This window comes from Euleptes europaea, chromosome 9 (assembly GCF_029931775.1).
Source record: "Euleptes europaea isolate rEulEur1 chromosome 9, rEulEur1.hap1, whole genome shotgun sequence".
NCBI classification, from domain to species: domain Eukaryota; kingdom Metazoa; phylum Chordata; class Lepidosauria; order Squamata; family Sphaerodactylidae; genus Euleptes; species Euleptes europaea.
This window is the reverse complement of record NC_079320.1, coordinates 70,449,833-70,594,011: the sequence shown is the minus strand read 5'-3', so window position 1 is coordinate 70,594,011 and position 144,179 is coordinate 70,449,833. Positions and strand designations below refer to the sequence as shown.

The window sequence follows — 144,179 nt, the reverse complement described above, 5'->3', positions numbered from 1 at the left end:
GTACAGTTCTGGTCACCACACCTAAAAAAGGATATTACAGAGCTTGAGAAGGTGCAGAAAACAGCAAACAAAATGATGAGGGGACTAGAGCGGTGGTGGCAAACCTATGGCACGCGTGCTAGAGGTGGCACTCAGAGTCCTCTCTGTGGGCACGCGCGCCATCGCCCCAGCACAGAGTTTGCCTGAGTTCGTTCCCCCAGCTGAGGAGGCTAAGGACCAGCAGTGCCTTCCCGGCTCCTCCGGGAAGCACTGGGCTCCTTCCCAGCACCTTCTCCTCAGTCGCCAGCTGCGTGCTCCAGAAGTGAAGACAACGACGAGCCTTTTGCTGAGGACTGAAAGAGGCGGAGCTGGGACGGGGCTGGACCAGGAGTGGAACGCCTGGGCGGCCGTCTGCGGTGGGCTGGTTGGTGACTGCAGCGCGGGGGATTGGCGGTGAGGGCCAAACGGGGGCCCACCTGGCGTTTGTGCTGGAACTGAGCCCTTCACTTAGCTCGGGTTACCACTCTGCTCATTCATGCAACCGAAGGTGCCTCTGAGCGCATGCAGAGGGCTGTCCCCAACATCAGCCCCCCGCATAACAGTCTTTTAAAATTTGTATGAAGATAACAGTTGGAAAAAGAACCAAACTGAAGGGGTGGGGGCTATGCTCCAGCTGCTTTCCTTCCCCCACTCGGCCGCCGATGCAGGGTTGCCAACCTCCAGGTAGTGGAAGGAAAGATAGACACCACTGTACTGATATCAAGAAGATTAGGAACTCAGTACAGGAGCGAACCAAGGAGTAACAAAGTGCAAAATATTTAATAGATGCTAACACACAAAGTCAATCATACTTATAAAGCTAACACACAATAGCAAAAAGTGGAACCACTGACTGTCATGGGCCCTGCCTTCGGAGCTGAGGACCCGGAGGACTCTGAAGCTGAAGTGGAGGAACAGGTTGCCTCTGGGCCTTCAGTACCTCCATTGCAGTCAGTAGTACAGGAGCCTGAAACAACTCAGCAGGAACCACAGCTAGGCAGAGAGATGGAACAAAGGCAGACAGAAGCTACTCGTCCACCAACTCCTGCAGCGGAAGCTGAGAATGGCAGCCCTCCAAGCTCACCTGAACCTGATAGGCATATCAGGACTCGCCAGCGTATAGTTTTGCAGGGTAGGCGAAGGAGTGCTCGCCTGGAAAGCCTAAGCAGACAGAGAACTGGTGCTGAGTCGTTGCAGGATGAAGCCTAGCTTGGAAGTGCACTGACTGATAAAGGCAGTGCAGGCACGCTTTCACTTTGCGGAAGCAACCGTGCAATTTCCCTGCCTTCTTGCTACTGCTATGATTGATCTTTCCGGCCGTTGACTCCTGCCTGTTTTGACGACGCCTCTGAATACTGACCTTGGGAGATAGCAGAATCTTTGTTGCCTGCTCCGAAAGGGGCTAGATACCCCCCCGCACGTCTGAGGACTGCGGGCACCGCCCAGCCCTTGACCTACGTTGGCACACCGACACAATAGGAAAAATCTCATTCGAGAAAGTTCAAGAAAATTATCTTGTAAAATCTCCAGTGGAGTATACAGATGATAGTCACGTTTTGTATGGATATTTTATTGTATAGAAGAAGCAGAGTGTCCAAAATGGTTGCCAACCTCCAGGTAGTAGCAGGAGATCTGCTATTTCAGTTCACCTGGAGCAGGGGTCTGCAAACTGCGGTTCCCGAGCCGCATGTGGCTCTTTGGCCTGTTGAGTGCGGCTCTCCGAACTTGGTTCGGAGCCCCTGCTCTCGCGCCCGCTCGCGCCGGCAGCCGGGCTGCGGAGCCGGCGCGCCTGAGAGAGCGAGCGAGCGAGCACGAGAGAGCAGGAGAGCGGGCGCGCTGTCTCTCCCCCCGCCCCGCCGTGGAGAATGGCCAGGTCCCCCTTTCCCTTGCCCTCAATGGTTGGGAGGCTAAAGCCTCCCCTCCCCTCTAGCCGCGCGATTGCTGGGCGGGCGGCTCGACGGTTCCTGCCCCCCCTGCCTATCAGCTGTTGGGCGGGGCGGGCTTCCTTTGGTAGACTGGCTTTTTGGTGGTAGACCTGGACTCCAAGGAGGGGGGGGAAAGTCCCCCTTCAGAGGCCAGGTGTACCCATTGGCTTCTATGGGCCTCCGGAGGCCAGGTCTACTGCCAAGAAAGCCAATGGGTAGACCTGGCCTCCCAATGGGACTCAGCCGGAGGCCAGGTCTATCAATAGGCTTTTATGGCGGTAGACCAGGCCTCCAGATGAGGACTCCCGATGGGGAGGGAGAAATGGCAGGGACTTACAATTTAATTTTTATCAATAAATAAGATCACTATTAAGTATGATATCAAGTTTTATTCAGTGTACCTATAGTTTAATTAAGACTTAAAACTTTAATTAAAGTTTATTAAGTTCATAAACAGTGTACCTACCTATATAGTTTAAGTTTAAGAAATTTGGCTATCAAAAGAAATCTCAGTCGTTGTACTGTTGATATTTGGCCCTTTTGACTAATGAGTTTGCCGACCCCTGACCTGGAGAAAATGGCCACTTTGGCAATTGGACTCTATGGCATTGAAGTCCCTCCCCAAATCCCACCCTCCTCAGGCTCCGCCCCAAAAACCTCCCGCAGGTGGCAAAGAGGGACCTGGCAACTCCTAGCCCCATGTGGACTTCTAGCTGTGTTGGCACTTTGCGATAAATAAGTGGGTTTTGGGTTGCAGTTTGGGTACTTGGTCTCTAAAAGGTTCGCCATCACTGGACTAGAGCAACTGTCCTATGGGGAGCGGTTAAGACGCTTAGGGCTGTTTAGCTTGGAAAGAAGGCAGCTGAGGGGAGACATGATAGAGGTCTATAAAATTAGGCGTGGTTTGGAGTGGACAGGGAGACGTTTTTCTCCCTCTCCCATAATACTAGAACACAGGGTCATCTGCTAAAGCTGGAGGGTGAGAGATTCAAAACAGATAAAAGGAAGCATTTTTTCACACAACGCATAGTTAAATTGTGGAACTCCCTGCCCCAGGATGTGGTGATGGCTGCCAGCTTGGAGGGCTTTAAGAGGGGAGTGGACATATTCATGGAGGAAAGAGGTATTCATGGCTTTTAGTTAGAATGAATACTAGTCATGCTGCATACCTGTTCTCTGTAGTATCAGAGGAGCATGCCTATTATTTTGGGTGCAGTGGAACACAGGCAGGATGGTGCTGCTGCAGTCGTCTTGCTTGTGGACTTCCTAGAGGCCCCTGGTTGGCCCCCGTGTGAACAGACTGCTGGACTTGATGGGCCTTGGTCTGATCCAGCAGGGCCTTTCTTATGTTCTTATGAAGCCTACTGGGTGACCTTGGGCTAGTCTAGGGTTGCCAGGTCCCTCTTCTTCACTGGTGGGAGGTTTTTGGGGCGGGGCCTGAGGAGGGTGGGGTTTGGGGAGGGAAGGGACTTCAATGCTATAGAGTCCAATGGCCAAAGCGGCCATTTTCTCCAGGTGAATTGATCTCTTACCAGCTGGAAATCAGCAGGAGATCAGCAGGAGACTAGTCACAGCTAACCTTTCTTTCCCTCTTTCCTCTGGCTCTCTTAAAAATCAGTGAAGCAAGCCATTCATGGCCTGGAAGGCTTTCCATACTCTTGCAAGATTTCCTCTTCTTGCGAGAGCTGGTTGCCCTGGCAACCCTGCCAATTATCATGGTTGCTGAGGCTGCCAAGATGATGGCTGGATGGGCCGCATGGAGCTGCTGCTGGTCAGCATCTCCCACAAGAGTGCCCTTGTGAACTCGTGCCCCTGTGTTGGGACTGTTCAGGCGGCTGCCATGGTCTTCCTTGTGTGAGCAGCGACAACCTGTGGCTCCAGGTGGGGGTAAATATGCATAAGCACTTCCCACACGTGGATGAATCTAATGACCCTGCACCCTTCCAGATGCAGTCTTGCGGGGCCCGCAGGGTAAGTGGCACACTAGGCTGCACCACCCAACCAGTATCGACATGTGAATACTTGACGTATTTCAAGGCAAGAGACATTCAGAGGTGGTTTGCCATTGCCTGCCTCCGTGTCACGACCCTGGTATTCCTTGGAGGTCGCCCATCCAAATACTAGCCAGGACCGATCCTGCTTAGCTTCTGAGATCTGATCAGAAAGGAAAGGGGGTTACTGCTTTACCTTAAATAATGGATGCTCCATAGGGTTGCCAACCTCCAGGAAATAGCTGGAGATCTCCTATTACAACTGATCTCCAACCGAGAGAGATCAGTTTACCTGGAGAAAGTGGCCACTTTGCCAATTGGACTTTATGGCATTGAAGACCCTCCCCTCCCCAAACCCTGCCCTCCTCAGGCTCCACCCCAAAAGCCTCCTGCCAGTGGTGAAGAGGGACCTGGCAACCCTAATGCTCCACCCCCACCCCCCAACCTTTTGTTGGCTAGGACATTAATAAAGTAAAACCTCATTTGCAATCTTTCATATTTTGCCTAAAAGTGGCTACGCTTACGAAATGCTGTTTTCTCCTTTTTGTGTATGGGGAAAATTCCTACACAAGAATGTGGACCTGGGAAATATTCACTCCCACTGACAGATTGGAAACTATGCGGTAAGGAGGATGCTAAATAAACCCACAGATAGACCCATAGACCCACAGATTGCTAATTACAGGTTGAGCTTGAAATATTTTGATTATGTACGTGGAAGAAGGTGGATAAGAAGTACTGATCAAACCATCTGTTTGTATTTCAAAATATCGCCCTTTTTAGGTGGATGTCGCTAAGTATGTGTATGTGAAGAGGGAATTAAACCCAAAGCACATACTGATATTGGATGTGCTAGACGAGATATGTACTGATAGGCTGAGCTTCCTTTCCATAACTCTTTGCCTGGTTTAATATGCATGACAGAGAAAATGCGCTTCTGCACAAGGCACTGCAAAGATAACCTTGAAGAGTATAAATGAATGCACGTATTGATGGAGCAATTTGTGTTTTTATTGATTTCTTGCTGTGTCTTGCTGAATTCTTAGTATGGAGGCTGGGCGACGGTGATTTTGCTTTCAGGAATGTGCACAACAATATTTTTCCTTCGCAGACTTTTAACAATCCTACAGGATTTACACATTTAGAAAACCTAGTATAAAATCCAAATGTGGACATCGGAAAGCTTATTTATAGAGAAGGATCCAGAAACATTCAGTGGTAGCATAAGAATCATACTTCATCAGTCAAGTATGGCTTTCTGTAGGAGATTAGAATTAATATAATTATTTTTGGCATGTGATGGCAGGTGTGGCCTACGCTCATCTTGCACTAGGCTGGTGATCGCTCATTTGAATTGTTTTCCATGGTGACTGATGCGCTGATCACCTAAGTGGGTTATAGTTAGGCTTCTCAATTGCTTGGGCTGGGTGGAGAATTCTCCCTCCCTTGAGAAACTGATGAGTGGGAGAGAAAAATGGCCACCATAGTGATGCTTTAGGAATTTCATCTAGTCTTTGTGGTCTTCACCAAGAAGTGACCTCACATCCTCCCCAGACTCTACCTGCCTCAGGCACCATCCACCAAATTGCCAAGCATTTGCCAAGGCAGCATTGGGAATCCTAGTTATAGCCCTTTACGTTCTTCTTCCACTGGACACTTGTATTGGATTTACATTGATTTGATCATCATGGCTCCCCTTCCCCCAAGTATCTTCAGAACTGCAGTGTGATGAGGGGCACTCCAAAGTTTTACCTCCCTCCTCCCAGAAGTGCAGCTACAGGGTTTAAGTATGAAATGCACCTGTGCCCCTAGAGCCCCGGTTATACACTCTCTGGATCAGGGGTGTCAAACTCATTTGTTACGAGGGCTGGATATGACATAAATGTCACTTGGTCAGGCCGGGCCACGCCTCGCCAGCCCAGATCGGGAGTGGGGGTGGGGGGTGGCTGCCTCGGCTGGCTTGCAGGCTGGATAACAGCTTTCAAGGGGCCAGATCTGGCCTGCGGGCCTTATGTTTGACACCCTCACTCCACATGTAACCCCACGCACAAACCGCGAAGGAGCTAATAAATGCCCATGTTTCACTAGTATCAGTATCTTCTGATTTCTCCTAAGACACTCTCAAATTAGAGCGATGCCTGCCCTATGGGAAAGCTCAGACCAAACAGTATGTTTCTTGTACAGTATCTGTTTGAAACAGAGGCTAGATTTAATCAATTCCACTGTAAATAAAACTAATCTGTGCACAGGTTATATTTGTAAGCAATGGGGAATATTTGCTAAAAATTGTTTTCGCGTGAATAAAAGCCGTTCATTCTGACTGCATGGCACGGCTTCACACCTTTCTTATTTGTTCTATTAAAAATAGATTCTATGAAAACTATTCTGTATTTGCTTTAATCAAAACCGGATTTCTGAGAAATGGCCTACACAAATACAGGACAGAAGATCGTCTCGTATTCCCCCCCCCCCCCATCAAGCTACTTATCTGGCTCTGGGTTTTTGACAGGAGACTCTTCAAGCTGCATGAATGCTGGCTAGGAAATATTCTTTCCTTTTAGTCTCACAGATTGATTTTCAAAGAGATTCTATACTCACTCTGCACCCAAGATGCTGAATTCATTAGAAAATCAGGTCTTTGCAGATTTTTTTTCTTATAACCTTCAGACTACCTTGTCACACTCAGGCAAGGAACAGCACATGAATGTGGAGATGGTACTTGGTGTCTTTTTAGAGAGAAAAACCATTAGTTAATAACTGTAAGTTTTTAAAATTGGATTTATCTTTTGGGCATGCTCACAAAGCAGAAACCTGTTAAGTAATAAGTTAAAAACAGCTGATAGTAATTCATAATGGATAGTATACACTTAGAAAGCATTTGAAGGTCAGAAAATTGTAATCATAAAAATGTTATCTGTTGGGATTCATTACTCCATTTGCAAAAGTATCTATGGTTTTACACATTGGTAGGAAGTTTTTTTTTATAAATATGAGTTTCAGTAAAGGATACGATAAAAACACCGGTATGGAGCGGAGCTGAAGCGTGTCAAAGTTTGGTTTTTGAATTCTGACTCTGAATGATGAAAGGCTACAGGTTAAATTTTGCTGCTTCTTTCAGTGCATGTAATCTTCACAAACAAATAAGTCAACCTGAACCCTGAATATCTCTGTTGCTTTGTATTCAAAACAGAAACAACCCCCTCCAGCAAAAATCACTGTAGTTTTTTTAAAAAAATATTTGGGGGTATTTATATATCCCACCCTGCCTTGGATGGCCCCGGCTAGCCTGATATTATTAGATTTTAGAAGCTAAGCACGATCAGCCCAGGTTAGTATTTGGATGGGAGACCACCAAGGAAGTCCAGAGTCGCTATGCAGAGTCAGGCAATGGTAAACCATTTCTGAATGTCTCTTACCTTGAAACCCCCTAGGGGTTGCTGTAAATTGGCTGTGATTTGAAGGTATTTCCCACCACAACCATTTATATATCCCATCTTTTCCCCAACACAGTCAGGATGCAAGGGAGGTAATAACAATTGATATAATACAAAATACCTATTAAAATAATTAAAATGGTCCATTAACCTAGCAGATAGTTCCAAAATAGTGGTTTAGGGTGTTCATTTGGAGTGGAGATCTCTCAAACGTAGAGGAAAAGAGGCACAGAGGAGAGGACTATGTTTCCCAAGACAACACTGAGGATTAGAAGTAGGAAATACTTCTCTGAGACTAAACATCCTGCCTCTTACATTTTGCTTGTTCCTAGGTACTAAATCCTCTCATATGAAAAAAAGAAAGAAAGGTGAAATCCATTTAACTAAAATTTGGGCCAAATAAGAATCCCTAGAGCCTTATGATCCAAATGGTGAATGGTATCTCACTGATTTTCAGTCAAAGATATCTTGATAGACCAAATGGCAGCTCTGATCTCAGATAGGCAACCAAAAGTTTCCCCAAGGTGAGCTCATTCACCCCAACATGGCCATCTGTACCATCCCAAAGAATGGCAATTACTTTATTTTATTTACTAATTAAAATTAAATACTTTTCCTCATGGTACATTCACAGAAGCTACCTGCTCATAACTCTTTGGGCCCATGACAACGGCTGTTTCCACATGGGTTATCTTTCCCAGGTTTGATGCTGCTGGGAAGTGAATTGTTTCCCTGCTTCTTCACAGGAGCATGGTGCATTTGTGCTCCTCCCAGGGTTTCCCTGGCTTTTCTCTGATCTTTCCCAAACTTACTTTGCTATGAGGGTTTCGGAAAGATTACAGAAAAAGCTTAGATGGCTTCCATGTAGGTGGGAAAGTTCAGATTTTCCAGGTCTATGGTTGCCAACCTCCAGGTACTGGGGGAGAAAATAGACACCACTGTACTAGTATCTAGGGATAAGGAAATCAGTACAGGAGCGAAAACAACATATAGGTGCAAAGAAAATTTATATGCTACTGTGTCTAAGATAATACGCACTCATAAATACATGGAAAGAACCAAACACACAATAATATCATGCACAAACATACAATACCATCTCAAGGATGGTGGTAACCAGGAACAGTTCAATTCAAAAGTGCAAATGTCTCTCAAAGTTTGTACATCAATCTTCTGTATTCATCTCATGCAGGTAAGTAGGCAATGGTAATCATAATTAAATATTCAAGAAGGAATGCTTCATGGAGGATACGTCCGTTTCAAATTCTTTACAGTTGAATTCTTCAACAGTCCTTCAAGCATGTTCCTCTTATATTGCACATCTTTAGTAATAAATTTCAAAGTACTGTATACAGGTCAGTTCCCACGAAGGGTAACATTCACAAATGTAACCATCAGTTCAGATTTTCCAGGTCTATGGTTGCCAGCCTCCAGGTACTAGCTGGAGATCTCCTGCTATTACAACAGAGATCAGTTCACCTGGAGAAAATGGCCGCTTTGGCCATTGGACTCTATGGCATTAAAGTCCCTCCCCTCCCCAAATCCTGCCCTCATCAGGCTCTGCCCCAAAATCCTCCCGCCGGTGGTGAAGAGGGGCGTGGCAACCCTATCCAGGTCCCGTCCACATGGCAGTTTTTTTTTTTTTTACACCTGTCCGGGCGGTAGCCATTTTCTCCAGTCTCGATTTAAAAAAAAAAGCAAGTATCTAGCCCCTTTCATTTCAGCAATATAAGAGGGAAGGCATATCTCTGCAATGAAAAGGGCTAGAGTCTCACTTTTTTAATTATGAAAGTTGGGAATTCAGAGAACCTGATACACAGGTTGTTATAACATGATAATGATACACAGGTTGTTATAACGTGATAATGATATTCAATTGCTGATTTTAAAATAAAAATGAAAAGCCTTGGTGTCACAGGGGCATTATGGCTGCTGCCAAGGATTGGGGCAGGAAAACTCTGGGGAAGCCTGCCATGTGGAAGCCCCATTATTGCTATGCCATATTGGCAGCTGCAGCAACAATGGGGAACCAACCTACACAACCCTGTTCCCATGTGGAAAACACCAATTTGTTTTTTAATTTTTTTTCAAAGTTATTGTATGCATTTTAGAACAGTCCCTTATTGTAGGATACAACATCGCTTTCAGTTTCATTCTCGCTATGGATTTAGTTTTGTTTAACCTATCCTGCTACATATTCATAAACCTATTTTTAAATATGCATAAAAGGAAAATAAAAGACACCAAAGGCTGCGAATAAATTGTTGCAATGGACCCACAAGTAAATACAGACAAAAGAAGAAGAATCACACTGTGAATAGTTATTGGGAAAGACAAATCAACACAAATAAGCAAGTGGTAACAAAAGCTCGGTGTAATTTTAAACTAATAGCACTAAATTTGAAAAGCAATGCTTATTATGTTTTGATTCAAAATAGAGGGAGCCATTTTTGATACATTTTCCGAACCAGTTCTTTATTGTTTTGGTGGACCTTTGTGTGTGTGTGTTTGTGTGTGTGTGTAGGAATGATAGAAAAAGCCAGTTATATCTTTGGTCTAATTTTGTAGCATCATTTTTAAAACTGCTTTTGTCCTGCCCCACCTGCCACAATACTAAATTTTTATAAACCGAGATAGGAAATAGCTCCCCGCCCCCAAACACTCATTAGACACTACTTGGAATGACAAACCCTGATGAAATGTACGTAGGCTAACACAACAGAAATGCTTGCAGGACTGAATGCTGGGAGTGGTAGTTCTGGGACTTTTTTGTTATCCAGCGTAGTTTTTGAAATATAATGATATTAAATAGGTAATCAGGGACGAAAGAAAACAATTTTGTAGATGTGGCAGGAAACAAAAAACAGTATCTCTTCTTGATTTCATCAACAGTCTTGCCTTAGTTTGAAATAATTCAACAGTGTACATCTGGACATGTTTAATGTCAACAAACAAAGCCACTGTATCAGTAAAAAAAGAAGAATAAAAAAGGAGGAGTGGGGAGGATAATTCTGACCATTAAAGTATGGTGGGTGTAACCAGCATGTTGCTGAAGACAGAGGCATTGTGTTTCTTTACTAAAGACACGTGTATACATGAAGCTGCCTGACATGGAGTCAGATCACGGATCCATCAAGGTCTGTACTGTCCACTCTGACTGGCAGTGGCTCTCCAGGGTCTGAAGTCATCTCCTCCTACCTGATCCTTTCCAGCTGGAGAATGTACCTGAGGATTGTACCTGAGGGATTGTACCTGAGGCCTTCTGTATGCAAAGCAGGCACTCTGCCACTGATCCACAGCTCCTCCCCAATTTAAAGCCAGCATGGTGTAGTGATTATTTTCCCTATCCTACACATGAAGCCAGCTGGGTGACCTTGGGCTAGTCACACTCTCTCCCACCTACCTCACAGGGTGTCTGTTGTGGGAAGGGGAAGGGAAGGTGATTGTAAGCCGGTTTGAGTCTTCTTTAAGTGGTACAGAAAGTTGGCATATACAAACCAACTCCTCCTCCTCCTCCTCCTCCTCCTCCTCCTCCTCCTCCTCCTCCTCCTCTTCTTCTTCTTCTTCTTCTTCTTCTTCTTCTTCTTCTTCTTCTTCTTCTTCTTCTTGACTAAAGTAGAAGCTGTTTTATCAAATATGGCTTGTCGATTTAGAACTCTTATCATAACTCAGATTGGAAAAGAGAGTAGTTCTTGATCTGGTGGTCAGTAAAAAGTCAATAGGAATTAAAGTCCTCTAGAGGGCACTATTAGATTCTGAAAGAACAGCTTCTCTACTGTCTGAATATGTTTACTCTGACCAACTCAAACCACAAAGTAGGCGGTGAATTTTTGAGAGTCACCGATCTCTAGTTGGGCAAGTTTCATTCTCAGTAAACAGACCTTATGGAATCATGACCCATAAGTCAGATTCCTGGTTGTCCAAATTTCCTATAAGAAGGGCAGAATTTAAAGCACAGCATTTTGGAATCGGGACCTTCTATGGTATCTCTGTATCCAGGCATATACAAATCCTAAAGTACCATAACCTGCCCCACAAGCTTCTAGGCGTGCAACCTTACAGAATCCTATACAGGAACTCCGTGCATGTTTTGGAGACCGTTTCAAGCTCAGCCATAAGCAGTGGCTCAACAACAGCAAACATCCTTACGTTAAATAACATAAACTGTGCATCAAACATGAGATCAATACATTTAACACATGCATCAATAACTTCTTAAATCTGCCAGAGCTGTCTAGTTCCCCCAAAACACAAGTTGGAATTATTTGCATACACTGCCAGTACAGACCGTGTGCTCTAATGAGCTCTAAGAGCAGGTCATTTGAGTAAATTCTAAGGTTTGTGCATGCTGTTACTCCTCAAAATAAGCCCAACTCTCTCCCTGCCTCCACACAATAATTTTTTTCATGCAAATATGGGCTTGTTCATTTCATCACAAGATTCTAATTCATTTCATTTTTTATTCATTTTGCAGTGTATGCGAACTTGCATGTGTAATTCATCAAGCGTGGAAGCAATCTTTTACATTCTCATCACTGGTGACATTTTTAATCAATAAGTCCCTGCCTCGCAGTGATTAAACTTCTCTTTGAATGGAAAGCCCTATAAGGCTCTCAGATGCCAGGAGGATTGAAGCAATATTAAAAAACACACAAAAAACACCTAATGGGCTATAAGGCATCTTCGGCACACAGGTATTCTATGCACAGTGAAAGCTCTTTGAGAAATCCTCTGTGTAATTAAAGCTCAGGAGGTGCGTGGGAGCAGGGGGTCAACTTTGAACCTGATGCAGAGGTGACCACGGATATCTACACAATGATTTCTTCACAGCATTTATTCCACAGTGGCTCCACCTACACCAGTCCACAGTTAACATGAAAACTTGCTCGATAACACATATCAAGCAAATACTGACTGAAGTCCTTTTGTGTGAGCGTGCCGTCAAGTCGCAGCTGACTTATGGCAAGAGACGTTCAGAGGTGGTTTGCCCATTGCCTGCTTCTGTGTGGGCTGAGAGAGTTCTGAGAGAACTGTGACTGGCCCAAGGTCACCCAGCAGGCTTCATGTGGAGGAGGGGGGAATCAAACCTGGTTCTCCACATTAGAGCTTGCTGCTCTTAACCACTGCACCACGCTTGCTCTTTTACCCTTAGATATAGTATTTAACAAATGCAGCATCTATGCACCTGGACTAGGAACAAGAACTTCCTTCCAAGTAAACATGCATAGGATTGAGCAATGTTACCCCATCCTGCAATGAGCCATTTTAAAGCCCCCCCCCCAAATCCCCTGGCCTTGCGAAGACAGAGGTGAAAAGAGACTTCATCTTTGATATCAAACCAGAGAATCATGACGAGGCTACATGCAAGAAGCAGCAGCAGCAGCAGCATGATTCCCTTGAGGACTCTGTTTAACCCTAATAGGGACTTCTTTCTGTGACTCTCCTCGCACTCTGGCGATGATGAGCAACTGATGTTTGCGTGACAATAAACACTCCCGTCAAGCATCTCCCGTGTACTGCAGACATCTCCTGGAAAATTAATCACTTAAATCAGGCAGGGTGGCTCCTCTCCACTCTTCTCTCAGGCGAGATATTGGTAGTCTCCTCCCCCCAGGAAGTATGAGCCAATAGGATCAGTTTGCAGGTGCTCCACAAGGGACCTGAGACTTCCTCAAAACGCCCATCTAGAAGACAGGTAAAAGGAATATAGAAAGGACTCCCTGAGACCTGCTAATTTGTAGTTGATTCTGCTGCCGAACCTTCTTCCACTGAGAACTTGTTTTCAAGACAGGCAGTGTATGATCTAATTTCGTATGATCTACCTTCCTTCTTTGAAACTTACTGCCATGTCTTTCAGCATGGTGTAGAGAGCCAGCATGGTGTAGTAGTTAAGAGTGGTGGTTTGGAGAGATGGACTCTGATCTGGAGAACCGGGTTTGATTTCCCACTCCTCCACATGAGTGTCGGAGGCTAATTTGGGGAACTGGATTTGCTTCCCCACTCCTACACATGAAGCCAGCTAGGTGACCTTGGGCTATATTGTCTTGTTTGGGAGCTTCCTAGAGGCACCTGGTTGGCCACTGTGTGAACAGACTGCTGGACTTGATGGGCCTTGGTCTGATCCAGCAGGGCCTTTCTTATGTTCTTAAATATTTGCAATATCTGTGTGTCTTCAATAGGTAGTAGCTGGAGATCTCCCACTATTACAACTGATCTCCAGCCGATAGTTCACCTGGAGAAAATGGCCGCTTTGGCAATCGGACTCTATGGCATAGAAGTCCCTTTCTTCCCCAAACCCCACCCTTCTCAGGCTCCACCCCAAAAATCTCCAAGTATTCCCCAACCCAGAGCTGGCAACCCTACCCTCCATCCAGATTTTTGGCATGGCCAGTGCATGTTCAAAGCCATAATTACTTCTAGGATCTTCAGTATCAGTGAAAAAACAAAAGTTTTTTAAAAATAAGTTAATAATGACATTCCCTACCTAATTCTGTAAACAAAGCTTTGGATTTGGGAAAGAACGTGCAGGGTCCCAAATCACATGTTTTTTAGTACAAGCTTCAGATCAGTACAGAAGAAAACTTTGTGTGAGGAAAGCCCTTCAGTCCAAAAAAGGTTTGGTATTAAATTGAAACCAAATTGTTTTTGACAAGAAAATAATAGATAAATGCTCCCTTGTTAGTTGATAATTGGCTTTTGGAGACAGTACAACTCAAGCGTTGATTGCAAGCTAAAACAAAACATATCAGTGAAAATGAAGGATTACTGTTTGTGCGGCTTAAATACTGATTAGCGGTGATTGAAGTGCCTTGCAGAAAGCTGAAGAGAACTGCATTCTGTCACCTCTGATGAATCAGTAACTTGAAGTTAAGAATACAGGTTATTCTCATTATGAATCAACACATCGCATGAAAGCAGGTACTCATTTGTGAACAATGTGTGAAAAGATACCGAAGTGAGCACTCCATGTTGTGGCCTGCAAAGGTGAGTAACCAGAGAGGAAGGTTTTTCAGTGCTGATACCTTGCCTCTGGAACGCCTTCCCCCTTGAGGATCACCTGATGCATATTCATTCTTATTTCAGGTGCCAGACAAAGGCCTTTTATGCAGGGACGTTTCCCCGCAGTCACCCCTTCCGACTGCTTCGGGGCTTCCTTTTGATTATACGGGCTTTCCCCGCTCGTCAGAGGTCGCCTCGCTCTCCCCGCGCATTTTGTCTGCACTTTCCAGATTTGGGCTAAAACAGCATCTGGAAAACAGGGGCAAAATACGCGGGGAGACCGAGGTGACCTCTGACAGGTGGGAAAGGCATGCATAATCAAAAGGAAGCCCCAAAGCAGTTGGAGGGGGTGACTGGGGGGAAACGACCCTGCATAAAGGCCTTTGATGCTTCTTTTTACCAAGGCTTTTATCTAAGGGGTTCCATTTTCAAAAGCTGTTTTTATGGTCTGCTTCTAGCCTGAGGACTGATATCATCATCATTCTTTTATTGGCATTAAAACGTAATACACAAAGGGTACAAAAGAAATGGAGAGACTGATATCATTTAGACGGCTGAATGTTGTTTTATGCCGTATTCGTGCTCCGGGCTTGATCACACAGATTAGTTATAAGAGATCCTGTGTGTATACTGTTGCTTTGCAAACTCAAGGCACAGTTGTAAATATGGACATTCCAATCCCAACAAGTACCTCACACTAAGCTGAAATCAGCTAAACTCTGGCTTACTTGCAGTGCCGCAATGGTGGATATGGAAATTCTGTGGTGGGAGATATGGAAATTGAAATGGGAAATAGGTATGGGGGAAAATATGAAAATTCCAATCCAGACAAGTAGTTCACACTAAACTGAAGTTAGTGCCATGGTGGTGGATATGGAACTTCTATGGTAGTAGACAGAGAAATGGAAACAGATATGGAAATTTATGTTGAGACAGGTAGCTCATGCAAAACTGAAGTTGGCTTAACTGGCTTACTTGCAGTGCTGTTCAGAGCAGGTTTACTAAGAGGGGCGGGGCTGTTACTCAGTGGTAGAGCATCTGCTTGGCATGCAGAAGGTCCCAGGTTCAATCCCCGGCATCTCCAGTTAAAGGGACTAGGCAAGTAGGTGATGTTAAAGACCCCTGCCTGAGACCCTGGAGAGCCACTGCTGGTCTGAGTAGACAGTACTGACTTTGATGGACCAATAGTCTGATTCAGTATAAGGCAGGTTCATGTGTTCAATCCTACTCAAGTCCATTCAATAGGAAATCGTTCTTTCAGGAAATTGTTCTTAGGATTGCACTGTCGTTATGCATTAAATCAGTCTAACCTTTCACCATGTCAAATCTTTTACAACTTAATTTGTATTTTCAATTATTTTCCTTAATGAAAAACACTGGAAATGTGCCAAAATTAGCTCCCTAATCCTTTAATCCTTTAACCCACTAGTAAAAACAAAAAAAGACTACACTTTATTTGCTATTTTAAATATGAAATAACTTACAAGAATTTTACAAGATAAAATTTTCAGCAATTTTCAGCAATATACAGTACTATATGCATGTATACTCAGAACTAAGTCCTGCTGAAGTCAGTGGGACTTACTCCCTTGTAAGTGTGTTTCGGATTGCAGCTAGTGTTGTAAATTAACAGTGAACCATTAATCTATTTTTAAATCATGCAATAGTTACAATTCCACATACTAAACACTAGAGGGAACTATTCTGCTACTTTTGTTTGTTGAATCTACAGATGGAATTTAAATGACTTTTGGGTGGGGTCAGTAAGAGAAGAAAAACAACAAAGTTTGAGATTATATGTAAACACAGGTTTTTATAGGAGTGTTTAACCCTGACCTGGAGAGTCTATGCTAGTCTGATCTTGTCAGATCTAGGCTGCTAAGCAGGGTTGGCCCTGGTCAGTATTTGGATTGGAAACCACCAAAGAATACCAGGGTCCCGATGAGGAGGCAGGTGTTGGCAAATCACCTCTGAATGTCTCTTGCCTTGAAGACCCCACCAGGGGTCGTCATTAGGGTTGCCAGGTCCCTCTTTGCCACTGGCAGGAGGTTTTTGGGGCGGAGTCTAAGAAGGGCAGGGTTTGGGGAGGGGAGGGACTTCAATGCTATAGAAGCCACCTTCCAAAGCAGCCATTTTCTCCAGGTGAACTGATCTCTATTGGCTGGCGATCAATTGTAATAGCAGGAGATCTCCAGCTAGTAGCTGGAGGTTGGCAACCCTAGTCGTCATATGTGACTTGAAGGCAAAAAAAGAAAGAAAAAGAAAGAAAGAAAAGGAATGTTTGAATAAGTGCTATTTTGATTTGTGTTTAAGTATCTCTTCCCTAAGTAGAGGAGATTGAATTGTAGTTAAATAAAATCCCTAAGCTATGATATAATAAATTGTTAAAGCAACAACTGGAAGGTGAATGGTAACTGTAAATGCCAAAAGAGAGGTAAAATGTGGGGTCTGAGTATGACACACTCTGAATATTATAAGTTCGTACTGATGCTGTCCAGAGCCAGTGTGGTGCAGTGGTTCGAGTGTCATACTAGGAACTGGGAGACCCAGGTTCAAATCCCCATTCTGCCACGGAAGCTTGCTGAGTGATCCTTGGTCAGTCACAAACTCTCAGCCTAACCTACCTCACATGGTTGTTGTGAGGATGCAATGAGAAAGGGGAGAATGTTGTAAGCCTCTTTATATCCCCACCAGGGGAGAAAAGTGGGGTATAAATCAAGTAAGTAAATAAATAAACAGTATGAAGCTCATCTTGTTTCTTTCTCATCGCCAACTTTGAAAGATCATTCTCTAGCTATTTTCTGGTCACAATTCAAGGTGCTGCTTTTAACCTTTAAACCCTAGAGGCTTTAAAAGTGGTCTGATTTAAACTGTTGAACGGGGCTAGGATGCTGAGCCTGTCTTGGCAGGTTCCATTCTTTTCGTGTTCTAGGAGCCCAACATGACACGCACCTACTCATTAGCTGTGGTTGCTTCTGCCCAGGGATTCGTTCCGACGCTGAACCATCAACTGTTTTTAATCTTAGGCGTTGCTTTCAATACCTTTGCTGGCAGATCTCATCTAAAGGCAAATTGCAAGGCCAATGTGGGAGTTCCTCCACGAGCAAAACATCTGAGGAACGATAAGGAAAGCAGAAAGATTAAGTAAGATGCCTCGCGCCACCTGAGCTAATGCTAAAAGGGTCAGCAATAAATCAGGCTACAATTGTCATAAGATTGATTCCCTTGTAGCTGAGCTATTGGTGAGTGAGAAATCTACTGCGTGCTACTCTTTGCAGAGAAAAACAGTGGTGGTAAGACTTACAACAGCTCTTTCAAGCTGCAAAGAAATTTGAAGGGAAAAGCACACAGATCCCTATTTTTCTGAGGGGGAGGGAGAAGCCTTCCACGGTCTGGGGGTCCAGGCTTGGGAAAGAGGCCTCAGGTTTTTTGACAAACGCGCCCGATAGTCTAGAGAGTTTTATTGCTGGTACACAGCACACTTTGTTCTTTTGTTTCCCTCAACCTGACAGCGGCTCAAATTAGTGACACAGGCTCTGAAATGTTTGACAAGTGGTCAGACTGAGGTATCCATATTCATACCCCCAATGATGGCAGGAAATTTCAGAGGCAGTCAAAATAAACTCTCTCCCCCCCCCTCCAGGAATTGCTTTTTAAACAGGATTCTCGGTTTTGCGCTTTCAGTACCAAGGCCAAACATCCAGACCAGAACTCTTACGGCCTTGCGTTTCAGTTTTGTCCCTTGCTGTCCCAGGATCGACCCTTTGTAAATTTCCCCCCACACAGACATACTCCCTCCTCTTGGCATTGCAGATTCACAATCCTCCCTCCCTTCAATGCTGAATTTATAGCATTCCAATGATGCGCACTAACACCCCCCCCCCCAAAATAAATTTAATGAAGTTCTTAAAGACAAAGGGGTGGTGCCTTGAGCTGGGTCACCGTTTCAGGATTCAGTGGCTGAGAAGAAGGGGGAGGAGAAGAGTTTTCAGGATGGTGAGGGGAAACTCAAAGGCCATTTATTCATGGAAGGTTTTGCATTGGATTGGCCACTCTATAGATGCACTTTCCCCCTATCCATATTCTCAAAACTCAACAATAAGCCGCCATGCAGAGTTTTGAGAATTCAGATGGGTGAAATGTGCATCTAGAGAGTGGCCAATCCAATGCAAAACCTTCCATGAATAAATGGCCAAAGTGAGGTTCGGCAAAGGCTCACTCTTGGATACCTTTAATGTGGCGAAGAACATTTCAGAACGTTGGTTGTGGTTTCATGTTTATACTTCAGAAAAAGGTGCTTCTGAGGGACTGTCAGACCCGAACATCTAATGGTAACCTGACCGACCACATCCTCTTTTTTGTCGGCTGAAAGAAGTCGTTTTGGTTTGGGAATGGAGAAATGGACACAGGAAAGCGCTGGAGTCCTTCTCCCCTACTCATTCAGCTCCACTGCCAATCACACCCTCCCTATATGACTTTTCCGGCAAAAACAAAACAACAAAAATCCTGTTTGGATATAGCTATTGAATACTGTCCTTCACTGAGGAATGGGTCAAACCCTTCTATTTCAGTGTCAGCAGATAATAAAAAATCAGGGAGAGGGGGGCTAACTGAGAAGCCCCCTGTGCCTGAGCTCAAATGGAAGATAATTTTCATCCCCCCCAGGAATGACTTGTAGATAATTTTTGAGACTGTAACAAAACCTGTTGAGTTTAAGATGAAAAGGGCAACCCCTGGTACGCACTTTCCACACTGTGAGGTGTAGGTGAGCAATGTTGTGATGGAGTACAGGACCTATCCCCAATAGATCGGGAACCTCCAGCAAACAAACGTAGTTCCAACTGGTCAGAGTGGCAAGTGTGCAAAACCACATCTGCAGAGACCAGAAGGGGGCTATAAGAATACAATCCTCTGGGTCCATGGATTGCCAAGCGCATGGATGACTCCAGAATTTTTAGTGCTCTTCTTTTCAAACTCAGTAGACAGCTGTAAGTAACTTTATCAATGTTGTTTAGAGAGATTTCATTTCCGAGCTTGCAAGAAACAATGATTTTTATGGAGCAAGAAAACAGGAAGGGTGGAAGAACGCATCTTATTGGGAGGTTAAGTCCCTCATTAAAGAGAAACTGACTTCCAAGTCTCTCTAGGAATATTTTCTACTGCAAGCGTAGTGCTTGAATTAAAGGCTGGGGCGCTTACTAGAAACTAAGAGCTACTCACAAGTCAGTACCTCATCCTATTGTTTCAAGCAGCAAGCTGAATGGAGCCCTCCCTGTTGTTATACGCATTTTGTACTTTCTTACCCCAGCTGTCATTATACGCTTATCTTTACGTGAGGAAAGATTGTTAATGAACTTACCTCTTCGTTACTGCAACAGTATATATTATTCAGGCTGATGAAGTGATTCTATACTGTATATATCTAGACACTTAATGTATGTTTATTTTTGATAGATTTATTCTAGCAAGCTTTCACTATTATTAAGCATTCCAATTTTAATAATATACAGCATTCATTCTACTTGATATTAATTAACTATATACCTCTGAATCTTTCCTCATTTTTAAGCATTTAAATTTTAACTGTATTTTGTACTTGTTTTACCCTATATTATTCAGTTATGTAAATTCGCTTTGTTTGATGGCCTATGACTGCAAATAAAATGATGACGATGAGATGAGAAGTGATTCTATATGAAACAGCAGAAGAATCCGGACTACCGTAAGTAACCACCATCGTTCTCACTCCTCTGTAGCTGTCTGTTTTTACTTGAGTGACAGTTGTAAAAACAGGCAGCATCCCCATCTGTGGGAGAGATAATGGAAGGCCTGGTTCAGCATGTGCCATCCCTTCCTAGGATATGAGAGAGAGAGAGTTGTGCTGCAACACTGTGGAATGGTGCTGTGGCATTAGACCAGCCCTGCTTGCAAGAGGAAGCAACTTGCAAGACTTTACTCCTTTTTAAAATTATGCACGCAGTGTGAGAGTTCTGGGTTGCATACCATCGCCACAGCTGCATGCGGCGCAGAGCGGAGAGGTGATCTGAGCGCACTACAGCATGGTGTAGTGGTTAACAGTGGTGGTTTGGAGCGGTGGAGTCTGATCGGGAGAACTGGGTTTGATTCCCCACTCCTCCACATGAGTGGCGGAGGCTAATCTGGTGAACTAGATTTGTTTCCCCACTCCTACACACGAAGCCAGCTGGGTAACCTTGGGCAAGTCATTCTCTCTCAGCCTCACCTACCTCACAGGGTGTCTGTTGTGGGGAAGGGAAGGCGATTGTAAGCTGGTTTGATTCTGCCTTAAGTGGTAGAGAAAGTCGGCATATAAAAACCAACTCTTCTTCTTCTTCTAAAATGTCCACAGGAAAAACAAGTACCTCTCTTTGGATGTGTTCTCCTATATGGTTTTGCCTACCTGTTGTGAAGCAGCGTGTTCTTGTTATATTAGCTTGCAATAAGTAAGAGCCAGTTTTGCATAGTAGTTAGAGTGTTGGGCTAGGACATGGGAGACCCAGGTTCAAATCCCCACTCTGCCATGGAAGTTCACTGGATGACTTTGGGACAATCGTACGCACTCATCCTAACCTAGCTCGCAGGGTTGCTGTGAGGACAAAATGGAGGAGAGGAGAATGATACTTTGGGTCCTCACTGGGGAGAAAGATGTAGTACAAATTGAAGTAAGTAAATAAATCAAAGTTTTCCAATTCAGAAAATTTTGCATCTACAACCATCCAGTTCGAACAGTGAAAGTAAAGAGAGAACCACTCTTGGAGTCTGTACTCCAGTTTTGCAACTCCCTTCCACCACTCACTCACTACTTCTTAGCGCTGGCCTTTGGCACTCGAGGGGAGGTGGACTTTAGTTAATTTGATACTATTTCATTCTACTTTAGTGGGTGGGCTTTGTTACCTGCCGGAGCCTTTAGGATGAGCTCAGCAATACATTTATTGACAAAGAGGTAACAAATAGTTCACAGCTGATTAGATGCATCTTCCAATGAACTGCTAGCAATACAAGGGAAGATTCTAGATGGATGGAAAGGGGGTAGAGAACTGGCTGATCCAAATTTTCCATAGTTTGTTTTGTTCGTATCGCAATGCCCTTCTCAATGCTTTAACAGGATCACCAGCGCTGAGCCTTGGAAAGAGACAAATAGCCCTTAAGTCATTATTACAGAAGACTTATCCACAGAGACACTAGGACAGAAGAAATACCGGGACAACAGCAGACAGCAATGTAAGCATCAGAGCATTGCAAATAAGAAGTGACTGGGAGCCTGCCCAGTTAACAACGCTGCTTTCTGTATGAGAGTTGTATGTGACAATGACTTCAGACAGACAAAAAAGGGAGAGAGGGGAGGGAGGTGGAGAGAGAGACAACATTTGGAAACGTAGAATGGCTCTAATTTTTGGTTTCTATCTTGCAGACTGGACCAGACTATACACATCTCATAACATTAAAAGGGAGCATTCCTGCTATTGCATGGTTTTAGGGGGAAACGTCTCCTGAAAAGCATGTAGGTCCTGGAAAATATAACACCCTTCTCTCTCAAGGAGGGGTTTGGCTCACTGGACTTTCATTCCTAACACTGCTGCTGTTATATTTGGTTAATCATCGGCATCAACATATGTGATAATTACAGTTCAAACAATGGTGTAATCTGATCCAAAAAAAATTTAACAGTTAGAAATATTCATCCAGAAGCAACAGCCTTGATATGATCTTAGTTAAGTTGTAGTAACTGAGATGAATATTGCTTGTTGGAACACTAGAAATCAGCCTCAATATCTTTGGAAGGATATTGTGTTAGGTAACTGTCAAGTAAAGATTTATTGGCAAAAAATTAATGCTGCTTTGGTATCTTGCTGTGTGATCAGTGTTCCACTTCATATCCCAAGTACTGTCACATTTCCGCCTCTTCCTTTTCCCACACCACCTCTTTGCAGGTGTACATAGTAGTGCCAAGGTTCAAAGTACTTCTTCTTTGATCAGAAGAAGAAGAGTTGGTTTTTATATACCAACTTTCTCTACCACTTAAGGCAGAATCAAGCCTGCTTACAATCACCTTCCCTTCCCTGCCCCTCCCCACAACAACACCCTGTGAGGTAGGCGGGGCTGAGAGAACTGTGACTAGCCCAAGGTCACCCAGCTGGCTTCATGTGTAGGAGCGGGAAAACAAATCCAGTTCACCAGATTAGTGTCCTCCGCTCATGTGGAGGAGAGGGGAATCAAACCCTCTTATGTGGAGGAGTGGGGAGTCAAACCCAGTTCTCCAGATCCAGTCTGGTATACTTTCACCGAATAGCCCTTACTTTCCTGTGTCAACTGATTAAAACAAAATATGTACACTGAACATATTCCTTCCTAGTTACAACACAATTTGTCATACATTCTGTGAAAAGTACAGACAGTAAAAAGCACAAAAGGAGGCACAGGAAACGCCATCTTTAGCAGATCATTTTTTACTTCATAAACAATCACGTTTCTAGTTCTCAGGGCTGTAGCAGACTAGGTTACCCGGGTTCAGATCCCCTCTCTGCCATGGAAATACACTGGGTGGCCATGGGCCAATCACATGCTCTGAGCCTGACCTTCCTCACAAAGTTGTTGTGAGGATAAAATGGAGGAGAACAATGTAAGCTGCTTTGGGTCTCCACTGGGGAGAAAGGTGGGGTATAAATGAAGTAAATAAATACATATTTTGGAAAAAGCAGAGGCTAGGTTTCAGAAACCGAAACAAGGCCTTAGATAGGACTCTGTCTGATTCACTCCATATGGGTGAATCACAGTGGGGTGTTAGAACGCTCTCTTGGGAGTAAGTCTCATTGAAAAGATCTGAGTAGGATTGTGAATAGACCACTTTGGGATTGATTTGTCAACCTTTAGTCACTGGTACACAATGAGAAAATAAGGTAGTAAGATGCATTACAGAACAGATACCTTTGTATCAAGTCACACTTGGTTTCCACATTTTTTTTTGTAAGGAAGTTTTTTCTAGCTGACACGTTCACTTCTTCACACGTTGTGTGTGTAAAATGCCATCAAACAAGAGAGCCAGTGTGGTGTAGTGGTTAAGAGCGGTAGTTTGGAGTGGTGGACTCTGATCCTGAGAACCGGGTTTGATTCCCCACTCCTCCACATGAGCAGCTGAGGCTAATCTGGTGAACTGGATTTATTTCACCACTCCTACACATGAAGCCAACTGGGTGACCTTGTGCTAGTCACAGCTCTCTCAACCTCACCTACCTCACAGGGTGTCTTTTGTGGGGAAGGGAAGGTGATTGTAAGCCGATTTGAGCCTCCCTTAAGTGGTAGAGAAAGTCGGCATATAAAAACCAACTCTTCTTCTTCTTCAAGTCACAGCCAACTTATGGCGACCTCAGTGAGGGGATTTCAAGGCAAGTGAGAAGCAGAGGTGGTTTGCCATTGCCTTCCTCTGCAGTGTCTTCCTTGGTGGTCTCCCATCCAAGTACTGACCCTGATTAACTTCCAAGATCTGAAGAGATCGGGCTATACCATGCCTGCCACCATTTCACACATTACAGAGAAGGAAATGCTTGTTTGCTACTGCAGGTACACATGGAAGGCGAGTGGAGTAATTTCCTGGGCTCGGCTTGTGTTCATGCAGCAAACATCTAGGTGTAAGTTAGAAGCACACTTTCAAAGTTATATTTATGGCTCCTTTAACCTTGCCCACTAACAAGTTGGGCAGCCCATTCCTGAGGGGAGGTTACGCAGTGTTTCACTCGCCGTCACCCCTCCAACGCTTTACCTGCGTTGACCTGTTATATCTCGAATTGGAAAATGTGAACAAAACGCAGGGAAAGGCAGGGGGAGAGCGAGGTGACCTCTGACGGTCGGAAACGGCATGCATACTCAACACAAAGACCCGAAGTCGTTGGAGGGGTGATGGTGAGTGAAACAACCATAAGAACATAAGAAAGGCCATGCTGGATCAGTCCATCAAGTCCGGCAGTCTGTTCACACAGTGGCCAATCAGGGGCCTCTAGGAAGCCCACAAACAAGGCAACTGCAGCAGCATTGTCCTGCCTGTGTTCCACGGCACTTCATATAACAGGCATGCTTTTCTGATCCTGGAGAGAATAGGTATCCATCATGACTAGTATCCATTTTTACTAGTAGCCATGGATAGCCCTCTCCTCCATGAACATGTCCACTTCTCTCATGAAGCCTTCCAATTTGGCAGCCATCACCACATCCTGGGGCAGGGAGTTCCACAATTTAACTTGCTTTTATGTGTTTTGAATATCTCACCCTCCAGCTTCAGCAGATGACTCCATGTTCCAATATTATGAGAGAGGGAGAAAAGCTTCTCCCTGTCCACTCTCTCCACACCATGCATAATTTTTATAGTCTTCCCTTTTAACAGCCTTCTTTCCAAGCTAAGCAGCCCTAAGCGTTTGAACCACTCCTCACAGGGCAGCTGCTCTAGCCCCCTGATCATTTTGGTTGCTCTTTTCTGCACCTTCTCAAGCTCTGCAAGACCCCTTTTTAGGTGTGGTGACCAGAACTGCACACAGGTGGTCTCACCATAGATTCGTACAAGGGCAGTATGATAGCAGCAGTTTTATTTTCTGTTCCTCGACTAATTATGGTCAGCATGGAATCAGTTTTATAATGAGCCTTTGTGAGCAAGGTGGACTACTCTATGTGTCTATGTGTCTATGTGTCTATGTGTCTATCTATCTATCTATCTATCTATCTATCTATCTATCTATCTATCTATCTATCTATCCATCTATCTAAAAACATTTTTCTGACCAGATAAAAGGAAGCCAACCCACCCGAACTGTCGAAGAACCCGGTGCAGGCAAAGCCAAAAGGAAGGCCCACTCTTCTCTCTAGCTCCGAGGCGCCTTTCTGGATGGGTTTTGCCTTGGATTGGCTGCTTTCTAGATGCACATTTCCCCCATCGAAATTCTCGAAACTCAACAATAAGCCCCCATGTAGAGTTTTGAGAATTCAGTTGGGGAAAATGTGCATCCATAGAGTGGCAAATTGAAGGCTAAACCTTCCATGCATAAATGGGTTTCAGCAAACGACGGGTGAAAACGCAGGGGAGGTTTCGCGTGGGATTCGCCGCTCTCTAGATGCACATTTTCCCCATCTGAATTCTCTCTCTTTTTTTAATAATTTTTTTTTATTTTCTTCATTGAACACGTCAACAAAAACAATATCTAATACTAAAAACAATAGTAATAATAAAAAGAAAAGACAGATAGTATCCCTAATTTGACAATAAAATGACTTCCCCCTCTCCCTCTTCCATCTAAAAATGAATTGTATACAAATATTGTCGAAGGCTTTCATGGTCAGAGTTGATTGGTTCTTGTAGGTTATCCGGGCTGTGTGACCGTGGTCTTGGTCTTTTCTTTACTGACGCTTCGCCAGCAGCTGTGGCAGGCATCTTCAGAGGAGTAACGCGGAAACAGTGTCTCTCGGTGTCAAGTGTGTGGGAAGAGTAATATATAGTCAGAAAGGGGTTGGGTTTGAGCTGACTATATATTACCCCTTTCTGACTATATATTACTCTTCCCACACACTTGACACCGAGAGACACTGTTTCCGCGTTACTCCTCTGAAGATGCCTGCCACAGCTGCGGGCGAAACGTCAGGAAAGAAAAGACCAAGACCACGGCCACCCAGCCCGGATAACCTACAAGAACCGACGAATCGTATAAACTTTTGCTAACGGAGCTAATCTCACTATTAGCCCCGTCTGAATTCTCACAACGCTGCAGGGGTGGGGTGGGGGGGGGTCTTTTTGCGGAGGGTGGAGAATTCGGCTGGGGGAAACGTGCCTCTAGGGAGGGGCGAGCCCAAGGCCGGCCCTCCCCTGCGTTCTCGCCCGAACAAAACCCCAAGGGCGGCGGCCCCGGGGTGGGGAGGGGGACGAGGCCGGGCCGGCTGCCCTGGGCTGGCGTCACGGGGGGGGGGGGGAGAGGGAGAGGGAGAGGGAGGGAGTCCGGCTGCCGCCCGGCCGGGGAGGGAGAGCGCGGCTCGCCTGCGGCCGGAGCGGGGGTCTGCGGGGCGGGGGTCCGGCTGGGCCATGGGGGCGTCGTGGCTGCGCGGCGTGCTGCTGGGCTGCTGCTGCCTGGCGGGGGCGGGGGCGGCGGGGGGCGGCGGCGGGGGCGAGTACTGCCACGGCTGGCTGGACGCGCGCGGCCGGCGCCACGAGGGCTTCCCGTGCCCGGAGCGCTTCGACGCCCCCGACGCCACCATCTGCTGCGGCTCGTGCGCCCTGCGCTACTGCTGCGCCGCCGCCCGGGCGCGCCTCCAGCAAGGCGCCTGCCCCGACGGGACCGAGCCCCCGCCGCCGCCGGCCAGCGCCCGTGAGTGGACCCCGCAGGGGCGGGCGGGCGGGCGGGCGGGGGTGCGCGAGGCCAGGCCGTCCCGGGCGCGGTGGGTCCCGTCGGAACGGCCCCGCCGGGGCCATCCCTGCAGGGGAGGTTTGGCCTGGCGCTGGCCGCTCTCCAGATGCCCGCTTCCCCCGCCCGGAGACTCGCAGCGCAAGAAGCCCCCCATGCAGAGTTTGGAGCATTCCGGGGGGGGGGGGGGAAGGTGCGTCTAGAGAGGGGCGAGCCCGAGGCCAAACCTCCCCTGCAGAAATGGCATCGGGCGGAAACGCGCGGTCGCTTGAGCCTCCTTTCTTCCCTGTTCCAGCCAGGATCCAGCCAGAATCCAGGATCCTGGCTGGAACAGGGAAGAACGTTCGTGCGTTCGATCCAAGAACGTTCCTGCATTCGATCCTGGCTGAAACAGGGAAGAACGTCCGTGCGTTCGATCCTGGCTGGATCCGGGAAGAAAGGAGGCTCAAGCGACCGTGCGTTTCCGCCCATTGGTTTCAGGGGGGCTTCGGGCGAAAACGCACGGTCGCTTGAGCCTCCTTTCTTCCCGGATCCAGCCAGGATCGAACGCAGTTCGGGGAAAACGCCTGCGTCCGATCCTGGCCGAGACGGAAGAAAGGAGGCTCAAGCGACCGTGCGTTTTCGCCTTGGAGGGGTGCATCTCGACACGGGATTGAGCGAGAAGAAAGAGGGGGGGGGGCAAGCCAGAGGCCATTTATGCAGGGGAGGCTCTGCCTTGGATTTGCCACTCTTCGGATGCGCGTTTCCCCCCTCCAAAGTCTCCAGACCCCACAATAAGCCGCCCGTGCAGAGTTTTGAGCATCCGGATGGGGAGAACGTGCATCTAGAGAGGGGCAAATCCAAAGCAAAACCTCCCCTGCATAAATGGCCAGGCCTGGGGTGTGTGTGTGTGTGTGTGTTTCGTCTATGGGGCCAGGGAGTCGGGGGCCCTTTTGCAACCAGATGCTCTTCTGCTCCTTTCCCCGGCGCCTGGTCCCGTTTGCAAAACACCTGAGTTTCAGGGGGATGGACTTCCGAGTCAGGATTGCAAACTCTGGGCACCGCATCTCCCGGGCCACGCGACACGTACGGCCGGATCGTGGGCCTGTTTAGTCCCGGCGAGGCTTTTGGGATTTGCGGAGAATCGCAGCCGGCCATTTCCCGGCTCATTTGCTGGTGGGGGGTAGAAAGTGCTGGGCATTTCCACGCTGTGAAATTCTCCGCGTGGTTAATTCTAAAGGAAGTGCTCCGATCTGGAACGGGACCCGTATTCCCAAGAACGCGGGTTAGGATGGCATTCTCACGTGCAAGCGAACTCCTCAACACGCAGCGCGGTTCCTTCTGCTAACCAGCTCCCTTCGAAATGTTTTGCTCCTTTCCAGAAAACGGGAGGGGTGGAGTTGGCCGATCTAGAGTTTCAGCAGTAAGAGCCACCAGGAGCCGGGTGGTCTTCATCAAAAAAGGATGTAACAATTTATTTAATGGTGGCTAGCCTGGGACCATTTAAGGATGGGAACCCCCCAAAAAAAACGTTCAAGCAAAAATGATTCCGACCCACCCGAAGACCTTGGGACCACGCCAGACCCGGCTGTCACTATATCGAGTTATTAAAACAACACTTTCTTCACTAGCCAAGCAGGAGACTCAGCAGGTCTGCAAAAATGGGCCGTCGTTTGGTCCCGTCACCCCTTTGCATGCTTTCAATCAACTGATGGTGTAAATCCTAAACACACTTTCTCTGCAGAAAGTGCCATTAAATGCAAAGGGAGTTTATTTCTGAGCGCTCTTGTTTTCACACTGTGTAAAAGGGGGTCATAAGGCTGCAGAGGAACATCACAGCTCTTGGGGATGTGTTTGGGAGGGCCTTGCGACCTCCCAAAGTGGGCTAGGTCTTGCTGATAAATGATTGGCCTTAGTCTAGAGCAGTGGTTCCCAAACTGTGCTCCAAGGAGCGCTTGGTGCTCCGCGAAACACCTCCTGGTGCTCCATGAAGACACTGGAAAGAAAAATACTACTTGATACATAAGACAGGTCATTTGTTCAGTTTAGGAGAATTCAGGTGATATCATCAACCTGTTGCATTCTAGTATTTTACATGTTATCTTTTTTTCAGACTTGATTTTTTGATAAATATTTAAACTTAGAACGCAATTGCTAGGTTGTTTCATGGGGACTGTCAAAATACTAGTGATGTTTCCCAGGGATACTGACCCTTTAAAATTTCACCCCTTCACCATTCCACTGAGTTGATTGCTACCTGCTCTTTCCTGTAGTTTGCAGGTTCTCTGTGGTGCTCAAGTGCTGTTTTGCTTTCTAAAGTCTCCACAGTAATGGTTTTAATTTGTTTTTTAAATGGTTATTTTGTTTAATCCTACTATTACAGTCTTAAACAATAAAATATGAGCAGTGACTGGTCTACTGTAAAGTAAAAGGAAAAGCCCTACTTAAACTCCTCTGAAAGGAACAAAAGATGATTGTTATTAATGGAGAGAATAGGAAGCAATCAATTAGACTGGAAGCAAAGGAACAAAGGGGAAATGCAGGAACATTTGTTGATGGGAAGTTACTTCTGAAAAAACATATAGTAGGATTGTGCCTGAGGAATTTTTTTTAATGTAGAATGTAGCACATTATTAATTTTTTTTTAGGGGGGAGCTGCAGTTTTAGTTCTATTTGCAGCTGGATGTAAAAAAGGGATCCTTTAGGCAGAGCAAAAGGGCAATTGTGTGGAACAACTTCATAATGGTGCATAAGGGAAGAAAAAAAAAACTGGAATAGTAATGTGTTACATTTTCTTGGGTCCAACGACAATCCCAAAACAGTGAGGTAAACTTTTGAGTTCCACAGAAATATTCCTCAGGTTCATTATAACCCCCTGCCCAACAAAAACAGAGTGAGGAAACTAGGGGAAAGAAGAAACAAGAAAAAAATCCTTTGCTGGTAAATGGCATGATAGAGGCCCAATCTGTGATATAATAGTCTTAAAATGGTAATTTAGGAAATTCCGTGTAGGCTAATTAGGTTGCATCGGGCCCCCTGTAAAACACTGATGGAAGTGTACAAACATATGGTAAAAATGAAAAGAAGTATGATAATAAATTTAACCAACAGGGAATTTTGTTCTATACCTAGGACATAAAGCTCTTAACCAGGCACAGCTAAGCCTCAGCGATTGCAGAAGAATTTGTGCTTGTAATGAGCCAAAGTATCTTCTTCCTAAATTAGCAGAGGATCTTATCTAAACTGTGTAAATGAGTTATGTGAATTGGTGTTAATGCATTTTAATGACATAATAATCTTTGTCAAATTCATCCTTGTATTCTGAAGGGAATATACATAATAATTTGTTTCCTCCCCCATAATTTTATGACTTTTTGCCATTCCCCCCCCCCTTTTCTCAGAACCAGTCTACGTACCATTTCTTATCGTTGGATCGATATTCGTTGCCTTCATTTTTGTGGGCTCCCTGGTCGCAGTTTATTGCTGTACGTGCCTCAGGCCTAAGCAAACTTCACAGCAGCCCATCCGATTCTCTCTCCAGAGCTACCAGATGGAGACTTTGCCAATGATCCTGAACTCCACAAACTTAAGGACTCCTTCGCGACAATCCAGTACGGCAACTAGCACAAGTTCTACCGGGGGCTCCGTCCGCAGGTTTTCCTTCGCTAGACCAGAATCGGGGTGCATCCTGGCCTCTTCGCCTCCCCCTTATTCAACTGGCTGTTTACAAATGGGCCACTCGGTCCACCTCTCTCAGCCTTCTGGATTTTTGGTATCAGCCCCGTATTTTTCCTACCCTCTCCACACTGAACAGTCTATAACTGGAAAGAGCGTTCCGGATTTTAGTCCGAGCTGAAAGGAGTTTTAAAGAACAGAACACCGGATAGAGAAGCACGATTAACTCCTGCTTTGTGTGGTTTCCAGAGATGTGTTTTGTGGTCATGGGATTCAAAACTATGTGAATGGGTGAGTTGCCCTTTTAAAAGTTCATACGGTTGTAAAATTAATGTTTTGAATCACAACATATGGGTCCTAGCTGAAAATATGTTGCAAACAAAAGTATTCTCTTGGGTGTTCATAAAGCTATACTTCTAACCTGAGCAGAAGTTCTGTAGATACAAGTAGAATAAGGCACTGGGAGGAGAATTGTAGAGGACAACTAATTACTGGTCATGGCATAGTCTAACCAAAGCACTTTTAAAGCTTCCATTCCTTTGGCACTTACTTCTGAGTAAACATGCTGAAGTTTGAACTGTGTGTGTTCCATCACGTCACAGCTGAGTTATGGCAACCCTGTAGGGATTTCAAGGCAAGAGATGTTACAGACGTGGTTTGCCATTGCCTGCCTCCGCGTGGGCTGAAAGGGTTCTGAGAGACATGTGACTGGCCCAAGGTCATCCAGCATGTCTTACTGATTTTAATATTTATCTTTCTCCAGTTTAATTCACTGTGCTGAACTCTGGCTGGATTGTGTCCTAAGTTTTATTCCTCATTGACTCAGTTAAAAAAAAAAGGGGGGGGCTTTTACTATCCACAAGTAACTGAAATGAAAATTAGTATCATTAATCATAAAGAGAATTATTTTATAAATTAGTATTAAAATACTGGAGCATTAAAATGGCAAACTATAATATGAGATTAATCAGTATTTCCCAGAAACTTTAAAAAGGTATATAAGGAAAGAAGCAGTCCACTCGCAGAACTTCTTGTGCCAGCAAGTAAGGATTGAAAAGGACCAAAAATATAACCAGACTGATTTTACAGGCAGATTCAATAGAAAAGATTTGTAGAACTAAAAGCTCAGTAATAGTGTAAGAATGCACAGCAGAATTTTAATACTGAGTTTCACCTGTTGTCTGGGGTCTCACAGGCCAGAGATCAGATGTGATTTAGGTAGTGCACAAACATTTCACAGATTGCCAGTGTAAAATATTAAAATGTTAAAAATAGAATTTCTTATAAGTATTTTCTCAAGGATGTATTTATTGTGAATGTCTTGGAAAACACAAGCTGGACAATGTGGTATTAAAAGTTTTATTTGTAAAATTAGCACTATATAAATGCTTTAAAAAAAACACCTGTAATTTAAAATGTATTGACAAGATTAACACTATTTAGTAGTCACAGGTTCATTACCCAATAAAATCTGTGGATGAAATACTTTGGTTATCAAATATGTTTGTTTTGAATGGATAAAAATGTAATTTACTTCACTGTAACTGGTAAAGTTAGAGAGTTGTCATCTGTAAAGAATGCCGACCTTACTCCAACTAGTGTGGTATGGTCATTAGACTGGGATCTGGGAATACCCAGGTTCAATTCTGCTTAGCCATGCCACTCTAAACTTAACCTACCTCGCATGGTTGTTGTGAGGATAAAATGAGGCAATGGAGAATGGTGTGTATTGCCTTTATCTCTTTGGAGGAAGGGCGTGGTAAAAGTGTAATGGAAAGAACTTGTTAAAATAAACATGACCTTCTGACACACAAGGCAGCACTGCTATGCCTGTTTACTTGGGAGTAAGCCCTAGTGAGCTCAGTGGTATTTCCAATACAGATGTATAGTGTTGGCCTGCATAATCTATATACAGGTTCCATAAAAACATCCATTTCTCATTTTTAATCCCACAATGTTAGCAAGAGAAAGATGAATGCATGTTTTTGAACAGGCAACTTATTCTCTGTGGATTCTTGCTTTTGAAATGCAAAACCGAATCCTATTATTCTATAAAGATATGTCCAAGACAATCCTGAAATGGTTTGGTACTTCCATGGTCCTGGATGACGACACAGTCTCCAGGAAAAGTGTTTTATTTTGACCCAGAGAACTGTGAGCACAATTTTGCTAGCGTAAGAGAACTTTTCCTACCACCTCTCTCCTGTTGCACTCTCAGGAAAGCTTCCTGGGACTTTCCAGAATGGCCTGGTTGCCACTGGAAGAGCAGCAGCGATAAATGGAAATGTGAGCAGAAGTACCTCTGGACCCAAGTCTATGTTGATGGATTATTTTAGCTCATAAAGTGCTAATACTCACTGAGGTTTTGTGTTGTGGCTAACCTTTTATGCAATCTTAACCAGGCTTTAATATGGTCCAAGGTCCTTTTCTGCCCTGACCTGGATGGCCCAGGCTAGCCTGATCTTGTCAGATCTCAGAAGCTAAGCAGGGTCAGCTCTGGTTAGTATTTGGATGGGCAACCACCAAGGAATACCAGGGTTGCTGTGCAGAGGAAGGCACTGGCAAACCACCTCTGTTAGTCTTTTGCCATGAAAACCCCAAAAGGGGTCGCCATAAGTTGGCTGCGACTTGACGGCACTTTACACACACACACAAAGTCCTTTTCCGGTGCCTGTTTTGGAACTTGAACATTTTCTCCAAGCAAAGGAAAAAGTACATTATCACTGAGCAAGGCCTTCTGGTCTTGCATACATAGAACCAGGCAGAGAGCTTCAGAGCGTGTGACTTATATGCAGGCCTGTGCTTTTGCTCCTCTCCTAGAAATGTACAGGTGGTTTAAACTGCTTAATGCTAATTACACCAAGGAACCATTTTTAGAGTAGAGCGGGCCGAAGGCTACACTACCATGCCATTACTATTGGCCTTTTAACTTTGCATTGCAAGACTGTCTTCCCGGCTTTCCAATTGCATTAATTTCAGGATGGATGGTTTGCCAGACTGCAATCATGAAACCCTCACCTGAGGCACTTGCTGAGTTATCCTGGGAACAGGCCAAGAGGTCGAGCTTGTAGACTGTAATTAATACCACGATCTTAAATCTTTGGGTGCTGATGGATCTTCCACCATTGCCCACATAAGTCTTTAGAAGTGTTGGTGTAACATTTTTTATAAGAAAAATAAAATGTAACTGGAAAAAAACACACATATCAGATCTTACATTATTATATTGGATATTCCACTACAGCCAGTGTAGTGAAGTAGTTAAGAGAGGTGGTTTGGAGTCTCCTCCACATGAGTTGCGGATGTTAATCTGGTGAACTGGGTTGGTTTCCTCACTCCTACACATGAAGACAGATGGGTGTCCTTGAGCTAGTCACAGCTGTCTTAGAGCTCTCTCAGCCCCACCTACCTCACAGGGTGTCTGTTGTGGGGAGGGGAAGGGAAGATGATGGTAAGCCGGTTTGATTCTTCCTTAAGTGATAAAGTCGGCATATAAAAACCAACTCTTCTTCTACCTTTTAAATATTGAAGAGGAGAAGGAGAAATGTCAGAGCCTAAGATTGTTGCTGCACATTACAAAATCTAGCAGGCCTAAGAAAGTTAAAGAATCTGTTCTAAAGATCTTGTTTAACAAGTTGGAAATGTCATGCTGATTCAAATGTATGATGGAATTGTTCAGGTTTACTGGACACAAGCTTTAAAGGTTATTTCTTAACTAGTGTTAAGACTAAAATGTGGTATGTTACTTTTATTTATACAAAAATTTTATGGGGTATTGGGCGATTGCTGCAATATTTTTAGGTACAACAATCCAAGAGAAGTTTTTGAATGTCTCAAGTATCACAGAAATAGCTTGAATGTTTCTATGCAACTAGCTGAAAAGGCCTGTTTATTCTTTTCATCCATGCCTCTAGGATGCTCCTCTTGATCAGGATGACTATTGGGCCTAACTGTTGGGATTCAGTTATCTGAATTAACTAATGGTGATGGACAACCATAATAGGATTATATTTTCTGATACAAAAATACATGTGTTTGCTGTTTGAGATAGCCAGTCTGTTGTTTTGGTAGCAATATAAACATTTTAACTAATTAAACACATAAAGCTATATGGAATCCAAGATCAGGATATCTTGCTGATTTAGGCCTTTTCCGCATGCATCACGTACCCCAGATTTTCCACATGGTCAATCTGTGAGGCTTGGAATCGCATTCCATGATTTTCGTCTGCATGCCTCCTTTTGCAACGTAGTTTTTAAACTCCTATATCAGTTTTATCCTGTCCGCACTGGTTTTCCCACAAAACAATGTTTTCTGGAGGGGGGCGTCACGTGATTTGTGACGTCGTGGATGATCACACAGGATGCTCCCCCACTTTCCCCTGATTCTTTTGTTGTGCACGAGTTCTAACGCTGATGTGCACTACCATTAGATGGGAAAAGACATGTCTTATTCACCTTTATATACATTTGGAAAAGTTTGCACTCAAAATGGATGCCCCAAACTGAGCCACAGCGCAGAGCTCTTTGGAGAGGTGAAATTGATCAGTGCTCCCCTGGCATACCTGCAAATCTAAGAATTTCTTTGTCAATTTCACCTGAAATCGATTCGTGGTTCTCCCTCTGTCTAGGAATTTGCAAAACTCCACTTAAATCAACAAGCCCAGCAACAGTGCTTTGCCTGGCGCTTCTTCCTGAAATGCACTAACTAAGTTGCCTCAAACTGTATCCAAAATCAACTTGTGGCTTTCCCTCTACCTGGGAATTTGCAAAACTCTCCACTTAACAATGCAGTCCAGAAAGGGGGAATGCAGAAGCAGGGGAATTATTCTCACATTTATGTGTACATTCGATCCAGCATTAGATCGCCAGTCTTCTCGTAAATAAATTAGAGGGGAAATTCATTTTTTGTTTTGCTCAGAGGGTTTTACCAAGCAACTTTCTGAACTTTCTGGCTTTCCCAGCATGTAACAAGAAGTTCAGATTAGCAGACTTATAGCCCAGGGGAATGCAAAAAGGGGGTTATTCTTGCTTCATGCGTCCATTTGATCCAGCGTTAGATCGCTAAGCTTGTCAAACAACTTTTTAAAAATTTAGGGAGAGAAATGGGTGGTGGGAGGGGAGACGAGCAAATCAGTGGGTGTGAATAAAGGAAGGGTGTTTGGTGGGGCGGAGAAATAAAAACAGTTTCAAGAAGTCTGTACACTGGAGGACAGCTGGCTCAGAAATGGAGAAAAAAATCATGGTAAAAGTGCTCGGGAAAGCAACTGAGGAAAAATGATGGAAAACGTTTCCAACACCAAACAGAGGGGAAAATGTGTGGAAATAAAAAACAAAAACATAGCTTTTGACAGCAGTAAATATTGTAAACCATTTGTGTGGAAAGGCCTTAGACTTGAATCGAATGAAAAGATCTCACATACAGGGGGGAAAAGGTGCTGTCAGAACTTTACTTGCTAAGTGTGCTGCAGCTGTTTTGTCTGACAGATATGATGCAATTGGAGAAGTATACGTGTCCATTCTTTGGAATCTGGCTTTACACAGTAGTTGTTTAATGGCAGCTGAATAAAAGAATCTCAAGAACAAAAATTTAACACTTCTAAGAAATAATTACGATTTAACCAACCAATAATTTCTTGTAAGTGCTAACTCTGAGGCAGGATCATAATTAGCAGCCAACTGTATACGTGTTGTTGATTATCTCATTCAAATGAGCTGTAATTCTAGAAGATAATAGTTCTGAATGCAAGTAAAACAATTTCTAAATACAAGTTTCTGATCACTTTTTACTTTGACTTCATGTTACACCATTACATACAGATCTGCTGCATACTTTTACAGGTCTTGGTATTTAGGCAAATAGTTGCTCGTCAATGGGATATTATTGTTGGCTTTCAAATGGCTTTTAATACTGCTTTCATTACACTTATACAAAGTATTTGTCCTGTCAGTCTCTCCTCGATGGCTACCTTTATTAAGTAGTGTTATTTGTTGTTAGGCAGAATACTATTCCTTCCCCTTCCATCTTCTCTCATGGGGACCAATGATCCTTTTAGGTTTTCACTGAAGGACTGGTGTCTGAACTTGCTTTCCTGTTCCTTCCCAGTCCCTTTTTTGAATTATGTCTTAGCTTGCAAGCCATTATTCTAAATTTTACTTTGTAAACTGCCTCAAATGTATTGACAGATAATATTTAAATGTAGTTAGTAAGCACGTGCAATTTTTCATGCTGAAAATCCATTTGAAACCAATTTAAAAACTTACTTCCCCCATTAGAGTTTTGATCATTTAATAAAAACTCTGGAATGCTATTAAATTAGCAAAGTGACATCAGCTTATGAAAGGTTTAAACACAGAATTTTAATACAACTCAGAACTAGAACAATGGGGTATATGTTTGAGAAATTGCAAGATTTATTTTTTTAAACGAGACAAAACAGTTAAAATCTGCAGTTTAAAACATGCACATTCACAAAATGCCAATGACATGTAACACTGCATAGAACTGAATATATTACGAAAATTTAATAACTTGTTATAAAACAGTGCATTTAACATCAAGTTAAAACTAAACCTGAGGAAAACTACCATAAACACTGAGTCAAAACCTCTCCATGCAGCTTCACAATTTCCACAGTAGTTTCAGCAGTAATGGTTCAGTGGAGCTGGAAAGTCCTACCTTACTTTGAATGCAGTCTTTACTTCATATAGTGCCTGCCTTCCATGGCAGCATTCAGTGATTAAGCATTGAAATACATAATGAAAATCAAGTTGCAGCAGAAAAATCAACATTAATGCATTATGGCTTCAATTGTGGAACAAGGGAAAAACAAACAAACAAACAAACATGATTTTACCTTTACACATTTGGGTCACAGTTTTGTAATTACAAAATATTGAATGAATGCAAAAGTCTGTGTTGAAACCATCCATAAAACGTTAGGATGCTCTGCCAATTTTCATGATCCCTCCACTGATTGGGTAATCCAAGTAGTCTGGTTCTTTCTCAAATTCTGGAATTCTATTCACATTAATCAATATGTATATGAGTTTGAGTTTACATTCAATTCTAATAGAATGAAGCGGTTTACCCAACACTTACTTTTGCTTATCAAATACATATGGCATGATGCATGTTTCTAGCTGAAGGGAAAGCAACAATGAGCATTACAGCAGAAGCATACATTGGGCCAAATTCACATTGTGACTTATTAACTCATGCAGACAGACTGATAAAAACTTACAGCTGTTTTAGCACACTACCCACAATTAAGCAGAGAAAGAGGGATATGGGCTGACTATATTGTCCATTTCTCTAGTAAGTAAGTTAAAATTAATTAAATGTCGACAAAAGATGGCTTCCCATGCAAGACTGTGCAATAGGAACATTTCACTGTTTTGTTTTAAACATTTCTTCTATTTATACAACTAGAAAGTTGCTTAATTATAAATCTGTCAAAATTGGTTTGCAAAAATAAATCTAGCACTAAGAAAAAACAAGTCCACTTATGGCTTCTCAAAAGGGTTAGGTACTCCATTCTCACAAGCAATTAAAAACAACACGGGTATGTATAAGTTCATTGATTTCTGAATGGCACTATTTTCAATCAACTGAAGACTGCTGAAGCTATTTAATAATAGCTTAAAATGGTTACACAGTGCACATAAAAATACATAGCACTTCCCTTCTAGATTTAAGTAAGAGAAATTTAAGATTTCAAAATTGGTACATTGTAGTTATTAGAACTGTAAAATCTTGTTATTAAAATATATGCCTACTGGTCAATGGGAGACATTGGTCAATGGGAGACAATGGTCAATGGAAATATATATATATATTTCAATATTATAATATATCATTTATATAGCTTTTAAATATTAAATTTATCTGCCTGGAAATATGTATTTTATTGTATGTCTATCCTAACTTTTGTTGAAATAAATCTTGTTTGCTTGGGCATCTTTTATTTCTGAACTTAAAACATTTACACAGATTTTAATAGAAAAAATTTCAAGTGTTAAAGGCTGTACATATACACAATGATCACATTGTTTTAATCAAGTGCATGTAGCCTGCTATTGGCTGTTACTACATAAAACTCCATCCAGTGTGTAAGAAAGAACATTAAAATCAAATGGATAAGAATTAAAGTTAAGATAGATGGGTGATGATGAAACTCTCAGATTTGTAACGAAGCCGTGATGCACTGAATGTGCTGTAATGAAGTTACCCTTCTTTTACAAAGATATTACAGCATCCAAAATCCAATGATCAATGAAATGTGTTAATAACTATTGATTTCAAGTAGCAAAGAGAGTGCAAGAATGAATATATATTTGCGTGCCATCTTGTCACTAAAGGTGGACAGTCACAGAACTTTGATTTCCTGAAATCTATTTAATGCAATATCTATGTTTTTTTACCCTAATCCAGCAAGGGTGAGGAAATATGCTTGTTTGTGGGTAAAAACAGGTTTTCTGCGTCATTTGAATGCAAACTCTTTCATGTTGCTGGGAAAGAAAGGAGGAGGGGTACACACCTGCACCCACACTGTGTGTGGTGCCTGTGGTGCTTCTGCACCATTGTTGAACCAGACCATTTGTCTGAGGTGTGGGAACTGAATCAAGGATACCCCCTTCCCCCCGCCCTTCCAGAAGATCAATTCTGTCAGGGGCCACAAGAGGCTGCATCAGGGCCAGGAAGAAAGAGCGGGATATGTGAAAGAACCCGGAGTTTTGGGCTGAATTACAATGTCTCTCTTAACTGACTTTCTTTATTCGTTTATTCAAAAGAAAAATATGCATGGCGTGGGAGTGTATTATAAGTATGGTAAAGGATAATCATTTTTAATTGTTCACCAGGGAAATCTTTTAATGTCGATGTGTCCCATAGAGGACATAAAGCGAAGAGCCCAAGTTTCAGGAAGGGCATGCCCTGATTTTGGTTTTTTTCCTCGCTTTAGGTCAAGTGATTTGGCCCTCCTTGTTGGTTCATTCTTTATCAGTGCCCGAAGCTTCCTAGATGACAATTTTAAGCAGCAAAACAGCCAAACAAGGCTGTTTTTAGTGAGATTTTTTCTTTCTTTCTTCATAATCACATGAAGAATCACATGAAATGTTCTATTGACATTTCAGTTACAAATTTTCTGCAACACATGACTACAAATTTGGACCTCATATGGGAACCATCACACTGGAAATATTGTGTTTACCATTTTTACAGGTAAATGTACAGTGTATGTAGCTAACAGCTCATTTCTGAGCCTTGCGGCAGCTGGGGACAGCAGGGCTAAGGTGCTGATGTGGCACTTCCAAAGAGGTTTCCTGGCTGCTGCAAGGCTTAAAAAAGCCTTTTTAAAAGATAAAAAAAGAAAATGGGGCTTTTTTCCTCATTGAAAACAGTGATGATGTGCCAGGTTTTTCAAGGGGGCGTTCAAGGGGGCGTTCCCGGGCTGGAGGGGCTTTGGAAGCTGACTACCATCAGCTCCACCCCGGGATTGCCCCCCACACTGGCGCCACATTTCTCTTCTGGGATTTAGGACCCGGAGAGACTGCGGCTTCGAAGGAGCCCTGTGCAGCTCCACAGCACCAACAGAACTGCCCTGCCGCCAGCGTAAGTGCCTTTTATTACGTGATAATAAGCCACTTAAGCTGGCGGTAGGGTTGTGCCGCCTCCAGACCACTTTCAGCCCCCCATCTCAGGAATGGCCTGAGATATATGGAATATATTTTAAAGAGGGACTTGTTGATAATGACTTAAAACTAATAGCAGAGTTCAAATTATTTCTGCCTCTCTCAACCAACTTTTACACACCAACATATCTAAAAATATTTTAACTTAAAAAGAATTCTAGTTGTAAGGAGGGAAGACCTATACTATCTGATTAGGGCATGAAGAGTTCGTTGGTTTATTTTCCTTGTTTTATTAGCAGCATATACCAGAAGATTGACATAAAAAGAAAACACAGAAGAGCTCTCCAGTAGCTTCATTTTTCAAACTTCAGCATAGTCTAATTCAAAACTTATGGTGGGCTGTACACAATATATTTGATAGAAGCAATAAATAATTGTTTTATAAAGCAAAGAGAACATACAGGCATGGTACTGAACTAATGACATCTATTTCTGGATTTTTCAGACAGAAAGACACAGATCATTACTGTGTTCTAAGCAAGTTGTGCATACAGTGTTCTGACAATTTAAAATAAAAACAAGCATTTAAAAAAAACAGGCTCTGATCCCTTCTGTACAGGGAAACAGGATTTTATGCATGGTACTGCATTCTGGTTTCGGTCCTATAAACACAAAAAGGGTGCTGTGTATGGGATGCATGCACATTTGGTCATTTCTGACAGAGCTGATAACCTGTTGGTGCAAAGGGGAACTGAATCTAAACCACCACCACCTATCCCCTGCCCTGGTAACCTCCAGCAGGCAAGCAGTACCAGCGGAAATGAAAGTGCTGATCACATACTTAGATTACAGGGATATCTTTGTTCACAGCCCTCTCCTCTGCACAAGGAATGCTTCTTTATACATAAAGAAGGGCTATAATACTGAGCAGTATTTGTACATAATTCAAACACATCTCAAAGACACATGCCTCTTACAGAGAGAATGGCGGATGTATTAAATGTACACATTTCTGTTAAACAAATGGGAGAGGGGGGATAAAAGAAAGGCTTATGTAAGGCCAAAGGTGCAAGTGATCACAGATCTGAACACAAATGCAATTAAAAGCAACCTGTATCAGGTTCAGGTTATTGTAAAACTTTTCAAGTACAGAGCATCAAGCATGCAATTCCAACAACACACTTGACATTGCCATCCTTTAAATTTTCTCTGTAAATGATTATTAAGGTGAGAAACACATTTTATGGAAATTCTTTGGCAAACTTTTTTAGGCTAGTTTGACACAATTCCTTATAACGACCTTGCTTTTATATCATACTTCCATCACATGAGTGAATGTCATTTAAAAATGGTTATTTTAGCACTTGTTGAAATCAAAGGCTCATTAAATGGTATTTTAAATACCTCATCGTTTATAAACCTTTGCAAAGGCTATACTTGTCAATATGTATCTTGGGTAATTTGTTATCTTGAGTTCATATATGAACAATACTTATTCAGCTTCACTGTAAATAAGCAGTCTGGAAAGAGAGGGTAATTTTAAATTTTTGCTTACAAAATCGAAGAAATATTTGTTGCAGAATTCAGATGGTGTATTACAGTATAATTGCACAGTGCTGACGTTTACTCAATATGTGAATCCAAACTTCAGGGAATAAGACCAACAACAGCCATCTTCTTTTAATCTCTATTACTGGACCTTGTTACCAAGCCCAGTAAAGATGCTTCTTTGCCTCATTGTGGCAAATATTAGCGCTCTGTGACATTGTTCTCTTTCACCACTCATCAGGTCTTTGCTTTGTAGTATCGTAGGCTCTTATTACCTCAGACTGTGATACAATCCCATTTTCGTCTTGAGAGAAAGCATAGCCATCTGCAAATGTGAAGCAACAAAACATTCCAGTTTTACTGCAGTATTTTAAAGGTATCAGTCTACCAAAATACTGGGAAACATTGTACCTGTAGGGGCATTAGCATTTTACAGAGAAGTAACCAATTTTACCGAGAGAAGCAGGAATGAAAATGGAAAACAAATCTATTAAACTACTCAAGTAATACATTCTAAAGACATAACAGTTAACACATTCTGCGGTGATGCTTGTTATCTATCCATCTATCCATCCATCCATCCATCCATCCATCCATCCATCCATCCATCCATCCATCCGATTGAATAATGCTGTTAAAAACCGAATAAAATGTATTAAAAACATGTTTTTCCTTTTAAAAATGAAGTTTAAGCAACAAATTAACACTCTATTTTCAGTTTGGCCATTTCAGACCATGGTGTTAGGCGCAGGCCTATCAATGAATTTGTTTTTTCATTTCTCATTCTCATCCTAGAAACAAAAATGGGTCCTTGCAAATCCAGCTATGCTTCTGTTATTTCTATGCGTTCATTTTGTGAGTTTTTCTCATGCAAGTCCACAAATACTTACGAAGCAAGTTTTGTTGCAGAGACTCAGAGCGGTATAGGTTGACATGGTTTTTCTTAAAGACATTTTTTAGCAACTGGGCTGTTTCAGTTAAGCTAGAAAGAAAAAAATTTAAAAAGTGAAATACATCGATATTTGACACAACATTCACATCTGCTGTAAAGACTATGAAGCTAACAAGCTATGAACTTGGCAAGCTAACTAAAAGACAATTTTGTAACTACTTCAAGGTAGGCTCTGTAATTTCCAATTTACGTGAGACATTTGAACCATTGGTTTTTGGAACTGGCTTGCTACACAACTGGGAATGAATGAAGTAACTTACAAGAAAAAAATTATAACTAGAAACATGTAATGGTCATATTTCATTTTTAGGCAAGAATGGGGGGCATGGGGAAAAATCCAGAATTGATGCTGCACCTCTCTAGGAATCACCAGGAACCTCTCTTTGGAAGTGACAACACACCATCACCCCCACAACAATTTTATGGCAACCCTCTTTTAAAGCTGTGACTTAAAATAATGATTTCACTTGGAAACTGAGGTACAAAACTACATTTTCATACATACTTTAAATGAGGTGGGATACACAAATTTCTGGCTGAAACCACAGAAGTCCTACTTAAGGCTATATTTAAAAGACTTAATTTGTCATCCTTTAATTACTACACATGCAAGGATGTGAAAAGAAAGCAGAAGGAAGCTTTTATAAATTTTGATATTAGGATACTGCTTTGTCCTCTCCAATTCAAAAAGAGAATGAGATCAAGCAACCCTGTGTTAGCAGAGCCATGTCTATATCCCCATAGGCTCTGTGAAACCCTATCAAGTAAAATGTGACCACATGTAATGCAACTACAAGGAGCTGTGGCGTATAGTAAGAGGTTTTTTTGACCAGATTTTTGTTCCACTTGCCTGTGCAGAAGAATCAAACCCGTGCTGGTCCTGAGCTGGTAAATATCTCAATATATACAATATAAATATCAAGTAGCTCCTAACTTGTATATTGTCATATTTTGAGATATTCATACATAGTGAGACAAGCATGTGAGGGTTTTTTGTTCTGTTGCTATGCTTAAATGGAAATCGGTATTCAGTCATATAATAAGCATAGTCTTTCGCAAGCGTGTTGCCATCTTTAATTACATTTTAAAAGAAAAACTGCCTCCTTAAGTGAGATCAACAAAGGAAGTTAAAAAGGAGGCTGATAACAAGATATATTTCTCAAGTGATATTTTGCTTAATTTAATTCCTTATCCCTTGCTTACCTCTGGATCTGGAGAAAAAACATTTTGCAAGAAATGTGGCAAAGGAAGTCTGTACACTACTATGATTCCTTTCAGAGCCATATTTTAAAAATAGTAGAGAGGAGCTGACACAGTTAGAGATGCTACTTTTGTAGGTAATTCTGACCTGCAATTCCAACACTAAAACACTGAGGTTGAGTCAGAGACAGTGGGGTGCTTTCATACTTCTTAACTTTACACGTAAAAACTTTCCTTAGTAAATGACTGTATGACAGGGCAAAAATAATTCAACAGTGAGAGATGAAGAAACATTAAAAATAATTACACATACAGGTATTTTACAGTACCTTTTCCCTTGAACAACAGCTCCTGGATCTTGAGATTTTGCTTCTAGCTCCTGAACTTCATCAACCAGTGTCTTAAATGCTGTTCTCTTGACTCTACAATTTAAAAACAACATCATTTGTCTTTGAACACCAAATGTCTGAATCTGAGAGACAATAAAACAGAAACTTGAGTATGGAAATCCATGGTGTCCACTGATTTTAAATTAAGCTGAATTAAAATTTCATAAGAATATCCAGAAATGTTATATTTCAGCAATTTACCGACAGTATAGCTTATAGAAAAATTCTACAATAAAAAAACCCTTTGGTTTAAGAGAAAAATGAAGGCATTTACAATTGCCTATAAATGATTTTGCAAGTTCAGGTTGCCATCTTAACCTTTTCACTGTGTATGCAGCAAGAACATTGTACAATTTGACATTTCATGCTCACCTGCAGCTAAGGCCGCTGGTTCAAACACACAGGAGAATGAGGTGTGATAATGAGGTGGCAGAGCCCTGAGATGGTAGAATAAACAGTACCATTTCAGACTGCAGGTGGTGGCTTTGAACGTTCTTTCACATGAGAAACTCCATGCAAATACAAAAGTAGCACAGCAGAGAGATAAGGTCTACCCCCTCCTTTTGCTACATGTGTGGGTTTTCGACTTGCAGTGTGAAGTGGTGTGGTAAATTCTACCAACTCATTCAACGTGTATTGACTAGGTCTTATACTCCAGCCAAGTACACTTTCTCATACTCTTAAATCCCCCACCGCGAATTAGCGTTGCTTTTACATGCCTTACAATATCCCATTTTTAAAGACTGAATTACATAAGGCCTTCAGGGGGGCTATTTATTTTTTCCTTGCTACTGCACATCTTGAAATAGCAAAACAGAACTCCTACAGAAGGCTAAAAAAAATTCGATACACACAACCCTTCAAAACTAATCCTTTGTGTGGCAAAACATATTTTGGTACACGGTGGGTTAATATGGAAGGGTTTTGTTACATCGTTGGTTACCACTATCTTATCTATTTATTTACTTATTTCATATATACCCTTCTTTTGTCCCCAAAGGGGACCCAAAGTGGCTAATTACATTGTGGCCCACAAGAGAGGAAATTCTGTGGATTGTAGGCAACGTTGAAGTCTTACAGGATCAGGTTCGCAGTTTGAAGTCTTGATCCGTTTACCCCCACAAAATGATGGAACCCTCTCCCCACAGCTTCAAAACTTCTAGAAATTTCACATCTTTACTTAAATGCCTTGACAGAAAGTACATGAAGGACATCACTAGCCATAGAAACCTGGCAGCATTTTGAGATCAAACAGTGGGTACCTTGAGGCAGAAGCCCACATTGTCCAAGGTAAGGCTAGCAGTAACCCATAGAAGAGTCTTTTCAGCTACCACTCCAAAGTTATGGTACGGGAAGCCCATTCCTGAAGGGGGGCAGTTAGGGAGCAGCCAGGAGCGGTGCAGCCATGCTGCCTCCACAGAGGCTTCCTGGCCGCCAAAAATAAAATAAAATGATTTAAAAATAAAAAACAAGGAACATACCCCATTGGGAACAGCAAGGCTATGCCACCCAAAAAGGGGGCGTTCCTGGGTCCAAAGGTGTTAGGAAGCTGTCTAAAGGCAGCTCCGCCCCAGGAACGCCCCCCGCCCCCACCGGTGTGGGCTCCCACTTATGGGATTTTGCTGCCAGCATAGGAGTGTCAGTGGAGGAGCTGTGTGCAGCGGCATGGCTTCCTGGCAGCGTCATGTTTGCCCCCTCGCCAGCACAGGTGCCATTTTATTCCATGATAAGGTGGTACCTACGCCAGCTCAGGGTCACACTGGTACCTACGCCGGCTTGGGCTTCACTTCCCCCTTCAGGATTGCAGCTTTACTCTTCCCAGAGGTGTGACTTGACACCATTTTTTCAGGCCTTATGATATAATTTGAAAATGGAGCTTGAAGGCCTGTAAAACTAACTGTCTAGTTGCACATCACCTTGAGGTCTATAGCACTAAAAATATTGATGTTGTTTTATTGATATTGATGGTTTTGATAGATGTTTATTATAGATTATTATTATTAGCTTCCTTAATATAAAAAGAATATAATTCTTTAATATAAAGAATAAATCTCTTAAATAAATAAAAAAAGATATTTAACCCCCCCCCCCAGTTTTGGGACCTCTCTCCCCTGAGAAGGTTTTGAGACAGTACTTTGGTTACCTCCATTTTCACCTGGGCAAGCACTCACTAGTTTTAGTTGGAGAAGACATTCTGTAGTGAATGCTTACTTTACTGAATGCACATGTGCTCATAATTTGCTTTTGCATCAACTGGATAATTTAAAAGGGAACTTTGAACACTTATGATTATGCAGTGGATTTTCACCTAAACACTGAGGCCATTTGAGATATTTTGGAATTTGACAGAATATAAACACGCTAAAGAAGATATAGAAAGTATTTGATGGGTGCACAAAAACACCAGAAAGTTTCAAGATGGAGGGAACCTTTTGGTAACATCTATTTTATATTTGATTTTTCTGAAATTTGGCCAAATTACACTCCTCAAGGTAGATTTTCACAGCCAAATTTCAGGCTAATGGCACAAATCATTTTGATTTCATGATGACCTGAATATTCAGTTATTTTAATGGTAGAACGTTGAAAATGCAACATGTGATAATGCAGTGGTACTCGCTCCATGGCTTGTAGAGAGCCGCGTTTGCAATTATCATCAGCCAAACAGCCACATTTACTTCTGTCCCTGGCATGAGACCTGCACCTTGGGGAGGTTTTCAGCTTACTCATTTCTCTGGCGGCAGCTGTTTCAAGGTACGAACCCTCCGGTCACATGCAAGCCCCACCAGGCAAGCGCCTTATCAACTTTCCTGAAAAGTGAGATGGGTGCCACATTGGGGAGCAGTGTTCAAGTAAGCCACAGGTGGCATCTCAAAGAGCAACGTGTGGCTCCTGAGCCACTGAGTATCATTGCTTTAACTATGCAGCTATTCCTGCAGCTATGGAATTTTTCAGGATTAGCCAGTGGCAAACATTCTGCAAATAAGCATTCAGCTCACAGATGTATAAACAGTTCAGAAACCACAAAATGTGTCATGTCTTTTGTTTTTTTTAAATCTATACAATGATGTTAAAGTAGTTTAAAAGATATTCAAGTAGTTTATTATGTTAAAGTAGTTTGTTTTCAAATGAGTTAACATCTTCATGAATTTTATATTTTATTATCAACACACATCGTAATTTTACAGACGAAACAAATCACTCATTTCCAATAACAACAACAACAACAACAACAACAATACAGGAACATAAAAATTCTTTAGAGCCCATAAATAAGCAGTATTTTACTTACACTTTATATACAACATCAAAGATCAAAGCTGTCGTTGGAATACTTAGTAAGCCCATCCAAAAGACACCAGAGCTGAATAGCATTGCTGCCTGTATGGATTTAAATAAAAGGTATAATTTAAAGATGAGAAATACGAAACATTTAGGATGATGCTGGTTAGTAGGACTGAAAAACAGTACTGTGCAAACATTAGCCAACTGGGAAAGGATTAGGGAAACTGTCTCCCTTAGGGATTTGGGAGGCCGTCTGGCAATAGTTTTTCTTGGAAACTTCCTAGGCCGAAGCACAGTCTGCCCACTGCCCTCCTAGCTCCCAGAAAAGATGAACACGCTGTCGATTGATGGTTGGTTTATATCTGCCCTTTTAATATTTTATGATGCCCTCTTCATCTTCCACAGGAGAAGGTGGTGGCAGCAGTACCGTTATGGTAGTCTCAAGTAATCAAAGCATTGATGGTATTCCAACAATTTAAAAAATGAAATTAGTTTCAGCCAATTATATGGTACTGGTTAATCTCAAATACTAAACATGTGGCTCATAATCTCTAGAGGCATAAGTAAGAGATGCACGTGTAGAAGAGTGATGTTTAATATTTTGCTGAACGGCAACATCAAATCTGGCATCAAAAGATATTGGGCTTGGATCCAAAAAATCCCTTGTATGAATGGAAGGCACATCTGCTCATGCAGGTTGTACTTCACCTGCTGTGCTGTTCTAGAGGAATATGGGACTTTACAGAACAGTATGTGATGTCGTGTAGGGGGGAAAGGGCTGAAGCCGGGGGACACTGGCATACTCCCTCCCTGCGGTTCATGAGCAGCAGTGTCATGTAAACTCAACCAAACATAAAGAGCAGCTTGTGATTTGTTGGGGAGCTGATTCATTTAAAAACTGTTAAATACTTCATTACAATTTTAGATTTAAATAAAATAGTGTATAGTTTCAGAAGAAGAAAGAACCTACACGGAAGACCAGAAAACACTTTGAAGTTATAAATCAGGGATGCAAAAGCGAAAGTAGGACAAATATTGAAGTGAACATTTAACCAATTCATTTAAAAACTGTTAAATACTACAGTACAGTACGTAGTATATTTTCAGAAGAAGTAAGAATCTACACGGAAGACAAGAAAACACTTTGAAGTTATAAATGTAATAATACAAAATAGGACCTTGGACATGTTTGATGATGCAGCCAATTCTTAAAGCCACTCCTTCTGGAAAAACATGCTATGATAAACGTTTTGCACAAAGTAACAAAGAATTTCGTGGAGCTTTAGAGACTTGCCATTTTAGTGAGGCATAACCTTTCATGAACTACAGCCCTTATGCCATAATAAATGTATTAGCCTTTAAGATGACACAAGACTCTGTTCTTTTGGTTGAAGCAGATGAGTATCTCTTTGGATTTTGTATTAACCAGCTGATAAGCAGGTTGATTCCCGAATAATAAAAAATGCACAACTGAACTAGATGTGATTTCAACAGCACTCTCTCCTTTTAAAATTATTCTTAATGGCTTTTTAAGGTTAGAGTAACAGAGCAAAGAGCTATCTTGCATTAGCCACCCTGAATTAAGTGTTCCTTATTGAAACAGCAGAAGCGATAATGTAGGTCTTAGGATGTTAATTCTGACCATTGTAATGCTAACTATAAATGAAGGAACAACTGGCGCCTACCATTCAGTCAATCCAGCCTTTGGCTTTACAAATGAGCAACATGAATTGAAGGGGAAAAAAGTTTTTCTATGTCATATTTGAAAGCCTGACAGATTTTTTCTCTCTCGCAGAGTTAATCCAAAACTAAAAGATTTAAAGCCGACATTCGCATTAAAGACAGAAGGCTTCTTTGTATGTTTGGATGAAGAGGGGAAAAAATAAAATCCCACCGAGGTATTTCCTTCCTTTCTGTATAAGAAAGCTCCCTCCCTTACTCTGTAGAAACCATTTTTGTCTCTAACTTTTCACATCTCTCTGCACATAGCCAGGTCAGCTGGGAAATGGCAAACTGATCCGTTTTAGACAATAGTGCTAACAGGGGCAGCCTGTTCTGGGGAGGGACTCTGTCTGCCTCTGTTTGTGGTTTAGAAATTTTTCCTAATGTATGAGATCTTTGGTCTATGCCAAGTCCTCTTTGCCCTACCCCCTTTTATGGCCTTGTGAAACCAAATGGAATATGTTGCAGAAGTGGTGGTGGTGGGATACAGAACCAGAAACAAAGTATACATGTTCCAGATAACTTGGTGATAATTTTAGCAGAAAGAAACACAAATTACTTTCTGTATTTTCTTTTGGGACTTGTGAAATTTTGAAAGCTTTCCACTCAACAGTTTCCCCCTTCATAGCATCATTTTAAGACAAAGTTAGACATGACTTTTACTACATAACACCATAACACTATTCCACACAAGAAACTAGAAAAAATGCTGAGAGGCATCATTAATCATTACATCAAATTGACCTGCACAAGAATATTTTTATGATAATTTTCCTTTAAACGTCTGTATATTAAAACATTTTAAAAGTGAAGTGCACCATTTAAAGTATGTGGAAGGATAACAATGGAAAACATTCTAAACTGAGTTGCAAAAGCTCTTTTAGCTTAAGCAATTATTTGATATATGTACTGGGTATGAATGGTTCCCTTTTAATAAATGTGTGTGTATGTTAAGCGCCATCGAGTTGCTTCCGACTCATAGCGACTTATATCGACGTTTTTTCCTTTTCTGTCCAAAGTAGAACATTAATTTTGTTTATGAATATTGCACTTACAATATATGTGTGCATATTAAAATGTAGCTTGTGATTAAACTACGGCTATGGCTGGGGAGGGCGGGATAGAAATGGAAAATAATAAATAAATATCTGTATTTACATTAAAACTGTAATATCAGATGGGAACCACCTGCTACAATGAAATAAAATTGTAGGCAGGCAGAAACAAAGGAATTGGTGATGGGGCCATTATTACTATTATTTTTTTTCAACCCTCCTTTCTGAAAATTAGAAATATTTCTGGATTGTGAATATTTGTTCTTGGTTCTGTTCCTCTTTGATTGAGCCAATCTCTCTTAGTGTTGCTGATCCTTCCGATACCAAGTGCTCTGACAGAGATTTAGCACTTTCTACCCAAGTGAGAACACAGAGAACTTACACACCAGCTGTGTGCCTTGTAGCAATTCCATATATAAATAGATTTCTACACACCACAAGATTCAGCCAGGATTTCTGCATCCTATTCAATTAACTCTACGAGTTTAGAAATTCCTGTGCTTCTGTAGTAAAGGAGACTACTACATCATGTTTCTGACAAGCTTGCGTCATGGGCTGAGCCTTACTTTGTATGGTCCTTACCAAGTAAGTTCATACAAGTTGCTGCAGATTCCATCAGCAGTCAATGTGTCTAATTCTCAGCACGGCCCCATTTGCAGATACTTAAATCTGCGGATCGGGGCCATGTAGAAAGAAAGGATATTTTTCTGCAAACTCCTCCCCCAGGTTTGTAGAAAATTGTAAAAGTTCAAGTAATGGGGGCGGGTAACCCAATCCCATCAGAGAAATATTGTCTGTGCAAGTGCAGACACTTACCATGAGCTGGGAGGGAAAGAAGAGCCACCCACGCCCAAGCTGAGGTGTTCAGGCACCATCACCTCTCTGCTTCAGTCTTGTGGGTGGGAGAGGAGGATCAGGCGCCACCTCAACTCCCTCCAGGATAGCTGCACTGTTGGTGGGCGTGGAAGGAACAGGGGCCGCTCCCCCCCCCCCCCGAGCTGGGCAGGAGAGAGGAAGCCACCCTTTCTCCCCCTCCACTACTGAGGTGGTAGTGCTGCAAGTGGGTGAGGGAGGAGGACCAAGAGCTCCCACTGCATTCCTGCCACTTGAGCTACATTGGCTGGTGGGTGAGAGGGAGATGTGACATCCCCCCCCCCGCCATTGCAGAAGATGTGACATCCCCCCTGCCATCGCCTCATGCAGGAATACTGTAGCTGGGCAGGCCAGTAGAGAGTAGCGGGCCTGCCAAGTGAGTGGAGGGGGGCAAGGATGGGAATAACCTCACCCACAAGTCTCACAGGTCTCCAGCTTGTCTTTAAAGGGATGGGAGAAGTGAAAAGAGAGAGTGAAACAGAGAATGACTGTGAGAGAAGGGGTGGAGAAGTAGGAAGAGAGACATAAAAACTGACTGTGACAGAAAAGGTAGGGGGAGAATACAAAGGTGAGGAAATGGAATGCCCCCTTGCCTGAGAGTTCTTGAGGGTCCCATGCTTGTATTATACTGAAATGGCATAAGGAATGCACTTATAAGATACTTCTCATTTCTTTTCAAGAAGTAACATAATTTCCTTCACTACATCCAAGAGTATCCTAGGTGACAGATCCTTTGTTAATGTTCAGGATTCTGGTTGAGGTTGATTATAAAGACATACTGTTTAGAACTCACACACACACACAAGATGAACTGCAACTTCTTTCCTGGACTGTGAATGAATTGCTACACTGGCCAGCAACATATTGATAAAGACAGACACAGACCCAAGAGTAGGGTGCTGTATGTTAATGATTGTTTTTGTAATGGATAATCTGGAGGGTTACTATCTCAAGCTTCTGATGTGTTAAAAAAGCCAGAACATCTGTTAAAGGAAAAAGTTTAATGCACACACAATTGGGGATTAATGTGCCTTCTTTTAAAACAGTGTATGGAAGAAGCTGCATCTGCACAAAAAAAGGCATTAAACAGTATTACATATGCTATGCTACAAATATTCAGGTCTCATAATAGACAGAAATTTAACAGACAGGCTATATAGTACAATCAGTCAAGTCTCAAACAAAAGTGAAATACATTTTTGTGCACAGATTTGGAAATTATTTGAAAGACATACATTACCTCCCCAGACATATCAGGAGCGATAGGAATAAGAGGCCATAAAGAAGAGTAGATTCCAAAAAATACTATCCACAGTGCAATGCTTCCCCATATAGCTACATGGCTAAACTGAAAAATAAATACAAAATAACCATAAATTCAGTTACTGTAGTGAATGCTCACAAACTAGCTATCTTTAGGACAAAATATTCGCTCCAAGAAGTTTTACGTTTATTATTGTCAGTACATTTATCCCATATAAATGGCTATTTTAAGAAATGCTGGTGATGCACCTGCACTGAAGCAAAGGTTAATCCAAGTTTTGCTGAGTTAGACAGAACACTAAAAAAAACATCATGCTATAACACTGTAATGAAATATAATAATAGAATATGATTATTCCTGAAACTCAGGCTTTTTTAAAGAGATAATTCAGAATTTGGTTTACTTTGAGACTCATATGCTTCCTCCTTCCTTCCTGTTGCCATGGGGAGTAATTGAAGACTTTCTGATTTAGACATTATTTAATCTAACTCCAATATGGTATCTGAATATGGGGTTTGATTTTTCCTCCATAACTGGGATTTTTAACCACCATTTAATCCTGGCTAAGAATTCTTGTTAATAAGAAATATTATCATCAGGGCTGCAGTGTCACCAATATGCAGACGATACAACTCCACCTTTCTTTTCCACCTAATTCTGAGGATGCTGTTGATATTCTGAACTGGTGCTTGGAGTCAGTAATGGGCTGGATGAGGATGAGCAAATTGAAATTTAATCCTGACAAGACAGAGGTTCTCTGGGCTAGTAGAAAGGCAAACTGGGGACTTGAGATCTCTCCTGTCTTGGATGGGGTTATACCCCTCTTGAAAAGCCAGGTTTTCAGCTTGGGAGTGCTGCTTGACACAACAGTCACCTTAGAAAACCAGGTGACTGGGGTGGCTCAAAGTGCTTTTGCCCAGCTTCAGCTGGTGCATCAGCTACGGCTGTTCTGGTTCAGTCAGATCTAGCCACATTGTCTGTGCCTTAGTTACATCTAGACTGGACTATTGCAATGCACTATACTTAAGGCTACCTTTGAAGAATGTTCAGAAGCTGCAGCTACCGCAGAACGCTGTGGCTAGAATGATGGTTGGGGCCAGCTATTGGGAGCATGTGACCCCTATGCCAGTGTCTGTGCCACTTGAGTCGTTCAAACTGGCATGGACGCTAGCGTGGGGCCACTTACGCTTGCCCCCTGTTCCGGGGGAGGGGGGAAACTGCCTTTTGGCAGCTTCCAAACCCCTTTCGCCCTGGGAACACTGGAAGTCCTGCACCACCTTTTTTGGTGGTGCAGGCCCGCTTTCCCCTATGGGGGGAAAAAGCATTTTTTCCAATTTTTATATTGGAAAAAAGGCTTTTTCCTCCTCCTCAGCAGCCAGGAAGCCACTGAGAAGGCTTCTCAGCTGCACCGTCCCAGCTGCCGCAGTTCACCCCCATCCCCCAGGAATGGGCTGTAAGTGGTTGAAGTTTGACACTTGCTCAATCCTATGCCTATCCAGAAACCAGTGATTTACTTTCTGTCATAATGGGTATTTCTGAAAACACATGATTTTCGATTTAGCATAATTAATAGTAAGTAGATTGTCATGACAGTACAATGTCAAAAGCTTGGACAAGATGTTTTAATCCCACCCTCGAGCAGGAAAGAAGGGCTGCGTCATCTGTAGAAAGTAAAACTGGTATTGAATGAGCAGCCAAACTGGGAGCGTGGAAATAATTGGCTTGCAATTTATTAGGTAAATCATGTAGATGGAGATTGAATAGATCTGGGGCCAGGATACATCCCTGTCTAACTCCTTTTGTAACCGGGACCAGATTTGGAAATGACCAGTTTGGGGGCATCTTACTCTCATGGAGGTTCAGGTATGTAAAGAAACAATCAGATACAATAATTGGGAATTCCCAAATGGTTCAGTTTATTCCAAAGCCTGGTCTGGGAGATGTTATCAAAAGCTGCTTTAAGATCCATAAAAGCAGTAAACAATTTCCCCTTAGGATACGATGTATATTTGTCAGCAAGAAAGGAGAGCAACGTATGCGTGATGTAGTGTAGATAAACCGTTTTTAAAGCCAATTTGTTCTGGACCTGGTATTGACAGGTTGTAGCTCCAACTACGAAGATTCACCCTAATAGGAGATTTTAAATTGTGGCCTTTTATGTGTATTTTATAATTACTGTTTTACTTGTATTGTAAGCCACCTTGAGTTCCTCAACATAAAAAGGCAGCTAATAAAACAAAACAAAGACTGTAAAATAGAATTGTTCAGCAGGGACTTTTAATATAATGAATAGGATCATTGCTAATGTCTGAAATTTTAGGTAGTTTGCGTTGCTTTGTTTGTTGTATATACTATACTGCTGTGCTGATTCTCTAATTTTGTTATCGTTTTCAGAGTTTGTTGTATGGACACGGTTTTATTTATGCAACATTGTGTTCTTAAAGGTAAAGGTCCCCTGTGCAAGCACCGGGTCATTCCTGACCCATGGGGTGACGTCACATCCCGACGTTTCCTAGGCAGACTTTGTTTATGGGGTGGTTTGCCAGTGCCTTCCCCAGTCATCTTCCCTTTACCCCCAGCAAGCATGGGTACTCATTTGACCGACCTCAGAAGGATGGAAGGCTGAGTCAACCTTGAGCCGGCTACCTGAAACCAACTTCAGTTGGTATCGAACTCAGGTCGTGAGCAGAAGCTTGGACTGCAGTACTGCAGCTTACCACTCTGCACCACGGGGCTCCTGTGTTCTTAGTGTACTGCTAATTTTGTAATTCCCTTCATCATACTGATTGTACATATGATACTGCTCTGATTGCATTGTTTTTAATTGTGTAATCCACCTCGAGTTACAATGAGAAAGGCAGACTACAAATGGAAAATACAACATTCAGTCTTTAAACCATATGCAGAGTGAGGAAGGGGTAAGTGCACGGACTTGAAAGGAAGCCTAGTTTTAGAGCATCACAAATAAACTGGGTTTGTTTGTGATGTCTGAACATAGACTAGTGAATATAATTCCTGTACTTGTATACCATGTTGTTGTAAAAGAAAAGGGTGGCCTTGCGTTTTTCCCACTTGAATAAATCTATATTGCTTATGCTGAAGAAAACATAGAAACCTAAAAAATAATAATGAAATGGTACAGGCATGGTAGGGGGAGGCATTCTGTCATTATTGATGACACAGGCATTATCTAAAAAGGCACTTGCTCAGCCTTGTTCCACATAAAAGTGAATGGATTTACTTCTCTGGTTTACCACAGTTTTCTACCATGTTGCTTATATGTGTTACTAAAAGCACGGTGTCTTTTTCTATGGTACATGCTGAAGTGTTTACAGAGTGGTAAGGCTCCCCCCTTCTCATAGATCCTCTGTATGAATAGTCTGTAACTGTATGAATAGTCCATAACTGGTAAAATTGTCTGGGGAATTCATTCCCCTGAGATGAGTTTCTGGAACCTTCTTTGACTTCCCTATGGTTTTCAGATTTCAAAATACCAAGCACTGCTTACATAGTTTGAAATAGTTACTGAACAGTTATCATGAGGTATTTTAATGTAATTTTCATATTTCTTTACCAAGATATTATTGTATGTGATGAGGGTATTTACTTAATTTTTACTTTTATATGTAAAGTGACCTGCTAGTTGTCCCCCCACCCATTTACATTGTTGACATACCAAAAGGTGGCACTATACAATGCACACTCTACTTGAAAAAGGAACCCCCTCAGATAATGTACATGGATATTTTGAATTATTCACAATATATAGGTGGGCCACAGCCCCAGATACTGGTGCATCACTGATATTGTAGTAGCATAGCTACTCGGCATCTTATGATGTCTCAGCAGAAAAAATAAATTCCCCTGGAGACCCAACCTCAAGTGCTAAAATCACTGCTAATGCACTGGAGTCCACAGGCATACCTTTGAAACACTCCAACTTTGGAGCACCATGCCTATGACACCCTGCGTGCCAGCTATACACAGTAGCCAACCAATGCACACTAATGCCTCTATGTCTCCCTGATGGCACTTTGCCTTCAACCCCAAAAGAAGAAATTACCAGAACAAAGCACTCTCCACTATATGAAAGGCTGTAATAAGCCGGCTCAAGGTTGACTCAGCCTTCCATCCTTCCGAGGTGGGTGAAATGAGTACCCAGCTTGCTGGGGGTAAAGGGAAGATGACTGGGGAAGGCACTGGCAAACCACCCCGTAAACAAAGCCTGCCTAGGAAACGTCGGGATGTGACGTCACCCCATGGGTCAGGAATGACCTGGTGCTTGCACAGGGGACCTTTACCTTTTTAATATGCCTAGCAGAATCCCCTCCTACAAACAGAAAGCCTTTTGAAAGGCTGATACACAGGGAAGGAGGCATGGCCACTGCAACCACATCACCCAGACACTTCCACAGCTCACTTGGCAGAGGGAACCCCTCCTTTCTCTGCTCCACAGAAAGCCTAAGGCCTCTTCCGTGCAAGGATTTATGCTCTGCATTGGGGGAGAATGCCCCGAGGAGCAGCTTTTTTGCAAGACAATGGAGACACAGCAGCTAGGATACTAAAAGTGAACACACAAATGCACATTTACAGAAGGCATTCTTATCATCTCCCCAGTCATTTACTGGGAGAAAGCAGTTATGTAGGAAACAGGACTGAGAGGTTCAAACACCACCAAGAGTGAAGCTGAGAATAAGGCAAAACCCACCTTTTGGCCAGCAACAAGCCAACCAGCAGCAAAACAGAGGAACTGGCCTGGACAGGAACCTACAACTCAGTCCTTTTATCCCTTGCATCCAAAAAATGAAAAACACGAAATTTTCCTGCTGCTCAAGATCTGTAAATCAATGAGTTTCTAAGGGAATAAAAGGAACCTACAACTGAGACACAGCAGAGCATTTCTCTAACTCATCACTGGGCATTTGAAATCCTCTGTTCAAGGTGCTGAACCCAACTATGTATATCAGGACCGGAAAAACTGCAGAGAAAAACAGCATTATACAACAGCAGCAGCTTAACTTTGGCCTTTTATGCACGGCTGTTTCCCTCGCGGTCACGCCTCCGAAGACTTTGAGTCTGTTTTGATTATGTGTGCTGTTTCCAGCTGTCAGGGGTCGCCTTGCTCTCCTCCTGCGTTTCCATGCATTTTGCCCGCATTTTCAGGGACCTGTTATATCCCAAATTTGAAAACACTGGCAAAATACAGGGAAACGCAGGGGGAGAGCGAGGTGACCTCTGATGTTCGGAAACGGCATGCATAATCAAAACAAAGACCCGAAGTCGTCAGAGAGGTGACCACAAGGGAAGCAGCCCTGCATAAAAGGCCATTCACTAAGCACCCAGTTCAAGTCTGCACAGGGCTAACCACCAGATAGCCCTGGAATGGGTCTTAGAAACAGCTGAGATTTTGCAGAATGAGATCTCATCATTAGGAATGGGCACTCTTACTGACTGGCAGCCCCAGATTCTAATTCTGCTTGGTACTTTCCCACATAGACTCCCCTCTGTTGTGTTCTAAAGGTTTATTAAAGCCATCTACTGCTATTCACTGGAGCTACTCTTGTTCTTTATCTTCATCACCATCATGCAACCTGCATCATGTTTTACACCAGCAGAAATTGGTGTAATGTGAACCTGGAGGTGTCTGCCCCTCAGTCTTGCTAAAGAAGAACCATGTAGATACACTGTAGAACCCTCTCACATCCCTCCCAATGTGATCATCAAAAGAACAGAAAGGAGCAGTTTGAAGGGTAACTCTGCCTGGTAGCGTTGCACAGTGGTTTAGCTCTACCCCTAGGAGAGGACAAAACATCTGGTTATAAGGCCTGTCTCTGGTGATGAGCAGACCTTGTACCATTTAGTCTGACTCTTGAGAAAGGGCAGGCTGGTGTGGGTGGAATCGTGTGTGTGTGAGAACAGATCCAACCTAGCAACTAGTCTGAAAGCTTATTTCTACCCGAACAAATTAAAGAGAATTCAAACCACTCTGAAGCCATAACTACCTTAAATTTATATACCTCAACCAGGTTTCTCCTTTGACTAACTAGAGACTGTGCTGCTGATCTGTTCTTTAAAAATAACCCGTAAGTAAATAAATCTTCTTTGTGATTTATGTGCAACTCCTGCCTCAGTGATCTCCATGTACTTCTCACTACAAAAATTACCTAGTGGCAGCGAACCCAAAGCCTTTACACTCACTACTCTAAGAACAACTTGTAACTGAAGGGAAGGTTTACAGTTTAAATCAAACCCAGTTCCCCAAAATCATAAGAGGCTGTGTGGGTTTCCTCGGTTGAAAGAAAAGGCCAGTCACCCAAGCTGCATCAAAGACAGACAAACAGCTGTGAAACAGTCCAAAGGTTTATTGAACAGCATTGGAATCCAAGTTGGAAGAAATGGTTTCTCCGTTGGAGTAGCAAGGCTCCAGTACCTTTGAAAACTGCACTGAGAGTTCATTTCAAAGTGCTGGTGTTTAGCCTTTCAAAGCTCTTCCTGACCTGCGTGCCTAACATCATGGGACCACCTCCCATGGGAGGAAGGCCCCCCTGCACCTTGCACAGCAGAGGCTCTGTATAGCTCAGTAGGGCTGTCAATTCGGTTCGGCCCGAACTGAAAATCAGCCGAATTTCCCTTGATTCGGCGGTTTTTAGTTCGGGAGGAACCGAACTCAAAACTGGCGGGCAACCGGGGGGGCCGAATTCAGCGAGTTCGGGAGTTCGCGAATAAATTCGGCCAATTCGGGGCCGTCAGTAAGCAGCATAACCTTCAGTAAGCAGCATTCTCCTCCCCCGGCCAATCGGTGGCCAAGCTGGGTCTTCTTCTGGCCAATCAGTCAGGATTGAGTACTGGAGGAATCAGCTGATGTGCGGCCGGCCGGGGAAAGAGAGAGAGGGAGGGAAATCCTCATGTGTGTGTGAGGTAGGGCTGTCAAAAAAAAATAATTCGGTACAGTTCGGATTCGGCCGAATTTGACCCTTGTGGGGTCGGTACGGTCCGAAGTCCGAACTCCCCCGCTTCGGATCCCCGGTAATTCGGGGGGATCCGGAGTTCGGGGGAAAATTCGGCCGAAGCGCGCCTTCAGGGATTCCCTGAAGGGGCGCGGGGGCCCTTTAAACTGATCTGAGCCTCCCAGCTGAGAGGCGCAGATCAGTTTAAAGGGCAGCCCGCCCCCCTTCAGCGGGCTCCGCTGGAGAGGCGCGGGCTGTCATTTAAACTCATCTGAGCCTCCCAGCTGGGAGGCTCAGATGACTTTAAATGACAGCCGCGCCTCTCCAGCGGAGCCCGCTGGAGAGGCGCGGCTGCCCTTTAAACTCATCTGAGCCTCCCGCCCGGGAGGCACAGATGAGTTTAAAGGACAGCCCGCCTCCCTTCAGCGGGCTCCCGTGAAGGGGGGCGGGCTGTCATTTAAAGTCATCTGTGCCTCCCGCCCGGGAGGCTCAGATGAGTTTAAAGGGCAGCCCCCCCCCTTCACGGGAGCCCGCTGAAGGGAGGCGGGCTGTCCTTTAAACTCATCTGTGCCTCCCGGCCGGGAGGCGCAGATGAGTTTAAAGGGCAGCCGCGCCTCTCCAGCGGGCTCCGCTGGAGAGGCGCGGCTGTCATTTAAAGTCATCTGAGCCTCCCGCCCGGGAGGCTCAGATGAGTTTAAAGGGCAGCCCCCCCCCTTCACGGCAGCCCGCTGAAGGGAGGCGGGCTGTCATTTAAACTCATCTGTGCCGCACAGATGAGTTTAAATGACAGCCCGCCTCCCTTCAGCGGGCTGCCGTGAAGGGGGGGGGGCTGCCCTTTAAACTCATCTGAGCCTCCCGGGCGGGAGGCACAGATGAGTTTAAAGGACAGCCCGCCTCCCTTCAGCGGGCTCCCGTGAAGGGGGGCGGGCTGTCATTTAAACTCATCTGTGCCTCCCGGCCGGGAGGCACAGATGAGTTTAAATGACAGCCCGCCTCCCTTCAGCGGGCTGCCGTGAAGGGGGGGGGCTGCCCTTTAAACTCATCTGAGCCTCCCGGGCGGGAGGCTCAGATGACTTTAAATGACAGCCGCGCCTCTGCAGCGGAGCCCGCTGGAGAGGCGCGGCTGCCCTTTAAACTCATCTGCGCCTCCCGGCCGGGAGGCACAGATGAGTTTAAAGGACAGCCCGCCTCCCTTCAGGGGAGCCCGCTGAAGGGAGGCGGGCTGCCCTTTAAACTGATCTGAGCCTCCCAGCTGGGAGGCGCAGATCAGTTTAAAGGGCAGCCCGCGCCTTATTCGCGAACTCCCGAACTCGCTGAATTCGGCCCCCCCGGTTGCCCGCCAGATTTGAGTTCGGATCAGTCCGAACTGAAAATCACCGAATCAGGGGAAATTCGGTTGATTTTCAGTTCGGACCGAACCGAATTGACAGCCCTAGTGTGAGGGGGTGCTTGTGCACATTCGCTCCTTTCCGTGGCTGCAGGGGCGCATTTTTTGGGGTACTGACCCCAAACTTTCAGGGGATATTCAGACAGGTTTTCTTAAGAGACCACCCAAGTTTTGTAAACATTGGGTCAGGGGGTCCCGAGATATGGGCTCCCCCCCTTTTCTTTCCATGGCTGCAGAGGGCGCATTTTTGGGTGTGCCGACCCCAAACTTTCAGCGGAGCATCAGACAAGGCTTCTTAAGATACCCCCCAAGTTTTGTAAACATTGGGTCAGGGCCCCCCGAGATATGGGCTCCACCCCTTTTTCCTCTCCCCCCTTTTCCATTTTTGTGGCTGCAGGGGGCGCTTTTTTGGGGATGCAGCCCCCAAACTTTTATCATAGCTTCAGACAATCCCTCTTAAGAGACCACCCAAGTTTTGTAAAGATGGGTTCAGTGGGGGCTGAAATATCGGCTCCCCCCTTTTCTCTTTCCGTGGCTGCAGGGGGCGCATTTTTGGGTGTGCCGACCCCAGACTTTCAGCGGAGCTTCAGTCAAGGCTTTTTAAGAGACCACCCAAGTTTTGTAAACATTGGGTCAGGGCCCCCCGAGATATGGGCTTTCCCCTTTTCCCTATTGGGATGAATGGATCACCCTCGAGAGATGCATACATATGGATCTTATATTGGATACAAATGGAATCATATTGGATTACCCAGCCTCCCAGCCCCTCCTGCTGGAACAGAAGACAGCCACAGTAAGACCCCTTTGGGGGCTTTAATCTATATTTTTTCTTTTCTGTGTGTGTGTGTGGGGGAAAGCAGAGTCTGTGTGTGTGTGTGGGGAGGGAGCAGTTTCTGTGGGTGGGGGGGGAAGCCAAAGGGGGCTTTTGCCGGTTCTGCCTGGGGTGTGTGTTCCCCCTCCAGTCTCTCTCTCCCTGGTTTGAGGGGGGGCTTCATTTTTATTCTTCAGGTTTTTCCTCATTCATAAGATCAGTTAGGTTATTTTGATGCTTGCTCAAAACTGGTTTTCAAATGGTGACTTAAAGAATGCATCTGCCTGGTCCCAAGTCCAATGCAAAAGGAGAAATTCCACCCCCTCCTGCTCATTGTGCATAGCTAGCTGCCTCTGTCCCTTTCCATGGTATGCAAACTCCCAGGTGTCAGGTGTTGCTTTGCACTGTTGCAAAGGTGTTGCATTGCGTGCTTGTGTTGCTTTGCAGTTGTATTGTTTTGCAAAATTCTTCACACCTGCCCCGCCCTTTGCATGTTTGCAAAGGTGTTGCTTTGCAGTTGTGTTGCTTTGCAAAGTTCTTAGCACCTGCCCCGCCCTTGCTCTCATCAGCTGTTTGTTGGCCGGGAGCTTTGTGCGTGGGCGGCAAGCTCTGCTGAGAGATACACATTAAGGGTGGGGGGGACCCCTTTCAGGGCCCATATCTCAGCCCCCCCTGACCCAATCTTTACAAAACTTGGGGAGTCTTTCAATATACGTCCTTTGAAGCTCTGCTGAAAGTTTGGGACCTCTAAGCCCAAAAATACCCCCCCCCAGAGCCGCGGAAAGGCGCGGTTGTGTTTTTAATGGCTTTATTCGGCCGAATTTTTTTTCCGAACTTTGAATTCCCGCCGAATTGAACGGATCCGAAGTGGGGGAGTTCGGACTTCGGCACGTACCGAACCCACAAGGGCCAAATTCGGCCGAATCCGAACTGTACCGAAATTTTTTTTTTTTGACAGCCCTATAGCTCAGCAATTCCAATCTGCATTTGTGGCTTGTAGGTGGAAGGTCAATTAGCGTGGTGGGTAATGGCTTGCTCTTTTATTTTTAATTGTTCTGTATTTTTTGCAGACTGGGATTTTAGCTGGTTGTAATGTAAGCACATTGAGTCCTGTTGAGTGGGAGAAAAATGGGATATAAATATTTTAAATAAATAATTTTTTAAAGAATGTCTTACCACAGTCCAATATGAAGTCTCCAATCCAGCTTTTAAACACACAGTTATTACCACAAACTAAACAAAAAGAAAAGAAGGAAAGTAAGTTATGGTACTTCTCTTTAAAAGATATAACAATTAAAATGAAGGAAATATTAAGTTTCAAAATAAAGGAGCATGCCAACATTCAACTCAATTCCAAATAACAATTTAATATTAAAACACATGTTACATGTGTACAGTTTCAAAAGTCATAAAACCAAGACCAAATACTTAAGAAACCAGTTCAGTGAGCCTGTGGGCCCTTAAGAGTTGTCCATAGCAGTCCTTCATACTATGTTAAGGGTGCCAATCAGAATTTTAAAGCTAATAAGGTATTTAAATTGTTCAGTATGCATTTTAAATTGACTGTCTATTCTGGTTGTTAGCTGCCCGGAGCCTAATTGTAGTCAGGAAAGGGTGGGATATAAATCTAATAAAATAAACAAACAAATATGTAATGGGGCAAACTATTTTTGAAATGGAGGGAATTTTCACATTTTGTTACATGAAATGGAAATCCAGCTGTTTGGAGAAATTAAGCAAAAACATCAATTGTTATGGCAGAGTACTACCTCTAATGCTATCTAATTTTGTGGGAGAAAATGAAAGGAACAAACAAAAATCTATGAAAATATCAGACACTCAAATGACTTTTGCTAACCAATAGCCCAAGTTCCATTAGAACAAAGATTCAGACAGTGATTTAGCCAAGATGAGATTCTAGAATCAAGTGAACAAGCAGGAGGTCAAAGCTAAGTAAGGAGTGTAACAGCAGCGTACAACACGTGCTCTTGCCCAGTCATCTCTGGTTCTGTTTTTACTGGGAGAAACCATCTGCTGAGATCTGAGGGAGAAGCATGCTTTTTTCACCCTGCCTCCTACCAGCCTGCCAAGGTGCAGCCTGGGGGGCATGATTGTGGTACACTGAGCACCAAGGCAAAGAAAAGGAGGCGCACTGGCTTCTTATGAGAGGTAGCTCTGCAATCTGCTCTGCTTGTATGTTGCTTTAATGTCAGCATTACTTACTGTATATACTATGTTTCCCAAAAGCAAGTAGTCTGAAGTTTTGCCATTTGCAAATATTGTATCTGTAAGAAAACATAATGGGAAATAATCAATAAATTTGAATTATCTGAATGGAAATGCACAGGACATTTACAGCGTTTACCTGACAGAATAAAATGATTTTCTTTCAACTACTAGCTTGAGGCTTGCCTCTCCTTTTTATTTTTAACAGACTTGTAATTTTACAAGTTGAAAGGATGCACAATCTTCATTTGGAAGAACACTTTCAAATGCCACTCATATCGACTGCCACTGTCTTTCAATAACACACACCGCAAAAGGGTTTATGTACCCCCTTGTATTGCATGAAAGGATTCTGATGCAAAACAAACCACTATTCAGATATCTTATATTGCTAACTGTAACATAAATAGCAACATTATATTAATGCTGGATTCCCAGTTCACACCACATTTAAAACTTGAGCTTTAGCTCCAACTAAAAAAAGGGAAATAAAATGTAGTTATCGAGAAGACTATTTTTCAACATAAAGTTCTTTAGACTACAGACTTGGCTTTAAGATTAATCCTTGAAATTGCCATTTTAAAGTAATACAGTGAATTCAAATTCTGTATTTCATTCTTTTACTTACCAGACTGGACAGCTTTTAGTGGAAACCAAAACAGAATTACTGAGTGGAAAAGGCCATTTAAACAATGAACCCAGAAAACCTAAGGGAAAACAAACATTCATGAGAACCATTTGTGATAAAACTAACTCTGTGAACTCTGACCCTTCTTTTTCACTTTTGGTTAGAATCAGAAAATGTGTTTTTCAAAAGGCCACCTCTAAGAACTAATATAACTGAGATGCATTTTCTGCCTCAGAGCTCTTCATGGGTCATTTATTTATTTCTGTTTCTCAAAATGTGTTCACTATCTTTCCCTTTTAATTTCTTTAACAGAAAATGTAAACATATCTATTTTTATTTTGGCAAAACTCCAATGGAAATGTTCAAAATAAAATTACGCAACTGGGGCTTTATTCTATTTTTTCCTGATTAAAAGCAAATGAGGATACATTATAACACTACTATAAAAACAAGCAAACAAAAATAAAACCCTGGTTGCTGATATATTTGCTGCACTTGTTTCCCTTACCATACAAATCTTTCTACAGCTGTTTATGTATTTATAAAACAGTGCTACTAACTCCTACTGAAAGAACAATATGTGGGAAGTATATTCAAACACTCAAAGCCAGTCCTCTGAATAGTAAATTATACAGTTTTCATATCTAAGTAAGAAAACGGAATAGCTTTGGGCATTTCTATGGTATACTATTCACAGTGGGTAGCCGTGTTAGTCTGTCTGCAGTAGTAGAAAAGAGTAAGAGTCCAGTAGCACCTTAAAGACCAACAAAAAATAAAATAAAAATACTATACTATGTTTTGTAATTAGACATTTTTATAAAATTAGACATTTTTATAAAACATGACCTGTGGAGGCCAGTCCTATGCATATTTACTCAGAAATAAGCCCACCGTGTTCAAACAGGCATACTCCCAAGTAACTGTGCATAAAATTGCAGCCTTACTGTGTTAAGCTGATGCGCATTGATAGTTTTAGGTTGTTCATACAGCAGAAATTAAGTTGCCTGCCTCAAAAAAATGTTCCACCGTGTCCTGAAATGCTTTGTTATTTTATCCAGTTACGTAAGGCTGTATGATCCAATTTATGCCACAATACTTTGCACATCTGAACTTGTGTTGCTCATTAACCTTTGTCTCGCCTCCTTGCTGTGCCATTACCTCAAGTTTTATTTTGACAGAAAGCACAGGTGGGTGCAATAAAATTAAACCTACTTTTCCATTCTCCTGACCAATACTTATTGTCACATGCTAATCCTTTAACCTCTGTCATGGCCCCATGACCTCTGACCCCTTTTTAGCATAACAAATCTACACATCATCACTCAATACAACAATGATTCAAAATCCTCACACACCAGACCTGTATCAACAATTCTGTCTTCCCAGGTAGTTAGAAGACTTTTATTCACATCATTTACTTATAACAAATCCAATGCAATATACTGACGCGTTTTAGTCACAGCTGCTCTTCTAAAATTAATAGTTTAAATATTTGCAACTGAAAAGGTCATGTAACTTAAAAGAAACTTCAAACAGTCTGTAAAATAGAGCACACCATGCAAATATAAAGTCCACTGGGGGTGCAAATATCATTTAATTTGAATTCACAGAAACATTTAAATCTTTAATGGTCACATTAATGTAAAACATCTGATTAATTTAGGACAAGTTTGGTCTATTTGATCGCCTGTAGCAATACGATCTGTTGGCAACTGACATATTACATAAATTTTGTATATATTTTCCAGGCAATAAATTTTGTGTTGGCTTCAAAAACCATGTCAACTTTTTAAAGTTTTTTTTAATGTGTGTAAAATTTGATGAAGCCAAGAACAATTTTCAGTTTTAGTTCTGCCTTTTTACAAGAACTATAAATGGAAGTACAAATTTAACTGTTTGCAATTAGAGTATTATTTATATAGAGCAATCAGTGTACGTGGAATTTTGCAGAATTTCATTAATACTTTCTAGATTCTTATCAGGTACTGCAGTTTAACTCAAAAGCATTATGCAAACCATTCACATTTAAAAACAAAATGTATTTGGGCAGCCCATTCCTGGGGGGGGGGGTAGATCTGTGGGGGCCAGGAGCAGTGCGGCCATGCTGCCTCCTTAGAGGCTTTCCAGCCGCTGCAGAGAAAAAAAGAGCTTAAAAAGAAAGAAAGAAAAAAAGAGGAACATGGCCCATGGCACACAGTGAGGCTGCGCCACCAAAAAAGGGTGCACAGCAACACTGCAGCTTAAAGGGGCAAAAGGGGTTAGGAAGCTATTGTCAGCTCCACCCCTTGGAATGCCCCCCTGATGCCAGTGCGGCCTGTCGCTTCTGGGATTTAGGTCTCAGTATGGCGGCTGCGGTGGACCACACTGCTCCAGTGCGCCCAGACACCAGCATGTGTGCCATCCGGGATGGCGTCAGTGTCCGTTATCCCGGGTTAAATGGACACTTATGCCAGAACGGTGTCACGCCGGCTCCTATGGAGTTTCAGCTTCCCCCCTCAGGAATGCACTCTTAAGATATCAGGATTAATAATAAATGGAAGTTTTACTTATTCATACAGTGCATTATCTTCAAATGTGCCACAGTGGGGAGTGGCCATGGCTCAGTAATCAAGCATCTGCTTGACATGCAGAATGTCCCAAGTTCAATTCTTGGCATCTCCAATTAAAAAGGATCAGTTAGCAGCAGGTGACGTAAAAGACCTCTGCCTGAGACCCTGAAGAGCCGCTGCCTGCCTGAGTAGACAATACCTTGATGGACCAATGGTCTCATTCACTATAAGGCAGCTTCATGTGTAGGGCTAGCATCACGGTGTTCTGTATGTGGCCAGCTGGACCCAGCAAATATCAATAACTATCTTCAGTTACTGAACCTGACAGGGATGCAGAACAGTTACATTGTTTTTTTATCTGGTTTAACTGCAAATAACTAAAATAGGACCCAAATAAATATTAATATAATAATACATTTGTTACCTTTGAATTGAAATCCAGGGCATTCTGAGAAGTCTTGTATAATTCAGGATATTTCAGCATATTTTCTTTTTGGCAGGATCTTTCAAATATCCCAAGTGTCAGTGGGGGCATAGCTGTAAACATCTAATGTGTAAACCAATTATCAACTTGATAAAGAAAAGATTCAGTATATTTTAGGAATAATTGTTAAAACAAATTAAAAGCAATACATTCAAAGCTTACCACATTGTAAAGTCCTATGCACCACCTTTCGAACAGTATTTGTCCAGAAAATCCATTAACAAAGGCAAACCATATCTGAAAGAAATTATTTTTTTTTAAATCACTTTAATTTTATTCGAATGTTTCCAGCATAAATCTTAAGGAATTTTTCTGAATACATTTTCTGTTCCAACTAGAAAAATAATCTGGAAGTTATGATATATCTAGATCTTACAAATAAAATACACAGCTGTGGTGTCATATTTATAGAGAATATTGTTCTCTTTCTAGAGCCAAAGCACGAGCGCAGTATTTAGGGACTCATTAAAATATATCATGGTTCAAATTTATTAAAACATTTAGAACATGAACCTTAATTTAATTTGCATATATTTTGCAAATAATTTGCATAACTTGCATAATTACGGAACCTCTAAATGAAAAAGCTTCTTAGCTCTTCAGCTCTTCATCCATTGAAAACATTACAAGAGCAACAGGTTTCCTGAAGACTGTTCCTGCCCAGAACCCTATTGTCCGAACATGAATGTTTCTGCTGAATAATAAATATTATATGACATTCAATTTACAATCTCTTGAAGGCAATTCAAAATACAAATGACCAAAAATATTAAAGCAAAAGAGAGCATGTCTGATCTGCTAGTCAAATGATATTGACCATCAATGTGACACAGATCTGGCCACAGTTCACGTTTCATTTAACCTCATTATAGGAGCATGAATTGTTACAAATTCTCCATTTATAGGGCCTGTCTCCAGTTGACTGGTTCTGTGAACAATCTGGTCTTTTAACATACCAGAAAATGTTTGACCACAAGTGAAAACAAATGTCTGCTTAATTTTCTTTTCTGCCTTGTAAAGCAGAAAATACTAAGACACAAAAGTAAACTGCAAAGAAGCTGTTCAATACTAAATTTTTATTTACTTTCAAATTTATATACAGCCATTCATTCAATAAAAGCTCACATTGCAGTTCATAAAAAATAAAGACAACCACAGTAAATCATTTAGTTATGAAATTGATCCCCAGAAAATAAACTAAGCTTTTCCTAAACAAGACTGTTTGAAATGAAGAACAGAGTTGCGTGAGAAATGTGACAAACTCCAATTTTGTCATACTTGACTGTTGGGGGGGAAATTAAAGCATAAAAATCCTCACAATAAGTAAATAATAAAACTGTTTGTTGCCTCCATACTGGTCAACCTTGCATTTCTTAACACAGCTGAAATCTTAAATTTAGCATTCTCAACAATGCAGCACAAATGTACACATTTATAATTGCTGTGCTTCAAGTAGCAGTGAAAATACCCTTCAAAAGCATATAATACACCTATTTTCTTTAGCACTACCAAGTGGAATTTTGAAGGAGTTCTTTCAGATGCACTGTGAAATATATGTTCTCTGTATATTTTAAGATCACTCAAATGGCAGTTTCTTCCAGATCCCCTCGTGATCAATCTAACACAACACAATAGCAGAGTTAACTGTGCCTAAGGAGTTCATCTCTGTGCTGGGTGGTAGGTAAAGTATATCGGTAACAGATGGAATTACCCATGAATTAACTACACTACTGTTTCAGCAAGCTCAAGGTTGGTTTTTATCCATGACTGTTCAACATTAGCTCCACATGCTGCCTGACAACCAACATTTAACTGAAAGCAAGTTTCTAAGCAGTTTGTAGTACGTATATGGTTTTCTATTCACAGAAAAAAGTAAAAAGTCTTACTGAGTGAGAGGACAAACTTCTGGTCTCATTTAATGTAGGTTTGTTTTTTTAAAGCCCTAGTCCATAATCCTATTCCCTCACCAACAACTCCATTTTAAAAAATTTACAATTGTAAAAAGGATGCATCCTGAAAATGTTTCCAGGAACATAAATACTGCACATTTCCTCCCCAATCCAAACTATGAAGATGGATTATTGAATATCTGGTAACCAAGCAGACCTTGTGGTTAATTTTTACTAGTTACATATCCTTGACATAGCAGAATGTTTGTGCCCTTACGGTGTTACTCAATATTGTTAAAGGATCAAAATGTACAGGCAGATTGAATGGAGGTTACATTATTTGTTTTAAAATCTCATGTATTTCTAAACAACGTGAAAGGTTTTTCATATCTTAGTATACAACTGAAGTTTTGCATTTGCTTATTAATTAAAATCACATCCAAATTAAATTAAGCTTCATGTTCTAAATGTTTAATAAACCATGATATATTTTAATGAGACCCTAAATACTACACTAGTATTCTATCCCTGGAATAAGTGTTTTCCAAGCAAGGGTTTCAGGAAATTTTTCCTAAGTAGTACAGCAGAATAAAACTTCCTTGTGCCAATTCACTGAATTAAAAATGTAAAAACATAGGACTGGATCACACTAGTTTTTCCACTAGTGAAAAAGGGCCTCTTTAGACCACCAAGAAGATTATGCCAGGAACTGTGGAACCCATGTGAACAAAAGCCATATGAGACGGGGACTGCAGTGAAGAAGGGAAGTGCTATGTGACTGAAGGGGAAAGCAGGCAGGATAGTGTCTTCTTTCAACTACTGCATTCTAATCACTGCATTGTACAAGCCCATTGTATGACAAATATCATGTATTTATGTAATCAAGAAGCTGATAGACAATGAGAACCAGATGACAAAATTTAAACAGCTCATTTTAATTTGACATTTCCTTCTATTAAATTATTTGGGCTGTGTTTGCTTTACTTTTGCTTTGCCTGATCTGCTGGTATTCTGAATCCATATAGATGGTGGGAGGAGGGAGGCTTAACTAAAGAGATCTCTTACAAGGTGGGAAAGTATTAGGGTGCACTCACACTCTTTCAGCTAACAGGCCTATATAAAAGCTCCAGGATCTAAGACGTATATCCTGGAACACAGACTGAAATCAATTGGAATCAACCAAGCATGTTGAAAGAGTACTTGACAGGGAATGGCAAATACCTCCCAAGATAATTTCTCTCAGGGTTAAATGAGTGAGAGATTAGGTATTTCCACAGTTTTTAAGTAATTAGCAGCCTCACAGCTGCTTTGAAAGTCAGGGAATAGGGTTGCTAGGCTCCTGGTTGCAAAACACCTGGATATTTGGGGGGTGGAGCCTGAGGAGGGCAGGGTTTGGGGAAGGGACTTCAATGGGGTATAATGCCATAAAGTCCACCTTCCAAAGTGGCCATTTTCTCCAGGGCAACTGATCACTGTTGCCTAGAGATCAGCTGTTAATAGCGCGAGATCTCCAACCAACACCTGGAGGTTGGCAAACTTATCAGGGAAGGACAATTGGGAGATGAGGTATTTAGCCCTTTCCTCCTATGCCTCCCCACATTTAAACTCCTAAAGCTGCAACTACCTTCACAGGCAGGAAAAAGACAAGTATATGCCTCATCTGGTTGGATGCTCATGGTCCAAGGGCCTTGAGATTAGAATTGGTTCTGTGCTTTGTATTTTCTGCTTAATGAAGTTGTAGCCTTGTAAACATTTTATAGAAGACCTCCCCTGCTGTATTTCTATTGGTAAGTCTGTGGTAATTCTTGATTTGGGTTCTAACTTGCTCCATTGGTCACTGCCAGTACAAGAATATTAAATATACATATATGGCTCTCTATGTAGTCAGTGGCCCCAACGTAGGGCTCCTCATGCACAGCAGCAGACTGTAGGGATCTCCTCCCTTAAACAAATAACTGGACACAAAAGCTGCCTGGAGTCAGTTCCCCCCACTGCTCAAAAACAGGTGACTGACACGGTTAACAGCGGTAGCAGTGACTACCTATTTAGAAGCACTGGGAACCCACACATTTAGAAGGCACAGACCTAACAGAGTGATGATCTGTATCAATCTTGATAAATTCTTGAGTTAGTATTCTGCGCAAGCGGGCCAACTACAAATGTCATTGTGAAATAAAGAGCAAGGACAACTAAAATATATGGCTAAATACTGCCACTAATGGGACTCTTTACAACAGTTTAAGATAGCCACATATGGCCACTTACAGACCTATAGTGAAGCACACCATTCACATACTATAAGAGGTTATAGTATTAATTTATTAATGGATGAGGTATAAAGCAAAATGTAAGCTAGGTACGTACATGAACCACCTTATTCAGCACACAATCAAAACCTTAATATCCAACATTAGTTAATTTATATCTTATTCCCATAAAATGTAATTCTAATATAACATCTTATTAAATGTTTATCAGATTTGGATTAGATATATTTTGGTATTACTTTCTAAATTCCAAGGCGAGAGAGAGAGAAGGCAGAAAAGAAGCTTGACACAGATTTGCCTTAATGTAGGATTTCTGCATTTTAAATAGCAGCTTACAAATAGGCAATGAGTTCCCTTCACCCATGCCTGTTCACTACAAAAACTGAAAAGCGATTCAGGACAGGCAGTTGTCCTTGCTAGAGACATTCTGTGATGTATATTCTGTCCATTGATTCATATACTGACAAGAGCCATTAACAGCTGCGTAAGATGTAGAAGTGGAAAGTATGTTAATTGGTCTGCAGGTCTTATTTTCTATAAACATTTTAGGAACCCTCAACATCCTATAAACTCCAAAATTAGCATTTTAATAGGAACCTATAAAAACACCATTGAAACCGAGTTCTTTTATAGCATTATCAAGCTTCCATATGTTTCAGCCCACAATTTAGTCTACATTTGGAAGCAGAATACAAGGTCAACAAATACTAGTAGCATTTTTAGTAACAGTAAATTCACCAGACTTTAAAACCCCAGAAGACTAATCTAATGCTAATAGAACAATTTAATTCTAGTAGAAAAGTATAACTCTAAGACCTGTTTCTAAGGTGGCTCATGCATGGAAGCAAAAGTTATGATGCACAAGAGTGTTTGTGCATGCTTGGCTTCCAAAGGCTTCTTGATTCGCTGCATGTGTGGGTGTGAAGGGGGCTGCTACCTGAAGGGAAGAACTCAAAAGCCCCTCTGTCCATGTACCATTTTGAATCCTGATTAGACAAGATGCTGAGAATTCTGTATTTAGAGCTTCCAGGCATTTCCCCTTTTAAATGTGCTTGTATGTTTGCCCCAGCTGAGCAAACAGCAGCCATTTCAGGTTTCAGGTTCGGGGGAAATAATTTATTTTCATTCTACCAGTTGCCCCAATACTAGCAGTATTGTCTTTTCCAGTGAGTCTTATCTTCTCATAATGTGACCAAAGCACGATAGCCTCAGTTTAGTCATTTTAGGGAGAGTTCAGGTTTATTTTGATCTATAACCCACTTATTTGTCTTTTCTGTGGTCCATAGTATCCATCTCCTCCAACACCGCATTTCAAATGAATCAACTTTCTTCCTGTCAGCTTCCTTCACTGTCCCACCTTTCACACCCATACATAGTAATGGGTAATACTATGGCCTGAATTATCCTGATTTTGGTTGCCAGGGACACATCCTTACAATTAAGAATCTTTTTTAGCTTCTTCATGGCTGCCCTTCCCAGTCTTAATCTCCTTCTGATTTCTTGGTTGCAGTCTCCCTTTTGGTTGATGTTGGAGCCAAGGAAAAGAAACTCTTGAATAATTTAAATTTATTCACTGACAACCTTAAAGTTGGTAATTCCTCCTAATTTATTATTTTTGTCTTCTTGATATTCAGCTGTAAGCACATTTGGGCACTTTCTGCTTTAACCGTCATCAGTAGTCATTTCAGATCTTCACTATTTTCTGCCACTAAAGTGGTGTCATCTTCGTATTTCAAACTGTTAATGTTCCTTTCAAAAACTTTCACTCCACCTTCATCTAACAGTTAGGGATATAAAATACATCCTTGTCTGATACCTTTGCCAACTGGAAGCCATTATGTTTCTCTGTATTATTCTGTCTTAACAGTAGCCTCTTGTCCAGAGTATAAGCTGTGCATCAGAACAATCAGATGTTGTGGCACGCTCGTTTGTTTTAAAACCATCCATATCTTTTCATGATCCACACAGTCAAAAGCTTTACTGCAACCTATGAAACACAAGCTGATTTTCTTCTTAAATTCTCTCAATATGCAATATGATCTCTAGTGCCTTTTTCTTTTCTAAATCCATCTCAAACATCTGGCATTTCTCTTTCCGTATATGGTAACATTGTTGTAAAATTTTGAGCATCACTAGTTGCTGAAGTCTTTGACATCTCTTTTTTGGAATTGGAATCTAGATCAAGTGTTTCTAGTCTGTAGGCCATTGTTTTGTTTTTCATATTTGTTGGCATATTCTTGTTAAGATTTTGATGGACTCCATTTCTGTGGCTTGAAATACCTCTGTTCCCATCCTGGTGATTTGTTTCTCCCAACTGCTTTCACTTCACTTTCTAAAATTGCAGGTTTTTCTCCAAAAGATTATTCTTTGGAGGAATCGGTCATCCATTAATCTCTTTTGTATAGTTCTTCAGTGTATTGTGCCAATCTTTTTTTTGTTCTGTTCAGTTAATATATGTCCATGTTGATCTTTCAGCATCCCTAACCATGGTTAAAATTTCCCTTTTTCTTGAATCTTGTGGAACAGAGGTCTTGTTCTTCCTTCTTGTTATTCTTTTCTATTTCTTTATACTGTTTATCAATATAGTTTTCTTTGTCTCTACATGCAAGTCACTGAAATGCTGCATTTATATTTACGGTATATTTCTGCCAGCTTTTATTTTGCCTTTTCATCTACCTTTAGCAACATTAAGAGTTTCATCAGACATCCATCAAGGCTTTGCAATTCTTTTGGCTACAGAATAATCTTTGCACATTCTTCCTTGATAATATCTCTGGTTTCAACCCATCGTTCTTCCAGTTCCTGTTCACTTTAACTTAGTAATGCAAATCTGTTCTTTACATGGTCTTTAAACCCTTCAGGAATGTTTATATGCCTATTGCAAGTTATTGACCCTTACTAAGCTATTTATTTAAAAATTGTAAGGAAACACAGTGAAATATTATATCCAAATTTTTAGGAAACAGAAAGTTAAGCCAGTGCAAGAAACATGACTGGGAAGAGAACTGCATCCCTTATTTTGTTCATGTAGGGAATGATTACTTGTTATTGCAGGTGGGTAGGGAAATTAAACCCAGGGAAGCTCATACCCTACCAGAAATTTTGTTAGCCTTTAAGGTGCTACGGGACTCTTGCTCTTTTATACTGCTGCAGACAGACTAACACGGTTGCCCATCGTGATCTACGATGAGACAAGGAAAGTAGGCTGAAGCCCAGACTGAGGACAATGCACTCCTTGCTTCCTAGGCTAAGCCATGACCACAGCATCTGGTAGAGCTGTCCCCACTGGTGAGGGAGGATGGCCTGCAGTCCAGATTATTAATGCTCAAGGTAAGGGCACCTAAATGTTCAGTTACCTTCAACTACTGGAGAAGCTAGTAGTTCACCTTAGTGGTAGTTCACCTTATTGATGCTCTATGCACGTAGTATAAAATCTGAAACAGTTGCATGCGCTTCCTAACCCTGAGTTCAATTCAAGGAGTCTTGTTCTTCTTTTTAAAGCCCTTTATGACTAGGGGTCTCCATATGCTAACTACGCTCCTAGCAGTTGTTTCTCCTCTCGTTCTCCCCTCCTTCTGTAGCCTTCACTCGCTGTACTATGGAAAGGATTACCTGAGGCAGTTTAGACAGAGCCAGTACTGATGGTCTTTCATAAGGCTTGTAAGAATATTCTTTTTCAGAAAGCTCTCTCCTAAGGGACAGGTTTTTAACTGAAAGTATATTTACCTTTTCTGCCAGGTAATCAATCTGATGTTACCTTCTTTGCAAACTTTGTGATTTTACAGTATGGTATATATTTTTTTGAACTTTGGTTTTGGCCTATGGTCATGTTTATGCGCTGCCTTTGGCTAAATAGGAAAGGTGATCATATATATATTTCATTTATATATTCATAATAATAGCCAGTAAAAAACAAGTGGGGGACCCACAAGGGAAGCATTTTCATCTATACCCCATCTTTCTCCCCAATGGGGACCCAAAGCAGCCTATATCCTTCCTTTCTATTTCATTTTATCATCAAAACAACCCTGAGAGGTAGGTTAGATTATGTAACTGGTCTAAAGTCATCCAGCAAGTTTCCATGGCAGACTGGAGATTCAAACCTGGGTTTCCTAGTCTGAAACTCTAACCACTACAGTACACTAACTTTTGTGCAGCAGCTGCTATTGATTAGTAGGGAGCAGCCAGGCCTAACCCCCAATAAGTCCTTGCTCAAAGGTCCAAAGAGCCCTGCCTCCTCCCCTGCCTTTTACTCGAAAAAAGGTTTGAAGGCTGGCCCTCTGTTATGGTTGCCAGCAAACCCCACAACAGCCATCATAGAGGAAATTGTTTCCTAAAGATACAGGTGCTGCTTCTATTATTTTGGGGGGACAGAAGGCTTATCACCCCAATGTATGTGTATGCGTGTGTGTTTCAGATTTTTCTGCAAACCTGGGTTTTTGTTCTGGTTTGTAGGAAGATCAGTTTTGTCTGCTCATGGTTCCAATCTCTGGATTTAAGTATCCACAGATTTGGTTACATTGAGAATTAGATATATTGATGATGATGGTATTTACTTAGAACTTGGTTTTACATATTATGCCTAAATGCATAAAAATCAGAATTATAAACAGAAGAAATTCTCATTCAAATTACAATTTTCAAGAAGGCTTACATACTGCTCTGGTTTGGAAGAATTTGAAAGACATATTGTGCCATACTGTGCTATCATTACCTCAATGATATAAAGGACGATATTCTTGTAGAAGCAGTATAAGATGCATTTAGCAATTCTGCTATAATTCCAGGCACCGTGGACCAAGAGTAAGTTCTTCAAGTACTTGAACTACAAATGATAATGGAAAAAAGTTTAAATATGTACCCACTGTCCAACATTTATCACTTGAAAAAATCCATCTTTTTCTATTCTTTATCAGGGGCAAGATTTACCTGTGCTATTGAGTAGTCTGAAGAGTTAGCTGCTTGTAGCCCTTCATTTCCACTAATACCGATACCAACATGTGCAGTTTGTATCATACTAACATCATTTGCTCCATCGCCAATTGCCAGTGTTACTACTTTTACCTGTTTTTTAACCATTTCTACAACTTCAGATTTCTGAAGAGGTGAAACCCTTAAAAGAAAACACACAGATATTTTTAGAATTACATTATTTTAAGATTTATTTTTATAAAGGTATGTTCCACACAGGGGTGGGAAAAATTGCCCCCATCCTGAAAGCAGCAGTGACTGTGACAGAGGCATTCAGGATGGTAACCACATGCCCTGCTCCCATGCTGCTCACTGCTGGCGCCACCTCTCCCCACCCCCTTCTCCCGCCTGCACTGATGGGAATCTTGCTGCCCTCCCCCACAGCCTGACAACCCCCTCCCCCAACAGCTGAGCCATGGTTCACAGCTGAGCCGCAGCTAAGTTTTTTTAAAAAACCCTGTCAGAGGTCTAAAGGGGTTGGGGTATTTAGATATAAAATATAATGGATAATGGAAGATAAGATCAGTAAGTCTAGAACACTTGGAAGAAATTGTCAGATCCAGTGATGGAGCTTTTCTGGATTTTAACATACACACCCCTCACATGCACCATTATATCATCGTGCTTACTGGGTTTGTACAACTTAATTTCAGATGATAGTCTGGTCCCAAGGGCGTCTCATGACCTTCTTCAAATCTGCTGGAAGGCTTTAGGAAGCCATATTTCTATGCACTCAGTTGTGTACATTTTGGTGCAGTCTCTCAATCCCACGCAATTGAAAAGAATGCATGTTTCATCCAAATGAATTTAGAGATGAAACACTTAAAACTTTACTCTTTTTAAATAATCTTTACTAGTTTTCATAGTATGGATGAAAGTAATGCAACTTTTGAACTCTTACTCAGAAAACTAGTAAAGATAATAAATTCAGCTTGAATTAAAACGAAAATGTCTTTCTGGGTAGAAATACTTCAGCAATTTAGGAAGAAAAAGGCTTACCTGCAACAAATAACAGCTTTACAAGACAGAGCCAAATCCAGAAAGTATTGCCTTACACCAAATGTCAAGGCATACTTCAATGTTTTACCATCAATAATAAGGGCAAAATCATTTTCCTTCCTCAAGGCATCACCAAGAGTACTGCAATGATGGCTTAATGTCTCCCTTGTTGCCTGTTAAATACCAAGAAAAGACACAAATTACTTCACTTCTGTTAAATCAATTTATACTGTTTAGATTTCCAATAAGCATCATATTAGAAGGTGATTCAATTACCGCTCTCAAGGAGACACATCTATTGTGCTTAATGTAAATACATCAATGTATCTTCTATTTTAGTTTTATTATTTAGAAATGTTTCGATTACCAAAAAGCTTGAGAATGGCTGGTAAAAATACACTTTGGAGGCCGCAGATTATAAAACAGCTACTTTTATGTTCACGAGTAAAGTGCCTTAAGAATGAACTAGTCCTCATTAGCTAATAATTAGCTTGTGCCTGTAAATTCTTGAACAGATTTACTTTTTGAAGATACACCCAGTGATCTTTCTCTGTGTTTCTTTTAGATGTCCAGACTGACATACTCTTCCTTCATGATTAAAATGATATATGTTACATGTAATTCCATGCCTTTTTTCCAGTTTTTTCTGAAAGCCAAGATTTGCCTTCTTGTCCAATTATGGCATTTCACTTTAATGGGAGCAAGAGCCAGACATTCATTTATAAAGAAAATCCTTACTTCTAAGGGAGACTTGATACTTGTTGCATACTTCTATTGAAGGACACAAATGTTACACTACATCTGTCCTTCTCTCTTGCTTTACATTTTTATCTTACTGCACAATACTCAGCATTTATATAAGGCATTCCAAGTGTTCAAAATGCTTCACATACATCATCTCAGTAACCCTTTTTCATATTGCAGAGAAGCTGAGGCTAAGAAAATAATGGTTTGCCTAAGGCCACAGAAAGTTCATAAGATGATAACTGAACTAGATTACAGCTCAGTCACTATACTACACTGGCTCTTACATCTATTATTCTTGCTGGAAGGTTTTAAAAAATTCTGTTGCTTATGTCAGTGAAGTTTCACTCAATGTTTCTATTTCATAGTGCCCTCTGGTGGAACATATTACGCTAGTGCTAAAAGATCTTCACTGGTTTCCACCTCATTTCTAAGCACAATGTGTATGTGTCAAGTGCAGTCAAGTCGCTTCTGACTTATGGAGACTCTATGAATTAATGTCCTCTAAAACATCCTATCGTTAACAGCTGTGCTCAGGTCTTGCAAACTGAGGGCCGGGACTTCCTTGATTGAGTCAATCCATCTCATGTTGGGCCTTCCTCTTTTCCTGCTACCTTCAACTTTTTTTTTAGCACAATACAAAATACTAAACTGAAATGGCCTCAGACTAGCATATCTGATAAGCCTTTTCCATTATGAAACATTGAGGTTTACACTGGAGGCCCTCCTCTGATTACCCACGGCATTGGAGAGTAAGTAGGTGGAAACTGGCCCCGGGACCTTTATTATGGTAGCAGAATTAATACATTTTTCCCTGTAGAAGCAGATGACTTACAATTTCGAGTGACTGCAATAACTCATCCATTTCAAATCACTGCTAAAGTTAAAAAAACTGCAATGAGTTGGAGACTGCAGCTTCTATTTTGTTATCTAGTGTTCTAGTCTGCATTGCATCTCAGGGAAATAATTTCTATTGAATTTTGTAAAGTTCAGCCTTACTTTTCCTATACTGTTTTTTGATCATCTGGATACAAATAGTTAATCCATGTGAATTCACTCAAATGTTTTCCAAAGATCGATGCACGGTAAGAAACAAATACATTAAAATTTGTGTATTATACTTACATCAAGAGAGCCCTCATTTATGACAATTAGTCCCATGTTTTTTCTCAAGAGTTTACAAGAATGCCCTGTTAAAAAAATATTTTTCAGTATCATAACTACAATCGGCTATGAGATAAACTGAGACATCAGACTACTGACGCGAAGTCATTTGCAGGAATATTGTGAAGCTAAAATGGATTTGTTGCATGCTTCCAATTATCACCTAAGGATTGCTTATAAGTGTGAGAGCAATACCAGATACCAATAAGAAAAAACACAATTTGCATAAATTCAGAGTAAAGCTGACATGAAAAGGGATTTTTTCCTATCTGAAAATTCATGCTTTTGGAGGTGGTGGGGTAGACCGTTAATATATCTTAGGAGTAATTGTCTAAAAAAAAAAGGTCATTTCCAAGATACCAAGAGGCTATGCACCAGTCAGAGACTAATAAACTAGACAGTCACTCATTATATGTACCCAACATAATAGGCTCCTGGAATAATTGTCTCCCAAAACTATAGCAGCAACTGTAATTGGGTCGGGATTGCAAGGAGCCAGATACTCTAATGATTGATATTATGAGCCCATGTATACATTATATATACATTATGTATCTGGAAAAGGGAGAAGAATTCAGTAACATTCGTCATTTTGGAATAAATACAGGGTGCTCGCTGCTTGACTTACAGGACAAAGCATACTTCTTTCCCCTTCAAACACCTTTCTTATTTTGTCATTATTTAGAAACTGAATATTGCATTCATAGCTGAGTGCATTACCAATGTTAATAGCAGTCTCTTGCTTATCTCCAGTAAGGATCCAAATTTTGATATCAGCTTTCATTAAGGTTTCTATTGTTTCAGGCACTTGGTCTTGTAACTTATCTTCTATGGCTGTAGCTCCAAGTAACAGCAGATTCTATGAAAAGAGCACATCAGAGGAATATCAGAATATTTTTAAAAAACCCAAATAGGGTACTGAATGTTGCAAATGAGAAATTATATTTAGGATCATGGTCATTGAATTGGTGTCAGACTAAATTTTCCAATGGCAAAATGGAAACTTTCCTGCCTTTCCCCTCTCACTGCACCCCACTGATCTCCATGATGACAAAGACTTACCTGGGGCTCCGTTTGTGGGCCCACAGAAGGTGGGAAGGACAGGGATGCATGGCTGAAAGCTGCTGCAGCTGATAGTGCAGCTGGGAGCCTTCTTGAAGGCCTCTGCTGTGGCGCAAGAGGCCTCTGTTCCTCACTTCCCTAGCCAGCCTGGGGTGATGGCTGGCGGACCTGGGGGAAGGAGACTTCCCTCTGGTCCAGCTAGCTGGGATAAAATAGGCACACACACCCCGCCCCGGTCTATGGCATTGATTAGGTGACGGGTTGTTATTCATGGTATGATGTCACGTTAATTTTCTTGGCTTGAATTGTCACAACTATGTTCTGGCAGTATCAACATTGGGCCAGATCCATTTTCGGGGGAAACATGGCCTATGTGCCTGTTTTCCCCACCTTTGGGGATTCCCCTTAAAGGATTGGGTGAGGAGGGCTGGCAGGGGACATGCCCAGCTCTGGGGCTGTCAGGGCACCCTCTCTCTCAAGCAGCAGGGGAAACTACTCGGGCTTGTGGCCATGTGGAATCCTGCACCTTGCCACCCTATGGTATCCCCCAGTGGGCAGGCTGGGGATGTGGTATGTACATCAGCCAGCAGGTGGGTTGGTTGATGCCTTGATTTCCCTGCCCTATGATATGCCCAGGCTATGATAGCGGTAGCCAATAAAACTGTGGCCATTTCAACTCCATCAATGGGTCTGTTCACCTCTCCCCTTCCCCTCCCCATTGGTGCTGGATCTGCAGAGCTGCTTCTGGTGGACAGGGGACCTCGAGGAACGACATGAGGTTGGTCTGCAGCAGGAAGGTGGGGATTGGCTAATATTGCCAACTGAGTTTGGATCCAACCCAATGTCTGTGGAAAAGAAAACTTAAATGAAACATGCATTTATTTAGAAGCATGTTCCATATATTTTATGTAGTTGGGGAATGTAATGTCCTGACCTCAAATAAAGGCCTTGAAGGTATTCACAAAATAATCAGGTGTCCCACAAAGAAAATAACTTACTTTATTGGCATTTCTGAAAGCCTCACACAGAAGGCTGCCAAACAGAATCAGCCAGCAACCAACAAGTCTATGGCATTGTACCCCTCTGAACCCCTCCTCAAATCCCACCTTCCCCAGGTTCCATCTCCCATATCTCTAGGAATTTCCTAACCTGGAGTTCGTAACCCTATCTCCTTCCCACCCAACAGCCAACCTACCTTTATCTGCCCCTCTGTCTCAAGCGTTCCCTCTCCCTCTTAAAACTGTGGCCCAGTTTTGTGGTGCCAGCCACCATGCCAGGCCCACTTGCATGGCAGGGAACCCTCAAGGACATTCCCCTGTATCCCCTTCCCCACACTATTTTCTCTTTCCCTCCCACTGGCAACACCCCATATCCTCGCCCCTTTCCTTGTCTCATTCTCTCCTTCTAGTTCTCAGCCATTCACCAACCTACAATTTATCTGCCTCCCATCTTCAGCTGTATTGATTATTTATTTACTTCATTTATACCCCACCTTTTTCCACAGTGGGGACCAAAGCAGTTTACATTATTCTCCTCTCCTTTTTTATCTCCACAACAACTCTGTGAGATAGGTTAGGTCGAAAGTATGTGAATGGTCCATAATCACCCAGTGAGCTTCCACAACAAGTGGGGATTTGAGCCTGGGTCTCCCAGATCGTACTCTGAAATGGCTACACCAGGCTTTCATAGGGAGGCTGCTGTTGAACAGTAGTGAGCAGCCAAGCCTAGTTGAGTCATGCAAGTTGGGTGGTATTAAGTCACTCAGAGGTTGCTTCCAGGCCTAGGGTTGCCAACCTCCAGATGGGACCTGGAGGTCTCCCAGAATTACAACTGACCTCCAACAACACAGATTTGTCCCCTGGAGAAAATGGCTGCTTTGATGGACTTTTCAGCGTTATATCTGGTTGAGGCCTCTCCCCTCCCCTCCCCAAACCCTGCTCAGCCTGCACTACAATATCTCCCGGAATCCCCCAACCTGGAATTGGCAACCTTAGCCTTGGGCTCGCCCCAATGGGTCTTCCCTCAAAGGCCAAAATAGGCCTGAAAAGGGCCTTGCACCTCCCCCTGACTTTTATTGACAGAACCAAGCCTGGAATACTGTGGTTGCTTAGCAATGGCCACTGAGGGAATCTGTTGCTTAAAGCTACAGGTTCTCCTTTTATCATTGTGGTTATTTTTAAACTCCCCCAATGTATTTTTTTTTTTTAGATTTCACATTTTCTGCAAACCCGGGGACCTTTTCAGGTTTGTAGAAAGATCTGTCTTTCCTGTTCACAGCTCTAGTCAGCAGGTTTAAGTATCCTCAGATTTAGTCAACTTGGTTATCAGCATATAGATGAGGCTGACCTCTTTTTAAAACTGATAAATTCCAATATCATAGTAAATGTAATAAACTATTTCTATTTTATCAACATAAGCTTAGAATATTTTTAACTTCATGATTTACCATATAAAAAGAACAAGTTATATATAACATTACCTTTTCAATTAGTTCATAACTTTCTTCAAGTTTTAGTGCTCTGTTTTGAACAGATGCTGCAGCTCTTTGATAGACTTGTAGCCATTCTTGGTAGTCACTTTCTGAAATCTCAGCAACAGCAAAACAAAGTGTTCTCAAGCCTAAAGAAATAAATGGGGGAAAATGCTCAACTAAAATATTGTATGGAAATTGTTAACAGCATTTAGTATAAATTCTGGTATAAACCTCCAAATTTAAAATACTGGCTTATTTGGTAGCACTGCCAATCTGAACCTCTTAGATAGAGCTGACTACATCAAGCAGCAGAAAAACAACAGAACTGGTTCTTGTAGGTTATCCGGGCTGTGTAACCGTGGTCTTGGAATTTTCTTTCCTGACGTTTCGCCAGCAACTGTGGCAGGCATCTTCAGAGTAGTAACACTGAAGGACAGTGTCTCTCAGTGTCAAGGGTGTAGGAAGAGTAATATATAGTCAGAAAGGGGTTGGGTTTGAGCTGAGTATTGTCCTGCAAAAGTAATGTGCTAATCATTGTCCTGTAAGTATCAAGATAATGTGCTAATGAGAGACTGAAAGACTGGACAATTCTACCAACTATTTTGTCAGATTGCACAGAGAAGCCATTGAAATTCATAAACATCAGCACAACTTTAACAGAAAAGAGGAGAGTTTAAGAATGAATAAGGCTTGGCTTCCTGTTCTGAAAACCTCCAGACTAACAAAGACAACATTCAACAATAGCCATGCAGATTAGCTTTGGATTACACACATTAACAGATCACTTCAGGATACAATGGTTCCATATTAACATACCAAACCCTCATTAGCACATTATCTTGATACTTACAGGACAATGATTAGCAAATTACTTTTGCAGGACAATACTCAGCTCAAACCCAACCCCTTTCTGACTATATATTACTCTTCCTACACCCTTGACACTGAGAGACACTGTCCTTCAGTGTTACTACTCTGAAGATGCCTGCCACAGTTGCTGGCGAAACGTCAGGAAAGAAAATTCCAAGACCACGGTTACACAGCCCGGATAACCTACAAGAACCAATGAACTCTGACCGTGAAAGCCTTCGACAATATTAACAACAGCAGCTGTTCCAGCAGCCTTTGGCTGTTGACCGTGCTTTCTCAGGACAATCCATGCATGATTCAAGGTTTATTGTGATGTCTGAATGTAACCAATGCTTTTTCAGTGGGGTCGCTTCACACATTCAACTGACAAGTCATCGTGTACAACAAACAAGAATAGATACATTAGGTAAAGGATGTGTGAAGCAGCCCTTAAATTCACCTCAAAGGACTGCACCATACTGCAGTAACCGTAATGAAGAAACTAGTTTTTCTAGTAATTGGCAACTGGTACAAAGTCATAGTATTGTCATTTTAGTAATTTTATCTATAATCTACTTTTATGCTCAGTAATCATGCTCACCTTCAGTAGCAAATAATTCTAAATGTTTCAAAGTAATTTCCTTGTATCTTGAATTTTCAGCCAGACGATCATATATTACAGTGTCCTATAATAACATATGACATATTGAAGCAAGATAAGAAAAAGAAATTCAGTACTGACCTCTTCAAATTAAGAGAGTGGCCATAAGACTATGTATTCTACAGTACACTCATTTCAGTTGTGATTTTTTTTTTAGTTTTGTCTGAACTATGCAGATACATTGGTTGACAGAACACTGAATATACAATCCACTGATCCATACTATGGATCTTCACAATAATTTGTGTTATGGTATAGGTATTTGACTGCAGCTGCATTTGGATCTCACAAACAGACTTTGGTTTTGTCTTGATAAGAATGAGCCTGGTTTATCCTTGGGTTTGTACATTTCCTCTCTCATCCTCTTGTGTGAAGAGCTGAGACTGAAGATCTTTTCTTGGTTTAGGAAATCTTCAGTCCAACCTCAATTTATTGTGCTTTAACAACAGTTTGGGTGTTTTAACAAACAGGTTTTTTTCCCCTTGCCCACTAAACAAATTCTAAACAAGGATAAAAACCATGCTTCAGAGCCCCAGGAGATGGGAGTGCATAAGTACAAGAATAAATCAGGTTTTTTCTCACTATAAACAAATAGAAGTTTGTTTGTGACATCTGAATATAGCATGTCTCTGCCACAGTATCAGTGCTAGATCATCCCACACCACATAGTTGAGGACAGGCACATCCAACATACTATGAGACTGTTCAACATACAATAGTGCCTACAATGCTTCCAGTGCAGACAGTCTAAATCTGACATATAGTTGTTATGTGTGTGTGTGTGTGTTTTCTCTTGGTGACCCATTGTCTCATAACTCTGGTGCTTTATCAGACTGGTCTAACATAAAAAAAATCCACTGCCATGAAAGCAGATAGCTTGGAGCATGTGTGTGTGATCAACTGAAGAGCCTCTTTCTGGGTGGCAGACAGATGCGTATCTTTGATGTCCCCTCTCTTCCTTATGCTCACATTAACCCTCAAAGCAGATCACGTATGGTAAATCCACTGCACTACTCTGGTTATTGGCAGTTCTCAACTTGGGGAAGCCTAGTATACCCCCATACCTCTGGCAATGCTTCCTTTTGGGTAATCTTTAGCTATCATTAATAGAAACCACGTAAAGCGCTGTCAAGTCGCAGTTGACTTATGGCAACCCTTCATGGGGTTTTCAAGGCAAGAGACTAATAGAGGTGGTTTGCCATTGCTTTCCTCTGCATAGCAATCCTGGGATTCCTCAGTGGTCTCGCATTCAAATACTAACCAGGGCTGACCCTGCTTAGCTTCCAAGATCTGATGTGACTGGGCTAGCCTGGGCCAGATACCTCTCTAAATAAGACATTTAATTGCTTTAAATGTATTTTCTTTAAAATGGCATTATGTTGAATACAAACATGGGAGTCTAAATTTTATTAATTTATTCAGAATATTTTTCTTCTGCCTCTTCAGAATCCTGTTTGAGGCAGCCTGCAATTAACAACACATCTGAATACATATAAAGATGGGCTTTGGAAGCAAGTTCAATTCTATTTAAATTAAACTGGTTCAAATAGATTTTGCTTTGTTTACCTGCAATTAGTCTATGTCTAGCATATTGCTTCACAATTTATCACAGATGGTGCACAAAAATATAACTTAAAAACAAACAAACAAATAGCAACTTACAGCCCCTTTGCAGTAAAGCCTTAATTTTCCAGTAGGTGTTCGAACAATCACAGACATTCTTTTCCTAGCACTAAAAGACAGATAAATTGGGAACCCCTTTATCATAAATGTATATAACATGGGATATAAAGTATTAATTAATGAGACTTAACAGTTTAGAAAACAGGAAAGTACTCTAGACATGCCACCTTTAAAAAACATTAACAGCAATGTAATGTCCACGAAAGATGCAATGTGCTCTCTAAAGAGAAAGCATATTTTCCAAAATCTTTTTGTTACTATTCGTTTTTGACATCTTTGGAATCAGCACGATTCGAGTCTAGAATCATCTTAAAGACCAACAAGATTTCCCAGGGCATAAGGTTTTGAGAGTCAAAGCTCCCTTAATCATCTTTGACTATCGAAAACGTATATCCTGAAAAATCTTGCTGGACTTGAATTTTGCTCTTTTACTGCAGACCAACACAACTACCAACCTGAAACTGACTTTGGAATTAGCACACCTAGAAAGCTTCCTGGAGACAATTATCAAATGCACAGTGTCCAGTTTGTAACACAGATTTTGCTTAGTTAAATTGTGCTTAGAAATTCCTGCTTAGATTAAACATATTAATCGTGGATGGGTAAAAATGCAGTAAGATGAACATACTGCCAAAATTGTTGTGTTTATTCATAAACGTACTGTGGGGAGCTAGTAAAATAAGGTTGAATTACTGCCAAAAAATGATAACATTTATTTGGAGGAATAAACCATATAGAACTGCTTAGGTGCCATACAGACAGGAAGAGAAAGGAGACAAGGAAATGAATATTACCCAGGCAACCAGGTTAGCAGCTATAGAAGGTAACACAGAAAAATAAACAATTAAAGATGAACAGTATGGTCATCTTTCTCCAGCAGGCATAAATTAAAGACACTTCTTTCCCTATACCTTTCTCCCTTAACACTTCTTTAAAAAATAACGAGTTAACATCAGTAATCAGGAAATTTGGGAGAGGTATGTGAAATAGAATACAAGCAATTTCTTAATTGGAGTTATCTCAGTTTTTCAGACTTCAACATCCATAAGGAAGGAACTGTCTTTTAACAGAGAAATAAGAGTATTACAAAACCCAGATTAATATAAGATAAAAACTGTTTGTTTTTAATTACCTTGTAAATTCTAGTACATTTAGCAATTCATATTTTTCTTCCTGTCCAAGCTGGGGGGAAAGTGAGATTTTTGTTAATTTCTTCTTTTAAAACACTTTTCACAATTGTTTATCATTAATATAAAACTATTAAAAGCTCACTCATGTTTTACTACTTTAAATATACTTACAGATTTTATAATTACAGAGTCTGGCGTCCTTCCAGTGAAAACAAAATTAAGATGCTTTGCTGCTCTAACCAATGCTCCTTCATCTGAAACAAACCATCTTGTTATTTCACTGGAAAACTGTAAAAGTGAAATTTCATGACCAAACCCTTTCATTTTAACTATATACTTATGAAGTCATAGGAAAAAGATAATCTGCCATTACATGTCACCTAATGTGTATATGTATATGTAGTTAAGACTCATTGTCTCAAAATCTTGGATCGTTCTATTTCTGTTTTGAAGTCACTCAATGGCTTTCAGATCAGTGGTTCTTTTCTGGGGAAACAGGATGAACTGCTGCACTGTTCCCTGCTTACGAAATGACCAGTGCTATCAGCATCTGCCATTAGCTGGAGGGTATGGAGAAAAAGCATATGAACTGAGTCTGGTGCCTGCTTCCACATCCCCAGGAACACTGGGAACACACAAAGCAAGATGCATCTATGGAAGAGAGGCAGGACAAACCTCCATTTAAAGATCTTTTATACTGAACTAGACCTGTGGTCCATCTAGCTCAGTATTTCCTACCCTGTGTAATATGAATACAGATTAATAGAATGCCTATGCATATAGAACATGAGACAAGGGCTGAAGGCGTTTCAGGGCTAGGAACCTCTATAATAACCCTGGAGGGGTCCAGCAACTACAAATCCATAACCAACATCAATAAGTAATTCAGCAGGGTAGGTCAACAGGTAAGCTTCACCCAAGAAATGGTGGCAGATTATAACTGGGTTCAAAGAGAAATTGGTTCTTGTAGGTTATCCGGGCTGTGTAACCGTGGTGTAACTCCTCTGAAGATGCCTGCCACAGCTGCTGGCGAAACGTCAGGAAAGAAAATACCAAGACCACGGTTACACAGCCCGGATAACCTACAAGAACCAATGAACTCTGACCGTGAAAGCCTTCGACAATATTTCAAAGATAAATATTTGAACATGCTTTCTGGATGATTCTGGTTAGACATAGGATTGCATGGGTTCCAGGCCTTTCTTCCTAGGGCTCACCAAGCACAGTCAGTTTTAATCAACATTGGCTTTAGTCTTATAGTAGAACTTCCATGCTCCAATTTACACAATCTCCACTGATGCCCTCCTACTATCTTACAGGCCTGCTCTTGGACCGATTTCTATCAGGCCTCCTCTCTCTGTTTTAATCCATCTTTTTAGCCTCCCTTCCACCTCAAATGAAAATGCATGTTTCTTAGGTTAGTTTCAGAGGCTTTTGTGAAATGCTGCCACTAATCTCAGAATTTCCACTATACCTGACTCACAGTAGCTCCATGGGGTCTCTGGCATGGGAAGATTTCCCCCCATACCTGCTACCCAAGATGGCTTAATTACAGATGGGGCCTGGGGAATTCTGCATGCAAAGCAACTTTAATTCTTCTGAGCTGATAGGCAGATATGCATGCATGCATGCATGTTTCAGTCAAGAAGATTCCTAAACTTACTATGCAGGATAACACTTTTTGTACAGGAGTTTTGTCAGTGAAAAATTTAGACCATTTTCTTTTTCCTCCCCCTTATATTGCATTACTTATTAAATGTACTGTACAGTCTATTGGGTATATTATGCTGTTTTTCATTTCATTTCTCTCCCATAATATAGTTCACTTTTATAACATTATTTATATTGCACTGGTCATTATTGCAGTTTATAATTCTTTGTTGCATTAGTGCATTATTTATAATAACTGTTGAGTCTTGACCAGAAAGGAGGACAATAAATGAAGCCAACATGCAAGCAAGTATTTTGCTGACTTTAAGCTGTGCCCATTCATTCTGTTCGAAGTATACGATCAATAATATACCTTATTATAGATTTGGTTGCCCAGCATATTAAAAATCACCTCTAGGTGACCAAGTGAACCCACTGCTGTAGTGTGAATCATGTCCTATATGCAGCTGATGTAATGCTTTCCTGTATTTCTCTTGTTGTGTAGATCCCAAATTACATAGAACTTAAAAATAACTTTGTTTTTGTACAAAACAACGATTTGAGAAACATACCATGTCCTAGTTAGTTGGTTGACCACAAATATATTATTTTTAGAGATTTCAATGTAATTCCATAACCGTTACCTGGAGATGCTGCTTGATAAATTATCTTATCGCCTTCTCTTTCTGGAACAGCTGTATGACATACTGCCATCATTGTTAGGAACTCACAAATTATAGGTGCAGTGGGCTGTTAAATAAAGTAGGAGAGAAGTTTTAAGAACAGATATTTATTTACATTCTGATTTACAGTACCTCAGTTACTAGAAGCAAATACAATACACTTATTATGCCAATAAAGGTTATCTGATTCTGATTCTACAATACACTTGCTTTCCCAGAAGAGCTACCTTAGTGAGTATGCATCTGGTAGTCCAAGACAACAAAAGTATGATGGCAGAAAGGGAGGAGGAAGACCTGTTTACAGACATATGTAGATGCTCAAGGAGCCGACTGCTTTTACTTAAAGGTCTAAGGCACATGTGAGTGTCCAGAATCATCCCATCAGGGCTTACAGAAAAGATGAGAGTAACAAGAGTGAGATGAGGAGGCTGCTCACTCACTCTCATGGCTGATAACACCTGGGGTGTGCAGAAGGAAGAAAGAGAAACCCATCAGGAGTTTGGTAGATTCAGGACCTCAGACCCAGCATTTGGGTGGTGCCCGTTTCAATAAGCTCCATTTTAACATTCCATTCAGGGAGCAAAACTGCCTAAGGCTGACCCTGAGAGATTCCCCCTAATCTGGTGCAAGTGCTAATTGAATAGGAATTTTTTTCCTTGAGTAAAATAAATCATAATAAGCTTCCACACATCATTTATGCTAGAGCAGCGGTTCCCAAATGTTTTGAGTCATGGAGCACTAGAGAAATTTGTCACTGAGCACTAATTTTCACCTAGCACCTATATACTAAACCAAATTACAGTAGTAATTTTCTTTCCAATCTCTTTACAGAGCACTAGGAGATGTTTCACAGAGCACCAAGTGCTCTGTGGAGCACAGTTTGGGAACTGCTGCGCTGGAGTAATTTTCAAAAATAAAATAAACCCTGCCAGGTTGGATGGGCATATTCTCAATATCCTGAGATTTTTTAAAGTGACATATTCAATGGGACAGGCTCAGATCAATGAAAGAGTAAGATAAACAAGATAAATGCATTGTTTTCATGGCATTTCCTTGGCCAATAGTGCTCAAAGTGTGAGATGGTCTTCCAAAGGCACACCCTGCCCTCTCTCTGTGAGAACTGTAATGAACAATGTTCTAGGGTTCATGTGTACCTACACCTCACACTTGGCTTTAGAGACTGATTATTTTCTGGGCTCCCAACAAACCACACTTGTTGTGACATTCAAACTGGATGAAACGACAAATTTTGGTCTGTCCTGTTGCCTTGTTTGGGATCCTGGTTTGTAGATTTTAAAAAAATCTATTGTTTGTCTTTTTGTCTGATAACAACATCTGGCTTGTTGGGAATCAGAAAGTCTTCTGTCAACAAGCCACATGTGAGGAATGAAGAGAGGGGAAGTGTGCAAGCCCCAAAACCTTTAACAACAAAGCACAGTTTGTCATTATGTCTCCAAAGACCCAGTTTTTTACAAGCATTAATACATTTATACACGTCCTTACAATTTTACAAGTGGGGGCTGCAAAACCTTTTTTCTGTATTCAGTAATACATGCTTTACAAGATGGATACTCTGATCTGAAACACTGTATGGCATATGAAAGAGCAGATTGTGGCCCCAGCAGTGAAAGGGTGGCATGGGTGCCAGGCCTAAACAATGGAGACAACACATTTTTGTGGAGTATAACAGGCCACAACTTTACTGATTACAACTGCAGAGGTTTGGCTTGGCATGGGGAAGTGGATCCAGGCACTGAGTGACCCACCTACTGCCAAATGGAAAACCCTGTCCCTCAGCTAAGGAGAAAACCCTGGTACGACAGACAAATGTGTGTTCCCACTGCTACCTCGGGGCGAGGAGAGGCCAGCAGCACCCAAGCTTGGCATGCCTCCCGAAGCCTCCACCCCTGAAGTCCCTTAAGGGACCCCACCTGGGATGATAGGCACACAGACCCAGTCTTCCCTCAAATGGATCCAGCCTAATGCCAGAACCTCCACTAGAAACAGGCCCGGTGACATGCCTGCCCCCTGCCAAACCTGGAGAACTGGCCCTCTGAGGTCTGCCTGCCCTGACCCATGCATGACCAGCCTTGTGACATGCCGGCCAGTGAACAGGGCCAAAGGGACCAGTGCAAACTGCCTGGGTCTCTGGGAACATGCTGGCCCACCCAAGGAGGATGGCACCCAGCCCAGCCTGCTGTGGCCAAAGCTCTATGTTAATGGCTTGTTTTTTTCTCTATAAAACAGAAGAACATGCAAGTACACACTCCTGAATTTCTATGTGACTGCAGAGTAATTTCCCTTTGCAGAATAAAATGAGAGGTCACAACAAACAGTTGAAAAATACTAAGCATGTTCAGGGTATAGGTCTCAGGACCTGCTAAGAATTGCACTTTAAATATTTCATGCATGTTGCAAAACTTTTTGTCACAGATGACTTGCTTTGGGGGTAGTTTAGAGCAAAGGTGGCCATGAGCACGTGGGCTCAATTCAATCCAGCTGTTTCCTCTGGAAAGTTCCAAATGAATTTTCAAGAGAAAACACATTTGGAACCCTGAAGGAGTAACTTTTCCCCCCTCAAACAAAAACTGGCAAATCCCCCCTTCCTGGTACTTCTTCGATCCAAAGTGCACTCTCCTGTAATCTAAGTGGCTATTTGAATTTTGTTACATTTGTTGCCATTAATGTGTATTTAGGATTTTGTTTGAAAGTAAGTTTTATTTAAATAAAGCAGGACTTTTATTCCCAATCAAGCATAATTTGGACTGAAACACAATTTCCTATAAGTGTATGTTACTTCTGTTTTATCAAGATCCTTCTTCCTCTTTTGTATAACCTATATTTATTTCTGTATCTTACATGTTTATTTTGGAGGTTTTCCAGTAATGATGAATCGCTAAATGGCTTTTCATCTTTGGTTTGTGAGCTCTGCCTAAAAAAAATAAAAATAAATGAGAAAAAATAGCAAAAACAATAGCAAACATTTAATGCATCATATATCACCACACACGAATTAACATCATTTTACTATTAGCTAACATACAAAAATGTAGCCCATCCCAGTATTTTATTAAGGTATCCTGAAATGTTAATTATTCTTGATTTGAGTATTGATTTATTGTCTGGCTGATTTCCGCAAAATAATATGCATTCAGGAACAGGATCTTGATATACAACCTTGTACACACAATGAAACCAAAGAAAAAGTTGACACTAATGGTCACACATACAAACACATGATGATTTTAATACTGATTACTTGAATATGTGAACGAACCATGCCAAAACTATTAATCAAAACATTTATATCCCGCTTTTCCCCATGGTGCAAGGCAGCTTACAATACATAATTAAAACATCAAACAACAGTAAAAACCCCAATTCCCCTCACCTAATAAAATGCAGTAAAATAACCTACACGTCATTAAAAGCACTCCATTAAAATTTTGAATTGCCCATGAGGTTTTCCACATACAGCTTTATTAAACTGAGATCTGAATATTTTTGCTGACCAGGCCAGGGGTCGGCAAACTCATTAGTCAAAAGAGCCAAATATCAACAGTACAACGATTGAGATTTCTTTTGAGAGCCAAATTTCTTAAACTTAAACTATATAGGTAGGTACGCTGTTTATTAACTTAATAAACTTTAATTAAAGTTTTAAGTCTTAATTAAACTATAGGTACACTGAATAAAACTTGATATCATACTTAATAGTGATCTTATTTATTGATAAAAATTAAATTGTAAGTCCCTGCCATTTCCCCCTCCCCGTCCAAAGTCCTCGTCTGGAGGCCTGGTCTACCGCCATAAAAGCCTATTGGTAGACCTGGCCTCCGGCTGAGTCCCATTGGGAGGCCAGGTCTACCCATTGGCTTTCTTGGCAGTAGACCTGGCCTCCGGAGGCCCATAGAAGCCAAAGGGTAGACCTGGTTTTTGAAGGGGGACTTTTCCCCCTCCTTGAAGTCCAGGTCTACCGCCAAGAAAGCCAGTGGGTACACATGGCCTCCCAATGGAAGGCCGCCCCGCCCAACAGCTGATAGGCGGGCGGGGCGGGCCAGGAACCACCAAGCCGCCCGCCCAGCAATCACGCGGCTAGAGGGGAGGGGAGGCTTTAGCCTCCCAACCATTGAGGGGCAAGGGCAAGGGGGACCCAGCCATTCTCCATGGCGGGGGGGGGGGACAGACAGCGCGCCCGCTTGCCTGCTCTCTTGCGCTCTCTCTCTCTCTCTCTCAGGCGCGCCGGCTCCGCAGCCCAGCTGCCAGCGCGAGAGCAGGGGCTCCGAACCAAGTTCGGAGAGCTGCACTCAATGGGCCAAAGAGCCGCATGCGGCTCAGGAGCCGTGGTTTGCCGACCCCTGGACCAGACAATTCTACCTCCAGCCTAGTTTTAAACATGCGAATACCAAATACTGGCAGAACACCATTGCATTCATAAACGTCAACAAATCTGATAAAAATTTTAAGCAGGGTTCTAAACAACCATGTGCTCAGTAAAGCTTGCACTTCCTGGCAAGCTGTCCCTGAGATCTTGGTAGTGACACAATCCATGTTTACAACGTGTTAAAGCTGGTTTCCTAACTCCCAAGTGGGAGTTACTATTTTTTGCATATGCCCAAAGAGACTCTTTCTTGGCATATGTTGTATTATGCAATTTTAAAAATCATTCACAATTAACAAAAATGTAAATGTTAGTAGTTAATAATAATCATGAGTTTTACATAAATATAATGAATATTAAATGAAGGTTAGTGCTTACCAATCATCTGAAGAATAGCCATAATCCTCAGATTCAGGAGAATGGCTGTACAAAGGAGGTAAAGAAATATAGGAAAGTATCTCAAGAAAGCCTACAAAGTTTAGACTGTACATACAAGGAATTTAAGTGTTAGGAGAATTTAGATGGCAATCCTTGTCAAATGAACATAGAATGCAAAACGAAGATTGCAATATGAAACACAATGTGAGCAAGTCTGGTTTAATGGAAAGAGTGTGTGAACAACTTGGGCGAATATCTTAGATTACCTATAGTGCCCCTATATGAGCATATTTATATAGTAACACTAACTGCCACAGAATAATATGCACTGGGATTGGTTAAAGATATATCACTGTCTCACTGTCAGTGCCTAATCTGCAACAATGGATAATGACTCTCTTATGAGGTGAAATATAAACAGCCCTGATCAGACCAAAGATTCATCTAGTCCAATATTCAGTTTCCAAAAGCTAGCCAGATTCTCTCCTCACCATTTATGGTTTTGAAAAGATCAATTATGTTATTTTCCCCTTTTTTGAAGTGCTGGGCTAGCCTGATCTTGTCAGATCTCAGAAACTAAGCAGAGTCAGCCCTGGTTAGTACTTGGATGGGAGACCTCCAAGGAATTCCAAGGTCGTTATGCAGAGGCAGGCAATGGCAAACCACCTCTGTTAGTCTCTTCCCTTGAAAACCCTTCTTGGCTGCGACTTGACAACCCTTCACACACACACACAGACTGTAATTGTAACAATTTATCTTGAAATACTTACATATATATTTGCCTTACAGTTCAAAAACAAAAGAGCATTATTTGCTTAATCAGTCCTAGAGTAGGACCATGCTACTTGTGCAGGATAATTATCTACAGATAATGATTACTTCAAAATAATAAAAAACCAAAGCTTTAAAATATTTTGTCTGAATCAGCTGCCCTTGTGATGGACTCACTTATAAGGTATGCTAAAAAGAAAAGTTCACTTGGAAAGGCTAAAGCATATTATCACTTAGCATTATTGTGATTATTTGGGAACAAATGTGTACTTGTTACCATTGCAGAGACTAAAACTAGAGCAGAAATGCTACCTCTACAGGGAAGTAGAGAGATTATATTTTTCCAGGGCTCAAAGAAAAATACATCTAATATTCTGTACAGTAAAATTAAATTTAAAAACTCCCTAAAACCTATCAGCGTACATAGTGGATTATTAGATCTGGAAAAGTCCTGTTTGCTTTTAATCCTGTAATTTATCACTGAATTTATGAATATTGTGAATATGTTGTATAATCCAAAAGTGATTCTGATTATTATTTTGATTTATAGCCTGCTTTTCTCACTGGGACCCAACGCAGATTACAGATATGATAAAACCTTTCAGTCACTTGATTACAAAATATGATAACATTTGAACTTAACAGCAAAGATCTCGAGTAAAACCAAGTTAGGCAGTCAGGCTGGGACTGTGCAATGGGGGTGGGGAACCAGAACAACACATGCAAACCTATCTGTTTAAAGCAACAAGACAATCAGTATAGGAAAGATTTTATCCCTAATAAAAGTCACCTCCTGAGCTGAACCATTACACTGTAGCTTTGCTCTTAAGTATAGTCCTTAGTTACATGTCCATTTAGTCCAAATCAGGAAGATGCATGTGTTCCTCTAATAGTTTTGAACATGCACGCCTCTTGTTGCTGATTCCAAAAGGCATAGTGTTCACGATCTCTCCCTGGGAATGTGTTGTCTTCCACATTTGAAAATTATAGACATGGCATTAAAAGACTAATGAATTTGCATAACAAGAGTCCATGGAAGATCATCAGGGAGAAAAAGAAACTGAAAACACAACTCAAGCCTGTCATGACAACTGCTAGTTTTTCCTGGCCCAGAAGCAGAGAGTTGCGTATGTGCATAAACTCCTTTGCACATAGGGTGTTGGCTACTGATACTTCCTGGACCTCAAAGGGTGCTATTCTGGAGGCCCCCTGATTTCCGCCAGGGGCTGTGTGTGTTCTGTAGTGTGTGGGGCTGCTACTGAAAAAAAGAGCTGAAAAGCCTTCATGCATACACAGAACACTGCACATAGTATATTGGATCCCAGACCCTGTAATTAATGCATAAATATATAATCTATGACAGATAAATGTAGCAAGCATCGCAATCTTTTTTCCTCATTGTAAAATGGTACCAGGAAAACCCCCAAAGCAAAACAACCCCCCTCCCGTGTTTTACACAATATGTTATATTGTCTTTAATCCCTGCCCCCAGGACTAAATCAAACATTATGAGGAGAACACTGGACTCATTTTCCTCCTAATGCTAGTGGAAAGAGTAGTGGGAGGCACTAACTGGAGAAACAGCATGCTTAACTTACCCACCTGCTGACTCTCCTCTGAAACCTACTCTCTAGCTATTTTAATTATTTTTTTCAATAGCATGGATCTGAATACAAAAAGAAGCCCAGATGAGGAAAAAGTTGCCCTGGGAAACAAGATATTTGCATGGGAAAAATAAGTGGGCTTCAGAGAAGTTCATTAATTGTTTCCTGCCTGTGTTATTCCCAGCCTGCTGTGGAGTTAAACACAAGTTTGGGAATATGTATTTGCTGAAACAATATACACCGTGCAATCCGGGGGGGAGGTGGGGGGGGGAAGCTTCTCAGGAGCCGGTGTCACCTCCATGCCAACGTACTCTGGACCATCCAGAGTGGCATGGAGGCCAGCGCAGGATGATTTATGCCAGTGGTAGGGCACCGCATGGCAGCGCAAGCCTCATGCGCCAGCACTGCATCTCCAACAGCGTTTTTCCAGCACAAGTTCTCGTGCCAGCATCCGGGGGGGTGGGTTCCTGGGGCAGTCCTGGGGGCAGAGCTGCCTTTAGGAAGCTTCCACAGCCCTTTCGCCCCAGGAACCCGCCATTTTGCAGGCATCCAGTTACTCCTGTAAAATAGATGGCGCAGCCCCATGAAACTCAATGGGAAAGTTTCAGGGTTTTTTTCTGTAAAAATCCACTTTTAATTATCCTACCCCCCCTCCCCCCCCCGGTTGGGAAGCCTCTCAGGAGGTGGCGCAGCTGCGCTGTCCCCCACCAAAGATTATCTACCCCCCTTAGGGTTGGGCTGACAATTTCACCCACAATGTTACTCTTTTTCCTCCATCACACAGTATGATCTTTACTAGACAGATGCCTACAAGCTAACGAATCTATTACACTGAAGTATTCACATGAAGCTAGAAAACATTTCTATCGTATGTTTCCATTCATTGATTGTGAAGAACTGATATTCAAAGATCAAAAGAAATGAAATGGCTGCATTTAGCTTACAGAAATGCTTGAAAAAGATAATTTCATTTCCTTTGAAACAAACGCAAATTATCAGGGACAGGCAGACGGTAAATACTTATGACATTTGTCCAACCTCTGGAGAACGGACACTACTGACACTAGCTTGTCAAGAAATGCCTAAAAATTACAAAGTGAGTATAACTGTGGCTCCCAGCACCTTTAATCTTTATTATTGTTTTCAATGATGTGTGTGTGTAAAGTGCCTTCAAGTAGCAGCCGACTTATGGCGACCCCTTATGGGGTTTTCAAGGCAAGAGACTAGCAGAGGTGGTTTGCCAGTGCCTTCCTCTGCACAGCAACCCTGGTATTCCTTGGTGATCTCCCATCCAAATACTAACCAGGGCTGACCCTGCTTAGCTTCTGAGATCTGACGAGATCAGGCTAGCCTGGGCTATCCAGGTCAGGGCTTTCAATGATAGGTGGACCTATAAAATGTTCCAACAGCAGTTCATTTCAACAATCCTAGTATAATGGCTTTTCATTAAACTGACTCTGTTCATATTAAGGGATTATCCCTAACATTAAAAATGCTCATTCATAATATTAATTTTCTGAACTAGGACATTTGGAGATACTTATTAATTTTACATTACAATGAGATATCTCAACCTATTGCCCAATCAAGAGTCAATTTAATTTCTACAATACGTGTAATGTTAAATCTGTCCAAACAAAACCATTAGAAAAGGATAGAGAGTTATTAACTGGGTTAAGAGGCATTAAAATAGTAGATGCTGAAACAGTCATATGCCAAGTGCTTTTGGCTCTTTTTAATAATATTTTTATTTTAATTGCTCAAGGGATACTCACAAGTGGAAATATAAAGATAAGGTGCAACCATATCTATTATTTTATTATATCTGATGTAAATGTTAGAAACAATTATGAAGAAGAAATGATTTTAAAAAAAGGTACTCCTGAATGAATTAATGGTAAAAATTTTGATTTTACTGAAGTCCCAAAACATGATCATATGCAAAAAAATTCACCAGATGAAATACCCACCCACCCCCAAAACAAACCAATAACAAAAAACACACCAACAAGTATTTAAGGAATACTTACCCATAAGCTATTCCTGCAATTGTACACTTCTTAAACTGCATTACATTGCATGTCAGGGTTCCAGTCTTGTCTGAAAATATGTATTTCACCTAAGCACATTAACATTTTTCATTAGATGTACATTTACATTATTTCTATTTGCACTTGTAAAAGCACTTTTAACAAGTGGTACAAATTTAGCATTTTCAATAACATGTACTGAGCAATCCTGAACGGGGGGAGGGGGCGGAGCTGCTCAGGAACTGGTGTAACCCCTATCCTGGCGTGAGTTCCACTTGCGCTGGCTATGTGGGCACAGATGCCGGCACAGGGGCACTTAAGCCGGTGTAGGGGAGCCATGGCAGTGTGAGGCTCGGGTGTTACCACTGCCTCGTCAGCAGCTTTTTTCCAGCGCAAGACCTTGCACTGGTGCCAATGGGGGCATTCCTGGGGGGCGGAGCTACCCTTAGTCAGCTCCCTAAATCCTTTCGGCCTAGGAACACCCCTTTTTGCAGGCGCTGAGATATGCCTGCAAAATGGTAGGCGTAGCCCTGTTAGTGAGAGGGTGACAACAACAACAAAAACGGTTTCACCTGCTGGCAGAAGACAACAATAGAAGGAGATGGCAAAATCTCCCTGGAGAGAGTTCCAAAGTTTTGGCACTATGACCACGGTTTCTATCAGTCTAACTTCAGATGGCGGGGGCTCCTGAAGCAGGGGCTCTGAAGATGATTGGAGTTGTTGGATAGGTTCACATGGGAGTAGGCAATCACTGTGCTTATAAAACTGCCATTGATTTTAAAAACCCTAAACTGATGTACAAGTGTGCAGTTTTAAGCAGCAAATAGGGAACACTTCTACAAATGTGCTACTAAGCCAGGAGAAAGAATCAAGCTCTTTGCCATTTAACTGGAGAGTATTTTCAAGAAATTAATATTTTCAGGGGGGGAAATTACAGTAACTACAGAAAAGTCCTATGAATTTAAAACAGTTAATGCCACGGAATTATGGAACCCATCCTACCTGGCCAAGTTCTTCATTGAGATTGGATGTACGAGCCATGGCTGATGTGTCCGTAGGTTCATAAAGCATGTCGATATCCTATTGAAAGAAAAGGCAGCATAAAAAAAAAAAGCTATGGTCCAGAAAAAAATTAAAACTTTCATTCTACCCCGTGTACATTATATTAATTTCCACAGTTGTCTGTGGAACTTACTTCCACATGAATCCTCCAGTGCAGAAATCCGAATGTATATTGATATCAGTTGCTAAATAATTCCACTGGACATGCCCAAGTACGTGGGCTCCTCTAAGGTAACTCTCTGGATCTCCGTCTAAATCTTTAAATTTTTCCCCTCTGAACAACACACTGTCCATGCCACATTGGAAACTACTTCTGAACGTTCCTTCAACTTCAAAAGAATTTTGCAATGTGGTCTGGGGAGGGGGCTGTTGCTCAAGAAACAAAGGAACAATATTATCAGGTATACTCAAAAGTAAGTCCTATGTTATTCAATAGGGCTTACTCCCAGGAAAGTGTACTTGGGAATGCAAATCTCTCTTGAAACCAAGTTGTATGCTGTGCACGACACAGAGCTGTACTACTTCAAGTAAACCCCTACTCCTCTTCCTTACTACCAGTTGTGCCTGACACATTGTTGTATGGGTGTCTGTAGTCTCTATAGGCCATAAACCCCCCTATGCAACCACATAAGAGACTTGTCAAGGCCATGTTCTTTTGCACAGCATGCATAAATTGGTAAGAGATTGCAACATTGGTACAAGAAAACATAATGTCCTTTGAGCAGGCATTAAGAATGTTAAACCCGGTCCTGTGAGTTGCTGCCTCTGGACAGGGCCTCTTGGGACCGGCTTGTAAAAGATTTGACCAAAATCTTTACAATTATATGAGAAAAACGTTTGATGCCTGATTTCACAAAACAATTTCCTTTATTACAAAATGCTGCATTTTTACAGTAATGCAGATTTAATTATAAAGGAAAGGCATATACCAGCTTTATTCTAGAATTCATTAGTCTACATATTGCACAATATTCATATTTACCCAATTTATGAAATACGCTTGGATAAATTTTACCACTTCCAGTGTAACTAGCAAGCTGATAGGAATGAGATTATTGAAAAGAATGATAAAGGTCAGGAAATTCAGTCCAAAGTTAGTAGCGCCTCCATCTGTTAAAAAAAGAAAAGAAAAGGTAAGTATGCTTTACCTGTTTAGGAAATTAATAATGATCTTTAGAAAGCAGAGCTGATATTGTGAAAAAGTCTACTTTTAAATTTCTTCAAAAACAAAACTTTCTAACCAAGTATTTTCAATTCCTATACTATTGTTTTTATGCTGTTTTAGCAATCTATTCAGGATTTAACTAATAATAACATAATAGAATAATAATGTTATGCTGAACAGCATGACATTGAGTAAGATAATGGTGGCAACTTCCTCCATCAAAAGGCATGGAAGGAAAAGCACAACCACTCGTGAAATGGATCCTCCGAACTGAAGTGGAGTGTAAGAGACCAACACCAAAGAACACTTACTGTACATAGTAGCAGTTTCAAGATTTCCTGCCCCAACTGATTTATATTGTGTATTGGACAGTATGAACTAGGGGTGTGCACTTGGATACATCTGATCCGAAAATATACCTGAACCTTATTGGTATTTTTCAGGTATCTCTGTGATAGATATAGGCTGGCTTGCCCTCAAAAAGATTTCTAGATGGAACTTTGATAGATTTGTTAGGCTTGCTGGTTCTGTTTGCATAGGGAGCCATTTGACCAGTGGCTGCAGCATGCTCAAGTGCTATTGGCTACAGTTTCTTTTGCCCTGGGGAAAGCCTGGATTTCCCCCCCCCCCCACTGGAAATAATAGAGGATGTATGGGAGCACCTTTTTCCAGGGGCTCACAGAACTGGACTCCTTCATCCAATCTACTTGAAACTTGGGTGGTCTCGAGGGGTCAGGCAGGCCTCACTCCCCTGCAATTTTGGTGCCATTAGCTTAAAAAACAGCTCCCCCAGGCTCTCAGAATGATTCCCCATAGGAAATAATGGAGCCAAATAATATCAAAATCCCCCCCCCAAATCCGAATACCAAACCGGTATTTGGAACCTGAATAACAGGGAATACTTTTTTTTTTTTTACTCCCTGCTATCCGGATCCAAGAAATACCTATTTTTTTGTGGTGCACATCCCTAGTATGAACTAACCTGTTCTCTACTCAACATCTCCGTATTATTGCAACTATATTTGCCTAGTATTTTAACTTGCCAGTGACAATCATTTTGATGTTAGTACAAACAATGAAAATACCGTACTTTAAAGAATATTATGAATTGCATTTTGCAAGTTCAAATAATATCACTGCAACAATAAAATGTTATTTTGAGTGCTTACAAGTTAAACTGATGTACCAGTCTCCCTTCTCATGTTTGAGATTCCACACAGCTGAACCAACTGAACAAACCAAAGATATAGCAATAAGAATGCAGAACAAAAATAGAATTTGGATATTTGTAATTCTTTCCACATTGGACAGTTTCAGTGGTGGGCTTGTTGAATTCTGTGGATGAAATACATAAAGATTAGAAGAAATACATGGATTTCCGACCACATTTTAATGTTTTTTCATAGATGCATAGTGTACTACCAAACAGAAAGTGAAGGTGGGTATATATTATTATGAAGAGACTCACAGCATGGAAGTGCAATGATCTGTCTTTTATAAGGTCAAACTTGAATTACAGCAAACACACATGTACCTGAAATAATATTCACAGCTAAAAGACAAACCTGCATGAGTTTCGTATCATGTCCTGTATAGACAACTATTCCATGAACCCACTGGGTATTCCTTAGCTGAGCTCCTCGCAGAAGAATCTGATCAGGTCCCAGTGGAGCAGTGCTACAAAGAATAAATCAACAGCAAGTTAGATGGTGTTTCAGGCAAAATATTAAATTTCAGGAAATATTAACCCACATTTATTATGTTTCGGCTTCTGACCTCTTTTTCACCTTGAAGTATTAAGAAGAATGAAAAAAATGACATATAAATTCACTTCCAGACATAGGGCTGTATCCCTATCACACTATTCCACCAGCAAAAGAGGCAGGGAGACCCTTCTGACCACTGAAAAGGCTATGCTGGGAATCATGAGACTTGTGTGGACAAAAACCACATCAGAATGGTGGCTAGAGTAAAGAGGGGAATCAGATCAAGCAGACAAGCTGGTAGCAACCAACTCAGTTAATTTATGCATTTCAAGAAGTTACCTATTTTGGAACATTCCTGTACACCGTTACACTAAATACAGTCTTCTTATGGTGTTAGATAAGAGGTTTTATGTTACAGTATTGCTTAAGACTATTTTGGTCTGTACAGTTCTGTGCTTCTATCACTCCTCCAAACAACATAGATCTATAAGGAGAGTGCAGGTACATTGCCAAATGGTACACTAAAATAAATAAGCAGCAACTATAGAGCAGAGGAAAAAGCTCTTTCTCTACCTATACCCCAGCTGTACCCCCCACCAAAACCAAAGTTAATTAAAGCACAGCGTCTTATCAAAGTAGATGCTGAGAACATGAAGAAAAACATCTTCACCAATAAAGCACAAGCTGTCAAGGCAGTTACCTTGAGTCAGGCCAAAAAAGACCCAAATCAGCTATCCTATATCGGGTAAGTTCTCTTCAGTACTCTGTTTCTAACCCTATCATAGCAAACATTCACAATTGAGCTGAAGGGGGGGGGGAAGTATCTGCTCCCCGATAGCCCTTTGCTAAGTACTAAAAAAGATATCCTTGATCGATGATACTTATAGATCTACAAGTTGTTTCATTTAAGAACTGAATATTTACAAGCCTTCTGATTTAAATTTACATGTTTATTTGACAGTTTGTAGCCTTTAGTTCTTGTACTCTTGGCTGTCTAAACCTGAACAACTCTCTCCCCTTTACTGAGGTACCTTTACTGTGTTGACGGGCAGCCCACTCCTGAGGGGAAGGGCTCGGCAGGTGGCTGGAGGCAGCGCCATTGTGCTGCCTCCAAAGAAGGATTCAGTCCCCCTCCCACCGAAGCCAAAATGCTGCCCTCACCCTTGAGCCATGTGGAACTGCTTCATAGGGTTCCATGGGGATACATCGAGATGAGGGCAAAGGGGGCATTCCCGGCCTGAAAGGGTTTAGGAGGCCACCTGAAGGTGGCTCCTCCCCAGGACCGCCCTGGGACCGCCCCCTGGGAAAATGGCGCACAGAAGTGCACTGGCAGGATGCCGGCAGGAGGCTGAGCCGGCATCCCAGGGCTGCACTGCCATGGCAGTGCAGGGAAGCCGGTATGTGAGGCCCAACACCGGCGCGCGTGCCAGTCTTGCTGGCGCAAGGGGCACGGGCGCTGGAACAAGGGGCACGAACACCGGTGTGGGCCCCTGCATTCCTCCTAAGGATGTTCAGCCGTGAAGATCAGGAATGGGCTGTCAATGTATTTGTGGAGTGTTATAATCTTCCTTGTGAGCATTCTTTTAAAATGAACTCTTTTAATTTCTATTTTTAATAGTTCATTCTGTAAGAATTATGATTATTCTTTACACCTTATTACTTTTCGACATATAGTGCTTCTTGTATTATAAGGACTCAACATCATGTCCAAACTCTCCATTTTGTTATATTTGTTGTGCTTTATTTGAATTTATGTCATTTTTACTTCTATAAAATAAATAGAAAAAGAAAACCCAAACACCATCATGTAGTATTGACAGCAAAGCCTAGAAAAAGAAAGATACAGGTCACTAAGCATGCAATCCTAAAGGGGGGGCGGAGCCGCAGAGGAACCGGCATGACCCTTCTGCTGGCGACTGTGCCACTTGTGCCATGCAAACTGGCACGGATGCTGGCGTAGGCCAACTTATGCTGGTCCCCCTGGATGCCAGCAGAGATGTGGCGCTTGGGCACTGGCATTGCCTCCCACTGCTGTTGTTCCAGCGTATCTCCCCACGCCGGTGTCCTGGGAGGTATTCCTGGGGCGTTCCTAGGAGTGAAGCTACCTTTAGGCAGCTTCCTAACCCCTTTTGACCCAGGAATGCCCCTTCAGGCTGCAGCGGAGCAACACCAGCAAAATAGCTGGCGTAGCCTTGCTGAAACCAATGGGTGACTTTCCTGATTTTCGTATTTCACCTAGTTTGTTTATTCTATTTTCCAGCAGGGAAGCCTCACAGCAGGTGGCGCGGTTGCATTGTTCCAGACTGCTGCATTTCTACACGCCCCCCTTAGGAATGGGCTGTGATTGTTGATGTTATTTTGCCATGTATGTAGGTTCAGAAAACTTCATTCAGTAAATTTCAGCATTTTAATGAATGTTCTAGGCATCCTACTTTGGAATACGGCAAAAAGAAAATAAATCCAGTCCTAGTAATAAGAGCTGTCTCTTTTATTATTACTTGTTCATTGTAGCCAAGGAAGTGTCAAAGGAGAAATGAAAAAGCAGCAATGACCTCCAACATCAGAACAGCCAAAGTTGGAAAAGCAGGCTCAGTCTTATGGGATATGGTAAAAGAAATCAGTCAGATAAGGACTGAACAATAAGAAATTTCTTTGACTGAATACAGAATTTCTATTTAGACTTTTTAAAAAAAATTCTTGAGTTTCATCCAGTTAATGGTTATGCATGCTATGCAGAAAACTTTAATCTCATTATTTACAGCCAGAAAACCAAACTGCAAAATATTTCCCCCTAGTCTTTACAACTATAACCCTCCAGCACTACTCAGAACAAAACTGGATGATTTCTCAACAAAGTCCATGCAGCAGGTTAATTTTTGTGAATTCTTATGGAAACTGAAGAGCAAAGACTCCCCAAGAATAGTATGGCTGTACAACTAATTAAATCTGATTATCCATAAAATGTTTGGTTAAGACATTTTTGTGCAGCCTTTTACATTCTAGATTTGTTTTTATTTAATAAATAACCCCTTCCTAAAACAATATATTCAATAAAAAACACTCAGGAAGACTTAGGAGCATTTTCTGCATAAAAGTATCCCCTTATGTAGCTGTTGTTAAGGCTTCACTCCTATGCAAAGTTACCTGGGGTAAGCACCATTGTATACCTGTGCATATGCATACTGTTAGCTGCATGATGGTTAATGAATAGGTATCCTAACAAAGTGATTCCAAAGATCCAAACAGAAAACATCTGTTGAAGAGCATATACAAACACTACAACATCTTGCCCCAACCTAGTCTCTTTTTCAAATATATTATCCATCAAAAATGATCTATTTCTTCTTTACAACTCTAATTCTACGTAATTCAGGGAAACCATTTGCCCCAAGGCCTCTGGAAATCCAGCAAGTGATTTAGAATATTGAAGATATTTGTGCTCTCACAGGTAAGCAACAACTTGTGTTCAAGTAAATTACTATGTACCTTAATAGAAAATTACTCTCAGTGGTATGTTATAGTTTGGAATAATGGTATCAGAGAACCATCTCCCCTGAAGAGAGATCCTTAAGTATTGAGAGATCTGGACATAAGGAGTACTATACTAGTACTATAATATTAAAGCAGATCGTATTATCTTAAACTCTCTCTTAAGATTCATTCAGAAGCATTAGCAAATACTTATGAAGATCAGAACAGCGTCCTCCGAGGACATTTCTAGAACCGAATTTGTATTTGTGTGTGTGTGCATTAGGTCTGCTTCAGAATCATAAAACTGGCATTTGAGTCAGGATATCCTGAATGCTGCTTTCTAGGAGTGCATTTACCTTTTGTATCTATATTCAGAATTAGCTGAAGAGCCCAAAGGAACCAGAATAACTCAATTACTGGAATGATCTGAATCAGGAATCTGGTTGCATATGGTATCTAGGCTCCTCTGTATGAAAATTCACTATCATTGCAAAGACAAACACCTTTTTCTGTGTAAAAGTATAGATGACCTATTAAAGCATACTATTTTCTTACTATGTTAACTGAGAGTCCACTATCAAAACTTACTTCCCTAGTGATTCTAAAAGCACAATGATGTGAAATACAGAGTTCTTATTCAGATGTTTACATACCTATGACCATCCAGCCTGATATTTCCAACAAAATCATAGAGATGTCTGTTAGGGCCTTCACATTCAATTCTGCCTGAAAGTTTTGCCAAGCTGTCAGTGTCCTTTATATCCGAGGTTAATGGCAAACCCTGCAAACAAAATTGTATGTAATATCATAACTATGACTAACACAGTGAACACCATGAACACTGACAAAGTTGCCTGTATATCATTTTCTACACTCATTTCTTGGATCAGCGTCTCTTTCCATGTTTCATCTTTTTAATGTGATAGCAAAGCTATACCATCCACAAATGTTATCAATGTATCATCCAAATTAATTGTGGTTTGGATACATTGATAAATTTTGTGGATAGTATAGCTTACAGTAAAAAGCTTGTTAAATTGGCAAGTAATTAACCTACATGTGCTTCTTTATTACACAGTGATGGTGTTTTCCTATCACGTATGGTTCCTCCCCACCGTGCCACTCCCTTTGTATATTAGCATCATCTTTTAATGGTCAAGTCACAAATGACATTATTGATCCATGATCCTGGCTTCTTTTTGAACATTGAAACAGCTACAAGGATCCCTGGAAAATACTGTATTTTTCCTGCCACAGGGCTAACAGCAGCTTCAATGCATGTTAGAATGAGGGAGCAGTGTGTGGAAGGGTTAAATATGCCCTTTTAAAAAGTTGTCACATCTGTTTCTGGATCTATTGTGTCATATGAGGTTTCACCCTTTCAGATGACTTCCTAGCTTAACAGAAAACAATTGTACTGGAAAATTCTTGGGTTCTACTTCTTTTGTTCTTGCTTTATTATTTGAGAACACAGGCATGGATCTTGCTCCAACTGTGATCTGTTATCTTTCTATATTCTCTACAGCCACATTGAACTCAACTTTGCAGAGCAACCCTGAGGGCTGCCTGCACTGCAGTGGCCGGGCCACCTGTGTAACTGTGGCGCCGCGAGTCCACTCCCTAAAGGGGTTGGTTAGGCTGCGGCCAGCAGGAAAAAGAGGCCGTAGCTGAGTTTCAGTGGTGGCAACTGTGTCAGCGTCCCCAGCAACCATGCCACAGCATCTCATGCAGGGGCTGTGATGAGGTGGTGGGGCAGCGACAGACAGAGCAGGCAGAACCAATCAGGGGCCAACAGGCATGGGGGCCAAGCCTAGCACTCGTCCCAGCCCAGGGGTGGGAAGGGGCATGGGCAGGGATGCCACTTCCATGTCTGCAGCTTTGTTTTTTGAAGGTACAACTTTGTGCCTCTGTAAGGGGGTGTTCCCAGGCTGAAAGGGCTTAGGGAGCCAACTAACTCCAGCCACGTTCCGCCCACAGTCACACCGGCGCCTCGCTTGTGCCGACAGGCAGCTACTGAGGAGCTGTGCCAGCACCCGAGAGCAGAGAAGCGGCACTCGATCCTGCACCGGCATAACTGGTCCTTACGCTGATGTACCTCAGAGATATGCCGGCATAAGGGTCAGGGCACTCCCTGAGCACCTTCGCCCCTCCCCTCCTTAGCACTGTGCTGTTAGTCACTTTCAGTTACCAATATATACCATCTCTTCCTTCACTCTATCTCAAACTTCTTCCAGTGCTATGACTTTTACTAATGAAGTGCTTTCACAGATTAACTCTCATGACCGAATCTGCAGTGGTCAGTAGTATTCCTGTTTTAGTTCTGCACCGCAATCTATAATTCCTATGCTGTTTTTGAGATAGCATGGGTTAAATTAAGATGCGTGAGGTTGAATACAGAATAGAAGGCAATATATAATGGACATGCATTATGTAGGACATACATCGGAAACAGAAACTGCACACAGAATGCGGCAAGATCAATATAGAGACAACAAAACCTATTAATCGGAGAATTTTATTGAACTATTTGCCTTTAAACCACGGTCAAATATTCTGAAGAGAGAGAGAGAGAGAGAGAGAGAGAGAGAGAGCGAGAGAGAGCGAGAGATAAAATTTGGACTTGATCCCAGTTACCGAAACAATCCTTCTGTAAACAGGCAAGTCCCTGTAGCTCAAAGTATCCTAGAGTGGGCAGGGGGGGTTAGTGTTTAAATTGCATGCTACCAGGCACACATCTCCCCAACCCAAACTATAATTTCCACTTAAGTCCCAGGCAGAAGGGAAGCAAGCACTGATCACTTTCTTCCCTTCTTCCTAATAGTCACCATATTGAGGGCTTGCACCTGTGCTCTGCCCTCATGACTTCAGGTTTCCACGCTAGGGTTGCCAGGTCCCTCTACTCAACCGGCAGGAGATTTTGGGGGCAAAGCCTGAAGAGGGCGGGGTTTGGGGAGGGGAGGGACTTCAATGCCATAGAGTTCAATTGCCAAAGCGGCCATTTTTCTCCGGGTGATCTGATCTCTATCGGCTGGAGATCAGTTGAATTAGCAGGAGATCTCCTGCTATGACCTGGCAGTTGGCAACCCTATTCCATGCAGGGCTCTTGATGTTCCTATTTTTGGAATCTCCCCCACTAAAATCACATCAATGTGTGTGTGTAGGAGGTTTAACCCCTTTCCTCCAAGGTCCTAATCCAAATCAGGAAGTGGGGAGCTCACATCTACTTTTTTGTCGAAGAAGAATTGGTTTTTATATGCCAACTTTCTCTACCACTTAAGGAAGAATCAAACTGGCTTACAATTACTTTCCCTTCCCCTCCCCACAACAGACACCCTGTGAAGTAGGTGAGGCTGAGAGAGTGTGACTAGCCCAAGATCACCCAGCTTGGCTTCATGTGTAGGAGTGGCGAAACCAAACCGGTTCACCAGATTACCCTCCGCCCCTCATGTGTAGGAGTGGACAATCAAACCCGGTTCTCCAGATCAGAACCCACCACTCCAAACCACCGCTCTTAACCACTACACCACACTGGCTCCCTGCACTTGTTCTCTTTAAAAAAACTCATGGGTTTAAGGGTTCTTCCATTATTAGCTTCTCAACAGTAGCAGCCATAAGCCTGGAGGCCAAACAAGTATGATCTTCCCAAAAAGGCTCATGGTGGTTTAGACTTACAAGTGCTGGGTCTGTGTAACAGACTCCTCAAGCACATCATGTAATACAGTGATACTCACTCTGTGGCTCAGGAGTCTCATGCCACTCTCTGGCATATATTCTGAGCACTATTCCCCATTATGGCACTCTCCCCATTTTCCAGGAAAGTGAGCAAAGTTTCTGGCTCACACTTAGCACAGAGAGAGGTTCTAACAGCCCTGTCTCTTCCAATACTAGAGTTCAACTTGAACGGAACACTTAACATAGGAAGGTACTGATCTTTTTAACACCCAGGGCGAAAACACATGGTCGCTTTATCCTCCTTTAATCCCTGTTTCAGCCAGGATTCAGCCAGGATCGAACACATGCGTTTCGCCTAATGTGCATTCAATCCTGGCTAAAACAGGGATTAAAGGAGGATAAAGCGACCATGCGTTTTAGCCCCCAGCCTAACAAAGAGTTCTGGAGAACCTGAAAGCTTGCACATTGCTTTGTGTTGTGTCTGCCTTGCAAGCCCCATCTACTCACTCCAGATACCTAAGGGCTGGCTAAGGTTCAACACGACTACAGAGAGCAAGCCTACATGCTCAGAGGTACTCTGGAAATTTAAAAGGTTATAGTTATACATTTAAAAATGTATACTTATATCTTATTGTATATGCAGTTGGTGGGGTGGTGCACAGGGCATGCAGTAGTCATGTGGCTCTTTTGGTTGACGGTACCTGCAAATGTGGTATGCCATAGAGTAAGTGCCACTGATGTAATATGTGGAGGCTGGGTCCATCAATGACTATTAGCCATAGTTAGTAAAGGAAACCTCCATATTCAGAGGCAGTAAACCTCTGAAACCCAGTGCCAGGAGGCAAGATCAGGGAAGGCCTTGGCGCCATTTTTGGCCCTCTAGGGTTAACTGGTTCGATGATCCTTAAAAAAAGCCTTAATTACCTGATAAAACAAATACATTAAATTAACTTGGCTTGTGTTTTAACCAGCTTGAAGGAATTATTCAAGATGGCATGAAACAGATTTTGTAGCCCCATTCAGGTATATCTGTGTGCAATTGCTGGAAGCACATACGCTGAAGCCCAGAGAGATCTGCCCTATCTGATGGTAAGCCCTCTCAGCTTTCATAGTGTCAAGCATCTGTTTGGGGAAACCGTCAAAAGGGATGCCTGGAGTAAGTCTATCCCCCAGACTGGAGACTAGCACTGTGAAAGTCAAAAGCAGCACATATGTTTATTTACCATATTTGCAGATATAACTCCTTCTACCTTCTGATGACCTTTGACACTTGGAATCAGGCACATAATCCTATCTTTTATGCAATGCCATTCTCTGTCCAACACAGAAGGAACATTTTACATTGATATAAATCAATTTTACAGGGAGCAGCTTATTTCTTACCTGTCGAATTTTTAGATTAGTTTCACCATCTAAGTTTGATGTTTCAATGTAGCACATAGCTTGGGGTTCACTTATAGAAAAGAAAAGATTGTTTTTGTAAGATAATTATATTAGATCATGTATCCAGTAAAGTGAAACATCAATGCTTCCTCAAAGAAAATTGATATGAGTAACAAGTCATTCACATTTGCAGAAAATTACCACCAAATTGATATTTTACATCACAAAATATATTCAAAAAGGCAAGCACCCAAAATGGATTCATACTGCCTTCACAGTTGTACTTGTAAGTAACCAAATAGAATGTTCTTTCTTAAAGTACGCTAGTCAGGTAAAAATATCTGACAATGTAGCATCACAATGCAAAATAATAAACCAGTCATTTAATTCTTTGCACAAGCAATTGTGCAACATGAAGTATGTAAGAAATAACTACCTAAGTGAAACTCACACAAGCAAAAATGGGTATTTTAGGTACACTTGATGTTTTCTTAAATGTCTTACACAAACTGCTTAAGCAAGGAAAACAGCTGATTTACATATAGAAACTGCACAAGGAACAGGTTTATTGGGTTGTAATCAAATTATTTAAAACATAAGAAGTATTAAGGACTACAGTAATGACAGAACCATTATAAATATAGTGTTTCCATCCTTAGACAGGTAATTCCTTATTTTTATAGGGATTTCGTTTGTTCATCATCTTTTCTGTGAATGTAAATGACTGAATACTGCTTAGAATATAGAATGTTTGTACTGCTGCCAGCTTGTTGTATCTTAATTTTGACATGCTTCATTTGTTTTAACCAGCATACAGTAAAGTAAGACTCTAAAAATACAAAAGAGCAGCAGAAATGTTAGAATGAAAACATGCTACATTACAGAAGTCATTGGAGATAGTGGTGGCACTCGCTACTCAGGTTAAAGCAGGCCCTTTGGCTACAATCAGCTTAGATGCAAAAACAGTAGACAGTTTTATAACTGCAAAGCACATATCAAAATATCATGCAGCATTTCTATGAGTAAAACTTTCAACTATTTCTCAATAGCATGCAGTACAGGGCATGCACAACTCTGTGCTGAGGGTCCTCTACTAGCCTTAAAGCTATGCCAATTTATAATAGTTGGGGTTTAATGTAAGTTACTGAAAGCAAGAGGTTCTCCACCATACAGATATGTGTACTGATTAAAACTCTAAAATAGTGTTACATGCATGTCCTATTTAAAGAAAAGAAATAGCTATTTTCAGACAGTGTAAATATATCATATGACAACAAGAAAAACAAATTTGGAGCATCTGAACCTGTTCAGATTTGTATGCTTTAGCAGTCTACACAACTTTTTACTGCTTTCAATGTAGCCCAAAAGAAACTCTCTTGCACTCTCATTTTACTCTAATGTGTATTCTTCCTAAATGCAATTAAGATGTTGCAAAAGGTATGATGGCAGAAACTCTTCTTTGTATCTTCTGATTTGGTATATGAGGACCGTCCACACACATTGATTGTCAAACTGCTTCATTCTAACCTTGACGACAGACAGATGAGATCAGCTGGGAGATGCTCCCCATTGGTCACTCTCACTATTTCCCCTACTGCCACCTACATATCCCAGTTTAAAAATCATTGTAACAGAATAATGAGAAATGAGGGGGGGAATTGAGTAGAGAAAAAACAAAGAGACAGAAAGTAGAAAATTATTATATGATACATGTTAATAAATGCTTGATGACTTTTTTCAAAATCCATTTAAATTAGGTCAGAGAAAAAGTTACAATTCTATATAATTTAAATGTTATTCATATTTTAGACATAAATTCTAAGAAAAAATACCCCTGAAAAATAATTAAAATGTAAGCATATAATTATTTAAAATGTTAACTTTAAGAAGTTATGAAGGGTAAAATTAGGACATATTTAATCAGGACAATTCATTGGGAGCAGAATTCTAATGGGATCCATAAAGAATTCTCTGTGTGTATTTCACTGAAGTGAGGACAATTCTCCCACTTCAAAGGGAGTGCAACTAGAGCAGCAATGTTTTCTGTTGACCTTTACATCCCTCCTTGGGTGGAAGACGCTTAAGATGGATGCGTTGGGAAATTCTGGGAGATTTAGGCAGACTATATGGAGGATGGGGTTCGGGGAGGGGAGGAACCACAGCAGCATATAATGTTTTAGAATCCACCTCCAGAGCAGCCATTTTCTCCAGGGGAACTGATCTATCATCTGGAGATCAGTTGTAATTCCATGTCGCACTTGGAGGATAGCAAACTTAGATTGTCGAACTGAACAAACTGGGACTTCTGAATTCAAGCATCATGATAAACCACTGTTAATACAAAGAAGGGAACAAACCAGGTACAAACCATGGTTTAGAATCCCAGCATAGCATGCTCAGTTTGTTGGATAGCCTGCATTCAGACACCACACTAAAACAGAATTCAATCAAATCATGGTTTACAGATTGTGGATTATTGTTATATTGAATGCAGCCTAATTTTCTGCTCCTCGTGCTTTTAAGACCTAGTCTGAACAGGACTGTGTTGTGGGCTACTTGCTTTCCTTCCATTACCCATGCTTCCAGCCCCAGCCAGCTGGGGGCTAGCATCTGTGCATTGCTTCTTAGAGCTGACATTTAATGTCAGCAGCCTAATTTTTGTTGCATACTGCTCTCTGATGCCAGGGATATTCATGGGTAAACCCCCACCCTGGTCAGATCTAGGGAAGAAGGAGTCTGTAAGCAGACGTCTCCAACAGCAGTAGAGATAGGGTCACCAACCTCCAGGTACTAGATGGAGATTTCCAGCTATTACAACTGATCTCCATCCGAAAGAGATCAGTTCATCTGGAGAAAATGGCTACTTTGGCAATTGGACTCTATGGCATTGAAGTCCCTACCCTCCCCAAACCCCACCCTCCTCAGGCTCAGCCCCCAAAATTTCCAGGTATTTCCCAACCCGGAGCTGGCAACTCCAAGTAAACTCTCTTCTGCCATGTCCTTAGCCCTATTTAGGCCCTTGGATATCTACACACGGACATCATATTCAAATGTAAGAAGCACTTTGAATAAGAATTCCTGATTTTAATGTTACAGTGGTTTGGAATTCCAAGAAAATGTTTCTGCACTTCAAGCACGGATCTATATGCCAATCCAACAAGACCGTACCCCTTACCACAAGCACAAAATGATGTAAATTGGGGGGGAGGGACCCTGCATCTAGCATTTCAGCAAGAACTGCATCCACAGCGTCTAACAGCTATTCAGCTAACATATATAGTTAGGGGCTAGGCAGGTAAGCAGATCAATGTTGTGTTTCACTGCATTATAGTGTTCTAGTTCTCTCTAAACCTGTTCTCCATAACACGTTCACAGGAAGCATGGTGCAGAGAAGAGTGGAATTAGCCAGGTTCCCTGATCAGCAACTTCTTCCAAGAATTCTAATACACTTGCTTGAAAGGCATTCCCTTTCACATCCGTGATGGGGGAATCTCATGTATACAAGCAGAGGCACATGTGAAGTTTTATCCTCCGCTAAAGAGAACAGAAAAGCCGGTTAGCACAGGAGCTGTATGTATGCATTGAAGAGCATTAAATGAGTTATCATGACAATATATAGTTTGCAGAAAACCGTCTGTCATATTTTCTGTTCTGTGACATTTTGTTTTAAATATGCCTCTAATCAATGAATGTATACATGAAATATTGTCCAATGCTTGTTATGTATAGTAAGGGCACTGACACTTTTCAAAACAGAGTAACTTAAGACAGGAAGACTTGTGCACTTACTAATATATACTGCCTTCAAAATCCGAGTTTATTCCAACCTTACTAATGCACAGGCAGAAATAACAGATGCCTTGTTTTAACCCAAAAGTAATGAAGTTATTCACCTAGCATTGTTAAACCAGTCAGTTAAAAATTATTTGTTCAAAATTCTCTAGTCAGGCATCTACACAATGCAGAAGACCCAACCAAACAGATTTTGAAAAAAGTTCATCTTGCACACATCAAATGCAGATTTGCAAACAAAGTTGTCCGAGGAAATAATGATAAATAATAAGAAAATATCTTAAATATCAAAGGTGATATTTTGCATGCTGAGGTTATGAGGGAAGTAATTTTTGCACAAATGAAACAACATGACAATTTCAAGGATAAGGTTTCTGGTCCTCTAAATGGATAATTTAAAAAAATATTGTGCAGCAAAACTATGTATTCTGAAGAGCTGCGTGGCTGAGGATAAAAACTGTATATATTTATACCTCCAAACCTAGACAACAAATGAAATGAGAACATATCGAAATCTCAGTTCTATAAAAAACCATTTATGAGTTCACATAAATTTCTTTATGGAGCTAGAATATCCTAAAGCAATATATCTCTATTTTCCAATGTTTCACATAAAGGAGATCATTACTTCTGTTTATTCATTATTTCCTGGAACAATTATAGCCAATGCAGGGTAGAGAAATCAACCTCTACATGGTAAGCATTGATAATCATCTCTACCTTGATGAGAGAAGTACAGTGTCAGCAGGTATATATTCTGTGCCTTTTATTAAAACTATATCTCCAACATCTACCTGAAAGAAAACTAGGAATTGGTTAATAGTCTGAAACTAGCAAAACAGCCTTTTATCTTCTTAAGTTATTTGTATATATTGTCCAGTGAAGTTGGTAACCTATTTAGGCTGGAAAATGCAAAGATTACAGAAAAGTACTTAAATTCCACTACAACTAATGGGAAGGAAAGATACATCTTCCTATATTAGCCCTGCATTTAACAGACTGACAGTGCTATCTCAGGCAGAGTTACACCTGTGGTCTTAGAAGGGTGTAACTCTGCTAAGGATGTCACTGTGACTTACCTTCCACCAGAATTCTGTGAAAGAAAACAAATTTTCTCCTAACCAGACCTCCTTTGCACCACAGCAAAGCCTGTTTACATGAATACTTAAAACAGTCTTATATTGAATCTGGTTTCTGAACTTCTGTTTTGTGCTTATTACAATAACTTTTTAACTGCTGTTTTTGACTGGTTTCATTTTCATACAACATTATAATCCTCCTAGAATCTTCTTTTTTTTTAAGTGGGTTAAAATGTAATAAAAACAAAATTTAGCTAGGTGGTATGGTGCTACCATGACTGGGAGTAGCTCTTCAAGGCCTCCTTAAGAAGTATTTCCTACCTCTAATACTAGAGAACATTTTAAGTGGGAATGCTGGAGATTAAACCTTGGATCTTCTATACACAAGGCATATGCTCTACTACTGAGCTACAGGCTCTTCCCAGCAATTTAACAATGCTGTACTAAGGTTCCAGCATACGTATGAAGATATTTCCTGGCTAAAGAGAGTCCATGGGAGAAAAAGATCTCTTCAAAACTTCTAAACAAACCGTGCATTTCTTTCTCTTGCAACTATATAAAACTGCTTAAATCATATTTAGTAAAGTTAAAAATATACAAACAAATTGTGAAGCTATGTTTGTACCTTCCAGATGTGGGGTGTTCTTTCCATCTCTAGCCATCCCTCAATCAATCAATTAATCAATCAATCATTCCTTTATTGGCATAAAAATGCACAATACAAAAGGATACGAAAGGAATAGAAATATTAAAACCATCTAATTAACTGTTTGGGGGCTTTTAAAACAAACTTTAAAAACTGTGCCACCATCTCCAATATTTGAGGGGAACGGTTATTCAATAAATAGGCGACATTGTCACAGGGGCAAAACCTGGCAGACAAAGGGATTTTTCGAAATCTGCCTTCAAGTAGGACAGATGGCAAAACATTACATCCATCCAGAGAAATGACTCTATGTTGAGAGGGATCACACAGGTGAGATAAGTATAGGGAGGGTTGGTAAACACCAAAAGGTATCCCTATATTTAATGGGGAACATGTTTTATTAGCAGCACTATTTAGATCATGGAATCCTATCTCTAAGAGTCTGCATTTTATCCTTTGGAAAGCTTCAGCCTCAGTAAGCATGAGCAAGGAGTTGAAGTCAAGGCCAATAGATTTAATTTTACTCTCAATATATTGAAGCCACTTAGAAGCATGTGACTCCATGAGCATGTGATGAATAAAGGAGGAGGAGTCTGCCTTAAAGTGGAGGCGCCATCCCTCACTCATTTAGTTGCATACACTTCAATCAGGCTGTATGATTAATTTGATGGATAGGCAAAGGGTTCTACCACAACAGTTAAATCAGCAGCCTATGCAAAGTGAGTGGGCTAGTTCCACTGTGTTCCTTAATGAAGTGTTTCAGCAATACACTGTTGCACTGAAGCTAGGGAAGAAAGTCATTCTGGAGATCTTTAACAGCTGGCAACCTATTACCCCATACCAAGCTCTTTGTGTGGCTGAGCACATCAAACAAAGGCTTCTTCAGAGTACTAGAATAGCAGTGCTCATGGTTGCTGTTGCCTCTACAGAGAGACTAGGTAATCTTCACCTGGCACTGAAACCAGCTCTTAAATAGCCTCTGCATACCATTGTTTGTTAGCCAATTTTCATAGATAAAAGTAGCCTTTTAAAAATTACACATCTGTTTGTATAAAGGCTACAAAACTTTCCATTCAGCAACCAATGGCAGCTTAATAAAAAAAATAAGGGGTTGATTAGAAAGGTTCCCTTCCATGCAGAAAAGGCACCCCTTGTTCACAAGAAAGGTGTTTCACATCTAATGGCACAATATTGAATTGGAAATATGAAACTAAATCCAAAGTTGTTCTTTTGTATGTGCAAGAGCTTATGCAAGATCTTGCATCAGCATGACAGCTACTATAGAACCTACCTATTCTTCCAGTAGCACTTGTGAATGTACAACAATACTAATGGATATTCTACTCATGGCTCCAGTCCAGTTTTTAGAACTGGATCTGAACAATAAACAAACAGATCACATACCTTTTCCCAATGGACAATTTCCCAGGCTCCATTTCTCATTACTGTGAAATAAAAGAAACAATGAATATACACAATTGACATTTCAAATCAGAACAAGTTTTTATTTGTGATTTTGACCAAATTATTAATTGGCAACTACAAGAAACCCATCCCAACCACATAACATTTGAACTAAATAAGGACATGATATTTAGTTTACTCTGAAATGTGTATGGCAACATACATATTATGCTAACTGAGCAGAAAAGCTTTGTGTTAAAAAAGTTCAGTTGCCATATACAGTGAGGCGGAAAAGTATTTTGATCCCCTGCTAAATTTGCCCGTTTGCCCTCTGACGAAGAAATTTTAATGGTAGGTTTATTGTAGCTGTGAGAGACAGAATAACAACAGGAAAAACCCCAGAAACCCAGAAGACAAAAGTCAGAGATTGATGTGTATTATAATGAGTGAAATAAGTATTTGATCCCCTATCAACCAGCCAGATTAGGGTTAGGGTTCTGCTGTCGACAGAAGCAATCAATCCATCAGATTTCAAACTAGCCACCATGACCAAGACCAAAGAGCTGTCCAAGGATGTCAGGGACAAGATTGTAGACCTGCACAAGGCTGGACTGGGCTACAAGTCTATTGCCAAGCAGCTTGGTGAGAAGGTGACAACCCTAACCCTAACTGTCAACCTCTCTCGGTCTTGGGCTCCATGCAAGATCTCATCTCGTGGAGTTGCAATGATCATGAGAACGGTGATGAAGCAGCCCAGAACTACACGGGGGAAACTTGTCAATGATCTCAGGGCAGCTGGAACCATAGTCACCATGAAAACAGTTGGTAACACACTACGCCATGAAGGACTGAGATCTTGCAGAGCCAGCAAGGTCCCCTTGCTCAAGACAGCACATGTACAGGCCCGTCTGCAGTTTGCCAATGCACATCTGAATGACCCAGAGGAGAACTGGGTGAAAGTGTTGTGGTCAGATGAGACCAAAATCGAGCTCTTTGGCATCAACTCAACTCGCCGTGTTTGGAGGAGGAGGAATGCTGCCTACAACCCCAAGAACACCATCCCCACCGTCCAACATGGAGGGGGACATATTATGCTTTGGGGGTGCTTTTCTGCTAAGGGGACAGGACACCTTCACCGCATCGAAGGGACGATGGACGGGACCATGTATCGTCAAATCTTGGGTGAGCACCTCCTTCCCTCAGCCAGGGCATTGAAAATGGGTCGAGGATGGGGATTCCAGCATGACAATGACCCAAAACACACGGCCAAGGCAACAAAGGAGTGGCTCAAGAAGAAGCACATTAAGGTCCTGGAGTGTCCTAGCCAGTCTCCAGACCTTAATGCCATCGAAAATCTGTGGAGGGAGCTGAAGGTTCGAGTAGCTACACATCAGCCTCGAAATTTTACTGACTTGGAGAGGATCTGAAAAGAGGAGTGGGACAAAATACCTCCCGAGATGTGTGCAAACCTGGTGGCCACCTACAAGAAACGTCTGACCTCTGTAATTGCCAACAGGGGTTTTGCCCCCAAGTACTAAGTCATCTTTTGCAAAGGGATCAAATACTTATTTCACTCATTATAATGCACATCAATCTGACTTTTGTCTTCTGGGTTTCTGGGGGTTTTCCTGTTGTTATTCTGTCTCTCACAGCTACAATAAACCTACCATTAAAATTATGGACTGGTCATTTCTTCGTCAGAGGGCAAACGGGCAAATTCAGCAGGGGATCAAATACTTTTTTCCCTCACTGTATATATGTTTGACCCAAGTTTTCTGTCTTTCAACAATGGTATTTAGAAGTCAGACCTCAAATAAAAAACTCTACAGGTAGCAATGATTGAACCACATTTCTACTGATAGCAATGAATGAACCACATTTCAAAGCTGGCATTTGTAATATAACATCTGTCAGCTTTCTAGGTACTAACTGGCTGAATTTCACAAAATAAAACAGGCACTGATATGCTTTTTGAATTGATATTTGCATTTAATAACTGCTATTAAAATTACTAAAACAATAATAGCCAGACAACTTAATCTGACTTAGTTCCCCCCTCCCCACTGTGCATTAAAAAACTTCTGTCTCAATATTCCTACCTTGTGTTTGTTTCTTGTTCACTGAATTATCAGCTTTATGCCTTTTCTGGAACAAAATTGTACAAAGTAACAAAATATTGTACATTTCGGAAAAGGAGAAAGACTTGATCTCAGATTTTCCCTGGAGGATTTTCCACACACACTGGACCATACAGCTGTAGTACTAACATTATGAATCATTGCTATGACAGCAGAAACATAAACCTTGTATCTCTCAATCCCACCCTCCCCTCCTGCAAGCTTTTATCAGCAGAGCACTCCATGAAGGAAGTCTACTGTCCTCTCACAGATCTTGGAGAATACGTTCAGGCATAAGCTTTTGGGTAATGAAAATTAAAAAGGTTCAACACAAGATAAACCAAATCAAAGTCAGATTAACTTTAACATTATTACAGTGGAATCCTAAACAAAGTTACGCCCTGGTGCTTAGGACTACCCAATCACTAATCTTTCCTAAAAAGGAAAGTTCATGACAGGTCTATCATTGGCCAAGACCCTGCTATCTAAAGACATCTTCTTGATTAAAGATGTGACAACTGCCTTTTTCAGGGGCTTTGGGAAAACCTTCCATCAGGGAGGCATTTACGATCCTCTGAACTGAAGAACTCAGTGCTCCCCTTGCAGGACTTTAAAAGCCAAGGAGTAGGAGGATCTAGATTAAAAATGGATCTAGATTAAAGTGGATCTAGATTAAAGTGGTGCTTTTCACATTCCCCAGAACCTTGTCAACATAAATCCGGGAAATCAGACTAAACTTTCCAAGCAACGCCAACCAGTCAGTGCTACAGATACCTCTGCCACATATGTGCAGGGGGTTAGACTAGATGACCCTGGTGGTCCCTTCCAACTCTATGATTCTATTCTGTCCCAGTTAACTCAGCATCTAAGTCAGAACAGATCTCAGAAATTTTAATGGCAAATAACTGCGGGGGAAAAAATCACAGCTACCGTAAATGCCAAATCACTAACATTTAGAGACTTTGTCACATATATGGCTTGGAAGATGGGGGGATAGTCACTGGTTTTGACCAAAAAGATCATGGAGGGTGTTTTTGTAGCCTAGAAACAGAGCTCATCTAGTCTCTCAGTTAAACATGCCAAATAGGGATTCCAGAGACCCAGAATAGAACAGCCTTGGAGAGGGGAAAGAAATAAAGGAGTAACACAATAACACGGCCTTTCTTTATTAGAAACACCAGGTGCCAGAAGTGGCCAAGAATATCCAATTTCACATAAATGAAAATATAATTCAAAGATGGAATGTATTTGGGTGAGGGCGAAAAGATAGTCATACATATGAGAAACTTGTAATTACTATTTTGAAATATACTTTGTTATAATCAAAAGTAGCAAGAATAAACTAAGTTTTTACATATTTTAAGAATATATTCAAGTACAGATAATTTTGTATATTGTTTGAAGTTATAAGATAATTAGTTAGCCAAGAATGTGCATCATCAAATGGGATAGCTAGCTCTTGCTGGAGGATGGTTTTAAAAACCTATAAATATGGGAGTCTGAACAGATTAGGAAATTCTTCTTAGAAGAGGCTCCTTGCTTGAGATCTGCTTATCTTTGGGTAAGATATTTTAATGGACTCATGTAATTGCTCTCCTTTAATTATCTGTGTAGAAGTAATGGATGATCTAATTTTCTTTTCAGTTAGTGTTAAAGAGGAAAATAATTATGTTGTAATAAAATCATAAAATGGACGCAAAGATTCTCTAATAGTATTACTTGTGTATTATACCCATAACAAACCAAAACCATTGTTGAGGTTTCCTCTTGCCAGGAACTGAATGATCCGATGTAGGAAAGCTAACTAGATGCCTAGGGCTTAAGTGCACACCTACATCGGAATTAGGCCTGACCACAGTCAGGACAACATGCCTCTTGGAGTTGTCAACTGACTAATTAATCTAAATAATTATACTGGATGTGAGGTACCAGAGAAGTACGATAACTTTGCTGCCATCACCACCACCACATAGGCTTTCCAATGGGCTCTATATCATATTTTGTCAGGCTTGGCCGAAGTTCTCCACTACCATCACCCCAGCCCTTTTTAATTCACCCAACATATCTGTGAAGCAGTGGGCTGAAGTTCTATTTGAAGGTGGTAGAGGACACCTGAGGGCAACCCTATCATTTGTCATTCCAAGATCCACCCAGACTTTCCACAGAGTCACCAACTGGGCTCCCAAGGACATTGCCCCCCACCCCCCCGCATGCCTCTTGGAATTTCATATGATCCATTGATCTCTTGGGGTAGAAGGACCTAAATGGTCCACCACCCTTGCAGCAGTAAGGTGCAATCATCAACCAAGCCTTTAGCAGATAATGATCTGACAATGGCACAAGATGAATTTCCAAACCTCTTAACCAGAGAGCCAGAAACTCAGCACCAGAAAATTAGGTCTCGCATGTGACCTTTTTCATGTGTTGGGTTCATTACAATCTGGAAAAGCCCCATGGGGACCATGAAGTCCTGAGCTGATTCTGACAAAGCAGCTTGTAAATTAATGTTGGAATCCCCTAGAACCAACACCAAGATTCCAACACCAAGCTAGGGACCAACTCCACCAGTTCAGACAGAGTATCCAGTAGCACGTTAAATGGACAGTAAACCAAAAGGACACCCAATCAACCCCTGGTGCCCAGCACAAGCAACACAACTCAATTCCAGCAATACTCTGCACTGAAAATCTGCAGGAGACTCTCAGGGGATAATTGCCACCCCGCTCCCTGATCCACTGCTCAAGGATGATGAAAGTAATATACCTAGCTGAGACCAACTGAGACAGAGTCAGTGTCAAAATAATCCAGCAAAGTCTTGGTCAAACATGCCAAGCTAAATTGCTCGTTCAAAAGAAGGTAATATAAAATAGCAGACTTATTTTGACTAGCTGTGGTTAAACTTTTAACCATGGCTTCAGATCCTGGTTGATTGCCCTTAATTAACCATAGTGCAGTGGCCTGGTTGATGACACTAGCCATAGTTACATAAAACCACGGTTTGCTTGATGATTGAAGTAAGCCTAGGACTAGGGAGACCCTAGTTCAAATCTCTACTCAGTTTGAAGATTATTGGATGACTTTGGGCCAGTCACTGTTTCTCACTTGGTTGTTATCTAGATAAGATAGGTGGGGAGAAGCATGCATGCTACTCGGAGATCTTGGAGGAAGAATGGGACAACAAAGTAATAACAATGTAATAAACTCATAATTAAAATAGATATTACTTGAATATAATTACTGTAAACTGATAGCATTTAGAACACATTTTAAATACTTACAATGTCTTCTATTATTTCCTTAACAGCTGCAACAGCTAAAATAAATAAGAGAGGAACCAAAGTTGTATATCGTCCCGTTGGAGAAACATCTGGAATTTGCTAAGAAAGAAGGGGAAAAATTAGATTTCCCAACATTTTTGGTGCCTTTTTTTAAATGAAAGAAATCGAGTCAGGTCATTAGTTTGATAATGAGAAGTCGCTGGTCCATCTAGCTCAATACTGTGCATGCTGAAGGATCTTTTTTATGACCTGAGGTCCCTTAGCTGGAGATGCCAAGGAGCCATACTCAGCTAAAAAGACATGCTCCCTTCTGAAAAATAAAAATGCTAGTAAAGTATCTTAAAGGGAAGACAGGACAATTCCTGAAATAGATAACTGTAAGTATAAATAGAACAGCAGCCATTTCACTTCTGAATGGTATCCAGATCCCTTGAATATGGTTGCTTCTGCCCCCATTGCTATTCTTCATTGCCTTTATTGCCTCGCTAGGACAGGCTGGTCCAATGTTCTCAAGTCTTGGTATCTATTAAATTCTGTCCCTTTGCTGTTCAGCACTTCTTCTATGACTCTTCAATGTTCTCTCTTCCCTTTCCTTACTTCCTCACAGAGAAGACATACTGAGAAGGTTGACCTAAGCAGGAGCCTGAGACATGGAACCAAAATGATGCAACCGTCAGTCCATTTGCAGTTTTCCACTACCGGAACAATTGCCTCCTGCTGTATTGTTCACAAGTGCTCCTGCCCCATCACCATCATTCTGCCTCTGCCCTCTGAACATCCCACATAAACCTAACTAAAAGTGCCCCTCTTGTTCCCTTCCTGTTGTTGGATGCTTCAACATTTTGCCTACAAATACACATTTCTAACACAATTGCTGACTTCACAAGCAACCATAGTGAGAATTTTTCCTGGAAAAAAATATTAATCCCCCACCGTATCCTAGAGATTATGAAGTCTTCCCTAATCAAGAACACAAGTAGAGCTAGTGAATTGTGGATAAGGCTTTACTGTAACAATGCAAGCATTTGTGAGAACTGTAGTTACAAAAACGTAAAAGTGCTCCTGTATAAAATATGACATTTTAAGACATTCAGAACATCTTGACATGATCTAACACAAGAAAATGTTATTAAATATATATTTACCTCATCTAGCTTACCTGAAGCAATGCAATGAAAAGAAAAAATGCATTAGCAGCTCTTCTGAACTGGGAATAGAGGAATCTTGGCAGGAATGTGATTAAGTTGTATTTTGCAGTGCTAAAAGACAGAAATTAAAACCATATGTAGTTAAAAGGATAAAATTATACACCTTCTTGTTTACAGACTTCACTAACTCGTATATAAATACAGTTATAAAATTCAAGTTTCCTGAAAACTATATGCATAAGATACTTTTAAGAGACATTGTAGCACCCACATGGCTTTGTCTATGGTACATTTTTTTAAATCTCATTACAATTTCTGGTTAACCAATTTTGCACGTTTCTACAGCACTTTAATCAGTACCCTGGAAAACTAGCTCCAGAAGCACAATGATTGCTGCTCCTGGGTGTTTGGTATGAATTTCATGGACACCTATTTAAATATGTGAAAGGATAACCACATCCCCATATATGAATAGGCACAGCTGGGCAAAATACATATTTTTGAGTCATTAACTAAAACACCATTGAAGTATGTTTCATAAATGGAATACAAAATTATTTGCATAATCTAGAAAGTATTTCTAAAGTCAATAACATATTAATAACTAGTATATATATAATTCAAATTGCACTCGGATTCATTTATAGTTTTACAAAGGCTCAAAAGTAATAGCATATTTCTTTGAACAGCCAACCTCATTACCTTTGAGTCCCCTCCGTTTCAAAAACATTTTTTCTATGGAGGGCTACTCACAAGTACAAAAGTTCAAAGCTGAGGTTCTCGACTTGGACTTCCCTCTTATTAATGGCTCTGGTCTGGCCAACTAATAATATCTCACAATTTATGGGCTATGCACATCACTTAGAAAGAAGGCAGAAGAGGCTACAGCCCAAGCAAGGCCAGGAAACCCAAACAAATGCCAAACTGGTAGCCATCAGCAACTGGAAGAAGAGTGGTACTCCCTGAAGGAGCCTAGCTGACTGCGGGTCCTGTAGATGGAGCCCATGCAGATATTAACCAAAAGCTCTGTCACTTCACAGGAGGGCAGAGAGGGCAAGGAGCCACAGGAAGTTGAGTGAACTGCCCAAAGTGCAGGAAGGACTCCCAACAGAGAGGCAGATGACTCATCCAGGAGCGAGTGGAGCACAGTGGTCATCATGGGAGTTGTTTGACTCTGCCAGATTAAATGCAGGAATGCTTGTACAAGGCAGTGTCATGTAGATTCCAAAGAGCCTGCGGTATTCTGTACGAAGGGAGATAGTGGAAATAACCTCCATAGCCACATGCAGGGATTGTGCCCTCCACCCCATTAGTTTGTGGCCAGGCTATCCTGAGATATACTCAACCCAACAGGAGCTGCCATACAGAACTAAAGGGCCAATGCTCCTGACAAAGGGATGTTTGAGTCGCCATGGCACACACACCTTCTAACAGGTTCTTTGGATCCTGAAGTATAATATGGTCTCCTTTCCTTTTCCTTCCTTTTCTCCCTTAGAAGCTCCTTGATCAATTGATCTTGAGCAGCATATATCTAGTGTTGGAGGGATATAAGGACTGAAACAAATCTTGCCACTGACAATGTAGCCTTGGGGTCCCTATCGCTTAGTAAAAAAGGCATTATGTCAGTCATAGAGGCAAATATGGTCTTCTGGAAAGTAGGATTTTAAGACATGGAGAAAGCTACTTTACAATTAAAGCCCTCTCTTAAGTTAGTGCATATGCCTTACAAAGAAAAATTAAAAGAACAAAAATATAACGGTCACAAAAACCTCCAAAATTTCACCAAGGTAATTCTAGTCTTACAATACAATTTTAAATTTAAAGAAAAAGAAGCAGAGATTATTTCAAGAATGTCACCACTCACTATACCCCTTTAAACTCTGGAAACAGTGGTGAGCTTTCAGCACTGCATGCGGTCCTCTTATACAGGTTCCAATGTGCCGTTATTCCAGGTGAACCATCTGCAGAGCTCACTACTGAGGTTACACTCATTTTGAGACATTAGATGCCTACAGAACTTTTACGGACTCTTGGCAAAATTTATCTCAGAATCTTTATACTGCTACTTGTTTTAGTATCCAGTAGATGGTGCTAACATATTGTAGACTCTTCGGTTTTGTTAGAGGAGACAATCTGGGACACTCTCCACTATAAAGTGTTAATACTGCACTGTCAATGTGGAGATTTGAGAGTTTGTTCATAAGATTACTATGGGTGTAACTCCAATTTACTTATTGGTGCTTAGAATTCAGCTGACCTCTGAAATTCAAATAAACCCATAGGGTTTCCTAACCCTCAGTCACAACATGAGCACTGGGGGGAAAAAACTATTTACTCATTAGCATTCAACTGACCCCTGAAATTTTGGTATTCAAGACAGAGGTTGTTCACTTTACAAACTTTGCTAAGTTTTGTAAGAATGAATGGGGGGGAAAACACACACGCTCTATATTATTGTGATTGGTTTTTTTAAGAACATAAGAACAGCCATGCTTTACCAAACCAAAGACCCATCCAGTCCAGCGTTCTGTTCATATAATGGGAACCAGCTACCTCTCGGGACCCCACAAACAGGAAGACTGGGACAGCATCATCCTGCCTGTGCTCCCCTAGCAACTGATTTAAAGAGGCATACTACCTCTGGTACTGGAGGGAGTAGATATCCATCATGATTAGTAGCCATTGTACAAAAGATTAATACATTTTCTGTGAGTATTTCAGATAAAACAATCAACTGAAATTGTATTTCAAATATGAATTTCAAATACATGGTTATCAACATTGCTCAGCTCTGCTTGTAGCCTTTTTAAAGGGGAAAAAAGGGTTAAATTTCCTTTGGAAGTGAAATTGAGTAGAACAGAAATGTTCAAAGAATGGCTTTGGTAATGTGTGGTTTTGGAAACCAGGTAGATAAAGGCCTTAACTTTGAAAAAATGTTCTATAATAGATAACGTTGAAGCATACTATTATAAAAAGTTTTGCAAAACTGATTTCTAACCCTCCACAGTCTCTTATAGCTTTGCTTGAAAAACATTAGGAAAACAGAGATTTCAAAATTCAGCACAAATGCTCTTTCAAGCTTTTATGATTCTTAACTGCTGCTGCTCAAAACTATGATACTCTTTTTATGTATCTATTTCCAAAGCAAGCTGAGTGTTACATAATACAAGAAACAATTTGTCACATTAACTATATTATTTTCCTGAAATTGTACATTATATTAAGAATCTTAACAATTTAATGCTAAATTATAAATCAGTAAATACCTGACATGGTTGTTACAAAATTTAGAGAATTGTGGTTGGTTGATAAATATAGCTCTCACTTCCTCATGATCAGCTAGTGAGGTCTTCTCTGAAACATCATCTGTCTTCTCATAGCCTGTAAAATAAGAGTTACTTAAAACCCAGCAATCTTTTCTTTTAAACATATAATGATCACTTTTAAAAAATTCCTGACAGTCAATCCTCTAGTAATCTTCAGTATAACTATGCAAGAAGAATATACTGCAGCCTCAGTGAAAATAAATTATATTTTCGGGAGGGAAAATGAATCCCCCTTTTTTTGTGAGGGGGGCATTTTTAACATGCATATGTACACACAAGGAGCCCCATGGCGCAGAGTGTTAAGCTGCAGTACTGCAGTCAAAAGCTCTGCTCTCATGACCTGAGTTTGATCCCAACGGAAGTTGGTTTCAGGTAGCCAGCTCAAGGTTGACACAGCCTTCCATCCTTCCGAAATCGGTGAAATGAGTACCCAGCTTGCTGAGGGTAAAGGGAAGGTGACTGGGGAAGGCACTGGCAAACCACCCCGCAAATAAAGTCTGCCTTGGAAATGTTGGGATGTGACGTCACCCCATGGGTCAGGAATGACCCAGTGCTTGCACAGGGGACCTTTACCTTTATGTACACACACTCTCAAGTTTGTAACGTTCTTTGAGCTTAATGCATGGGCACACTTATATTTAAAAACAAAAATTAGGTGGTATATAACTGCACCATTTGGAAACAACAGTATCTGCAGGATTTACATTAGAGTCAATTTCCACTACAGTTTAGCCCAATCTGTTTTCAGTAACAATGCCCAGCTCTAGAAAATGTAAATTAATCACAAAAGCAGTCCCTTGGAATTTGTAGCAACAGCTTCCCTCACCAGCATTAGAGGAAACAATAGCGTCAGAAGACTAGATTTCCAAAAAGAGTATCAAGAACCTTCATTATAGATATTCCACACTAGTTTAGTTAATAGGAATTCTTAATCAGCAAAGCAACTACGCTGAAAGTTAAGAGAACTAATTCCTATGACATATTTTTGAAGAGCTCTACCTTCAGAGGATGTCCCATCAGTTTTACAGATAAAACAAAGTACAAAAGTATTGGAGGTTGTAACAAAAAAATACGTTTACTGTGAAATATCCACAGATACAGTACACCTTAAACCATACAAAAGTGACTGTAGAGCACATTATACATGACAAGTGAGAGCCAGCAAAAACTTGTGGGAGGCATCACATTTCCCTCTCCCCTTTTCCTGCTTCCTACTACTCTTCCCACTGTACAACCAACCTACATTTATATACCCCTTCGTCTTCAGGTTTCCCTCTCCCCACCCAATACATCTACCTACAGCTCCAATCACCAGATTTAAGTATCCTCAGATTTGGTTGACTTCACTATTAGAATATAAGATATGACAATACAATTACAACCCCCCCGATGTGAATACAATGTAAGATTCCATATTCATAAATAGCATTGGGAACAATTACACTGGCCCTAGTCATATATTGAATCATTTACTCATAAGAAATGCTTGTAATAGATAGTTTTCTGTTTCAAATTAAGACTACATCACTGTAAATTGTAGTGCATTCAAATCCAACCTGAAAGTGATGTGAAAATCCATATCCTGATTCTATGCATGAGTTAAATGGAAGTGGGCCTAACTCTTAACTAAAAATATGTATAGAACTTCAGTCTTACAGAGCAATCCTATGGTATCCTACTGAGCCACCTCTCAGCACTGGGACTAAGACACACTGTATTACAGTGGTTTGAGTCATATCTTTGGGTTCAGTCTCAGAAGGTGGTTTTGGGGGATTCCTGATCTGCCTCATGGCCGTTGACATGTGGGGTGCCACAGGGCTCTATCTTATTCCCTGTACTATTTAATATCGATATGAAGTCACTGGGAGAGGTCATCAGGAGGTATAGGCTGCAATATCACCAATATGTGGATTACACCTTTCTTTTCCACCTAATTCCAAAGAAGCTGCTGATGTTCTGAACCAGTGCTAGGAGTCAGTAATGGGCTGGATGAGGGTGAACAAGCTCGAGCTTAATCCTGACAAGACAGAGGTGTCAATCAGATCTAGCCACCCTGATACATGACCCAGTTACATCTAGATTGTACTATTGCAATGCACTCTACTTGAAGCTTCCCTTGAAGAGTGTTCGGAAGCTGCAGCTAGTGCAGAATGCTACGGCTAGATTGTTGGTTGAGGCCAGCTGTCGGGAGCATATGTCCCCAACACTCCAGCAATTACACTGGCTACTGATCCACTTCTGAGCCTGTTTTAATGTGTTGGTTTCAACCTTTAAAGCTCTACAGGGCTTGGGCCGGGGTATCTGAAGGACCTTCTTCTCCTATATGTTCCTGCCTAGGAATTAAGATTGCAAGGAGACGCTCTCCTAACTGTCCCACCAATTAAAGACCCTCATTTGGTAGGTACATGAGAGGGCCTTTTCTGTAGCAGCCCCACAATGATGGAACAACATCCCCAGGGTGGTGCATCTGCCCCCCTCATTTTTGATCTTCAAGAGGCAGTTGAAGACGGTTTTATTTAGGACTGTATTTTGATTTATTTTATTCTTAATCTGTGACTTTTATAGGTTTTAGAATTGTTAATTGTGTTTTTATAATATTTTATTTATATTGTAAACTGCTTTGAGTTCCACAAGGGAGAAAGGCAACTAACAAATGTTTTAAATAAATAAATAAATAAACCTGCCCATTTGTTTCAGTGGGATTAGGTCAGACTAACCTTTAACAAGATTGCCCAATTAGTCATGCAACGATTTAAGTACACACAGAAATAAGTACACATTAAAATATGCTAGTAAATAACTGCTAGGAAAATCTCGTTCCCTTCCTCTCCCCACAACAGACACCTTGTGAGGCAGGTGGGGCTGAGAGAGTTCTGAGAGAACTATGACTAGCCCAAGGTCACCAACCTGACTTCATGTGTAAGAGTGGGGAAACCAACCTGGTTCTCCAGATTAGAGTCCATCGCTCTTAACCGCTACACACACCACTCTGGCTCTCTGAATGCTGAGAAGTGCTAATCAATTTTATGAATGTTTCAAAACTCAGAATCATACCAGTAAATATTTAGCGGTTTCAGGCAACCATGGTGGTCCAGAATAAAATCCAAAAACAAAAGCCATGTCACACTTTTCATTAGAACTAAGCAAAATAATATAAAACACTGTACAAGTTTTTAAGTTCTTCAGAATTCTTTATCAGGTTGGTACTTAAAAAAATGTTTCCAACCCTGATTTTTAGGCCTCTTATCTGCATATTGAGTAGAATGTCAGGCAACCTTTAACAGATTAGGTGCTGCTGGGTTTAGGTTGAACCCTCACAGTACCATCCTAAACAGAGTTACTTCCTTCTAAATCCACGGAAGTCAATGAGCTTAGCAAGGTACAGCTCCGCTGCGTATGGTGCTCATAGCATTACTGGAAGAAGGAAAACTGAAAACTTAGCTATCAAATGTCTTCTAACACCAAATGGAAGAAACAGTAAACAACTATAGTCATCTGAATGTGACAGTCAACGTGTATCCAAGGAATAGGAATTATACATATATTTCAGGCATTCAAAGTGTATTAGGAATTGTCAATGTTTACCCAGTTCTGCAAATTCATGGGAAAACATAGATTGCTTTGGGAGGTAGAATATTTTAATGAGTTATCATTTTCCTGGCATTAATTCTAAGACAAGCAATTAAAAGGTTCTACTTTTTGTATTTCAAATGTTCACTTCTAATAGGGGATATTTACTTAAGCATCTGTGGCCAGAAATCACTGTACAGAATTAAGAACGGACAATAGTTGTTACCTGGATACAGTTTTGTGCACAATGTTATCTATTAAGCAGGCAACCTTTCAGTCAGTATCTCCATCAGTTCTCTTTCCTGTTTTCATTACAGATCTGCAGGATTCCCCCCCCTCCTTATGTTCAGGTATATTTTAGGAACTTCGTATAATAGATTTGAGATGATTAAACATGCATGCCTCATAATTAACTGGAATTAGTGATAATTTATTTATGACTACAGTGGGATCAAAGCATTACATGCAAATAAGCAAGATAAAACTTATGTCATGCTATAGAAACACACTATAATGAAACAATTAGCACAATCTCAAAGGCAAAATACACATGTATTGACCCATCTAGAGGGCAATCACACAGGGAAGCAAGGTTCTGTTCATGTACATCTAACTGAATAAGTAACAGTAAGCACAAATGGATGTAGTGCATTTCCTTTTCCACATTCAGCATATATACACAGCCATTTAAAATAACAACACAATGAATTGTGCCTATCAGCTGTTTGGGATAAGTGTATTTAACTCATCTCCTGCTTTGCTCCATAGTCCCAGCCTGCATGCACAGTTGGGATAGGGCAATGATGAACCACTTCATGTGATATATCTGTTGCACAGTTGCACCATTACAGACAGCAAGTTTGAATGTCCCCCTATATATTTTAAAATGAAAACCTAGCATGTCCAAGAGAAATACAGGTAGGATTTCTTCCATGATGTATTAGTTTTGTACATACAGATTTATTTTTATACGGTGTTTTGTATGTACAGATTCATTTTTATACAGTGTAACATCCAAGCAAAATGTACCATCACAAATGAGCACCAGGTTTTTTAAATATAAACCTTAGATAACCTGGCATATGCTGCTTCAAATATTAAAGAGGGTGTCACTTTCACAGTTCAGTGTGCAGCTGTACTGATTTAGAAAACTCAGCAACAACAGAAAAAGAAGCAATGGTATCTAGAACTTCATATTTACAGCTTGAAGAGAAGAAAATGCAAAGACAAATACAGATTATATTGCAGCTATGTTTTTAGTTTCCTTCTTCAAGCTATACATGCAGAATACCAAATACCCTGGCTCTCATTTTCATGAAAACACCAAGTAGCTTAGGTCAATTTCTCTCCACGAACTCATGTAGTAATATTAAAAAAGCAACACATGTACGGGCACATGTAGATGTAAGCATGTACTTACAAAAGCATTAATGCCAAACTAGAGAAATGATAAAATAATGCCACAATATTCAAAGAACTGCAATTATAGAAAGAATAAAATACAATCTTCAGGTTGCCACCTACTGGCTGCTCTCCAGATTAACATATTGACTATAGCCCATGTTTTTCTATAGTATCTCCCTATGGAAGGGGCTCCCTGAGGGGTTGAGGGGGGCACTGTTTCTAGAAGTATAGAGTTGATGTAAGGCTATTTTATTTGCTAGGATTTTTAGTGGGGTGCAGGCATTTTTAGGGGGTTATTTGGGGTTATACTGTATTTTCTGTTTTAAATTGGGATTTGTAAACTACCCTGTGCCACAGGGAAAGACAGGATAAAAATATTTTAATAAATCATAAGTATTATCCAGCTCTGATGACTTTTTAGTGCTCATATTTGCTAATAATCTGTTAAGCCCTGCAGGTGCATTTCTGACAATGGTTCAGCTATACTATGCATATTTATTCTGTATCTTCTGCATTGAATTTAGCTTCTCTTCCATCTTTGTTTTTCAATGATCTTCCTGCCTCTTCCTGCCTCCTGGACTTGATTATCTTAATATTTTTTTTAGTAATTGCCTCCTCCAATTCCTATTTTATTTAATTCTTTGTCAATTTTCAATAGTCTTTCCAGAGTCTGTACTCTCAAAAAAACATTCTCTAAATGAGGAAAATAAAAAAGGAAGCTTGCTTGATATATAAGACTCCTCGACTCTGCTACTAAACCATACTGGCATATTTATGCCCTTTTAAATCTGTGGTATATATTTACCTGCACCTTGGAAATATACTATCCTTTAATTCTTAAATGTTATTCTGTTAGTTATACAAGTAACAAGTCACTTAGTTCATTAGGTTTTTTAGTCTTCAAGGTGCCACAAGATCTTTTGCCGTAACAGACAAACAACTATTAATTTATTTAGAAATCTTCTATGCTGCCTCTCCAGGTAACCTACCCAAGATGGGTACTCTTCTAGAAGTAACAAGTGAAGTTTTCCCACCCCTACCTTTCCTCAAAATCCTTTCTATCATAAGGGAAAACACCTTTTTAAAATAGTTATTGTAAAGAATGCTGTCACCATGTGGGGAAGACCAGCCACTGTCTTACCTGTCCCCCCCTTTTCCTTCTCAATGCCACCACCCTTGATAAAATTAGAGCTCCTCTCTCTTGTGGGATCACCCAAGGTTAATGTCACAGGGGGATATTACTTTAGCTTGCTGAGTAACCAAGGGTAAGGACATGTGCACTCTCTCTAATTAAACAACTTTATTTCTACAAGGCACAAACTCAGGATAGCTGAACAGCTGTAAGTGAACTAAGCAAAATAAACAAAAGGAAAGTTACCAACTAGGTACTTACAATCCATGGTACATCTGGTCTTTGTTGTTTGCATGATGCTTCCCCTCCTGCGCACCTGCAAGTATCTTTAGTATCATTTCCCTCTGCAGTCCTTCATGGCCAACACACACAGGCAAGTCAGCCTCTAAAGGACTTATCAACAGCTTCACCAATGAACCCCCCCAAAGGAACAGATCTCCATTTCAGACCCCTCCCCACATGGACTCTCAGGGCTTCAGCCAATCTGGGTCCAGGCCCTTGGGTTCAAGCCTGCAAGGACATGGGCCTGCCAATCAAGAGGTGTTAACGTATCAAAGAGCTAGTGTGTTTCTCCCTGTTGGTTGTAAAGGATGTGCTCTATCTGGAGAAAAGTTTCTCACTGCTGATATGCAATTAATCAGAATAAAGGACTGGACATATTCTTCCTAGCCTGTTACCATACACATAGCAGTCACTATCATTAAAATAAAGCATGTTATGTACCCACTCACCATGCCAATAGGTATTTATAGTACAAGCCCAAACAGAGTTACACCCTTTTATGAGATTAGAAGCGTGTAACTACTTAGAATGACACTGTTAGTCATCCATACATTCAGGGGTGGATTGGCCATTAAGCTCACTAGGGAAAGTACTGGTGGGGCTGATGGTGGGGGGGGGGCTGCCTTCCCTTTGGTGCTGCCCTTACTCGTGGGTGGCCCTGCACAAAATGGGTGGGAGCCAGTGCTGCTGTGAGCTGCAGCCTAAGGAAGCAGAAGCTGACACTACTGCAAATCAGTTGCCCTTGCACCGCACAATGTAGGTGGGTACAGGCAGAACTCAGGGCAAGCCTGCTCCCTCCACCCCCCAATCACAGAGCACAGATGGGGGTGGGGCCTCTTCCTTCTGTCAGGTTCCAACATCTGTAGGCCAGAGTCTATGGCAGGCATGCCCCCCAGCATCTTCATTTCTTCAGCAGGCCCAAGGGCGGGGCCTCATTTTAGAGAGAGGGAGGTTCAGCTGCACTCTCAACCTCCCTCTCTAGCCTTGTGCCAGTCCTTTGGGCACAAAGACATGGCCTGGCCCTTCCTCCCTGGCTCTCCCTGAGCTGGCCTAATAAAGGATTATCTGGGAGTGGGGTGACCCTGGACTCCTCCAATGCCCTCTTCTCAGGGAAGGGCCCACAGTCATTAAAGGGGATCTGGGTCAATGGCCTCCCTGGCTGGGCCCTCCCTCTCCTGCTCTTCCCTCCCTTAAGGTTTTACGAGGCTGCTCTGCCAGCCTGGCTTCACCCTTGCTACTTTCTCCACAGCCCCTGGTTGGGCTTCCTGATTCAGTGGTGCCTGGGTTAGGCAATCTGCTGCCAGAGTCCCCTCTGAAGCAGGTGAGTGTGGTGGCAAAACCACTGCCCTCCCCCACGTTGTTGGGGAGCAGGCTCGTGTGCAGGCAAGGAGGTGGGGCCCTTTCCAAGGCTGATTTTGCCTCCCAGTTAGCCCCTGCATACATTTCACTAAACAAAACTTAGGACCGGGAACCTAAGCATACTTATCTATAGCAAGTTGGACTTACTATCATATTATGTGTGCAGTTGAGGTGTTACATTACACCATCCTCTTAGTCATTTATTATGTTCAGCAAAAATACATGAACAAGGTCTGTTTCAGTCCATAAATGGACCAAAAAACTAAAACTGGCCAAACTCTTTACAGTCAGTAGCAACATTTAGAGCTTAACAATTCTGGTACGGCTGGCAAATATGGAGAACTTTTCCACATTATTTTGTGTCCCACAGCATGCTTTCAAGGGGGATTCACAAGACCACAACAAAATAATAAAAGGCCTTTCCTACAGCAAATATTAACAAATATCAAACCAAAATCCAACTTTTTCTGCACTCCAATGCAACTGCACTGAAAGAATTGGTTGAAAGGAAAGGGAACGTATTGATGGGTAGTTTGTAGGAAGTGGTTTGGATCCCATCAACTTTTCCACTAGCACAAGAAGAAAGAGGGGTGATCTTGCCCAATTCTTCTTCTCACTGCTTCCCCTGCCCATGTGACTTTTTATCTATGTGAGTTCCATGATCCCCAGCACAGCTTTTTTGGGACCCAAAGAGGCCTCTCCTTCCTCTTGCACTAGTGCAGGGGAGGGGGAACATCAGGCCCGGGGGCCATATAAGGCCTGCAAAATCATTTGGTCTGGCCCTTCGTGGGTCCTGGCAGATCTCTAGCTCAGAAGGATCTAAGACCGGTGATCTACCCTTTCCCGCAGACAGGAATAGCATCTATTCAAGGCAGATGTGAGTTTGTTTTGCCGAGAAAAGGAACCTTTTTTCCCCTTGCAGAAGAGTCGTTAGCTATGGAGCTGCTAGGACTGCCCAAGAAACTGCATTAACCCTTTCCCACCTGGGCCATGGAGAAACGTATTCCCTCTGTACTACAAGAGGGCTGGGGGCAGAAGTAGCAACAATGGAGGGGTTAAAGGAGGCAGGGCCAGAATGCGCACACAGAATTGGGGGGAGTTCTTAGCTAGTGTGTCCTCATTTCATCCCTGCAGGCGGAGGTAGCAGGAGCCGGCTGTAGAATCCGGCCCCAACCATGCGGAGCAGGAGCAACTCTGGTGTGCGGCTGGAAGGCTACGCCCGGCTGGTGCAACAGACTATCCTGTGCCACCAGGTGGGTGAGTACGCCACTGGTTAGATGCCTGCTTGCTTGCCCACACACACGGGGGGGGGGTCATCTGGGGCAGCTGCCTGCTTGGGGCTTGGTCAGCTAATTTTTAAGTTGATAATTTTGTATGGCCCGCGAATGATGTTATAACTATCCAAATGGCCCTTGGTGGAAAAAAGGTTCCCATTGCTGCATATTGCTGATGATTCTGAATAGCCACTGTCTCCGTGATGCAAACCTAGCATCACTGTTACCCTTCATCCCAAAAATTCAGTATACACTGTAGTGCAAAATAAGGTAAAGTTTAACTCAGAATGCTATCAAACAGCCTTCCATGTGATGGCTATAATGTGAAAAATGCAGTAATTTATTTTGAGAACCCTACAGATGAAAAGCAATGCAACTTTTCAGCGACAATGAAGATATAGGACAGAATTTCCAATATATACGAGTTATATGATTGGGAAAGATGCTGACAATGTATATGATTCCTCTACAATTCAAAAGCATTTCCCAAAAATACTAAGGAACTTTCTTACAGATCTCTGATAGCCACTTATTGCATTTCAGTAACCTCCATGGCAGACAGCTTAGACAAGTCTTCATCTTAAATTTCTGATTTCTCTAGAACACAGTGAAAATATGCAGTAACTGCTTATTAAGACAGGAAAAAGTGTCAAAAATTCCACACTAAGAATTTCCTGGACAGAAATGTTTATACAAAGAATCTTATTGGTTGGAACACTCTACTTCAAAAACAAATTTTAATACTACATGTGGAGACATTCAACTTTCTGAGCCCCTCAGAAAATTTTAATATATCTGGCCCATTCATAAAGCTTTTTATCAGGGGATTAGTCCTCCATGAGAGGACACCATGTAAAAATTAAACAAGATATGCTATTTGTGGGAAAGAAACTTTTCGGAAATTTCTGTTCTTGAGAGTGTTGGCTTGCTGTTCCCATTGGCTACATTACTCCAACAGCATGTCTTTACCACATGACTAATTTCAGGATTGATCCCATGACAGAAAAAAAAATCTACTCAAGCTATGACTACTTCCATTATCTGGATGAGAGAAAATTTCACCAAATGAACCTGAGCACTCATAAGATTGATATGTACATGTGAAAACAAATGCCACCAGTTTTATCACCCAAGAAGAGAGACAAATCACTGTTGGAAGAGGAGTTTTCTTTTTATCTTTAAAAACAGCATTCTGAAAATGTTTAAGTGAGTTAAAATGTTTATGTTGTGTGTTTAATAGAAAATTTTGCTTTCTTTCATACTGAATGGCTAAGCAAGGATGACTATACTAGTATTAATATAAAATATCCCAATCATGCTCACAAAAGTAAAATGGAAACCTAGCATAATCATTCACTCAAGTTGTACTATATACAATCACCTCATATATACTACATATGGAAATGAGAACACTTATTTATTAATATTATTACAGCTGAAGTAGTAGCTCAATATTTACATAAACTTTGAAACAATGTTAGCTTTTACAGAAAATCCAGTAAACCTTTATTTCTCTGGTGTACTATTACTCCCATAAACTGATTCCCTAGATATTTATTATATCAAGTGGCTTGTGAATGCCACTTCCAACAGATCTTAAAATTCAATATTTACAGCAAAGTTTCTTGCTTTATACATTCCCATCAAAAATACTGTAATAAAAATATTTCTTCTATAACACAATTTCCAAGATGGCAAAATTAAAAATGATACTCTATATGGAAAGCATCCAGTTCTCTGTACAAGAAAAGTAACACAATAGAAACATATGCTTACTGTAAAAAGCATAAGTCTTTATCCCAAGATTTTTGTTAGCTTTCATAGATAGAAACATTATACTGAAGTTGTAAAGCTTGTATGGGGATACTAATATGGATGAAGATAACGGTGCCAATAGAGATATACTTTTAAAAATCCTTCATAATAAGAGCAGCCTGCTCTAGATTGTATATCCAACTTTTTTTCTTGTATGATCTGATGTGCTTGATAACTCACTATGGGTTTGTAACAGCAGCTATTTGAGAAATGGCTATGATTAAAAGAAAGATGTATAGGATTAAGATTTATTATTTATATACAGGCAGACTATAAATGATGCTAATAATAATATCTACCACACTGACAGTGCAATCCTGTGCAGAATTACTGTGCAGGACTGCACTGTGAGAACATTTAAAAAAACTTGATAAAAAAAGTTTATTAGCAAACGCATACCACAAGGTACGTTTGGATTCTGAAGGCTGCCTTGGAGAAGTGGCTTACCCACTACCCTCTTTTATTCTGGCAGGTGTACAGGGCGGCTAGCCTGATAAAAAAGGAAGAAACCAGAAGCAAGAATGGAAAGCAAGAGAACTGAAAGGCAGAGGAGATAGGAGAGTGGAAATGGGCGGTGTGTGTGCTGCTGCTGCCTTGAATCTTTTGTTGTTGAGAAAGGCAGGTTTACAAAAGCCACGAAACAGGTGCAAATTAAGATGGACTTTGGAGGGCGGAGACAGGAGGAGATAGCTGAGAAATGGGCGGGGTGGTGGTGCTGCTTGCTGCAAGGAACAGTGGAAGTAAAAGCGCTGGAACTTAAATGCCTTGATTTTTTTTTTTTTTTTTGAGAAAGGCAGGTTTACAAACGCCGTGAAAGAGGTGCAAATTAAGACGGGCTTTGGAGGGCGGAGACGGGAGGCAGCCCTCTCGCTTTCGATGTGCCGCAGCTCAAAGAGCGCCTGTCCCAAGCAAAAAGGGCCATTTACGCACGGGAGGGTTTCGCCTTGGATTTGCCGCTCTCTAGATGCACATTTCCCCCATGCGGATGCTCTAAACCTCCCATGCATCGACGACCAAGGAGCCCTGCTTTCCACCTGAAAGCGCAGGTCTCTTGATGACCAATCAGCGCCGCCGCCATCCACCTGCCGGCAGCTTCCTCTTCCCACGCCCCCGCGTCCCCCAAGGCAGCGGCGGCGGCGGTCCCGGCCCTGCGCGGCCTAGGGAGACAAAACACCGGCGCGGCGGCGGAGGTCGCTTGTTCGACCGAGCTCTTTGCAAGACGACGGCGAAGGGGACCCCGGGAGAGAAGGGGCGGGGGGAGAAAACCCCCAGCCCTCAGGGAGGAAGAGGGGTGTGTGGGGACCGGCCGCTCCGCCTTTTCCCTCCCGCCTCTCGCGACAGACCACCCAACAAACCCGCCGCCCTCGAACCGCCGCCCTCCCTCTCCTTCGCCGCCGCTCACCCTCGGCCCGGGAGCGCAGCTCCGCCACCGTCTTCTGCACCGGCGGCATGTCGTTCCGAACGGGGCGGCTTCCTCACTCCCCCCGCAGGCGACTCGCGACGCTCCCTGCCGCCCCCGCCCCTCCCGTCACAGAGCGGGAGGGCGGCGAGAAAAACCGTTGGTGGAGGGAAAAACCGTTGGTCCCTGTCACGACGCGGCGGCGGTCGCGAGACCTCCCTGAACATTCCCCCCCCTCCCCTTGCGCGCCGCACGCAGAGCCCCACTCGCCGCCGCCGCCGGGCCAACTGACAGGAGAGAGACGCCTGGTGCGATCACGCTCCTCTCCCCTCCTCCCTCCCTCGGAGCGTACCAACTGCCCTCGTCGCCACGAGCACAGCTAGGCCTCCATGGGCAGCCCGGCCTGCCTCCGGGTTCGTATTTTAAACCATCCGCCCCGTCTCCCCCTATCACCCCCTCTCCTCAACCCAGATCCAAACGCGGCCTTTCCTCCTCTCCTGCCCCCCCCCCTCGAATGGGACGAAAATGGAACGCGCCGCGGCTTGGGCGGGCCTTCGCCTGGCGAGGGAGGGGAAAGGGATCGTCGCCAGTGCGTATTGGCGGGGGAGCGGGGTGGGTCACGTGGCGCTCGCCGAGGCCGAGTGCGACAGGCCGGCCGGCCGGCGTGGCCCCGCATGGTGGCAGTGAGCAAGTGCAGTGGTTGGGCTCTCCTTGATGGCTGAGCAGCGGCTTTTGCCTAATGCTGAAACCTCACTCCTACCATGGTGCCTATCCTTTTGCATTGTCCTTACGCGTACCAATTTAGGCGACAATGGGGTATATACCCTGTTTTAACGGATGGTCGGCGTTTTCCTGAGCAACTGGAGCAAAAGGTTCCGTTCCTCTTAGAGGACGCCGACCCTCAGCGTGCTTAATTCGTTGCTCGTTTTTGGGAGGCTGCAGAGAAGAATTGAAGGGAGGTGTTTTTAAAGATGAGTCGTATTTAATTATTTTTATTTTTTTTTAAGAATACAGAACCTTTATTGGCATTTACAGTAACAAAACAAACAGGCAAAGCAGCTAGATATGGATCTAAAAAAAACAATGAAGACACAGTTCATCAATAAATTTTATAATAAACAATTAAATGAGGGTGTATTTAAGTTTTATTGTTCAAGACCTAAGAACAGGGGGAAACAGGGCGAAAACGCACGGTCGCTTTAGCCTCCTTTATTCCCTGTTTCAGCCAGGATTGAACGTGTGCGTTTTCGCCGAACGCGCGTTCGATCCTGGCTGAATCCTGGCTGAACCGTGCGTTCAAAGAGAGAGATCTCAAGGAGGTGCGCTTCATTCTTGAGAGTGGGGCAGAGTGCACCTCCAGGGGATTTCCCATGGGTGTGACGTCTGCCTGCCGGATTGCAGAGTAAGCACGTTGCAGGGGACACCCCCCCCTCCAGTACAGGCTACAGTGCGCTAAGAACCCTGTTCACAAGTGAGAATAAATGAATGTACAGCCTGTGTTACCTGCGTAAGGAGCCAATGTGCATTCACTGCAAATGAAACTGAGGACAAATCCCTGCATAAATCTGGGGTTTAGGTGATAACGTTCAGCTGTATACATGTTGACCATAGCGTGAGAATCACTTCACACATATGCAAAGAAAAATCAAGTGTACACTATACATGGAAGAAGAAGAGTTGGTTTTTTTACCCTGATTTTCTCTACCGAAAGGAGTCTCAAAGCGTCTTACAATCACCTTCCCTTCCCCACAGTAGACACCTTGGGAGGTAGGTAAGGCTGAGAGAGTTCTGAGAGAACTGTGATTAGCCCAAGGTCATCCAGCAGGCTTCATGTGTAGGAGTGGGGAACTGAACCCGGTTCACCAGATTAGAGTCCACTGCTCATGTGGAGTAGTGGGGAGTCAAACCCAGATTGTGCATACATATAAGTCAGCTGTGACTTGGTGGCATTTTCCACCATCACATGCATTGTCTCTTTCTTAACGGCAGATATTTGCATGTTCGCTGTAATATAGGTACAGGATTCCCACTCAACCTGTTTCTCACTCCATTTCATGCATTTAACAATGAGATGGAAACTCTTCCCCACCCCATAGGGAATAATAGTTATCACATGTGGTTTGGCCTAAATCAGAGCTGGGTCTAAAATTATCTAGTCAGATAATTTGGCTTCTGTCTGTGTCAGTAACACAGCTGGATTTCAAATCAGCAGGGCTGCCAAGAACTACTTCGCCACTCCCAAGATTTCTACTAGGATTCCCCTCCAACCATTGCTTGTTCCCCATAGACCCTCAGAGAAAGCGATGAGAGGACTTTAGCCCCAGGTTTCTGTAATGCTGACAGTGCAGTCCTATACAGAGTTACATCTTTCTAAGTCCATGGACTCAAAAAGGTGTAGTTCTGCATAGGACTGAATTGTAGATATACATATCAAGAAGAAAATTCCATTCAACTTGATGAGACATTGCTGAATCAACATTTTAAAGATTAGGAGAGCCAGCATAGTGTAGTGGTTAAGAGTGGTGGCTTGGAGCGGTGGACTCTGACCTGGAGAACTGGGTTTGATTCCCCACTCCTCCACATGGGCGGTAGAGGCTAATCTGGTGAACTAGATTTGTTTCCCCGCTTGTACACATGAAGCCAGCTGGGTGACCTTGGGCTAGTCACACTCTCTCAGCCCCACCTACCTCACAGGGGGTCTCTTAAGGGGAAGGGGAAGTGGTTGTAAGCCGGTTTGACTCTTCCTTAAGTGGTAGAGAAAGTCAGCATATAAAAACCAATTCTTCTTCTAGGCTGCAAGTCAGTATTAAATACACAATTTAACCAAAACGAAGACTAGATTTTTCTCCCATATGTGCTGTCAAGAAAAAAGGGGACATTTTTAATTTCCATATCAATTACAGTTATGTACAGTAATAAACATTTTTCTGTATAACTTTTTTAGGGGGCCATCTTATATTCAGGGTTGTCTTCTGAGTAAATATGATAATCTAAGTCAGAGGTTCCTATACTGTGCTCCAATGAGCACTTGGTGCTCAGCAAAACATCTAGTGCTCCATGAAGAGATTGGGAAGAAAAATACTACTGTCATTCGGTTTCGTATATAGGTGCTAGGTGAAAATTAGTGCTCAGTGATGAATTTCTCTTCTGAAAAGTGCTCCATGACTCAAAAAGTTTGGGAACCTCTGATCTATGACATATTTATCAGAGATTTGTTACTAAATCATTATTACCATTTATACATGTGTCTTATCACTTTTAAAAACACAAAAGGTGCCCTGCTCAGTCTTCCATTGTTCTATCTAGCCTGATAGCCTGCTCACCCAGTGGCCAACCTGTTGCCCTGGAGAGTCAAGAAACAGGACACAGAAGCCAGGACCTTCCCCTGATGCTACCTCCTAGCACAGGTATTCAGAGGCTTAGTGCCTTTGGACTTGGATATTCCCTTTAGACATCAATGGACTTTTACATATCTGACTAATCCCGCTTTAAAGCCATCTGTGCTAGTGGCTATGATTATGTGAATTCCAAAACTGGATTTCTTTCTATTTAATTCCCATCAATCACATTTATTTCATTTTTAAAGTTTCATTTAATAGCTTGTTCTCTGTGTGACGCTCTTGAGAAGCCCATGAAAACTTAGGTTTAAGTCTGGCAGCACCTTAAGGACTAACAAGACCTTGTATCTGATGAAGGGAGTTTTGACTCTCAAAAGCGTTCACCCTGGAAATCTTTGGGGTCTTTAAGGTGCTACTGGAGTTGCATCTCACCTTTTTTGCTACAGACCAACGCAGCTATCCATCTGAAACAATGAAAACGTAGTTACAGAGTAATTTTTAAGGTGATTTTTTTTGACACTGTATAAATTATCCTGTGGAATGCTGATCTATTGTGTGTAAAATGGTGTCAAGTTGCAGCCAATTTATGGCAACCCAGTAGGG

At 41.6% G+C, this 144,179-nt stretch overlaps 2 protein-coding genes across 2 annotated transcripts; one reads left to right on the top strand and one right to left on the bottom strand.

Annotated features, from left to right (window-relative positions):
- Positions 1–26,440: 26,440 nt before the first annotated feature.
- SHISA3 (shisa family member 3) lies at positions 26,441–30,594 on the top strand. The gene is made up of 2 exons (XM_056855879.1): positions 26,441–26,723; positions 30,140–30,594. The coding sequence occupies exons 1-2, from the start codon at positions 26,441–26,443 to the stop codon at positions 30,592–30,594; spliced, it is 738 nt and encodes a 245-aa protein (XP_056711857.1).
- A 10,956-nt stretch (positions 30,595–41,550) lies between these two features.
- On the bottom strand, positions 41,551–140,290 carry ATP8A1 (ATPase phospholipid transporting 8A1). Its single transcript, XM_056855621.1, has 37 exons — positions 140,242–140,290; positions 127,944–128,058; positions 124,689–124,788; positions 123,530–123,628; positions 120,234–120,279; positions 118,135–118,175; positions 115,726–115,799; positions 111,214–111,283; positions 106,812–106,939; positions 102,547–102,658; positions 102,151–102,316; positions 100,799–100,926; positions 99,757–99,834; positions 98,755–98,843; positions 94,350–94,394; positions 92,450–92,522; positions 89,552–89,657; positions 87,429–87,511; positions 87,260–87,309; positions 86,107–86,176; positions 84,385–84,469; positions 82,941–83,080; positions 80,120–80,258; positions 79,361–79,425; positions 77,492–77,664; positions 76,451–76,634; positions 76,236–76,346; positions 67,528–67,602; positions 67,306–67,428; positions 64,333–64,411; positions 63,702–63,763; positions 62,655–62,711; positions 52,310–52,417; positions 47,427–47,515; positions 44,075–44,167; positions 42,484–42,575; positions 41,551–41,918 (listed from the first exon to the last, which is right to left on the bottom strand). The coding sequence occupies exons 1-37, from the start codon at positions 140,288–140,290 to the stop codon at positions 41,821–41,823; spliced, it is 3,495 nt and encodes a 1,164-aa protein (XP_056711599.1). The 3' UTR covers positions 41,551–41,820.
- Positions 140,291–144,179: the final 3,889 nt, after the last annotated feature.

What these genes read in the sequence shown, in the direction of transcription:
- SHISA3 (XM_056855879.1), top strand. Translation starts at nt 26,441, where the DNA reads ATGGGGGCGTCGTGGCTGCGCGGCGTGCTGCTGGGCTGCTGCTGCCTG. An exon ending in GCCGCCGCCGGCCAGCGCCC is followed by an intron (nt 26,724 to 30,139) that starts GTGAGTGGACCC and finishes CCCTTTTCTCAG; the next exon opens with AACCAGTCTACGTACCATTT.
- ATP8A1 (XM_056855621.1), bottom strand. Translation starts at nt 140,290, where the DNA reads ATGCCGCCGGTGCAGAAGACGGTGGCGGAGCTGCGCTCCCGGGCCGAG. An exon ending in GGCTTTACTGCAAAGGGGCT is followed by an intron (nt 84,470 to 86,106) that starts GTAAGTTGCTAT and finishes ATGTTATTATAG; the next exon opens with GACACTGTAATATATGATCG. An exon ending in AGACTTCATATTGGACTGTG is followed by an intron (nt 52,418 to 62,654) that starts GTAAGACATTCT and finishes TTTATTTTTCAG; the next exon opens with TTTAGCCATGTAGCTATATG.